Below are 118,088 nucleotides of genomic sequence, written 5' to 3' on the forward strand. Positions count from 1 at the left end.
CTCCCCGACGGGTGCAAATTTTAGCCTGACATTTCGATAACGGGCCAGATTTAATAATTCCCAAGCAAACTCATTGGCTCAAGGCCGACCACAATGAACTAAGGAGGGGGGGGACAATTGTTGGATATGGGTTTCACCCAGCCTTAGCAGGCTTTCCCTCAGCCCCATTATCGAAATAGTCAGCATAACCTCTAGAAATCTTGACTGACCGAATCACCCTAATTGGGCCGACAAAGCTTCTAGAAGGCCCATTTGAGACGGACAGCCCAGTTAGTTGATGGCCCGCTAAAGAACGATCGCCGCCTTTGCTCGAAGACAATACCACATCGATCCCGAGGTAGAAAGATGAAGCGTCCCATCAACTATAAATACCAAGGGAGCAGGGCATAGAAGGCATCAAGTAACAGAGGCCAAGAGTCAGGAGTCAATCTGATTCTAAGATTTAGTACTGTTAGTCAATTTGAGAATACAATTCTCTGTAATTAGCCAATCGGCTTATAACAGTTATATTGTAATTCGACGATCTTTGACTATCTTAATAAAAGTCCTTTGTTTTGCCTTTCCTAATTATCATTCCCGAGCTAGTAGTATTACTCGTTCAACATGTATGTACGAAGATCATGTCATATGTTGACATTTTTTATTTCTCTTTGATAGCTTTCGTACAAGCTATACTTGTTATTGGGGTTACTTCGACAAAGTTATTTAGTAATTATCTCCACACTAGGAAAATAATTTAATAAATTCTTTGTCATATGCTTTTTATTTAAAATCACAGTATAAATTAGATTGATTTTTCTTTCTTCTGAAAATCTTGTTTAGCTGTCATAAATAGTGGTTTGTAACTGAAAAACGTGTTTTATACTTGTTGTTTTCATAAAAAGTCTCTTTAGTTAATGCGATCCAAAAGTTTCCCAAAGTTTTTCTATAATACTGTATACTGATAATAATATTTTTAAGATCATAAAACTTTTTTCGAATGAGACGGGATTTTAGATGTTAACAACTGCAATGGCAAATCGAATTTTCGGTTGTGTATTAGTATTACATCCGAATTGTTACCCTTTTTTTTTTGTTAAATAAAGTTAAATTGTTAGTTCTTTTGTTGCTTTAGGAGTTAACTCGCAGTTTGAATGTAATGCATTGTTTGCATCATCAATATATATAAAAATGGGTTTGCTTAAATTTTTGTTCAAAAAAAAAGAAGAAGGGTTTGCTGAAATTGGAACACGCATGTGAATTTGTTTCCAGGATTGTGCTTAATTTGTTTAAATAGCATCGTTTTCGGACATAAGACTTCCAGACCTTTGTATTTATTAAGCATTTAATAACCGAATTTGGTAGGTGAATTAATATAGTGCAAACTAATGTTTTGGTTGTAATTCACTTTATCAACCAACTGTTTTTAGCTAGAAAATTACAACAAACTGATGTATTAATTGTAAATTTGTAATCCACAATTTAAATTACCACTAGATTATTATCATCTAGTCTTTGTAAATTGTATATCTATATAACACTTGTTACTTGTTTATATTATTATTTTGTTTCGTCTTAATCGTCAAACAGACCCCACGTTAATACTAATCCGTAACTTTCTCACTCTAAATGATAGATAATGTACAGATTTTTTCAACATCATGCTTTTGTACATATATACAGATATATACTACATGTGTTTACGTCGTTTTGCGTACGTGCATCGTTCATAGCAGCCTTCTAATCAATTTCTTTACTAAAAATGTGTATTCTTTAAATACTAAAATATGTCAAAAACTTCTACAATTATTCCGTATATTCGCAAATTTCCAAGTGCAAAACATAATCCGTCGATTGTTTATAGAGACTTTAAAGCAAACGTCCAAGCACATTTGACGACTGACCGGTGTTAATTACTATTGTCTCATTTCTGGTTATATAAAGTTATCATCGTTTTGTCCTAAAAGATGCTCCGGAATCTCAACTTCAAACTATAATATAATTGTCTCTTTCGTTATAGTACAAATATATTCTATAACAAATACATGTATATATATATAGTTAAAAATTGAAATCAAGCTTAGAGCATTCATGAAGACAATTATTATTTTTTGCTAAGTTAACTTTTAAGAATTCTTTTACTATTCCCTCCGATTCAAAACTAATTGTTTTTAAAGGTTTTTTCACAGAAATAATTAAATTGTCAATTTTATATATCCTTTCAATATATATATATATATATATATATTATTGATTAAAACATTAAAATAGTTGGATTAAAATACTTTTTTTACCAAACATCAAAATCTTAATGATAGTTATTATAAAACCAAATTTAAATTCTAAAATGACAAGTAAACAGAAAGAAAGGGAGTATTGTTATAAAACTCGCATGCACTATTAAATTTATCAACTACTATGAGATTTAGGATGTATTCGTTAATATTAATTGTTGTCTTTGTCAAACTTAATCCAAGTGGAAAAACGTGGGTTAGCTTTGTAGGCAGAGACATGGGTCATGGTCGGGGGAACGAAGATATTACAATTTTGGGCAAAAAACAAAAAATGGAAATTAGAAGAAAATTTGTAAAAGTAAAATAAAAGGAAATAAGGATCCCTTTTTATCCTAAAAATTACTGTACATGTGAAAATGTCTTCATACACAGGAAAAAAACAAATAGATATGATGTTATAATATCCACATGTAGAAGAAAATGGTAAATCTACTCTCAAACAGTTTTTTTCAAGCTTTAATGAAATGATGGACCAAAGCATATGTCAGGATTTTAAAATTATATGAGTGTCGAACATCAGTCTCATACATCTAAAATGGAAACCGAAAACAAATAATAATCTCTTTCAAAGTTCTAAAGGAGCTCTATGCTTAGCTTAACCAATAGAAATTTCTCTCGTGTATATTTTTAATATTACTCCTAAATTACAAAATAGAGAGTTTAATTCCACTTTTGATTCGCAAACTTATTACCAAACTTAAATTTTGGGTTATTTAAATGTTATATATATATATATATATATAAAGAAAATACATTTTTCTTATCTATAAACTTTTTTTTGTGAAACCTACATATCTATTAATTTATTTATGTCTCAATTATTCTCTTACGTAAGATTCTTAACAAATCATATGCATAAAGTAATATCAATTTCTGTTACAGATTATATATTCTGGCTTAGTGGTTTAGTTATTTTAGGCCGTTTTCTTATTTTTATGTTCAAAACCAATCAGAATAATTTGAGCTAAATACAGTGCGTCCTGGTTCAAGTACATATATATTTAAATTTGGAAGGACTAGATGATTTGCGAGAAACCAGTGATAACATTACACTAGGAGTTGATACAAACGAACAAGTGTCCAATTCAAGTCTAAAATAATGAATATCTTATTATATAAAATATTTAAAAGTAAAGTAATATCATTGCAAGAAGAAAACAAAAAGAAAAAGAAAAAAAAAAATCTTAAGGTAGTCTGGTATTTTTTTAGCTTTTAATATTTGATTTACACATATAAGAAAAAAACATACACACAAGAATAATTGCTTCGTATTTGGATGTATATATTAGAAGAAGCAAATGAAACTCTCACACCCCAAAATACAACCAAAAAAACAAACATTTTAGTTTTATAATCTTCCTACCAAAATTTCTCTCTCTCTCTCTCTCGTTACATTAAATTTCTTATAGATGCAAGAAGACTCTTCTTCCCTCGGTTCACAACGTAACCTCCGGTCACCGGCGCCGGAGAGAACCGGAAAGAGTTCAAAGACTAAAAATGAGCAAAAGGGTGTTTCTAAGCATCCGAGTTTTCGTGGGGTAAGAATGAGACAATGGGGGAAATGGGTGTCTGAAATCAGAGAACCAAGAAAGAAATCAAGAATCTGGCTCGGCACTTTCTCAACGCCGGAGATGGCGGCGCGTGCACACGACGTGGCGGCTTTAGCCATCAAAGGCGGCTCAGCACACCTTAATTTCCCGGAGCTAGCTTACCATTTGCCAAGACCGGCAAGCGCAGACCCTAAAGACATTCAAGAAGCCGCAGCAGCAGCAGCTGCAGTTGACTGGAAAGCACCGGGGTCTCCTTCTAGCACGGTGACGTCATCTCCGGTCGCTGACGACGCTTTCTCCGACCTCCCTGATCTTTTGCTTGACGTTAACGATCACAACAAAGTCGATGGGTTCTGGGACTCGTTTCCTTACGAAGATCCTTTTTTCTTGGAGAATTATTAGCAGGCAAATTCTTGCCGGCGAATGAGTTTTCCGGTAAATAATGAACCGATGTCGTTTTGTACTTTTTTGTCTTTGTTGGGAAATTTCTTTCTTTTTTTTTTTTTTTTCTTTTTTTTTACGTGTGAGTAAGTTTCGAATGTGTGATGTGTAAAGTAAGTACAGGTTATTAAATTTCTTTTTCTGTACAAATACGTACGTAATTACCAAAAAAGTTTCTTCATTTATTGGGATGCTATCTTCCATATTCATTATTTAGGGGCCTTGACCTTTTATTTTCACATCTTTTAGTTCTGTGACAGAGACTATAAACTTTACTCCATAGAGCCGGCCAAGAATATATATACACATTTAGGGGTTTTGTTTCGTTAAACTAGTTATTATGTCTTTCTTTCTTTCAGTTTGGTATAACTCAAGCAAGAAAAATAAAGGTAGACTATTATTAGAATCGACATATGTAATCGAGATATACATATACTAACCATTATGACACCTTGTATATATGTTATTCGTTATGTACTCGTTCTCAAAATCACTTCTCATTTATTCGAAGGTAAGAAAAAGTATATCATGCATTATATTTTATATATACTAGGTGCTTCCTCACGCAACACGTTGGTTGTGGTGTAATTGGCACTTTCTTGTTTTCTTTTTTGGTCTTTTCGTTTTCTCTTTTGTATTATTTCGTTTTAGTTAGGCATATACGGGCTTTGCCGTCACTTTTATTTATACACTATATGTTTATACCATTTCGTTTAGATGTGTATAATTGTGGCGTTTATTTTTTATGAATTATGAAGATGTTGTTTCTAGCTTTTGAGGATCCAATCTTATCATTGACTGATATTGTTTCCAATACATTTATTATAATATAGATTTTCTAATTAACTGCTTATGTAAACCCTTCATACGTTGATGTTACAATAATAAGTTATTTTTTAAAAATATCTTCCGTGTAAGTGATTATGTTTGTATGCCCATATTTTGGTCTAATATCAATAAGATCGTTTTTGTTTTTCTTTAGTTGGCTTTGAAACCAATTTTGAGTTAAGCAAATAATGGGTCGAATTATGGTGTTAATAAGTAATATAAATTCTTATGTATATATATTTTATATATGTGACTATAAATTTAGCTAACTAAAAAATTATGTAATATTTAAATACAATCTTGAACATATATATATATATATATATATATATATATATATTTTATTTGTGGGAGGAATGTATGAAATTATTGGATAGAAGTTATTTTTGAGTTAAATAACCTTTAATGTCTTTAAAGTGAGTTAAATATTAATAATTTTTATATGTGTTTTGAATTTTTTTAAAAGGAATACCAAGTGTTTCCTTCCAAATTTGAAGTGACATAGTATTTTAGTTTTCTTATATGATTCGATGAACTTCAATGTAAAAGTTTTTCAAAGTAATAAGTACACTCACTGATTGAATTATAAAATTTGGATAAATGTTTATTTCAATTAATCATCTGCTCTTTTAAATAAATTAAATAAGTATGTTGTTATTCCTACAAATAGGACAACATATATTATAGTTTAACCATGGAGTTAAGCAATGGAAATGGAACTTGTGATTGCAAGACAAAATGCTTATATGTTACACATTGATCATTCAAAAATTAATAGGAACATCTAATCCTCAAATAAAGTTGATTGTTTTGTTAAAACCAACATATGCGAATTTAAATTTAACTATGCAAATTTAAAAAATAAATATGAATAGATTAGAAAGGCAAGAAATATAAAAGAAATATTTTTTTATATAAATAAAATAAAAATTGAAAACAATGTTAAATATATATAATACTTTCTACATTAAAATATAGAATCAAACTCTTACAAGTTACAACATATATGAGATATAACAACATTTGATATTGGTAGGAGAGAAGGAGAGAATGTTTACTATAAGATGGTAATCCAAATTAGATAATGGAGATGAATCTTTAAAAAATAGAACAATGTAATATATATATATATATATAATACTTTCTAAATTAAAATATAGAATCAAACTCTTACAACACATATGAGATGTAACAACATTTGATATTGGTGGGAGAGGAGGAGAGAATGATTACTTATAAGATAATAATACAAATTAGATAAAAGAGATAAATCTTTTAAAGTAAGAACAATGTAAAATATATATCATGTAGTCTCTAAAATTAAAATTTAGCATTAACAATTTACAATGATATTTCATTTGTCTTTTACAACCCATACAACAAAAATAAGAAATCAAAAATAACAAAAAAAAAACGAAAAATGATTTGAGGTATTGTAGAAGAGAATGAGAGAATGTGAAAATGAGATAGTAAAAGAATGTCAATATGAGAGAATGATAGATTGAGAGAATGCTTATTTATATGATAAGAAATGATGAAAGTTACATTTAGAACTATGGAGTTACAATAATAATTTATTGTGTTTGAATAAAATTGAGTGGTAGAATATGATTAATGCATAATTTATTTTATTTTCAGTTATAATTTTATTTTAATGTGTGAGTTAAATGTATTGTGTTTATTGGGTCTTAAATATTGTTTAAAGCAATTAGAAAGCAAATAAAAAATAAATAAAAATTAGAAAACATTAAATGAAAATCAACCAATAAGGAGAGACAAAAAGCTTACTTTTATATACATGATATATTGCTTTAAACTTTGAAATGAGAAATATATTATAAACAATAATTTTGCATGAGAAATATATTAATTTCGCCAACTAAAATATGAAGATAAGTTTACCCAACCAAAACAAATAAAAAATGTTAAAGTTTAACCAAAAATATTTTCTCTTGAAAGATAAATAAGTTAGTAGGAGGAATGAATTAATGTACAATTATTGGATAGGAGTTACATTTGAGTTAAATGGAGTTACATGTCTTTAATTATAAATAAATATTTTAATTTTTTATAACCTAAAATAAAAGGAATACCAAGTGGCTGAATCAAAATTCACATGATTTGGTTGTTTGTTGATATAAACTCAACACTTACACATAATACTTCAATATAAAAAAATATTACTTTTTAAGTGATACACTAAATTAGTTTTCTTATAAAATTATATGAATTCTTCAATCTCAATAATTTTTAAAATCCCAAGGATAACTTATATTTTTTTGGTTTTCACTCATCAATTTATCTTATAGTGCTAGATTTCATACTAATGGTTTCATCTTTACAGAATTTAGTGAAATGATATTTTTAAAATGATATTTTATTTTTATATTTAAGTTCCAGTTGAATATGTTTTATTTTTTGGATCATTTTTTATCTTGATTAAAAGACACAAAAAACCAATTGTTTAATTATGTTCTTTTTGTTTTCAAAAACCTCAAATCATAAAAAAAAAATATATTATATTGATCTCTGCAGATTTATCAATTGGATCACAAAACAAAATAGTCTTTATAAATGGAGAAATGGATAATTATATTGATCTTTATAAATTATTAAAAAATGATACATGAATATGTGAGATAACCAGAGACATAATAGATAATTACATATGGATCATTTCAACTTTATGATCTTATTATGTGGTGAATATTGTAAGGAAGTATGAAAATAATGACTTATAAAATGTTAATATAAAATAGAAAATGGAGATAAACATTTTAAAAGATTAAAATAAATATATAAGATATACATATCATACAAACTCTAAAACTAAGCTTTTACAATGATATTTGATTTGATTTTTTATAACCCATACAACAACAATAACAAAAAAAATACAAAACAAAACAAAACAAAAAAGAGATTTGAGAGTAGTGGAAGAAGATGAGAGAATGAAAGAGTGATAGACTAAGAGAATAAGATAATGAGTATTTATAGGAAGAGAAATGATGAAAAATTGCATTTAGAAAAATGAGAGTTACAATTCTAATTTATTGTTTTGTTTTAATACAATTAATTAATACAACTTAGTGGAGAAATAAAGTTAATGCATAATTTATAGGGAGAAGCTATAAAGATTTCAGTTTTATATTATGTGAGTTAAATGTGAAAATTATTTTTTTTAAAATTTGTGTTTTAATACAATTTTTTTTGTTAAAACTGCATTGCCAAGTGGACCAATAAGGAGAGACTGAAACTCTACTTTTATATATATGATTGGTGATTGGTCTGGTACTTCTTTGTTTTATGACATTTTATTTATAATGATAGTCGATGCAAGATACCCCGAAACATCTGTTCGGGAATACTTCAAAAACATAACTTTTTTTTTAGTGTTGAGGAGTCGAAATCTATATAGCAGCCAAAGTCACGACAGGTAGAACAGATAATACTACAAAGAGAGAAAATGGCAAATTAGTACAAGATAGACAAACTTGATGGTCTTTTCTGTAATTTTTTAATTTCCATTTTCCACTTTTATTTACTCCTTTTTTCGTATCATCTTATTGGCCCTTATAAAGTTGAAAAAATTAAAGGACCCATTGGCCCATTTATTAATTAAAATGTGTTTGGTGTATTTAATGTACGTTTTTAGTTAGTACTGATTTTCATTCTTCTGTTCATTTTGTGTCCTTATTTTTCCTAATCATTGTATTAACCAAATTTAAACGAATTCGTTTATAACCTTTTTAAATCAGTTCTCTAAAATTTATATTCTCCCTGTCCTAAAGACTTTTCTTTTTAAGTTTCACATCAAACTTTTGTTATTATTTCTACAACTTTAAATTTAATTAATGAATTTTATATGTAGCAAACTGTTCAAACTCTTTAATGAACTATAAAATATTAGTTTATTTATAAATGAAAAGTTACCAAGTATGCACTTTTTTCATAACACAGTAGTTTTTGAATCACAATTCATATATACTAATCGCCAAAACATATAGACAACCAGATTTATTTACCGTTTTAATTAGATGTCTATAGGGGCCAAGATGCATTGTAAACTAGTGTGCATTTTGTTTGAGAATTATATTTGAGTGTTGACTTACAAGTATTATATACTCTTTTGTTTTTATAATACTTGTAAAAACCAAACTTGTAGAAACCAATTGCGAGAGATTTTTTTTTTGTTGTTGTTGATGGTATAACAAACGTATTGAATAAGATGTAGACCGAATGATGCCAATCCGAATAATTTCGAAAACTGATAGAATAAACTTTGTAAGGCGGATTTTGTAATGAAATAGAGGAATGTTTTCGAATAAAACTTTGTTTTACGTGCATTTGCACATGTCAAAACATTTTCCATGTTATCACTGTTCTCAGGACTTCTTTTATACGTTCTATCAAAAAAAGAAAAGAAAAGAAGGTGAGCTGGCTTTTCTCGTATTCTCTTTGTCCGTTTGTAATCATTTTGTGAACACTTCTTATACCTTTTTTTTTGGAAAACTTCTTATACTGTAGTTTTTCTTTCGCTCAGTATCGTCATTGTAAAAGTAATGGATATATCTACATTGTTTTGTTCCAAATATATATACATATATATATATCTAAATTGTTATGGGTTTTAGAGTTTTAGTCAACGAAATTGGTGACTAGTTGAATCAGAAATTCAGATATTTTTTAGCAATATATTCATTATAAATTTGAGTATTTTATTTTATTTTTATAAACTATATATTAGTATATTACAGTATATAAAACTTAATTCAAACGTTTTAAATCAAAAGATGACTGAGACAGTACTTTGTGTCGCGAATTAGAACACGCTTACTGCTTGTTTTGTACGGACGCTTGATGTTGATGCTGTTGTGTATTTAGCAGCAAGTGTCGAAGCAATATTATGCTAAATAGTCTCTTTTTTTTTTTTGACAATCACTAAATAGTCTTTTAGATAATTGATTTTAGTAGAAAATATCATACAATGCCTTGGTAATATCCTTTATGTGGGAGGGTATGAACCGTGCATTGCACAGACCACCAAATTAACATCATTGTTAAATAATAGCAACAGATTTGTATATGATTGAGCTTTGATGCTGCATTACATATGTTATTATTTATTAATTGATGTCATGTCAGTAAAGATTTTCAATTTAATTATTTAATTGATTTGATTATACCGAAGTGTCATTATTTAATATTGCGTCTAGAAACTAATCTCATGTTCATGTCGGCTATGGTAGTGTGGTTTCTTTTTTGTTTGACCTAAGTGGCTTCTTACGAATAAAATAATAATCAGATATGAATTATTAATTTACATTTCTACTTAGAGCATCACCAACGGTTAGAACTATTAAGTTCTAAAAATGTTGTTAAAAACAATAAAAATAATACAAAACCAAAAGTTAGATACTAAAGATATTTTTGAAAATTTTGGTAGTCCAATGGTAGAACTATGAGGTTCTAAAAATTTGAATTTTTGAAAACATAAAACTTGTGATACAATTAAATCTGTAGCAAGAAAGAGAAGAAAAATCACACTAAATTTTTGGCTCTGTCCAACGTCTGCTCCAGCCAAACAAACATTCACTGCAAATGTGAATATTACTTTGATTCCAACATCTATGAGAGGCATGTGAATACTTTGCCTGCAAATGAGAACAGAAACAAACAACATTAACACTGCTACACAACTAATTCAAAGAAGCTTATTCATTCAAGCAATAAAACAAACAAAAGACATCATTGACTTGATTCAAGAAATAAAAGACATAAACAAACTTAACTAAACTGATTCATTCAACCATTAACACAAACAAAAGATATCATTGATCCGATTCAAGAAACAAAAGGCACAAACAAACTTAAACAAACTACATTAAGTTAAACAAGAAACTGAAACACAAACACAGAAAAAAAAACTGAAACACAAACTTAAACAAGAAACTGAAACACAATTCAAGCATTTGACAACATGTCAGTGATTAACTTGTTCTTCAAAGCCAATTCTATATCACTAAGTGGCTCTGTTTTTGCAAGGAGACTGTCCAACATGTTGTGCTTATTACGCTTCTCCTTCAATGCATAATCCTCCTTCCTCAATTCATGGTCCTTCTGCTTTATCTCCCACGCCTCATTCAACACTACCATATTCTTGTTCTCTCGTTCCACGACTTTGCTATTCCTTTTACCTTTGGCCTTTGATGCCTTAACACCAGGAGGACGAGCCATTGCTTCATCTCCATGGCTAATTGTATTGGGGTTTGTTGACTGTCCTGAAGCTTGAGACCCATCGTCAACCTTTCTTCTTTTTGACGAGCCATTATCTGTTTTATAAGATGCACACCATTTCTGATCATGGCGCAACTCCCTCCAACAATGCTCAAGTGTGAACTTGACGTTGTGATCATTATGGTAGATTTGGTTAGCAAGCTTCATGACATCATTTTCATTCTGGCCACTTGACTTCTGCTTTGTTGCAGCCTCTAAGCAGCCAACAAACTTGCACACTTGGTCATTAATCTTCCCCCACCTTTGCTTACAGTGACCGACCTCTCTCTTTTGCATACCAGCAACCTGAGGACTTGCAGCAAAGTAATTTGCAATGCGTTTCCAAAAGGTCCCACCCTTTTGACCATTTGCAGCCACTGGGTCCTTGCTTGTGTTCAACCAAGCACTTATGAGGACGAGATCTTCTGTAGGTGACCAATTCCGTCTTCCTTTTCTGTCTTCAGTTGTGTTTTCATCTTGGTTTGGAGCATTAGTCCACTGGGAAGTAAAGACAGGGACAGGGGACACCGGCTCATACTGTTGGCTATTAAAAAAACCTGAAGAGTTACTAAACGGATTCAAAGGATCCATTCCTAGTTTCTGGTGGTTGTTTATAGGAGAAAGAAAGATCAAAGGAGAAGGACAAAGTGAAAGAGAAGGAAAGAAGGTTATTGTGTTAACCGAACATGATGTATTCATTCATATATAACAAGAGGTTATTGTGTTTAAGCCACTGTGATTAATGTTTTTAGCATTCAATGAGAAAGACATCAATGGTATTACCTACTAACCCAAACAGCAAGCAAGCATTTATCACAGATTAGACAATGTGACACAAACAAAATATATAATTGATCCCATATACAAATGATTTTGGGGCATATCAATGACATACACATACAAAACAAGACTAATGTAGCAAGCATTTATCGTCGAAAATGGTTGGGGCATTAACGCTAACAACAGTCACTAATCGATGCAGCTAAATGTCACTGTCAAAGCGGTTGGGGCATAAACACTTATCAGAGAACCCTAATTTTGAATCAAAAGACAAGAATTTAGAGCTAAATACATTGGGAAAAGGGTTAGATTCGTACCAGCATAAATTTATTGGAGCTTCCTTGAACGAAAACTCTCGAGTTTAGAGTTTATTGGAGCTTCCTTGAACCAAAACTCACGATTTGGTGAACCGTCGTCGACGATGGTGACCTGCGCCGGTGGGGATGATAAAACCGGTAGAATAGACAGTTAGATAGCACAATTTCACACTCGATTCTCTTTCCATCACGAATTCAGACTGAAATCTTCGAGTGTTTCACCATCAATGGCGAGAGAGAGAGAGAGAGAGAGAGAGAGAGAGAGAGAGAGAGAGAGAGAGAGAGAAAAGACGAAAATCGAAGAACAGAGAGAGAAAGTACACGATTTTTTTTCTTTTTGTTAAAAAGCCTCCACCACTCACAGGTTGACACGTATAGACATAGAAGCGATTCCAAAAGTGTCAAAAATAGAACCAGTTCTATTTATTTTTGGGTCCACTGAATTAATTTTATTCAGTTTATTCCTCAAATTTTCGGAACCCAACAGATAGAACCACCGTTGCGGATGGTCTTAGAGCATTATTAGTGGAGCAATCCTCCTAAGGTACTCACATATAAATTAATCTTATAAATAATACTAAATTAATCAAAGCAATCTTAAAAGAACCTTAGCAAAATCATCCCTCCATTAGAGAATCCAAAGAAGGTTACTCAATCACTTAAATAATTGTTTTTTAATTTATGTTTATTAATTATCAAACTTTATTAATCTAATATGAAAAATCAATTATTAAATTTTTTTATATTACATAAAACTTTGGAATATTAAACATATTTTACAAGCTTGAATCCTCAAGGAGAAGAAGCTTTAATCCAAATAACCAATTAAAACTTTTTGTTTGTTGCAAGCAAAAAACAGAGCATCAAAGAGAGATTAGAGAAAAGAATATAGAAGAAGATGGGAGCAATAATCTTTCAAAGTATCAGAGAATTTCTCAATAACAAGGCATAGGAATAAAAAGGCTTTTATAATTTAGTGTTATTGTAATATGAAAGAGGTCTTGCAACTAGAAAAGAAACATCTTCAGCAAACCATACAAACGAAAACAAAACCTGGAAATCAAATATGTTTTGGTAAGGAGAGGGTTTAAAGTCTCTAGGTCTTATTGAATGCGACGATGTCACAACTCTGGATATACTCGTTGTTAGGCTCGGAGACGTAGAAGGTTTAGGAGGACAGGGTTTGGTGTTGATAATGATGATGAGGTCAGTGGTGCTGCTGCTGATGATGTTGGTGGAAATGAAAATCCATAGCTGTTCTGCTTATTAGAACTGAAAGATGCAGGAAACAAGAATCAAAACAAGTAACCATTATATAATTACCAATTTAACAGCAACCCATCAAACGTCAACAATGTGAAACATAAACTTGATTCTTCAGCTTAAGTAAACACCAACAATGTGAAACAGAAACTTGGTTCTTCATAACCCTTTAAACAATCGGTTAGAGAGCAGTTAGTAAGGGATTTGATCTTCTGATATACTGATGATATATTGCAAAGGGGGCAGAATATGAGAGCAGTGGCAATACATCTTTAACTAAGCTCCAAGGATCTTGGTCTTGTGCAGCCATGATTAGGCTGCAAATCAGAGTATCTTTTAGTGATGAAACATAATCCAATATTATTCACAGAAACACTTAAATATTACTTACCTAGAGAATCCGAGAAAGTTTTCTCGCCACATCTCTATTGTTTCTTTTGAAGCTTTGGCTCCAGCTTTTGGGTGACGAGAGCTCGTTTATAGATGACTGAACGATCCTATACACGAGAAAAGGAACACACAACTGTCAATTACATATACATTCTATAGAACGGCTACAATTAGAGACTTGGGAGAGACCAATCTCGAACATACCTCTCTAGCCTTTATTGAGTCGTAAAAGGTGAAAATTCCATCTAAACCTAAACCGATCACAATGACAAGGTAACAGAAAGAGTTTTAATTATGCACAAAACTCCTCTGAAACATAAAAGTTGCCCAGATGTGAAGGAAGCTAATCCTAAACTTAGACACATATGCATCAAATCCCCTCTAACATCTTAAACCACGAGAAACAGAAAGTGAAAGATTATAAATTTGTGAATGATTACCTCTTAAACACAAAGCATACTGGTCAGCTGGAATCTCTTCCTTGGACACGAACGATGCAGAGTACCTACTCAAATACAATAAAATTCAAAGAAATCAAATCAAACTACAACAGCTACATCGATTCAAATCAGGTATAAAAAGTATTAATACGACCACACAGACACACAATTCAAGCTCAAACTAAAAAGTGACCCAGAAACTCAAATTTAGGGAAAAAGAGAAAGGAACAAATTACCCAGAAACGAAAACACCAGTGCTGAATCGGATAATCGAACCAATGGAAGCTCCCAAAATATCGAGTTTAAGTCGTAAAAATCAAAGGATTCAAGAGAGAAAAGGAAGAGAATCGGGAAGAAGAAAGAGAGAGAGGATCGCGAAGACAAAAAAAGAAATTGGCAAAAAAAAAAAATTATATTTCTCCAACAAACCAAAACATGCCACGTCGCGTTACTCTGAGGGGTGCTCAATTGCTTCCCAAAGCAGCGATACTCTCATTTTTTTTTGGAAATGGGTTTTTAATTGGGATTTTGGGGCCTAATTATGAGAGTACTCCAAAGAATATTCTCCAGTAAAGATGGTCTTAGTTGTATTTCTATCAATAGTTTGATGTTTAGAAAACCTTTTCGTTGCGAGAGAGCCAGTGCTCATATATATCTTCGGGAGTGTGAAAAAAATATGTTTGCAGGATGGAGAATTATTCTTGTGGATGTAAGCCTTTACGTTTCACACAAAATTGGAGGCCAACTTGTGTTCATACTACTTTCAGCTAATTTTTGCACATACTTCTTAATGATTATTATATTTTTGATACTAATTACATTTTTAAAATTTATTATTTTTGTTGTATTGATAATTTGAGAGTGATATAATCATTTATTACTTACTCAAAAAAAGAAAGCTACCTATATATGTAGGATTTACATCTAACATATATAAAATTCAAATTATGTTGTGATAACTCACTTACATGTATACACATCTATCTACCATGAACATTGCTAATGTATGTATATTTCTCCGTAAAAATCAAGAGGTTTGTGATGTTATGTATAAAACTGAAAAAGAAACTCATTCGAGTTTGTTCCACTTCTGATTTGATTTCATTGTATGTAATTTTTGAGGATACACAATTTGGTTTACAGAATTATTTTATTGGAAGAATGTTCATTCTAGAAATTACTTAAACTTTACGAAAATATTATACTGAGAAAATGTTCACTATAGAAGTTAGTTAAACATTTTTTTATAAAACCTGGATATTTAACTTTGAAATGGGAGATATAGAGAATAACTGCTGAACCGTGTTGTTCGAAAAAAAAAAAACAGCAGAACCGCATTATACTGTGTAGTTTCGGTCTTCATTCGAATCCTAACTCGAAAAATCAAAACAATTTAGCAGTTTTTAATTATTATTATTAGCACTTACTAATCTTTTTTTTTTTTTTGGTCAATACACTTACTAATCTAAATGAAACACGACGATGTGATATGACAATGATGACGAGACTAAATTGGGATAGAAGATCCTAGGCCTCTAGGCTCGGAGGCCACCTTTTCTCTTTTATTCTTCGTACTTTTCTTGATAAAATAATACTCCCTCCGTTTCATAATATAGGATGTTTAGAGAAGTATTTTTGTTTCATAATATAGGATGTTTCCAATTTTCTATGCAACTTTTAGATTAAATCTATATTTTATATTATACAGTCTTATTTCTAATTGGTTAAGCTGTTTAAAAGTAACTTTTTCTTAATATGTGTGTTTTAACTAAAACATCTTATATTTTAAAACGGAGGGAATAATAAAAAGAGCTTTGCAATCTCTATTAAAATATGTTGAATCGATGTGGTTTGTCTATAGAAACAGTTTGTATAAACTATTAAACTACAGAAAATATAATTTGAGAATATATAGTCACCTTATGACGAAAAAAGTAGACTAATACAAAACAAATAATGATTAAAATTAAATTTGGACTTAGTGGAATCAGTTTATGTCTTCTTCATCTATTGTTGATTACTTTTTAAATGTTCTTTATATTCAAACTCTTAACTAAACAACTGATTTTTAGAAATCAGTGTATGCAACAATTTTACCGTACATTTCTAAATCATAACAACATATATATTGATTACATAATCAGTCAATTATATGCTTAATTATATACATCAAGGAAATTTCATCTTTATATATCATACTATTAACTAGAATTGACATCTCCACAAAAGAAAACACTAACCAATAACCACACAACGATAGTAAATACTAAATAGGTATATACTATATAGTATACTTTTTATCTGATCTGAATAGGAGTTATCATGTATGTCTAGTGCGAGATACATTAGGTGAATTGGCTACTCATATATAAAATAACAAAATCACTAAATTTTGTTAGTCGAAATAGTACTATCTTATATTCCCTCCGTTTCAATATATAAGATGTTTTGGCCTCTTTTCTTTGTTTTAAAATATAAGATGTCTTGTAACTTTCTATGCAAATTTTAATATATATTTAATAATCTACAATCATTACTTATGCAGTCTTCTTTATTATTGGTTGAATATTTTTTAATTTAAATATATATGATACTTTCTAAAAGAAAAGTAAACTATCTTAATATATGTGCCTTACTTTAAGCATCCTATATTTTGAAACGGAGGGAGTAGATAATTAGTTGAATTGGCTACTCAATAACTATTTACCCTAAAAATTAATCGGACGATAAAAGACTGGATTATATCTAATAATAATTTCTTTTTCAAAAAACAAACATATCCAACAGGAATAGAAAAGCGAGAGATAATTGATAAGCGAAAAAGTAACAAATTGAGTGGGCCAAACAAGCCTCGAGCGTGTCTCACCCAGATTGCTTCATTGACACCCTTTGTTTTGTTTTTCTTCCCAGAAAAACATACTGCTAGATTTCCAAATCTCACTATGATCATGAAGATGAGCACAACTTGGTACGTGACCAACACCTTGTAAAATTAAATGTTTGACACCAAATTTACATATGAACCAACGAGCCACTCTAGGAGTAACTTTTTTGTTTTTTGTTTTTGGGGACAAAACCACTCTAGAAGTAACCTTTTCCTTGATTTTAACTTGAAACTGCTGATAGTCTCTCTTATGTTTCTATCAGTTAAAAATGATTTAAATATGTTTTTCCCTTTTCTAATTTACATGACGCAATCATAGATATATTTTTCTTCTACAAACACCAGTTCTACTTCTATCTTTACCACAGACATGTTTAGTATGGCTATTAAAAGCAGTTAAAAGGGTTAGACAAATGAGAATAATTTATCTTGTATTTTCTTACTATTATCTAATTTTAAATCATTCAAACCGCATACTATAGGATAGATTATTTAGTAACAGAGTGACAATAAGAAAAAAAAAATGATTATTGAGAAACAGAATATTAATCTGTCGCTTTTTAATTTATTGTCCCTAGGTGGCTAGGTAAGTTGATGAAAAAAAAAAAACAAGTTTAATTGTGTATGTGTTTGTATTTAATTGGATCTATTAAAATTAAGTGTCTGGGTAAAAATTTAAATTTAATACGATGAGAATGACATATTGTGGTTAATAGTTCATTCACTTACAAGAATCCTATTGGGAGAAACAACACAGTGCTGTGTAGGCCTGGACATTTTAACCGAATCCAAAACCCGAATCCAAATCCGATCCAAAATGGGCAGTTTGATTCAGATTCGGATGGTATTAAATACTCGATTGGATTTAGTTTTCTTGAAATTTGGATACTCAATTGGGTTCGGGTATTACCCGATATCCGAAGTAAATCCGAATCAATCCGAAATAAATATAAAAATGCATCTAAGTGGGTTTGAACTCAATACCTTAGTCATTAATTGATGTATCATAAACCATTTTGTCATCTTAATTATTCTGACATATATAAAAACATTAAGTATTTATATATATATACAGTAGAACCTCTATAAATTAATAAGGTCGGGACCATGAAATTTTATTAATTTAAAGAGGTTTTAATTTATCGATAAATTAATAATTATTAATTTATCGATAAATTAATAAAATATTAATTTATGAAGAGATTTTTAATTTTCATAATTTTGAAAATTATGTATTACAAAATAAGATACTTTTGTTATCATTCATATTTTTAAAAATATTTCTTAATTTATTGTCTTGTCTATTGTAATTGCTAAGTTTAGAGTTTAGGTAAAAATGATAGATGTTAGAAGTTTAGAGTTTAGAAGAAATTTCTACTAGTATCATTCATGGTAATGATGAAGTTGAATAAGATATTGCGGTAATTTTAAAACCAGTTACATATAAAGAAGCAATTATCTCATTTAGAACTCTTCGTAATTTTTGGATGTGATTTGAGAATACGACAATGAAAGATATTAGAGATGAGCTCCAATAAAAATGCAAATTCAAGAATATGCAAATAACAATAGAGTCATATTTCAGTATTTCACTAGATTTTCTTAGATATATATATATATATATATATTAATATTATTTGATTATTAATTTATGATATTGATGGGACTATATTTTTACCTGGGATTTCCAAAAAAAATATTATCTTATTAATTTATCGAAATGTGTCATTTTTTACACCGGCCCAACTCGGGACCGGAAAAATTTATTAATTTATAGCGAGTATTAATTTAAAGAGTATTAATTTATAGAGGTTCTACTGTATATATATTCTAAATTTGACTTATTTTTTTCTTTCTCAATCAACAGAATCCAGGATTGTATTTTTTTAATATCCAGATCAATTTTACTAGAAACATGACAAGCAAATCTACAAAAAAAAAAAAAAGGTGATACTTTGTGGGGTTTGAGGAGTGAGTGAGGTTGGAAGATAAATATGAATCATATAATATAATTTGCTATAGATATTGTTAGACTTAGTAGAGAATTGGAAGAATTTGATTCTTGAAGTGGTGGTCACGGATAAACAAAACTAGGGTTTTTGGTTGAAGAAAAAAGAGATGAAGAAGAAGGAGACAAGAAGAGAGAGGTAGAAAGTAAATATATATATATTTTTTTTCACCAGAGACTAAAAAAGTTTTTTTTTTGTTTTTAATGAATTCGGGTAACCCAAAATTATCCGAACCCAAAGCCAAATTACCCAAACTCGATCTGATATTATAAAATACTCGATCGGGTTTTATATCTCTACATCCGAAAATTCGAAAACCCGAATATCCGAACTCGAATCTGATCGGATACCCGAATGTTCAGGGCTAGTGCTGTGGACACTTTTACTCTCATCATTGTCTTCCACATATTTTAGTACACAAATATACACACATAGTATATATATATATATATATATATATATATATATATATATATACATTAATTAGACAACGTCAACAAACTTTTATCAACAAAATGTTTGACATGGTTTACTTAAATTTTTGCGAATTCCATTACTAAGTTGAATTCTATACAAAATCGAATTGTTGAAACGATGGCCTCTAAGGTACTTGGAGATAAGTTTCCTGGACTTTTCAGCCACCTAGTTAGTTAGAGTGAACTCTATCGTTTGCTTGTTTTTAATGCTATATAAACATTTTTTTTTTGAACAAAATGCTAATAAACTTTTATTAGTCAGATATATGTGGATGAATTTGATACCAATAATATCGTCGATAAATTTCTAGCCGAACCGAAGTTATTAATTTTTGTTGTTGTTAGGCATACTTATGAAATCTAGTGGTCCATATATAATTTTAAGGATATGTTGTTAAACCATTCCAAGTTTATAGTATGTCCATAATAAATTTCTTTTTACAAGAGAGAAAATGCAAAAAAAAAAAATGTAAGCAAACTTAAGATATTTACGGTAGACAATGTAGCAATGGAGGCTGTCTCCGCGGTCCAACATTGTAAGCAAATTTAAGAGACATAAAAAGAAAGAAGGATACTTGAGAGAGAATCTACACTGTGACGTGTAAGATATTTACGGTAGACAACGTAGCAACGGAGGCTGTCTCTGCGGTCCAACATTGTACGGACAAAGGTTGGAACCTTTACTAATCTCGTGCCTCCCAAACTGCTTTACAAACATTTGCACAACAATATTAAATACACGAAAGTCCTTTTTTTATTTGTGCTTTTTTTCTTTCATTAAATATCTAACTGACGACAAAAAATATATATATATCTAACTAAAATGTTTGATTAAAACAATTCAGCCAATGAGAAAATATGGTCATAAAATTCAAATATATTTGATTTTCTGCATGAAAGTTTCTAAAATGCTCTAAAACACCCATAAAACAAGGAGTATATATTTTGCAATTTTTTCTTTCCTATATCTTATATTGTAAGATTATCTTGAATACTGTATGTACTTGAGCCCATATACCAAAAAATTTGTGAACAAAAGATTTGACTTTATTTATATCTAATCTCAGCAAGATATAGTATTTAAGCACATAATTATATTTAAATGATCTTAGTAAGAATTTCATGAATTTTGAGATGGTTGGTTCCATCATTTATATATATATATATACATATATATATATACATATATGGACTTTATATAGAAAATTATGAAGTTTTTGTGAATACTAAATAGCATTTCACTGGAATATTTCTGTATGAAATATGTCGTATATATCTATAATTTAAACGTTGTCTATAATTTTTATTTAAAATCAATATTTATAGGGTCGGGTTTGAAGGTTTTAAAGATATGGGGACACTATATAAATATTGTGAAGTCAATTAAGAGTAGAAAAGGACAGTGTATTGCGTGGTAGCAGTTGTTGCGACATACCTTCACAATTTAATTTTAAACCAATAAGTGGAAGTCAAATGTCAAAACGTTACGTTAAAATATATGTATATATATATTCGTAGGGTTATACTGACCAATACACGTAGACACAGACAATACTGCGTAGAGGACCACCGGTCTATATATGGGTGTATGTATGTATGTCAGTCTTAAGTCTATGTTATGGTCGTTAGAATTGGTCCTATTCTTTAAATTTGATAGGGCCATTTCAATAATACGTTACTTCAGTCCGTTCACAGAAATAGTTTTGCATGATGTACTTTCAATTTTTTTTTGTTCTTAGGATATCAGAGTATTCATGTAATCATCCATATAAGTACATGTGACTGATTACGTTAATCCTCCGATATTATAGGATCAGAATATATAAAGGTTTTGTTTTGGGGTTTTACGATTTTTTTTTCTTTCTATAAGAACAACATCTCCCTTATACATATATCTTTTAATATTAAAGAAGATGACAGTTGAAGAATTATTTAAATCGTTTAAAAGTTAAAAGGAATAGAAGTATATATAGGCTATGACTGATAACCTTTTACCAGTGCAGTATATATAAGCTATACTCTACTAATATGATTAATATATAAACACAGTTAATAATTCTAGTGTAGTGATTATCTCTTGCCATAATTTTTTATTATTCGTTTACGCTTATGTTTTTCAGTTAAAATTGTTTTACCATTTTGTCTTTTCAATAAGTGCATGTTACGGATGGAGCAGACTAAACTTTCAACGAATTAGTCTATTTTCTTTTAAGACGAACAATATATAAATCGCAGCAAACTACTACAAGAAAACAAGAAGATATCCGACGGATTTCCCAACGGACTAAATCCCTTCGGCTATTTCTGACGGATTTTTGATTGATATACGACGAGATTTAAACCGTCGCTTTCTGTTGGAAATCCGTCGGGAATTACCGACGGAAGTTAATCCGTTGGAAATTCTGGACAATATCCCGACGGAATCCTAACAGATAGTGCTTGTTAGAAGATTTGGTCGAAAATCTGTTGTTACTCTGCCGGTCATATGTTACCGTTATTAAAGTCGTTTGAAAATTGTCAATGATCCATCGGTCTTCCATCGACAATAATTTACAAAAAAAATTATAAAGATTGTAGTTAACAAAATTGAAAAAAAAAATGATAATTCCGTTGATAATCTATTGGGAAATCCCAACAGATCCCCGACAGCCTTACAAGTTTTCTCAGGTTTATGAATCTTACTGCATTTAACACGTGTTGTTTCAACAAATTACCGACAGATTTTTGATGGGTTTAGGGTATAGGGTATTGAAATATGAAACTTTATAACTTAACACATTCACAAACACTATTTCTTAAGTCTTAAAATACTTAGAATCAGTTTTGGTCTATTAAACTACTATAATATTAAATTTTCAAAATTTAACATGACTTGATCATAAGAGTTTCTAAATACACTTACAATGTTACTTAAGAGTTTGAATGTTGTGAATGACTAAATTTTAAAATTATTTTTTTTTATAGTTTTTTTTAATAAAACAGATTTGCAAGCTATGTAGTATACTTATTGTAATGGTAATTGAGTAGGAAAGATATTTTTCACCCTATATATGATGTTTTTTGAGCTTTTTTCATAGATCCGTCGGGAAACTGTCGGTTATAATGAAAAATTGAACGCAAAATTTACCCGGGAAGTATTGGGCCCAATGTATTTGGATTTTGCGGGAAGGATTTGTTTAATTAATTTGGGTTTAAAACTAAAAAAAACCCAAAACCTTTTCGTTTTACTCATCTCTCTTCCATCGACAAACCCTAATCTCTTCCTCAATCCTCACCGGATCTTGTACCCAATCTTTCACTTCTTCCTCACCGACTGATCTTTTCACTTTTCTCTTACTCATCGATTCACTTTTCCCCTTCTCTTCCTCACCGATTCCCCAACCACAGCCCCTTCTCAACCATGTAAGATAGAACCGTTGTTCAATTATGTTAGATTAGGTGTTCTTTTTGTGGGTTCAACGATTTTGGGTTCAATTATGTTAGTATTAGGTGTTCTTTATGTCAGATTTAGGGGATTGTACTCTGTGATACTTTGATTTTGCTTTTTCAATTATTGGCTCAGTTGATATTTCTTTTTTTTCACAGGGACTACGAATCATATCATTCTCGTCAAAACCGCTCCACCCAAAACCGAGAAGCACCCAGTGATTCTGTGGCTGAGACTCAAAACCCCTCCACCCAAAATCGAGAAGCACCCAGTGGTTCTGGGGCTGAGACTCAAACCCCCTCCACACGCGTCTCTGGATCGACTACAGCTGCCTCACCTCCTATCGTAATGGCCATTGAGGATTTCGTTTCTCAACCGGGACGAGAACTTATCCCAAAACTCCATCCCAATTACATCGGAGATTCTACATGGTAAATCTCAAATTTTTAACCATCTAATGTTTTCTTATTTTTTTTTTTTTTTAGATCAAACTTTTGTAGGTTTGAGGCATCTGGAAACGGCATTAGCAAATCTGTAAACCGGATGTTGTATGGACTCCTCAAAGAACCTACACCAACAAGAAAACAAATCAAATTCAAGACCCCGTAGCTAAGGAAGTGATTGGCAATTCTCGTTAGAGGATGGAGGAGTTTAGCTTATCTCAACCTTCAGTCGATGGAAATGGCTTACCAACACCAATCCCCGTCGACATGATTAACAAATTTGTTCTTGACGTTATGATTCTTTTTATACATTTTGCTTATGATTCTTTTTATACATTTTGCTTATGATTCTTTTCATACATTTTGCTTATCATTGTAATTGTTCTAATTATTCTAAATTTCAGAAAACTCCACAAACCAAGGGTCGAATCTTTGGATTAGGGAAAGTTTCAAAAAGATTCCGTTCGTTATCAGATTCATCGACACTATATGATCGTGATCTTGAACTTGTTCGAGCCCTCCAAGAGAAAGATGACCGTATTGAAGCTCTTGAGAAGATGATGGAAAAAAGAGAATGAGAGGAACAAGTAGTGAGATGAAGAGCTTGCGTCGTTCATGGCAGAGATGAGATCAAAGTTCTCTGACAATTCAAGTTCTTAGTTTTCACAATATTTAAGTTTTATTTTCTATTTCTTTTTGATTTGTGTATATTACATTTTCTTTTTGGGATGTTTGTGTATATTATATTTTGGATTTCTAAATTTATGAATTCAAGTTCTTATTACCTAATTAGTAGTTGTTGTGGAAAGAAAAAGAAACCGTAAAAGTTGGTAAAAACAGGGGAAAACAGAGAAATTGATCGTTACCTAATCACAATATAAAACATTATATCCGTCGGGATTTCGTCGGTAAAAACAGAGGAAAACAGAGAAATTGATTGTATTAATTGTCGGGATACCGTCGGTAAAGTTGTTGGAAATCCGTCGGGAATTTAGCCGTTGGGAAATCCGTCGGGAAGTTATCTGACGGGTTCTCGACAGCTACATTATCTGTCCCCTTGTCATCGGGAACAACAATTGTTGGTAATCCGTCGGGAATAACAAAACCGTCAGAAATCTGTTGGAAAGGCTGACGGATTCCCTACAAATTTTATTTTTTCGACGCTCTAGTCCCAACGGACTGATGCTGTTTGTGTTCCGTCGGTATGGGTCGTTCCCAACGGGTTTCCGACAGATATGACCGTCGGTTTGCGGCTGTTTTCTTGTAATATACATACATATATTTTTTAAAAAAACTTTTTTGTGTGTTAACGATCCATAGTTGGTAAACTAAAACTTATAAATGATAAACAAGAAAAGATCGAAACTACAAACAGTTTGAGCATCCCCATTGTTGTATCCATTTAACGCTCTTGTGTCAATGTCACACTAAATCAATTCATAATATAAATCGAGTGGAATCAGCGGAGCTTTTATCATAAACATGAAAGATTAGTTTCTGCACATTCAGTTGAGGATCATCTATTCTATGCCATTCTATTAAGCCCATTGATATAAAATAGAGTATATATACTAGATAACCATGAAATTAAGAAAAATAGATAAACTAACTATGGCCCATGTGTGTATGTCGGCTATGTATCTTGAAATTACATAGTTCTCCCTCTTTCTCTATTTTTATTTTCTCTTTCTTCTCTCCTCTGTGTTCACTTTCCCCTAACAGCGGCCACTATCTTCTCCATTTTCATGTATCTAATGGCGACAATCACCATCACCACCACCACCAAATCCTTTACTTTTATTGTATCTTACTGGATCTCCTTTTTATTTCTTACACTACCCTTTCATTGGATCTCATTTTCCAATTTCCCACTCTTCTGCTGCTGATCTCTCCTTCTATATCTTAATTTCTTCCTTTTGGTTTGGCTTTATCGGTGTCTGCAACGCCGTCATGACATATGAGATTAAGAAAAAATCATACTATTTATATTTACTTCAAGTGATTATACTATTTTATTAATATCACATGCTATTTACAAGAAAAATTCATGTAATTTTAAGCTGCTGCATGTTTTTTTTTCATTCTTGTAAATATATGACATGCTATTTATATTTACTTCAAGTGATTATACTAATTTATTAATATCACATGCTATTTATAAGAAAAATTCATGTAATTTTAAGATGATGCATATTTTTTCTTGCCGTAAAATTTTCAAATAAATATTTTATTTTATTAAAGCTATTATTCAAGAGGTTAATTTAGTCTTTATCCTCCCTCTACCCCACCTGAAAAACGTTATTTATTAACTATTTATGTCAAAACGTTATTCTCACTATTTTTTCTTCTACCATGGTTATCTACCAAAGTTGCTCTATAAAATATGGGAGCCTCTTAATCGATAAAGCCCGTTTGTTAATGGAAATATATTTGTTAATATATATTTTCAGTGCTTACATATACTGTATGTACAAAACATAATTAAGGATGATGTTGTCAGGAATCAGGATCATGATCATTAGAAAAAGTTTGGTTCTGATTAAGAAGGTTAAACCAAATGGAGTGAAGTATCATATGAAACACATCGTACTTTCTAGGTTTAGTGCTCCACAAGAAATGTCTCTGAACCATCTTCACGTTACTCTGCATCTTCAGATATCTCCTCATAGGAATCTGTAACAGTATCTCCTTCAGCCGTGGAATCTCCTTCTCCGGCACAACTACTGAGAACGCCGACCAATCAAGAACATCACTGAACGGTAGCACGAAGTTATCGGCTATCACCACGGGGACGCACTCGTAGTATATAGCTTCAACGATTCGTGGACTGTTCACTTCGTAACCCATTGGACAGAGACAGTATTTGCTTGACTTCATGTGTTGCACGTAAGTCATTTTCCTAGCTACGTTGTGTGGAAGCGGACCGTAGATTTTCATGTCGTTGTCTTTGTTTCTCCAGTGTTTTAGAAGCTGTGGACGGACACGACCGTGGAGGTTTCCAGCGAAGAAAGCGAGGATGGGACGTTGAGAAACTCTGTTTCCGTTTCCGATGTAGCGTAGTGGTCTCCCGGCGTTTCTTATGGAAGTTTCCGGTAGAGAAACATCTTTTCCCGGGACAAAGATACCGTCTGATAAGTCTGCGTTGCAGAGAGCTTTAATAGTGTTTCGTCTTAGCTCCGGGTGCTCGTTCACTGTGTAAGGACCCTGCACAAGGATGGTTTTGGAAACGGAGATCATAACAAAACAAAGATTGAAGTGATATGTTCGTTAAATATAAACATCTCTATTACCCAATCGTGGCAAGCAACGAGGAAATGATCTGATCCGTGAGTGCGGTTCCAGAATGGGTATTTGATGGAGAGCATGTTGACGTAGTCTCTAAGAAAGATAGACAAAGGTTTGATGTTATGTGATCTAGGGACAAAGATTGTTTTCTGAAGCTGTTTAACACTGTATGGCATGTAGAACAAGTGAGCCTTCTCAGGGTCCTTTGTGACAAACTGTGTGTTCGACTCCATTAACTTCATAAACCAACCTTCGGATGCATATATACCGTTCAAATGCGGTTGGTGAAAGATAGGTTTGTCACCGTCAGGATATATGTAGACCTTTAGTATTAATTCCATAAGCTCATAGCTCCTACAACAAGGGTGAAAGAACATGTGTGAACTTTGGTTCAAATGGACTTGGGTCCCCTTCTGAGATTTGTGTATACCTTTTGAAAACTGAGAGATTGTGAAACACCGGAGCAAACAGATCCGTGTCATTTACGATCTCCGGGGCACGCTGAATCTCTAGTTTTGCATAAGCAAGAGCTTTCTTGGGTGGCAAGGAAAGAGCACGTCTCTGCTCAATTGTAGAGATTCCATTGGAGTGAGTTGAGATAAAAAAAATATAGAGAAATTATTTAAAACAACCTCTGATTCTGACCTCTGAAGAAGATATAACATGCCGTGTTGCTGGTGGAGGATTAGGGAGAATCAGATCATCTTTAGTCTTCTTTCTTTTCTTCCTTTTACCCCTTTTTCTCGAAAGAACGGTTCCACTTTCTTCAGATGTATTCAGATGCAATTTAGGAGTCGTTGTAAGAGCATTAAAACTTTCAACTTTTGCTTCACTAACAATTTGGATATTCAAATGCAGGGAACCGTTCAAGTAAATAGGCGAAGAAGAAGAAGCAGAAGACTCGGTCACTTCATCATCATCAGAGAAAACTGAAAACGTTGGTGTGTGAAGCAGAATCACGATAGTGGTTATTATAGAACCGAGAAGAAACGCGTTTCTCCATTTGATCCTTTGTCTCCTGAAACCCCTAACTAATTCCTTTATCGAAACCTCTATGAATAGCCGTAAAGGGCTTTTCACATTCACCATATTTAAAAAAAAAAAAAATTAAAACCCTTAATTGCAAAATTTATCTATGCGTGATGAACACTCCATCACGGATTTTATATATGTATCCCGTTAGGGCTTCCTTTATGTTTTTAATCTCCGATTCAAACTCACAAACCCTAATTCCGCAATAGATCAATAAACGTCCTGATCATTCCACAAAAAAAAAAAATGATCCATTTGAGATTTTAGTAACTGCAAAAAAAAACAAAAAAAAGACCCTAATTAAGAAACGGACATGTATACCTTGAATTGATCTTTGCGATTCTTGAAGTGGGGATTTTGGCTGACAGAGAAGAATGGATCGGAGATCTCTCGATCCAAAGAGAGAGATGTAGATGGAGAGGTTATTGTTAAGTAGATGGTAACGGTAATGTTATGTTTTTCTTTTTCTTCCGTATTGTTAGCTTAACTTGCCTATAATTAACCTTAATTAATTCCAATTTTAGGAATACAATTTATTATCGGATCTTATCGTGTTATTACTTATATCTCTAGTGTGAGAGCTGACGTTTACATACATCAGTCTATATAGCCTGCTAGCGTAATTCAAGAAAATCAATTTCTCTTTCTTTTTGCATGCATGTTCTATATCCATCACTTGGTTGAGAAAGTATTTGGTATGTATTTGGTATGTTGTTTTAATTTGCATAGATAATAAACCCATGAATCTGAAGGTTTTTTCACATAAACTCATATAAAAGGGCCTAAACAAAAAATCTCACAGTATACATTCTGTATTTCCTTTTCAATATAATCAAATGGGTAGGTAACAAGCCAGAAACCAAAATCACTATTACAGATTTCTTCCATTTTCATTGGCATGAAGTACTCAAGATTATCTCTAAACTTATCAAGAAACAACCTAGCTATTCACCTTAAACATCTCGAATTCTCCATTAGGAATACAGCTATGCTTATCATTAAGGAATATTGTTAAAGCAATGGAATCAGTTGGGTAGGCCAACTTCTTCGGACCACTCTTTTTTCCTACTTCGTGGATTTCTAGGCTCTCTGATAGAGCGTTCAGCAGTTGTATTGTAGCTATGATTTTTTAGGAAGTTGAGTATGCCTATAAGGCATCTTTTATTTGGTAAGAGGCTTCATGTTTAGACCTTATATTCTTTTTGTTCTTTCTCACAATTATTTTGTAGTGTTTATAACTTAAAGAATGAATTTTGTAGAATATTAGTACGTCATTTAAAAAATAAAAATTGGTATAATACAAAGATGATAATTTTGAAGATGACGTAAAAGAAAAACTAGCCACTATCCTCAATTTTTTTTATACTTCTAAATGTTACAATTTGAAGCCATATCTAACTTGATTTTACAAGCTCTTGATATTGAGAAAAGCTAACAAAAGTACACAATTTACATATAATTTGAGGAGAGAAGTATATATGCATCTCAACTCTTTGAACTAATCCAATATCTGTGTGATTTAATATTTATTATATATTTGCACCCAAAAAAAAAATTTATATATGAGACTAATTAATTAATCGATTGGAACAGGGTGGACGAGCAAGGAGCGGACATGATCAATGGTCTTAGCTTTGTCGGGACAGCCATGGCCGTCACCGTACTGATAAATGCACTGAGCCACACGTCCAAGATTAGTCGCAGCTTCTACGAAACCTTGATGTAGCCTACAACTCCTTTTCTCCAAGTTCAAGTCATCCCAAGCCACACCAATCATTTGTCGAATGTACGCACGTGACTCTGCTTCCGAAGCGCCCGTCTCATGCATGTGACATTGCACGGATTTCATAGTGTCACCTCTCGCTAATTCCTCCTGTTAAAACAACTAAGACCTCATTGAACATGATAAAGTTGAAACATTTGTGTGAGTCCCCAAAACGTCGTCCTACCGTTCCGGCTATTTGAGAACCCTTCTTGTATATATTCGTATAGTCACTTTCTTTCTTCTGCTTTTTTTTTCTTTCTTCTGGTTGAATTTTTTTCTTTATTTTTAAAGTCAGCTTGCAATTTTTGTTTTGAAAACGCTTGTTAAAAACTTATATATTGTATTTTACGTTATGGAACCATGACTGACCGAAGAAGTGGCGAGATCATTAGCGAGACGGAGGATGGTGGCAGAGCTTCGAACAACAGAGTGATGATAGGAGACAAGAATATCTAAGGTTTGGTCGGAGAAGAGACAGAACAAGTGTAGAAGTATTGTAGGGACCGAGCTTGAGATACAACCATTTTGCATGTATTCTTCAAAGTTGGGTTTGTAACCACTTTTGTACCACTTTGCCTCTTTCAAAAACGTTTTACACATATCTGCCCACTAGAGAGACAAAATAAATTTATAAAGATATTTAGAGAAAAAGTATATAAAGATTCATACTGAACTGAAAATATTATTTGACAAAAGTAAAAAGAACGTTAGTATTCGTTTGTTTCCCCTTAGATTCGAAGCAAAAATTCAATGTAATTAGCGATTGCTACGTTAACAACATTTATAGCTAATTAAACTTAATTAATGTACTGTATCACTAAACTAAATGACAGAATACACACTTAATCCATGAATAGTAGTAACAAGAATACGTACGGATTTTTTGAGGTAAGGGATCACATTAAATCCTTTATCTCTGAGAACAAAATATCCAATCTGATTGATTTCGTTGACGAGGCAGAGAAAACATAACTTCATGTACTCGGGAAGCTCTTCAAGATGATTCACATCCCATCTGTGTAAAAATTTAGATTCATTGAAGAAAAAATTAAATAGATATACTGTATAGTAGGTGCACAAAAAAAAAGAGAAAGATATACTGTATAGTAAATTAAATATTTTGGTGAGTAATTACTTTTCAACTATGGTCGTGAATAGTTGGAGCTCCTCCAGTGTTCCATAAATATCATATATATCGTCGATAGTTGTGATAAGCATGAAAACTTTTGTAAGCATTTGTCGATGATAAGCAAACTCAGGCTCATAGATTACTCCAACACTCGAGAAATAACTCTCCGTTATTCGATCTCTTACGAAATCAAGGTGTTTAGTTAATCCCGTCTTCCTCCACCAACTGCTTCATACAAAATACGAAAAAATAGAATAAAACTATATGCCTTTAACGTTTCAAACATACGTGTTTACTTATTTAATATTGTGTTCACATTTATTTCTTTTTGACAGCGTATTGTTCACAGTTTAGAAATACAATTATAAAACATTTATTTTGACTAAAAATCTGGATACACAATCGTATATCAGTAACATTTTCTAAGATATAATGATTTCAAAGTCAAGTCTTACAAAACAAATAACTGAATAAGCTTAAGGAATCATGAAACGAAAAATAAAACACAATCAACACTAGATAATTGTATGTTATGTTTTGTCAACAATATGCAATATATACGGATCGATCGAGTGGTCGCACAACAACGACACTATCTAAACCACTAAGCTATAATAAGTTCTACTCAATTATATACCATTTTAAATATGATAAAGAACGGAGGAAAAACAAGGTAATAAGCGAACCGGCAGGCGGTAAAAACCACAAAATGCCCTTTGATTAACCAATTTGTTCTCCCTCTGTTTCAATTCAGAATTAATTAATAAACAATGAATAATATGTTCTTTATATATTACTGCATGACGTTTTCAAAATTTATGTGTAATAATACTTAACATAGACATATATAAAGCGAGAACAGGCACACAAAAGAAATCATAAAGAGCAAAAGGATCAAAGTTCATGAATCATGTGTCACTTAAGTTAACGTACCTAGAGAGCTTTTTGAGCTCGTCTTGATGTATACCTTGTACGACATTGTAATCAAGTTTCGCGAATTCGAGCAAGATAGGGTTCATGTCGTGTCTCTCTCCGTACATGCCTATGTACCATCTTGCTTCTAGTCTTCCAACTCTCCGATGGTAAGGCATTTCTAAAGCATGGATTACCATTTTCCGAACATAAGGTTCAGTCTTCTTCATTTTCACAAAGTTTATAAGCCGTTCTGTTGTAAAATATATGGTCTCTTTCAATTTAGTATCAAATCTGGTCGAGAGATATGAAGCTTCGTATAGTGAAAGAACACCCTTGATGTCTTCATTATCCAAACCATCTCCGAAATTTCTGTCGAAAACATCTGCAATAAAGAATTGCAGTTTTATTAGATTATGTAAAACATGTTAATATCAAAATCTAGTATGATCGTGTTCCTTTTGTTAAACATCAAGAAATAGAATATAGAGTCAGAACTTGAAAACAACATTAAATTGTTCGTTTTCTAAGATTTGAGTTATAATCGGGAATCTAAAATATGGATCAATATTCGTTTGTATTTTCGATTTTCAACCTTGTGTGATATTAAAACCATGTTGCCTTAGGAGTCGGAACTCGAGAGCAGTCGCATATAAATCTTCCCATCTCCTTTGATCTATTCGGCTTTTGTGTGCTCTCACATTTTTTCCATGGACATTCGTTAGAATCTTCTTGATTTCACTTTCGAAATGATAAGAAACTCCGAGTCTTTGTAAAATGTCTACGAGTTCTAGCTGTTCAAGTAAACCCTCCGTTTCGTTCAGAAATTTACGCACTTCCTTCTCCAATAACTTAGCTCTCTCGACGTTGTCGTCTTTCTGCATAGTATAAAATATAATCACTATTATAACTTAATAGTAATATACTATATATAGTCCCTTTCTATTCGACAAAAGCCAGTAATATACTATATATAGCTATATTTAATACGACGTCGTGTACATCTTTATATACGTACCGCATATGTATTACCGAGCGAGAGGAGATACTCGTGCTCCCAGAGAGACGGTTGATAGTTTGCTGAGCGACGGGCTACAAGAGGCTGTGATGGTGTTTCCGACTCCGCCTTGCAAATGTAACGCGGATGAGTCTGTCGTTTAGGCATTTTTTTGCTTCAACACTAAAAACTTATATAATTTTTTGATGATTTCGTCTTTTAGACTCCACTATGATATTTTATAGTGTCTATGGATTGGGTTTCGGACCACAGATTATGAAGATAATTTTCATTTTTTTCTGGTCTAGGGAAATAATATTTGTTTAAATCAATGTAGTCACGATTTAGGATATGATCAGTCAACCCGCAAGAAAAATTTCAGTGAGACTTCGCATTCTCATAAATATCTTAATTAACCTTTTTCAAAAAAGAAAAAAATATCTTGATTAAAACATCCTAGGAGAAGTATTACACCAGAAAGAAAAAAATCTTGAAGAAGTAATGGCTTAAACATGTCGGAATTATATAATCCACACAATCTTATTAGGGTTGCTTGCTTTCAACGTCCCACAAAATATCTGAAATTTAAATAAAATATTTTTGCGAAACTAATGTATTAAATGTGCGAAAATTAATCTCTATAGGCCTAGATATTTTTGTGCATACAGGATTTGTGGATACAAATGTTATGGAAGTACAACGCTTTGGGAGCAAACTGTAAACCCAAGATTCAAGCACCATCTTACAAAAAGCTATCAACACAGAGCTAGCTTAAAACATTCACGTGATATAATTGTGAGCGTCTCATCTTCCACATACATTTGATCCATACCGGCTGAAATATCTAACACAAATTAAGTCTACAAATTGATTAATTGTCGTTTTAAAGGAACAAAAGAAAGAGTACTTGAATCTAATTAGATTTCAACCAGGTTCTTAAAAAATATGATATTTTATTTACATCCATCCAAATTCTATTGGACTACAAATGGTTACATTTTTAGAAGAAAATATTCAAAATCTTATTATATAAAGTATGGTTTCAAAAGTTACTAATTCATAAGATCGCGACATGTGTCAAAATCTTATTATGTTGTAGATTATTTAAATAATAAGATTACTAACATAATAATAAAAGTTAAAAGTTACTAATTCATAAGATCGCGACATGTGTCAAAATCTTATTATGTTGTAGATTATTAAAATTATGTTGTAAATTATACAATTTTGTAATTCTAAAAAAAAGGAATCATCAAACAAAAAAAAATCCATAATTCAAAAACATAAAAAAAAATCATACAGATAATTTTACAATATAGATACACGTAGTTATCCTAAAAAAAATCCTAAATTAAACTTATACAAAAAAAGTCCTACGTTATGCTGAATTCATTGGCCTATTCTTAAAAGAAAAAAATATATAAAGATATATATTCTCTCATATCATATATAGAGAGGGAGAGATCATTCCAATGTATCAAACTCAATTAGAATTTTTAAACACGAGCACAACATATGGAAACCAAAACTATGAAAATAACGAAAAGTCAAGATCATACAAATAGTTTGGGATAGAAAAAGTCTCACGCGATGTGTGGGTAAAAAAAGCATTAAATATGTTTAGTTATTTAAAAATACATTCAATAACAGTTAACATTAATATTGTAACTAAGATATATTAACATTTTTTTTGTCAACAACTTAAATAGATTAGCTCAAAAGAGTCAATTGGTGGGAACACTGTTTACATAAGTGATATGAAGCGGTAGGAACTAAGATATATTAACTATAAACTAAAAATCTAATTGATTTTATGAATTATTATCTAGAACTAAATTTTTTTATTAAAAATTTATAAAATAGATCAAAAGAAACAAAGTACAATATTGATACACAAAATAAGCATTCTGAACAACATATACTAATTTCAAAACATGAACAAAAAGTACGTAGATACGAAAGGTAAAAAAGATATGAAAAACCTTGTGTCTCTTCTAAAAGTGAGAATGTGTCATGTGTCTTAGACCTTCTTAATCTAGCGTTTTTACATATGCTCCAAAATTTTGACTCTATTTATTTGTTTCAAAATCTACAAAAGTCACATAAAAGAGAAAAAAATATATTTTAGTTAAATAAAAATTGATATTACTAAATTTAAAAATTTATGTGAGAGGTAGAGTATGATGTTTGATGAAAAATTTGTCTTGCTATTTATAGAGAAATTTGTGGTTGCACGACTAAAAAATGTCAATTTCCTGTATGAGTTTGCTATGTAATAACTATCAATAAGAGCTAAGGTCAAAACTTTAAAAAAAGGTTGGTTTATATTTGCCAAGTCCAGTTTTTTCTCACGAATAATTATACGTAGTCCTCTCCAGAGTCACTACAACTACAGGACTTCAGATTCTTAAAGGAGACACAAAACACTAAGACAATAATGTTCTACAAAATATTGTCTACCAAGAAGTTTTCAACAACATATGATTTTCAGAGACAATTTTGACTTTGTTCTATTGCTTCTATTTCACTAAAACAAATTTGTCCATTCTTAGCGTACGATAAATGCTATTATATGTGATACACAGTATTTTTGTAAATGTTGTCTCTGCCCAAGCTATAGTAGACCCCCCATACAATAGCGTTTTTTACTCATGCTATTATATCTTTATATATAATAGCGTAATGTCGGTGTTATAAATATTTTAAATATAGCGTCTGTAAATGCTCTTAAAAATTATTCAATAACATTATTGCACTGCTGTTATAATTTATATTGTTGCAATATTTTATTACTGTTATATTTCCTATAATGTCTTAATATTTGTGCTATGATTTAGTATTTTTTTTGATAATATTCAAATCCATTGTGCTATATTACTTGTTCATATTAGAGCTATTATATGGTTACATTTTAAAAGTGGAACCTGTTTTATATGAAAATATATATATAATATAAAACATCCAGCAGATACACTTCAATCCAAAAATTACATAAGTCTCAACATACATAAGTTTCAATATCATAAGTTCCCATAAGCTAAATAAACTTCATAAGTCTCAATACTATAAGTTCCCATAAGCTAAACAACACAAGTCTAAATAGCATAAGTTCCCATAATCTAGATAAAGGTACTGCAGTTCAAACCATTACCACTTTGACCTCTGGCCATGCGAATGTTGTACCAATAACATCTTTCATACACTCGATAGCAGAAGTAGGCCTCCAAACAGCAGCATCATTAACCTTCACCACATCTACCCAAACGCGTACTGCATTAGGTCCCAATGGAGCACAATGGACAACTTGGTCTGGATTGTTTGAAGACCAACGTCCTTCAGCAATGACCCGCTTCTTCCCGGTAATATCCAACAATTTGCACTTCTGATTTTCTTTGCTAACTGACTCTTTCTTTTTACGCTGATAATATAACAACATATTATAAGCAACGACAACAATACCAAACATCAACAATTTATATATTGGCAGGCCATACTATTAGCGATAACATAAATAACACTTAAAGGAGTGAAGTACATTACCGGCGATCTCCGAACAGGTGAGTCTATAATATTTTTAGCTTTCTTGACAGGGGCTGAAGGAGTTGCTTCAGATATCTGATTATGAGATGAGACTGTTTGCATATTAGGAGTTGGAATCTGAGACTGAGACAGTAAAGATTCATCTGTGGTTGTTTCAAACACAACTCTACTTGCAGGCCATGCTACGAAAGTCTTCAAACAGTCCTCAATGATACTAATTTCTGTTGTAGGTCTCCATAGAAATGTCTCAGGTTTCAAGACCACATCCACAAATACATTTACTGCATTAGGTCCGATTGGAAGTCCATTAACCAATGCATCTGGTTCTTTTGACTGCCAACGCCCTTCAATAACAGCCACTTCTTCATTTCCCCTCCAATTTAGTAGTGTACACTTGTTTGCAGAAGCTGTATTTGGACTCTGAAACATGTGAAAAATATATGTTATTGATTATCAAAATACCCAGTTATATACATATATGTTATTTTTACCTTTGGCGCATTGTCTTCTTGGAGAATACAATTGTCATCTGGCCAGGCAAGCATTTCTCCAACAGCTTGTTCCATATTCAGGATGTTAGTTGTAGGTCTCCATAGGAATGCATCTGGTTTGATTGCAGTTTCGACCAATACTTTATAGGAGTTAGGCCCTAATGGAATCCCATTTACAAAGTCTTAAGGATCAGAAGACATCACACGAGCTTCAGCAACAATCTCACCAGTACCATTATAATCCAGAAGCAAACACTTAGGATGTGCTCTATTAGTGACACTCTACAAATATTTTCATTGTTAAAAGTTAAATGTAAGTTAAAATCAATGATATATGATCTACTGCCAAAAAAAAATAACATGATTACGTACCCTTGCAGCTGAATTTTCCCCGACCGCAGGTTCTCCTCTCTGTTACATAAAAACAAAAGGTAACTTAGAACTGATGAATCAATACCATTTCACTCTAATAATGCTTTAATGTTAAAAGACTACTAACCTTCAAATGTTCAATGACAGCTTGTAAGTCATCTACTTTTCTTTGTAAACTAACTTGCTTTTCTTTCATTTCAGCCATACACTTACTGTTGACTTGGAAAAAAGACAGTTTTGTCATACTCATCCCTCTGCCCATAGCCCTTAACCGACCAAGATTATCTGCTCCTAACAATTGTGAAAGACGATCTGACTTTGGATTTGTTGTTGTTGACTCAGGAACACTCTCCAACTCAGCTGCCTTTCTATGAATAACAAATAAACAAATGCATAAAAAGTTACATTATTTGACTACTAATTCATAAACATGCAAACAGAAAATATAGAATATAGTTTAGACTGAAAATCTTTTCAGCAGCGACAGTATTAACCGGCGTTCCATCTTTTTTGGTTCTTGACTTTACCCAAATTTTCAGCCTTGTGACCTTAGATGGTTCAAGGCATTCCTTTTTCTGAAATTAAAATAAGAAATGACATTACAAGTAATGATTTTACCTTATAGCTAAGATCATACAATGAAAAACTCACTATCTCTTCTGCTAGTCTAACCATTCCTTTACGGCTGCAAGTGTGAGGAATCTGTTTACGCCTTCGTTCCTTGAATTTATCACTAACAACCTACGTAGAAATTTTGTTAAAATATAGCAAGCAAGAAATGTTATAATACAATCACCAAACTTATAACAAGCAAGTACCTTAAAGCTGTTGCTAGTCTTCAATCTGATAAATTTGCGCAAATTATTAATCGAGATATTCTTCGGTCGCATATTCATCCTGGCTTGGTTATTAGGAGCTTTTCTGATCTTAGTTACAAGACATGATTTAAAGCACCTCCATAAACATCCCATCTGGCTCATGACAGAAGTCTTTTGATACTCTTCATCAAGTTCAAATCTAGCCTGCATTTACATTGATAAAAACATTGTGAAAAATGAGTGGTGATTAGAATAAGCTATATTTAACATATTTATAATGGAAAAAATGCAACCTGAATGGATTTCCAGATAACTGTCTTCAGGTCTGCACTAACCATCCTCTAATCATCAACTAATACTGGAACATGCTCCTGGACCAAACATCCTACATATGATGCCAGCTTCACTGACCCAGGACCATAAGCTTCTCCCATCTCATTGTACTCAACTTTCTCCCGTGTATTTGGATCCTTTGCAATGTATTTCATTTTGGTAGGTCCTTGCTTTTTCTTACGATTAGGCTGATGTGTTTCCTGCTCATTATCAGCAGCAGGCAATTCCGACTCAGTGTCATCCACTGGATTATCATTTATACCTTCGTCAGCATTTTCAGCAGCAGTTCAGATTCCTCATGATTCTGAAGCTGTTCAGATTGATGCTCAGTATCTTCTAAATGCTGTTGTTCAGATTGCAGCTCAGGTTCTATTGTACACACAAACTCTACCGCACTATCTTCCACATTCTTCTTCCTTTTAGTTGCTTTCTTAGTCTGACCCATTTTAGTTCACCTGAAAACATAAGATAAACTGGTAAACACAACAGTTAATAACAATGGTAGACAACAGGCAAACACAAATCACAACATTATTAACAACTAGTGATCAATCAATATAACATAACTAAATGAAGCTTCCACTACTGAACGAGAAGATTCAAAGATACATTAAAGTTTGTAAAACCAAATTTTTTAACTAAGACATTGTTTTCAAACGTAAATGCTTTCACAATTAGCTCTGGCATTTTGTGCTTCATCATCTAAGTCATCATCGGTCATGGACACAACTGATGGCAATGGCCCACAATCTAGATTTGCATCTGCTGAATTCTCCTCACTGTATCTCCTAGGAAGACATTTTAGAGCAACATACCAATTAGACATATCATCTTCCCTTGAGTAAAATATTTGCTTTGCTTGAGAGGCTAATATATACGGATCCTTTGAGAATGTAACTTGGCTGTGGTTGAGGTTAACAAGTGTGAATCCATCTTCCACTTTGACACCATTACCTCTAACTGCCCATTGACACCGAAATAGAGGGACATAAAAGACATTATAGTCCACCAATATTATGTCAAGAACTCTGCCATAGTATGACACTAAATCAACTACTTGAGAAGTGTCTCTTGCACTGGATCTACACATTGTTGTTGCCTCATAAAAGATCCCACTATTCTGACTTTGCCTTTGAACTGAGACAGTATGAAACCTCTGCCCATTTACTATATAACCCGTGTATGACCTGGCTGACCTACGCTGACCATATGCCAACCATTTAAGAGTTTCTCCATGTGTTTCTTAATCAATATGCACCTACAGTTGACAGAAGTCAGCTTAAATTTTTGGGCCGCCAAATGTATATAAATTTCACTAATAAAAGACATTTGCATGTTGCTTTAACCATGATGCAAAATTCTTAGTATGCAACTTCCACAACAATGTTGCATCACGTCTAGCTCTTGCATTAGTGTTTTGTAAATAGTCCAGGTGCATGCTTGTAGATAGAAAATATATGAAATATTAGACTTTTGTTCATAAGTGACAACTAACAAGTGAGATTAATCGGGAAACAACAACTTACTCCACATATGGCTCCACCACAGCCGTGTTTTGTATCAATGCAAGATGGATAATCTCTCTCTGATTCAGTAAGCTCTATAGACGTTGCTGATATTGGACGACCCTCTAATATGGACTTGCTTTCATATTTTGTATTTCTATCAAGCTTCTCTTCTACTTTTGTTGTCTTCTTCAGAAATTCACTGCAAAACCTCATGCTTTCATCTGCAAGGTATGACTCAGCTATACAACCTTCTGGTCTTGCTCGATTTCTTACATAGTCTTTCAAAATTTTCATGTACCTAGTCAGAACGAAAACTATGAATATCTACACATAATCATCCAATTTTATGAATTTAAGTATAAATCTAAAACCAGTACCTTTCAAAAGGGTACATCCAACGAAAATGTACTGGCCCTCCTAGTCTTGCTTCTCTTCCTAGGTGTACCGTCAAGTGCACCATAATATCAAAGAAAATTGGAGGGAAAAATCGTTCAAACATGCAGAGTGTTTCCACAACTTCAGCTTCAATTACTGAATTTTCCTCTCTATCAATCACACGCTGACACAAATTATGGTAGAATGTGCACAACCGTGTGATAGCCAACCTAGGACCTCTAGGTAATAAACTTCTAATTGCAACTGGAAGAAGTTGTTCCATTAAAACGTGATAATCGTGAGATTTGAGTCCTGTGATCTTGCAATCATCTAATGTTACACCTTTCGATATATTAGAACAATATCCATCCGGTCCTTTAAATTCAAATAGTCATTAACAAAAGATTTTCTTCTCTGCCTTTGACAAAGACCAAGGTGTTGGGGGAAGGTATGTTCTTTTACTTTGTAATTTAGGGTGTAAATCCTTTCTAATGCCTAGAACTTGAAGAACTTTCCGACAATTAATACCATCTTTTGATTTTCCACAATGTAACAGTGTCGAGACAATACTTGCAGCCACGTTTCTCTCCACATGCATTACGACTAAATTGTGTCTTACTGGCAGCTCCTAACCAAATACAAATACACAGTTAAGGAAATTAAGAAAAACCTGAATCGAGAAACTAATTTATATTCAAGCAATCAACATACCTCCCAATAAGGTAGCTTGAAAAAAATTGATCTTTTTTCCATCTTGATAACTCATCCAAGTCAACTTCTTCTTCTTCTTCTTCTTCTTCTTCTTCTTCTTCTTCCTCTTCCTCGGATTCAAAATCTTCATCCTCACTGTCAGCTACTGAACCAACACATTCAGTCCTTTTTCTTTTCTTTCCAGGTTCTCTACCATTTCCAAAATTATTTATGTAATTTTTCAAGAGTTGAGCAATATTACGGCCACTTAATATTCTGTCCTTTCTCCCATGTTCAGCATGTCCATCAAACCATGTTTTTTTTAACTTGATACATATGTGTTGGAGGTACAGACTTTCTATGGCACATAAAGACATGTTTTCTGTTGTGACTCAACAACAAACTATATGTGTTCTTCCCACATATAGGACAGCCCATTTTTCCCTTTACTTTGCAGCCAGCCAGATTCCCGTAAGCTGGAAAATCACTTATAATCCAAAGAAGCATTGCCTTAAGTGTAAACGTCGTTTTACTAAAAACATCATATGTCAATTCTCCATTGCTCCACAAATGCTATTTCCCGGTTGATGTGGACCTGGAATCAACAAGGTAAGCATGATGTTCTCCTTCGTCATACATAGGTGATGAGGCAAATTATAGTTCACCAGCAAGATCGGCCAAGAACTATACCTTGTATTCTTCATGATAAACGGATTAAATCCATCTGTGGACAGTCCAAGATGGATGTTCCTTGGTTCAGCAGCAAATGATGGGTATTTATCATTCATTTGATCCCACGTCACAGAATCTACTGGATGACGTATCTTCCCATCGTTGCTCTTGTTACTGAAATGCCACCTTAAGTCCTTAGCCATTTCTTCGGACCTAAACATCCTCTTCAGACGAGGAATTATCGAAAAGTACCGTAATACTTTTTGTGGGACACCCTTCTTGAATTCACCAGTGTGCATATTGCTCTTCCATCTTGAAGACTTACATTTGGGACAGTTGTCCAGCTTCTTTTACTTCTTTCTGAATAGGCAACAATCATTTATACATGCATGATCTTTTGATAACCCATATCAAAAGACTTCAGAAATTTCTTCACATCATTTAGTGATGTGTGAAGTACATTACCATCCGGTAACATTTCTGACAATGTCTCAAGGAGATCATTGAAGCTTTTGTCGGACCAGCCATTCTGTGTCTTCATTCTAAACAATCTCACAATGGCTGATAGCTTGCTATGGGAAGAACAGCTTGGATATAAAGGGATTTCTGCATCAGCTAGTTTCGTGTAGAACTCATCATCTATCTTCTCTTCCCCCTCAGCATTCTCACAATTTCTTAACGGCTTTTCATCCATAAACTCAGCAGCTTGATATAAACCACAAATCTCTTCATTCCACCGATTTAATTTCTCAACGAATTCACCCCCTGAGTCCACTTCACCGTGATGATACCAATCTTTCCCCAACTTGTAAGTCTCATCCATGCCTCTATTTACTAGATGAGCAACCACAACACTACACGAATGACGATCTACATTTCTACAGTCAACGCATGGGCATATTACCATGCCACTGTCTCCTAACTCAGCAGCCACCGTCCGGACAAATTTCCAGGCACCTATTTCGTATGCTGGATCAAGTCTTCAGTGTATTTGGAAGGAAGAACGACACAAACGAAGATACCTTAATGTCTATATTCCTTTATTGAAATCCTAACAGTATGTAATCAATTACATACCTGCTAAGATGAACCCATTCCTTGTCCAGCATTTTAGTTTTTAAACTGTTGAATCTAAAACTAAGCATAAGTTTTTAAACAGTTAACAAAAATCAATACAAAAATCTAAATAAAGATTCGACCAAAACCAAGCAAACATGATTAAAAATGAAATTTAATTTCGACAGATTTGAGAAATCAAGCAAACATGCAATTTTCAGATTCGACCAAAATCAAGCAACAATCAGTTCAAGCACATGAAGAGGACACAAACATGCAATTTTCAGATTCGACCAAAATCAAGCAACAATCAGTTCGCACATGTAATTTTCGAATCTGAACAAAAATTTTAACTAAAATGTGAACAAACTTACAGATTTGTTGTTTAGGTTTTAGATTTCTCTTCTTTCAAGTTTGTCTTTGTTGTCGGACGAGCTTGACACCTCACAAAACGAGATTAAAAGTGAAATTTAGGTTATTGGTTGAAGATTAGAATGAAACTGAAAAAAAAACAATTAGCTGTCTAATTTAGGTTACCTTCGTCGTTCTTCGTCTGAGAAATCGAAGAGGAGAAGATATAGCTCGTCTGAGAAATCGAAGAGGAGAAGATATAGCTCGACGGAGAAATCGAAGAAGAAGATATAGCGCGACACAGAGACAGAAGGAAATCGAAGAAGAAGATACAGAGATAGAAGGAAATCGAAGCCGTCGGAGTCGGAAATTTGGTCCGCGACGGCGACGGTGGTAGATTTGTTTGGGACTTAGACTTTTTATTTTTTTGAGACTTATGTTTTGCGATATAATGAAATTTTTGGCTAAGTGTTTTGCGATAGAATAAAATTTTTGGCCGCCAAAGTGATTTTTGCTTCCCGCTTATGCTATAAATGGGCTTAGCACTAATAAAGTGCTGTAATATAATTGCTAAAATCCGAAACTATTCTTTAACAGCAGTTACAGAATTAGTGCTATCAAATGGTGCTGTCAATGAGCAAATTTGTTGTAGTGTTTACCATGATTTGCTTTCAACCTTGTTCTATTGGTGAAACATTTTTAATGAGAAGACAAAATTTCCTTATTTTTTTAAATCAAAATATACTTTCTCCTTTTTTCAGTTTGGAATAGGTAAGATTAATATGTTGATCCAAAAAAATGGAAGATTAATATATACATCTTCTTTTCTAATACTGTATTTTAAAATTTATTTTAGTAGTTTTAGATTGTTTTATTTAATTTATACTTTCATCTTTGAATTATTTGGGATTCTCATATATTACCGTGATTATAATTTCCTTAATTATGTCAAATTAATTTTCTTCTAATTTCTCAACCTTAATTGGTTGGTCATATAACTTTTTTTTTGTGCAAACATAATTGTTACCATTTGTTCAATCCTAAAAGGAGATAAAGAGGAGAAGGTCATCAACCTAATGGTTGGATAAAATAGGCTAATCAAACACAAGCTTACTGCTTACAACAAACATAGATAGATTGGAAAAACATAAATCGTTATTGACAGATCCATAGGAGCTCGGAGACAGAGGCTACATCATGGTGTGTCAAAGAAACTTTCACGAATACATTGGGAAATTTAACATTATTTACTATCAAAAGATTTTGTAAAGTTAGAAAATGGTCTTTAGTTTCATTAGTTGCTGGAGCAAGCCACTTTGAGATAGCTAAAAAACGTGAACATGTTCTCTCCACACAGGAGAAGGGCAGCCGACGTTCTCTCTATGGTGGAGGAGGTTGGACGCAAGGTTATCTCCCCAAAGAAGGAATGTGGGGGAGGTTGGATGCAAGGTTATATCCCCATGGGAGGAAAGCGGCACAAAGGTTCTCTCCATGGTGAAGGAAGTTGGACGCAAGATTCTCTCCATAAGGGAGGAGGGCAGAACCGAGGTTTTCTCCATGGTTGGTCATGCACTATTGTGATTTAATTTATTTTTTATTCAAATATTTTTTGAGCTAACAGTTTTAGTGATTAAAGAAACTATGCAAAAGTGAAAGTAAAGAGACATATAATAGTTGGCTTAATTTTTCATATGAACATTTGGTAGGTGGTGATAAATAATATATTTGTAATATAAAGTATACCTAGGTGTAAAAAATACACTTTTAATGAAAACATACATAAAATATTTGTATATGGATATAAATCAGTGTATTATATCAAAAAAAAATTTATAAAGAACGTAAAATAAATTATAATATATTTTTATTAAATTTAATTTTAATTACAAAACTTTAAATACGCATATTGGGCGGATCCTTATCTAGTACATAGTATAGCTAGGTTTCTTTCAAATTTTACGGAGAGTGTAGAATAATTTAGTTAAAAAAAACCATAATATATACGATTAATATGTAATCAGTCAATCATCTTATCTAATTTTCGTAAAATTATTTAGTGAAGGAATACATATTTAGATGATTATTATGAAATACCAAAATCACTAGCACACACAAATTCAGATGTGATCCATCAATGTGTCTACGTTCTCAAAACGTCTATTAGAAGTCACATAGATAATCTAACAGCAAAACCTTGTCTAATTGAGATCAAATCACTCAAGGCTAAAAGACATACAGTATTTATGATCTCGACACCAACCAATCTTTATTATTGGATACTCGTCTCTAACTACTTTTCTTCTTAGTTTTGTTCTTGATAGTTTAGAAATGAAAGTGTAAATAGTATTTCTAAAAAATCATGTCTCCATAAAGCCTTTTTTTCTCTCAGACACGATAATTGAGGAACCTTCACCACAATTCTCCTCTAACGCCGGTGAAGAAAAACTTTGCCGGCGTCGGGACTTAACCCAGATCCCTCTTCCTTGTCTTCGCTCTCGTAGTCTAGTTTTCTTCCTCGTTTTATTTAAGCTTTTGTTCGCATTTTATCCCTCTTTAACCCTTCCCATCCACATGCCTCCAATAGTCGATCTGTAATCCAAAGAGGATAGCTGCTGGGAGGAGTTTCCCAGCTCTTTCCCGCTTCAAAACTCTTTCTTGGAGATGCTATCTGAAGACCCAAATATAGTCAGATATGGATTTCTGATTCACCAAGAGGAGATCTTAACCAGGTATCTTTGATGGTAGGAGTAGATCCTCTTGGACCATCAGATGCGCCTTGCCTGGTGGAGATGTCGATGGCGCACGACGGTCTCTTCATCCTGGTATCGACTTCCTGTACCGGAGAACTTAAGCTCTTAGGGTTCCCTTCTGATGCCTCAAGTCCCACTTTAAACCCCCAACCACCTTTCCTCCCTTCACCGAGATGCTCGAGCCCCTAAATCATACATCCGCTCAACCCAGCCGCTGCGTGAACTAGGTCTGGGCAAAAAAACCGGATCCAAAAATCTGAACCGGAACCGACCCGAAAATATGGATCCGAATCCGAATCCGAACCCGGTAGAATACCCTATTGGGTCCTAATCTTCTAAACCCGAAGAACCGGAACCGAACCCGGAACCGAACCGAGAACCGAATGGGTACCCAACATACCCGAAATATAATAATATACAGAAAATACTAATTATTTTTTTTTTTTTATAACATAGTTATTCAAAGTTACAGCTTAAAATTCAAAAATATTTATTTTTCATAGATCAAAATAATTAAAATACCCAAAATAACCAAGATTATATTGGAATGGTTAGCTATATTTCAAAAAAAATAACCTATTCTTTTTAGAATTTAAGTTTTAAAAAAAATATATATATTTAATATTAAAATATTTGAGTAGTCGGATTAAATTTCGGGTAATCGGGTACAAAATACCCGGATCCGAATGATACCCGATTTTTTTGGGTATTTATAGGTTCTGAAATTTTAGACCCGAACTGATCCGAACCTGGTAAGACCCGAACCGAACCCGAACCGATATTTTTTTTACCCGATTGGGTCCTAAACTTCTCTACCCGAAAAACCCAAACCCGATCGGTTCCTACCCAAACTCGACCCAGAGTACCCGATTGCCCAGGGCTAGCGTGAACCCTCCTCTGCTCCTGACTGCGAAATTAGGTTTTCCGTTGTTGGGCCCAACATTCCTCGGCCCGTTAAGGTTCTTGAGCCCATTACCAAAAGATGTCTTAATCAATCTTCTCCTACTTTTATCCCGGTTTGAGCGGAATTCAAATCTCTTCCACTCTAGTCAATGTGTGTAGATTTATGGAACCATTTGTTCGAAGACTGCATTTGGAATGTAAACCACCATTATTGCTAGTCTGGCTAAGGATTTTTGTAGGAAACCTGTTTTTAGATCTACCTAGTGATTCTGCTCTTGAAGTCAGAAGCCTGAATGAACTCGGCATTGTGATCCAGACCTTATGGAGCTGTGATTACCGATGTATCTCCAGGCCCCCTTCATCATCTCTTATGCTTACAAAGACCTATAAACTGCAATGTATCAACTTATTGAAGTACCCTCCTAAAACCTTAAAGTCCACTGGCATTATGACCCCATCTCCATGGAGTGAGAGTTACCACTACATCTTCCAGAGTTTCACACCAGATCCTGATACCTCATTCAACTCTCTAATTATCCCCAACCAGAGCACTTTCAACCCTGCTCGAACCCCTGGCAAAGTTATCTTTTGGGTAGACATCCTCACTTCGGTGAGTATCTCAGCTTTGGCTTTTTCAACGCCGCTTGGTCTTTGATCCAAGATAGTGGCCACCTTCTCTTCCATCGACTTGCTTTTGGAAGATCCATCGTTATTGCTTGATCTTACAGGTCCCAAAACCCTTGCTAGGAATTGGCTCATAGCTCTCAAGTCTACAATCTTGATGACTCTTATCTACCTCTATCTCTTTTTTATATTGGCTTTGGGGATTGCCTATCTTTGTTGTGTCTTAAACTTTTATCCTTACTTTGTATGTTATGCTCTGTTTTAATAGAATGAATCATATGTTTGTCCAAAAAAAAAAAATAGTCTAGAAACCAAACATTTCCACATGGAAATTTTAAATAAACTTAATTTAAGAGTTAAAAATTTCAGTTTTAAAAGTCACATATATAAGAGTATTTTGGTCACAAACTAAAAGTTAATAAGAATTGTTTAATGATTATATTTGCTAGTTGAGAGAGAGTTTCTCTTCAAAAACTATATTGTAATGTCGTTTCAAATGGAGTAAAAAAAAAGACGAAAAAAAATATAAACTTTCAAATTCGTGGACATGGTATACAATATACATATCTTACTCTCTTCGCCAAAAAAAAAAGGAAAAAAAATCGATATGTCTAACTGGTTTCTTTTGATAGCAAGTACGAGATAGAAATCAGTGTAGTTCATGGTAATTGCATGGCAAATAGTGAACCTAACTGAGTATTTTTTATTGGCTATTTTAATATCCAGATCAATACATAAGAAGAGTTCCATGCAACCTTGTCTCTTGGTTCGGAAAAAAACCTTAATAAAAACCCCCCAAAGATTAATTACTATTGACTCGGTCTCCATGTGATTGCACGTATATATATATATATATATATATATATATATATCTATATATATATGTAATATCTCTGTCTTGAATGACAACTGAGAGGGAAATCTTCTTGGACCACTAACAAAAGAGGTGGAAATGAACAATCACATGTGAGCAAAGACGTCACGCCAATGTCCAACAGTCCAAGTAAAGACAGTACAATTGTATATAATATGGCTTTACGTTGTTATCTCATGGGACCTTCATGCTCCTCTCACTTCTCTGTCGTTCATATGTCATGATATCAGGAGCTCGAGTGTAAATTATTTGTGTTTACGTAGTTTCACCGGAGTTTTTAGCTCATTTTATAAGTTACTGCGATGTTATAACTCCAACTTAGATCTTGTGATCAGTGTCAGGAGATTCCTCTACGCGATAGATTCCAAATAGGCAAAAGAAACAAAGAAGTGAAATGGGGATCTTGAGGTTAAAAACGACACAGAATGACTTTAGAGCCGTCTCATCTAAGAATGTTTTTTGAATACTAAGAAGTGGGCATCTACTCTTAAGGTTAAAAGGCGGCACAAAAAAGACTAATATTATAAAATTATAATTATTATGCAGGGAAATTATTAAAATCATGCTTTCATAAATGTATCAGGAGTTAAAGTAGAATTGACTGACTCATAAACAAAAAAATGAAAGTTTGCCATGAGAAATTTAATATTAAATGAAATTCAGTCGAACAACTGGTTTTTTTTTTTCTTTCTATATATTAACTTGAAATAACATCAAACGGTTTTAGTATGTATAACTATGTTTTTTTTTTAACGTATAACTTGATTTATGCGGACTCCATAGTCGTTTAGGAGACCTTAAATATGCAAGTACATCTATTTGTAAGATAGATGAATTTAATTGTTAACAACTTAACTTTTAACTCGCGTCTGAAAATGATTCAAGCTCTAGTTGGATTTAAAGAGCTGATTCCAAAAAAAAAGAAAAAAAAAATTACCCTAAGGAGAAAAGTAACTCTAAAAAATAAGGGTTTTTTTTTTTTTACTAAATTGTAAATATTTTATTGAAAATGAAAAAAGTTTAGGTTACAATCCAAAGAATTGAAACCTATACATATGGTTTCATGGCAAAAAAAGTTTAAAAACATGAAAGCATAATACGGTAATTAAACCAAGTTTTCGGTCCATCTACTCAACCAAGCCAAGAAGCTTTGGGAACAAGATGAAGCGATGACGTTTATATTGTCCTTCCCGAATGAGTTGCAAAAGGAGAAGGGCTGATGCAGATTGTAAGACACCTCGATATGACTAATAACTAGCTATAGAAACCTTTCGCAGGAGGCCCGAGACCAAGCCGTCAACGGTAAAACTCCAAATCATCGATCACAAACTCCCCCTGCGTTATGTGAGATTGATTTTTCGTTTCAATCCATGAGCTTTCTCAGAACGGAACCTCACACACCAAAAAAGCAAAAGGTGCAAGCTCCCTCTAACCAAGTTCATCCTCGAAGTCAGCAGCTCAGAGCAAAATAATACCATTCAATACTACACCAGAAGCCGATGGCCCTACTAGCTTCTCTATAACACAAACAAGTCGCAAGAAGAGGCGAGTACGCAAAGCAAAGCAATCTTCAAACAAAGGCAATAACAATAGGAAGCCACAACATAAACATGCCTTGAACCAAACCAAATAAATTGGTATACCTACGGAGTTCTCAAAAGGAGAGAAAAGCAAGCTATCACCGATAACTAATTCCTCTACTTATCAAACACCACGGCAGCTACACAAAGGAGCAAAAGACCAACTGATTCGATGAGGAAGCTTAACCAGCAAGGAGAAAGCAAGCTCCTAATAATCCTGCTACTGTCCTCAAGCAGAAGATGCCAATAGAGACATCATTCTCCTAAGTCAAGACTCACGAAAAAGATGAGGTAAAAGCAACCAAATAGTAGCCATGCTCTGAAAACCTATGTGAAGGAGGACCAGAAATGAGAGGCCAAGGCATCAGAAGCTCAAAAGAGTCGACGAACAACACCAACCAAGGCATCGAATCAACCACAGAGCCAAAGAAAGCCTCCCGAATCAAACTCCAACACACGAATTCGACACGAACGGAGTGGACAGAAGCTTCAAGCGTGTGGCAGTAAGCTGTCCTCAAAGCAAACAAACCGACACATAGAAACCCTTACCTCCGGCAGACACGAGCCGAAACGCAGCGGTTAGACCAAGATAGATCTTGGAAAAAATGATTCCGAGCAAAGAGTACACGCTACACCACGACATAGCCAAGGATAGCACACTCGACCGCCGGAAACACCAGGAAGAAGGCGACCTGAAAACAGATCTACAAACACAGCTTGCTCTGCCGATTGAGATGCGAGACGCAAGGACCGGAAATCGGAGCCTCCACCTTCATCCACCGCCGTCTACAAGCAATGGAGGCAAAGACATGAGATTTTAGCCACCGAAAACGGCCGTCGCGCACGGCGGACCTTCAACACTCGCCACGAGAAACAGAGCCGAAACAATTCACCGGCGTTTTCAAGTGCAGGGGTGGATTCGGAACAAGTATCCTAGAGCCCTCTCACGGTGTCGGTCGTAACCGAACACCGGAGAGGCAAGATGCGGCGGATTAGGGTTATCGCAGGAAATTACTTTGAGAGAGAAAAGTAATATGCGGCGAATAAGGGTTTGTTCGATTATACCAAACATTTTGTTTTAATGAATTATCTATAATACGGTAAATAATAATTACAGTCCTATCAAGGAACGGGGTTGAAGAATAGGGAGCGGATATAATCAACGATCTTGGTCTTTTCAGGGCTGCCGTGGCCGTCACCGTGCTGGTAGATACACTGTACCACTCGGTTAAGATTTGCGGCGGCTGCCACGAAACTATTAGGAAGTGAAGAAGTATGTGCCCTTTTGGAATCGGAGTTAATGACGTCCCAAGAGTCAATGATCATACTTTGCATATGTCCACGGGCCTCTTCCTCGCTGGCTCCTGTCTCGTACATGTAACATTGGACTGACTTCGGTGAATCTCCTCTTGCCATCTCTTCCTGCGAATAAATAAAATTTAGTGCTTTTGTGATATATATATATATATATATAGATATATACATTTTTCGGAGTTCATGAAACTATTTCAGTACGTACTTAGTGTTGTTTTTTACTTTTTTTGTTGTCTGTCAGCAAATTAGTCTTAAAACCTAATGAAATTTAATGGTAAATTATGAAGTTACAGATTTTTTTCTTCTCATTTTAACTATATTAGAAATTACAATGTGTCTTGGGAGTTAAATATATTCAAAAAATTTTAAAAATCAGTGGAAACTTAATTGGTAAGAATCTTCATTATCTTTGATCCCCTTTATAATAAAAGGGAAGTAAACAACATTGTTTTGGTAGACTTTATAATTTTAATAAATGGTTACAAATAGGTTATACATAGATTATAAATTAATCCATATATTAATTGTAACAAATAAAACCTTAAATATTGTAACATAAAATTTTAAACGGGTTATTCCAAATTGATAGTTCATGGATATTCCAAACTTTATTTTTGGAAGATCATGTATATGGTTCTAAATATCTAGAATCACAATATTACCAATTTATTTTCCACATATTTTATTGATAACCCACATCAATAAAAAATTATTAAAGGGATAAAAATATACTCTCAATCATAAAAAATGAATCAAATCTCGCTAATTTAACAAGATTAATTGTGATCTTCGGGATCGTACTCAGAAATTAAAAATTAAACTTTAATGCTAGATTAGAACCATGCTAGAGCATGGGTTGAAATTCCTTTTATTTATATTATAATTTTAGAATAAAATATAATTAATATGATTGATTTTAAAAATTTTTAAGGTGCTAATCTAACATTAATTGTGATCTTCGGAATCATATTTTATTCTAAAATTATAATATAAATAAAATGAATTTGAACCCGTGCTCTAGCACGGATCCTAATCTAATATATATAATATATAATGGGACTATAATGGGAATTCCCAATGATTATATATATATATATATATATATATATATATATTTTGTTCTTCATGTAATCAAAATGTAAATACATAGCGAAAACATTTCAAGCTAAAACAATGATTATATATATGAATAATCACGAAATATTAAAATATCAATGATTTATATATATATATATATATATAATTATTGTAAACTACTGAATTTCTATTTTTAAAATGTGTATTATTATTATAAATAGCAAACCCATATTTTAAAATGTATGTGTTGTAAATGGTACAATTTACAAGAGAATCACTTTTTCTAGAATGTGAAAACATAAACATATTATATAGAATTGTTGTTAAAAAAAAAACAAATTATATACTACAATTCGTCAAATCACCATCAATCATTTTGGATCTGTTGAAAATTTTTGGGCTGGACGAACCAATATTTATCTATAGTAATTATAGGTTAGATGGATATATATATACCAAATTTACGCGCAACTTATTAACTATTCAAGTGTACCGTTGAGGTGGCGAGATCATTAGCAAGACGGAGAATGGTGGCGCAGCTCCGGACAACAGAGTGGTGGTTTTTGGAAACATCGGTTAGGGTTTGGTCGGATATGTGGTCAGAGAGGACGAAATAAAGGTGGAGCAGTATCGCTGGGACAGAACTCGATATCACACCGTTTTGCATGTATTCTTCGAAACTTGGTCTGTGTCCAGTTTTGTACCACTTCGCTTCCGTTAGGAATGTTTTAAATAGATCCGCCCACTACGAAAAAGAAAAAAAAAAAAAAAAGAAAAAAAAAAACTTAACAACATTTTCTATATACTAAATGATTTATAGAAAAACTTACAACTTGTTTGAGGTAAGGAATGACGTTAAGTCCTTTGTCTCTGAGAACATCGTATCCGATTTGGTTGACCTCATTGAATAGAAAAAGAAAACACACTTTCAAGTATCTGGGAAGTCTTTCAACATGGTTCACATCCCATCTGAAAAAGAGTATGTATAAATTATATCATGGTGGTTGACCAAAAATATATAGCATCATCATGTGAAACACAATTCAGAAGATGATATTTTTACGTATCCTACATCATTTTAAGAAAGTTTTAAAACATTTAACTATTTCTTTAAATTTTTATCATGAATTTTTGAAGCACATTTTTTTTTTTATTGATGAAGCACAATTTAGAGGTAAACAATTTTTCATTTCAAAAACTCTATATATGTTAAATATTTTATACATATATATATCTTTGATGTAATATAATCATTTTTAATTTCCTAAATAAAGTAGAAGACGACAGTTAATTATTATTAAAATGATCCCATTATAGTTTTCATATGTATATATATATATATATACACTTAGCTTTTTGTATTTTTTAACGATTAAAATAACTCAAAATAATCCTGAATGGTATCAATGAGATATTGTATATACTTACTTTTCGACCACAGTTGTGAAAATTTCGAGCTCCTCTATTGTACCATAGATATCGTAGATATCATCCATAATCACAATTAACATAAATATTTTGGTGAGTATCTTGCGGTGGTATTTAAACTCTGGCTCGTAAAATATTCCAATGGTCCAAAAATAACTCTCTGTGATTCGGTCTCTCACGAAATCAAGTTGTTTCGTAAGTCCTGTGCTGTTCCACCAACTACATTAATTTGTGACAATCAGCTAATTATAAACATATAAAATCCAGTTTGAGAGACACAACACATGTATAGAATTTAATTCATGTATAGTTACCTAGAAATTAGTTTAAGTTCTTCTTGATGATTAGCTTGTAACATGTTGAAATCAAGTGCTGCAAACTCTAGCAATAGAGGATTCATATCATGCTTGTTTACGTAAACATGTATATACCATCTTGCTTCTAATCTTCGTATGCTCCAGTGGTACGGCGTTTCTAGTGCTCGTTTCACCATCTCTAACATATAAGCTTCATCTTCTCTGCGAATAGTTTTGCTACTTTCCGCGACAAATTCACTTAATCGCTCACTTGCATAAAGTCTAGTCTCCTTGAGTTTAAAATCCGAATCAGTTGAAAGATAAGAAGCTTCGTATAGAGAAAGTAAACCTTTGATATCGCTGCGTAGAGTTCTTCTGAATACTCCGGTCTCACTTTTGAAAACGTCAAAAACATCTGCAATATGAAATCTGAATATTTATTATTCTTACGAAAGAATCTGAACTACTCAACTCCTTTACCTTGGTATTGAAACGATTACTTGATTAGTCACATGATTAATTATTAAACTAAAAGTTATTATAAAATAATGATGTAATATGTAAAAAACCTTGCGAGACATCAAAACCATGTTGCCTTAGGAGAAAAAATTCAAGTGATGTAGCATGAAGATCTTGTGATTCCCTCTCAATTTTGCCGCGTTGATCATGAATGTTTTTCAAAATATCATGGATTTCGTGTTTATAGTGATGCGAGATTCCGAGTCTTTGGAAAGAATCGATCATTTCTAGCTGCTCAACAGAACCTTGATAAGTTTCACCTAGTCTCTTCCTCACCTCTTCTTTCAATAATTTAGCTTTCTCGGCGGTTTCAACTTCTTTCTATATATAGAGAGAGAGGTATAGTTATTATAATACTATGCAGGTCAGGTTTAAAGCATATATGTTAAAACAAAACAAAACACAAAAAGTTCTACCTTATTAAGCACTAATTAAACTTATAACGCCAATTTTTAGGAGACAAAAATAAACTTATAAATTATTATTTTTATTTTTTTTATTAACATAAAACGAATAAATTGTAAACGTATAGTATTAGTATGATATGTTTGTTTGTATGTACCACATATATACTCTGGAGGGAGAGGAGATATTGATGATCCCAAAGAGGCGGCTGATAATTGGCGGAACGGCGGCAGACTGTACTGACAGCATGAGGCGAGATCGTTTTGGAGACTGCGTTGCAAGGGAAATGCTGAGTGTTTTGATGATGACTGTTGCAAACAAAAGCTGAACTGAAGGAGAGATTTTGAGCAGCCATTTGTAAAGGAGTTAGGAAAATGGAACACATACACTTTTATGGTTTATTTTGTTCCCTCTCTCAAAGCACTACACTTGATGTACATTTATACAGTACTGCATGCACTTAGTTTCATATTTTCATAATAAGATTATATCAAATATTTCTAATGATGATGTAACAGATGAGAAAAAAAACGAATGATTTATCTCTCATACGTATTTAACAATATTAAAACTTCTATTCATCAATAAAAGCATATATCTGACCAAAAAAAAAATATAATCAAATGGGAAACACACATATATTAATATATGTTATCAATTGAAACACGTAAAAAACCAATGGCGTAAGCAGCTTAGGGTAAGGTCATACCAATTTTGTTTGATATTACATTGAAAGTTAGGTCATAAAAATGATATAATTACGAAAACGAAGTTTAACTACATTAACCAGTGATATTAGCTGAAAGCATCACATATACCAAATGTGAGTTTGATTGACCACTACAATTACTATGGCGGATATCAGATTTGAGAAGATTGATATTCAATGGACCAAATTACTTCATGAATATACCAACGAAAAAAACGATTTGGAAATAGGATATGGTTCAATTGTTTTTCTTATAAACCTATGAACTAGATGGTTTTGTATTTATTTGTACCAAGTTTTTTTTTCCTAAATGAAAGTGTACCAAGTTTTCCATTTTTTTGGAATTGAGTGTCAAATTTGTTGAAACCAAAAGTACTGTTTTTACATCAAGTGCAACTTCTATTAAAAAGATTGAAACAAAAGAAAAAAACAACAAAAACTTATGTACCACTACAAGTTGCGAACAATAACTAAAGTGATCCCTCATACGTGCGACCATGAAGAACACTAATAGAGGAGTTTTGCATTTTCCACTAGAAAAGTCGAGAACATTGTGCACTTGTGGTGTAGTTGTTAGCTGTTACGTAATTTACGTCTTAGGTTTGTCAAATTTCGTTGTACACAATGAGCATGTGTTATAAGCATCGAACGAGGTCAATACGAAAATGACAAAGAAGATTTATCTTAGGACAAACTCTCCATTCCATTATGCCTTAAGGAGATTATTCTTAACATGAGATTATTATATCTTTGATAGTTTTTTGTTCTCGTGTTAGGCGCGTGTATACAAGAAACTATAATAAGATCATAAACTATGTCACTTATTAAGTGTGTATCACATTAATATGTATGTTTGAACTATTTTCTGTTATAAGAATATAGATACCTATCTATGTTAGCTTCTTCATGTTATTCATCATCTATTTAATTAGTTTTTTTTTTCACCTTTTGTATACAAGCCATCATCATTCTCTATTTCACCTTTTTGTATACAAGCCATCATCTTTCAATTGTGTAGACCCCCCAATGTTCAATAAATGGCTTAGATGGCGACTAGACGCTCAATAGTAGCCAACACACCACGATTTATGTTAATTCAATAAAACAAATTGGTTATTTGATTTAGGTTAAAATCGGCAAATCACCTGGTTGAATATTTGCTTTATTTTTTAATTTGTTTTCTTACTTCTCTAAATACTACGTTTAAAAAAAAATTAACAAAAACAAAGAAGTGACATTAATAAACTCTTAATTTATGGATTGGGGCAATTTCCTAATATAATTTACTAGACGTTCGGATATCGGATCGGATTCGGTTTGGATATTTCAGATTTTTTGGATATTGGTTCTAACATCCATTTGGATATTTAAAAAATTTGGATCGGCTTCGGTTCGGATAATTCAAATTTTGAATAGGTTCGGATATATTGTCGATAACCAAAATTAAACCAAATTAATTGGATAAGGTTTTATTTGGATACTGTTTAATACGATTTTATACAAAAAACAATATTAGCCGAGTATGTGAATAAATAGAAATAAAACAAATAACAAGTTTAAAGTTCAAACTAACATAAACTTATACCAATACATAAAAGTGCGACGTACTAACATCCAAAGTGAGATATAAGACCGTAGCAATGATAAAAAATAAAAACCAAAACCAACGTAAACAATAACGTAGACATAGGAGTATATCTACGATTCATGTATATTGTATATAGTTAGGTGTGTATATATATCTACGATTCATGTATATCGTATATAGTTACGTATATATCTATCTTTATAAAGTTGTTTCTTATATTTTCAGTTATATTCAGATATCTATTGGATATCGGTTCGGATCGGATTTAATCCGATATCCAAAAGGAATGAAAACAAAAACCGATCGGTTATTTCCTTAATATCAGTTCAGTTTTTATCTAATTTTTTGGTTTGGATTCGGTTCAGATTTTTGGATTGGGATTTTATGCCAAGGTGACATTTTCTATTCAAGGGGTATATGTAAAAGGGAAAGCTGGGACTGGGAGTAATGGGCTTAATCCGAATTTCAAAGCCCAACGATGGTAGACGCTTATGGGCTATTTATATTTTTTAATAAAAGCAGCCCAATTTTGTATAATATAAAGCCCCAGTGGAGATAAAACCCTAATCCTTTACTTTAAATCAGGAACAAACCCTTCACTGCGCCAGTGTTGTGCGGCTCTGCGAAACTTCGAAAATGGGTAAATCGATCTTCTCCATCCTTCGTCTAGATCCGTTGTTCTAGTTTCTTAGATCGATATAGCGTCTCTTTTGTTGTTCAAATGATGTATGTGTTACGGATCTGTTATTACGAACTACTTCTTAGCTTAATGATTTGATGGATTTTGGTGAACCTTAGGTGCGTACAAGTATGTATCGGAGCTTTGGAGGAAGAAACAGTCCGATGTGATGAGGTTTCTCCAGAGGGTGAGGTGCTGGGAGTACAGACAGCAACCTTCGATTGTTCGTCTCGTCAGGCCTACTCGTCCTGACAAGGCTCGTCGTCTGGGTTACAAGGCCAAGCAGGTGACTCCATTGTACCCTAATTCCTCGTCTTTGTTCTAGTTTTTACTGATTTCTGTGTTATATAATGACGCTTTGGTTATTGATTTTGGTAGAAATGAGATCTTGAACTGTAGATAGTGAAATGTTTGTGTTGATATCTGTGTATGATCTAGCCTATGTTGGTTTAATCTGATGTTATTTTACCTTGTTAGTAGAGATTTGGAAGCATTGCTGGTTATGTGGTTTCTTGAAACACGCCATTTCGTCTTTAGAGAATTGAAATAATATTCTTCTTTTTGGCTTTACAATCTATTACTAAACTAGTTGGGTTGTTCATTTACGTTTAGGGCTTTGTTGTGTACCGTGTCCGTGTGAGACGTGGTGGACGCAAGAGGCCAGTGCCCAAGGGTATTGTGTATGGTAAGCCTACAAACCAGGGAGTGACACAACTCAAGTTCCAGCGTAGCAAGCGTTCTGTTGCTGAGGAGCGTGCTGGCAGGAAATTGGGTGGTCTCAGAGTTGTCAACTCTTACTGGCTCAACGAGGTACAGTTACTACCTTATTTCAGTACTTCTAATTTTGGTGATTCCTCCTGGTATACAGATGTTAACTTACCAATTGTTTTCAATAGGATTCTACTTACAAGTACTACGAGATCATCTTGGTTGACCCAGCACACAATGCTGTCCGTAACGACCCAAGGATCAACTGGATCTGCAACCCAGTTCACAAGCACCGTGAGCTCAGAGGACTTACTTCCGAGGGAAAGAAGAACAGAGGTCTTCGTGGAAAGGGACACAACAACCACAAGAACCGTCCATCTCGCAGAGCTACATGGAAGAAGAACAACTCTCTCTCCCTTCGTCGTTACCGTTGATTGCCTTTTGCTTTTATTATTACTGTTATCATCTTCTAGGTTCCATGTTGTTGCACTTTTATCTCTCGCAAGATGACTTGTTTTTGCAAATTTTGGAGACTACAGTTGCGTTCGAAGTATGCGTTAAACCTAAATTTTATATTTTGCTTGGGTTTTTTGTTGATCTATTTTCCAGTTTTGAGATTGATTCGTTACCTCCTTTGCAATGCAAATCCCCTTCTCAATATGATCAGCTGGAATAGTGCACATACTATTTTTGTGTAGTATATTAGACTTGTTATTCGAAACTACTTTTGTTGCCCATGTAAGTATTACATTATGTTTTATGATCTTGACAAAAAAAAGAACAGAAGGTTTATGATTGACAGAACTGATTATCATATCAAACATCATAGAAAGCTTCGGTATATGAATATTAAACTATGATACCAGTTAAGTTGAGCACATTCAGTTGAATCTAGAAACAAAACACTTGTTTTTCATATGTCAGCTCAATCATCAGGGAATCCGAGGAACCTATCGATGATGCGGGCAACAGGGGTTCCGTCACCTGGAGTATATGGAACCAGAGACTCCAACTCCATTTTCGTCAAGGTTTGATGAAGAGTGTGAGGACGAGTGTAGTACAAGTGCTTCCTCTCTTCAAGTGCTTCAGCTAATTCACATTGATGATTGTCCATCAGATCTTCGTTCACTACCACAATCAATGGTTTCCCTAGCTTTAGTGTCTCAAATATGCTTCCAGATCCTGCAACATTGAGAGTTGATAAAATGATGACATTCTAGCATTTCGAAATCAGTCTCTGGTTTCTAAATCTAACTTTAATGTTAAAAGTTGTCAACTATACTAACCAGCGTGACTAATAACAAGAGATGCAGATCGAATATGATCTGCGATACTCGAGGAAAATGTGAAGTAATCCACAACTAATGATCCATCCGCTCCATCACACTGGATCAGTAATGAGAAAACCAAAACACATAAGAGCAACACAAGCAAGGAAAGATCCAAGATAAATCAGTAGAAACCAAAATTGTAACTCTTTTTTTAGCTACAATGTTGTTAAATTGAGATTCATGGTAGAGTAATAAGCCTAACTCTCCGATGGTGGTTAGTCAATCATAATTATGCCACATATCCAATTATCATAATCACAGACTAATCAAGTAAAGTGGAGAAGAGAAAATAAGAAACCTTAGTTGGGAAAAAGGTACCACGACCCATCTGAATGAGAAGATGAGTGTATCCTCTCTTGAGCAACTCGCCTTGAACATGTTGAGTCACGACTGCTTTCACAAGAGCATCGAAACTCGTTGTTCCCACAGTCACAAACACTAATCTCTTCTTTGCATTCTCTCTATCTTCCATTTTTTTTTTTACACACACTCGTTTCTCTCTGGCAATGAAGGGGTTTATACGTCACCGCAAATTATCAAGAAAAAAAAAGATTTCCAATTCCGAATCTACCAAAATTAGGTGAAGATCCTACGATACGATCAAAACGGAAGCAATTGGCTCAAATTAAAACCAAATTATGTGATCTTTTGGAGCTAATGTGTATTGGCTTAAATAATTCCGATCTAACAATTGAGATTTGAGACAAACCTGAAAGCTGCGAAAACACCGATTCGTCGTGTAATAAGAGCAAGCAATACTCGAAGAAGCTTTTAAATTTCGAGTGATGGCGACGAGTCGATCGCAGAGGACGATGATCGATTTGGAGAAAGATCCCAAGTTTTTTTTTTTCGTGTGTGGAGGAGATCAAAGTTCAATCGGAGCAGAGTATGGTCAGATCGTTGTTTTGGTTAATAACGCCGGCGTTCAATGCATCGGAACTCTTCTTTCAGCCATAGATAAACACCTTCAACATCAGTGTTCTTCGGTGAATTGATTTTCGAATTTCTACGTTTGTGCTCAAAAGTGTGGGCTATATCAAAAGGCCCAATAAGAATAGAATGTCTTTGTTTAGCAAGAGAAAAACGGAGCCGTTTTAGTTGTCTTTGAAAACTGTTTGTTTGACTCTCAACCAATCAACATAGTCAACAGCAGCAACCCTAAAACCCCTCTCAGAGCAAATAACCACCGGAAATAACCGCCATGAGACCTCGATTTTCTCATAATGTCTATCTGTTGGCTCGCTATACTCATCTCCGCCGCTTCCACCATACTCATCGCCGAACCTTCAGCTCTTTCCTCAACAATATCCGTTCAAATAACTTCGGCGCTCGCGCCACTCCTCTCGGCGGCAGCAGCGGTGGAGGTGATTCCAAAGGTAATTCTTACAGATATGCTATGAAGCTCTTGTACGTAGTTATAATTTCCTGAGATTACAATTTTAATTTGCTTCTCACACTACACTTGAATTCTATGGTTATGAGCTTGAATCATTGTTTGCGTTTCTTCAATGTAGGCAATGCTTTTCTTGTGCCCGGAGCAACAATGGCTACGATTCTTATGCTTGGAGCTCTTCATGCTAGACGGCTCTATGAAGACAAGAAGGTAATGTATTGACTCAACTTGTTAGGGTAGACAGACATTTGCAAGGTTCTTTACATAGAAGTTGGTACATCTTCTTAGTATTGTTTTCTACTGGTTGACGAACAGATCGAAGAGAAACGGGAAAGGGGAATAGAACTTGAGTTCCACCAAGATGTTAAGGTTAAACTCTTTTTTGTTTCGTATTCTCTCCAAGTTCAATGTCCATTAGTTCTCGAATCTTGATGTGTTCATTCGTGGGATTGTGGTTGTCTAGGCCTCGTTCCTTGGTATTCTACCTCTGCGATCCATCTCAAGAGCTTGGGGCTCCTTTATGAGTCTGGTGAGTTCTTCTTGTTGAAGCATTTTTGTAGTAACTGTTGAACATGGTTTTCAATTGTTAGGTCTTTTTTCCTCTCAGGAAATTCCTGTCTGGATGCGTCCTTATGCTTATAAAGCCTGGGCTCGAGCTTTCCATTCAAGTATGATCTCTTTCTGCTGTTGGTTTGAACTCTGGAGTTATGCAGAGAACAAAAAAAGCTGATCTATCTGTGTGTTTCAGATCTTGAAGAAGCAGCTCGGCCTCTTGAAGAATATGTTTCGTTACAGGATTTTTTTGTTCGTAGCTTGAAAGAAGGTTGCAGGCCTATCGACCCCGATCCCTGTTGTCTGGTAACCGGTAACAATAACATTGTAACTTTTTTTTTATGCAGACTCATTTTCTTAGTTTGCTCTCTAATATTTCGAGGATATCAGGTTAGTCCTGTGGATGGCACCGTTCTAAGGTTTGGGGAGCTAAAAGGAAATAGAGGGATGATCGAGCAAGTCAAAGGACATTCTTACTCTGTGCCGGCTCTTCTAGGAAACAACTCTCTCCTTCCCATGGAACCTGAAGGTAAGAATGAGTCCGAGGAAGAAGCTGTCGGAGATAAGAGCGACAATTCTTGGTTGAGAGTCTCTTTGGCATCTCCAAAATTACGGGAGAACAGCTCAGCTAGGTTAGTGAAAAGTCAACCTTAAACATCTCTTTACTGTTAGAACCGCAACTTATTTCATCAAGTCTTGGTTGCAGTCCAATGAAGGGGCTCTATTATTGTGTGATATACCTAAAACCAGGGGACTATCATCGAATACACTCTCCAGTTGACTGGAATGCAATGGTTCGTCGACACTTTGCAGGTTTGGTTACTCTCTGTCCTCTCATTTAAGTATACAGCCTGTGTGGTTGGGCTTTTGCAACTATTTTTGGAACCTATGCGTAATTGGAATTTTGTAACTATTAGTATCTCTCGAAACCCTTTTTCAGGCCGGTTGTTTCCCGTGAACGAGCGTGCTACAAGAACGATAAGGAATCTCTATGTCGAAAATGAAAGGGTAATTTTTGTGATTCATTGTAGCTGTCATAACCAAATATGTATGCCCTTTTTTTTTGCTCCAGACATTGATCATCAGCTGTTAATCTAACTAACAGGTTGTGCTCGAAGGGCAATGGAAAGAAGGCTTTATGGCACTTGCTGCTGTTGGTGCGACCAACATTGGATCCATTGAGGTAGGTCTGATGAAGTTTGAAAAACCTTAAGCCCTAGACATTAAGGAACTTGCTGACGTTTGCTTTGATAGCTTTTCATTGAACCTGAACTAAGAACAAACAAGCCAAAGAAGAAGCTGTTTCCTACAGAGCCACCTGAGGAGCGAGTGTATGATCCAGAAGGTCATGGCTTAAAGCTCGAGAAAGGGAAAGAGGTAAGAGAGTAGGGTCCAAAAGAGAGAATGAAAATTCCAATTTAAGAAACGTAGCAAGTTTCTTTTGTTCACAATTTCACAATGGCAAATGAATGGATCGATGCAGGTTGGTGTATTCAACATGGGATCGACCGTGGTGCTTGTTTTCCAAGCACCGACTGCAAACTCACCTGAGGAGGATTCAAGCAGTTCTTCAGATTACAGATTCTGTGTCAAACAAGGAGACAGAGTCCGCGTTGGACAAGCATTGGGTAGGTGGAAAGCGGAATAAGTAGATAGCGTTATGCACTAACATACCACACACTGTTGTTTTTTGTTCTTTTAGACCTTGCATATTATGCACAATCACGATCTGACCAAAGTATTATAAATCAATTTATGCTCGTCTCTACTTTCGACTCTCTTGAACAGCTTTTGTGATTGTCCTAATCGGACATCCATATCTACTATTATTTTGTAGTCTTCTGAAACGTTGAACAGAGTTTTTCTTTAAGCATGTCATCAATATTTCATGGTTTACACAGATAAACAGAAAACCAAATTAAAAAGTAAGCCAATGCAAAGAACTAAGCTCAGTATTATATAAATTTGTGGTTCATGATAACTCTAGCCAGCGAATGATATCTTTCCACCAAAGAGAAGATCTTGTGTATATAATAGACCTTGAATAACCTAAACAAGAAGATTATGGTTTTATGCATTCAATATCGAAGGATCTCTTACAACCCAATGACCCATGTAAAAACTAAAAACAAGAGTTCCGCCATAATTTTACAGTCGTCCGTATTCAATATGTCATCATCCTTCTCAATTCAGTTGAATTCAACCGCAGCCTCAGAGCCTTCTATATCAAAACTTTATTCCTGAAAAGTAAAGATCAGTATCAGATCATTAGTACCAATCGATGAGCATGATAAACTCCGGACTTACTTGACTAGCAAAAGGACTACCTTTCAATATTAGCCTAAACAAGCTTTAACGAAGAGGAGCAAGCAAGCAAGCAACTACAAATTTTGATCATCTATCAACCATGGATTCCCCACCTGAACTCGATCCAAACACACAAAGTACACTAAAGCTTTCAGTCTCTACAAAGCAATTGAAAGGGCTAACATTTTCAACAAAGCTTTCAGTCTCGTATTCTCACTGGAAACAAACAGATCATTTACAACATCTCTTCAACATCACATTGGCTCTAATCCAAGTTTGAGACTGACTCAACAATCCCAAACAGCAACATGGTTAATGATCTCCTAAACACCAAACTTGTTTTTGATCTCCCACACACCAAGTTACTGATCTCCTAATACACCAAACTTGTTACAAACTTACAATACTATCCAATTCTGACCATTCTAATACATCCCTGTGAAGCAATCAAAAACTGTGCCTAAAGCTGCGAGTGCTTTTGCAGATCAGGTGAAAGAAACACAGTAAGTGTGAAAGAAAAAGCACACCTACGTCTGTTTAGAGTACGAAGACGAGAAGGGGACACGTTTGTTGCGGAACATCATGTAACCAACGGGTAATACGACGCCGATCATCATCACCGCCGCTCCGATCAAGTACCGCAACAGACTCGGAGGCTCCACTTCTATCACCGTCTTATACTGCAAAATCCGCAGGAGGATGCGACAATTGAATTTTGAATCAATCAGCAAAATATATATGGGAAGGAAACGCGGGAATTAGATCTTCGACATCTAGAATTAGACATTGCGTGATGAATTTACCGGCATTATATCGTCGGAGAAAAGGATTGTTGCCGGTGACGAACCAAAACTTCGATCTAGAAGAGAAGAGAGATCTAGACTCTCCGGTGAGATTCGTCAGGTGAGTCTCTATTTTCTTATTTCTACTTTTTAATGGGCCTCTACTTTACGGCCCAATTTATATTTGCTACACTGTATCGTACAGCTCAATTTCAACTTCTCACTAGTCCAAAAACAAGATTATACAAAACAAAAAAAAGAGAACACAAAAGTTAAACCTGTTTTGGATAATATATGTAACACATTTACACAATTTGAATCCCCAATTGCTCAAATTCATGTCTCATCAAATTGAAAGTTTGAAACAAAGTCTATCTTGTTTGATCAACTCATATAAACACAAGTCTATATTTGTTTGATCAACAAATCTACAATATAATGTAACACATATAAGACAAAAAAATGTCACAAAAGTTTCATGAAAAGAAACCTAAACCAAATAAGTAGATTTGAACCAAATAACTTAGGGGCTGGTATTGGTTTGAGATTTATGAAGATTTTTGAAGAGTTCAACAAAATCATGAAAAATGAATAAGTGAAAGATTGTTAAAGATTGCTAGAGAGTTTTGTTGATTAGTTTTCTAAAATCTTGTAAAGTCCTCCAAACAATCCATGTATTTTTATGATACTTTCCATGACTTTATTTTGTAAAGAAAGTGTCTAAAATCATGAATCAATAACATAATAATTGAACTCATTAACAATCTTAGATTCTTTTGTTTTAATTAAATAACACAAAACTTTTAATGACTTTATAAAAGTTTGAATCCAATAACCCAGATTTGTTAAGATTTTAAATGACTTTTTTATAAATCACAAACTAATAACTAGGCATGTCAATTAGGGCCAAAGCCTGTGGGCTGGCCCGGCCCGGCCCTGAAAAATAGCGGGCTCGGGCTTAAGTATATATGTCCAGAAAAAATCGGGCTTTTCGGGCTCAGCCCGTTTGGGCTATAGGGTTTTTCGGGCTTAGTCCGACCGGGCTCGGGCCAGCCCAAAAAGCCCTCTAACAAAAATATTTGTACTTTTTTGTTAACATTTTTGTTTGATTGCAATATTTGATTAATAATTTATTGTAATTAAAGTTTTAAACTTTAATCCTAGTTTTTATATGTACTTAATAACCATATTTAATACTTTAAAAATGTTTATCTATGATATTTTATATGAATTATATATTAGTTTATTTGGTTAAAGTATCAAAATTTTGTTTAGTCTTAAATTTTTTATATTAAATTAAATTGGTTGTAATGAATATAGATGAGTTATTAAATTTTTGATTGATTTTTTTTATAGTGCACTTTGAAACACTGTTTTTAAAGCTTATAAGTTTGAATTTTTTATTGGTAAGATAAGCCCGAAAAAGCCCGAAAAGCCCTGTAGCCCTGTTAGGGCCGGGCTCGGGCTTTGAAATATAGGCTCGGAAATATTTCGGGCCGGGCCGAGCCGGGCTCAAACATATGCGGGCTTTACGGGATTCGGGCCGGACCGGGCCGGGCCAGCCCGATTGACACCCCTACTAATAACACTAAACTTTATTTGAGTTTAACAAAATCTTGATCTAATAACAACAGATTCTACATAACATTTAAAATCTTTAAAACTTTATTCAAATTTTAAACCAATAACCCCCACTTAAGCTAGTGATTTCTACCGATATTTGATCCTTAGTCCATTTTTGTTGAATCCAAATTTTATACCTAACAACTTTCCAAATTAGTGAACCGGGTCGTAATAAAATGTGGACTATTGGAGTAAAATTTGCAGTTATGACTTATGAGAGCACTTCCATTGAGGATATGTAATGCAGATATCCTTATTAAAAAATAATTAATAAAAAGAAAAGATAAGAGGATAATGGGAGATACGTTTCTGAAAAGAGAGACGTTGAGAAACGTTTCTGAGAAATAAACCACATGTGTCATTTAATTTGGTGTCTTTATTGGAAATAAATACAAAAAAAAAAATTGTAATTAAAAACTGATCTTTTATTATTAAAACTGATCTTTTAAGATTTTTAAAACTGATCTTTTTTTTTCTTTTTAAACAAGTATTTTAACAATCTTAAATTTTGAAATTAAAATTTTAGTTTATGTACTGTAAACAAATTTCTTTTGGAAAATATAAGTTTCCAAAAATAAAATAAAGAAAGGTGTAATTTTCAAAATATAATGCCATTTGTTTCCCAAATTTCCTTAACTAGCTAGACAAAGAAAATAATATAAAATTTTTGGAGCGCTTGTGTGACAAGGAGAGAGCGAGAGACGTGTCCACTGTACAGCATAGACGACAATGACAATAAAGATAATGGTTTAGGCCCAAACTGTACGTGTGGACCAAAACTGCATTCACTTTGTGTACAAGCAATAGATTGAGAGGCAGGCTCTTAATGCGATGGGAGGAGACGGTGGTGCTGAGCCCGTAATTCACTTTGTGTTTGTTCATGGGGCTAGTCACGGAGCTTGGTGTTGGTATAAACTCATCACTCTTCTCGAAACCGCCGGATTCAAAGCCACCTCCGTCGACCTAACTGGCGCTGGAATCAGCCTCACTGACTCTAACACCGTCTTCGACTCCGACCAGTATAACCGTCCTCTCTACTCTCTCTTGTCCGATCTTCCTCCATCTCACAAAGTTATACTCGTCGGACATAGCATCGGCGGAGGAAGTGTCACCGATTCTCTCTGCAAGTTCACAAACAAAATCTCCATGGCCATTTACCTCGCGGCTTCCATGGTTCGACCCGGATCCACCCCTTCTCCACAACCTTCGTCAAACGTGAGTCAGTGTGTGTCACCTGTTCTGTTACTAACTCACCTCTCTGTTTTTGTTCTGATATATCAATCTACGACGTACTCGGTATTAAACTCTTGTGATTATTTTATAGTTGCATGGAGATGTAGGAGAAGAAACAATATGGGAGTTTACATATGGTGAAGGTAAGGATAAGTCACCCACCGGAGTCATCATGAAACAGCAGTTTATACGCCAATATTACTATAACCAAAGCCCTCTTGAGGTTACTCTCTTGACTACTTCTATGTTTCAGTACTAGTACCGTGTGGTGATTGAATATATATAAATGAAATGGTTATTGGTAGGACGTAACTCTAGCATCTAAACTGCTGCGTCCTGCTCCTGTGAGGGCACTAAATGGTCTTGATAAGTTGGCTCCAAATACCGAGGCCGAGAAAGTTCCACGAGTCTACATCAAGACTGCCAAGGATAATATGTTCGATTCTGCGAGTCAAGACCGGTTGGTGAAGAATTGGCCACCTTCTCAGTTGTATGTCTTGGAGGAGAGTGACCATTCTGCTTTCTTCTCTGTGCCAACTACCTTGTTCGCTTATCTCCTCCGTGCGGTTTCTTTTCTTCAAAGATAAAACTTTAAACTTGAGGTTTTGGTTTTGATCATGTCTCATCCTTTTCGTACAATTCCTCTCTCATATATAGCAATCAAATACTTAATTCAATGGTAGGAATGATTTGGGAGGAGTGACTGGAAAGTGGTTGTCTGGTTGATATGAGATTATATGAGTTGATCATCAAATAATTTCCACTTATGTTTTTTTTATTTGAGTTTCAATAAGCTTTAATTACGTGTGAAGCAATGAGGGAGCTATTATATTGTAGGGGAATATTGTATCCTTTGGGTTGGTTCCTTGTCAATAAATCTAAAGCTAAGAAAACAAAATAGTTCACACTTCAGAGAGGATCCAAATCTGTTCCACAGACACGATAGATGAGTCAGGAGGTTAGGTTCAGTAGTTCACGTCTCTCTTTCCTTTTCTTTTTTGAACATTTGTGAGTGAAACGTTTGAACTACTTTTTTTTTTCTTTCTGATAATTGATTATTTGTTTGAAATACTTGTCAGCCAAAAACAAATAGATAGTACAAATGTTGGTTTTGTCCAACACAGAGTGGAATAAATTGCATGCACTTGATGATTACAAAATTGAGTGAGTCGAGCACAAACATAGATCGAGATTACGATGGGAGGAGATGGTGATGATGATGAATCCGGAAGTATATCAAATCTAACATAGCCAAGCCCTATCAAATCCGGAAGTGTTTGTTCATGGGGCTCGGAGCTTAGTCTTGGGCCTTAATACTATAACCAAGCCCTGTCGATGGTTACTAACTTAATCACCGTAAATTGCATTCTTGGTTTCTTTGTCACAATAGATTGTATTCTTGCTTTCATATATCATATTCCATAAGATTTTACTAGGATGGTGAAAAGAAATATAAAAAAATTCAGGTTTAATTACAAACATTAAAATTTTCAATAAGTATTAAGAATTATATAAATTTTGAAAATAATTTATCACATAGATTGATGTGAAAAAGAAAAATATTGATGTGAAAACTAGGGCTGGGCATAAAAACCGTACCCGATACTCAACCCAGAATCTCACCCAAAAATCCGAGTTCGGGTTGGATACGGATTTGCCTATAAAATTCTATTGGGTTCTATTTCCAATACTCGTGAGTTTGGATTAGGGTCGGGTAATACCCAGTACCTATTTGGGTACCCATCAAACCTGAACATATAAACATTTTTATAATATTTATAATCAATATAATGCAATTACCTAAAGTTATGATTATAATTTTGAATATTTCATTTAGTTTTATACCTAAATATCAAAAATAATCAAAATATTTAGAAAAATTTGTCATATAAATCAAAATTTAGCTAAATTTAAAGACTTTTTTCGGATATCGAGTAGTTCGGGTGCTAATCAGGTTCTAAAATTGGTAACTCGAACCCGATAGTACCCAAACCGAACCGAACCTATATATTTAAAAATATTCAATGTGTTCTATTTTTCTAAACCGATTTACCTGAACCCGAATGAATAATACCCAAACCCGAACGGGTTACATGAGTGCCCAGCCCTAGGACTGAAAACATACTAATTTGTCATATAAACAAATATCATAATAAGCATGACACGTGATATAATATTAGGAGATTCTTACAAATGTCTGATCATTAAGTAATCAGATTTCTTTTAAATTTATAAATATTCACGTTTTAAAAGCAATAAAGTTTGCAAATTAAGGAGGTGGTCTCTTACTATTCAATTTTATTCTTGGTCATCACGTTTAGTTGACCTTTTTCATTTAAAACTAGTGACAAAAATAAATAAAAATAAAAATAAAAATAAAAATGTAAGAATTCCCAAACCAAATTGAGACTCTGGCCATTCGACAGCTATATATAATATCCCTTGTTTCCTTTTTTTTGCTAGAACTATAGATATATCATCAGAGCCAACTTTTAGAATTAGGGTTTGGTTCTCGATCAATCGAAATCACAAATCTCTGGTTACGTTACAATCCCAGTCTCGTTGAATCTATCCTGGTCTAAGAATCGAAGAATGGAGAGCAGCAATGATCTGGAGAAGAAGACCCATAGGGAAGATCAGGTACGAGCATCATCATCATCAGATGAGAATCTGAATAAACATAGGGAAGAAGAAGAAGAAGAAGGGTTTATGTCGGTTGAGAAGATCTCTCGCCTTCCTGTTTCTATAAGATTCAATATACCAAAGAAGAAAATCTCTACAAAGAAGAGAAGAAAATCTGAAGAAGATGATGATGTTGATCCTAATGGCGAGGAGAAGAAAGCGAAACTGAGTTTTGGGGTCAAGGTTTTGAGTAGCTATGAGATTGAGATCTTGAGGAATGCCTCGAGACGAGGGTATCTCAAGGATCGAGAGAAGAAGATGGTGGAGGCGCTAAGGGATGAGATCGAAGACGAGATTAGGTTGTTTCATGGTCTGAAGCTTACTGAGAGAGAAGTAATTGACTTTAGGTTTAAGAAAGACTTGTATGAGTTGTTGAAGAAAACAGAGAATGATGACAATGATGTTGAAGGGTATAGGATTCCAGATGCTTATGATCAAGAAGGGTGTGTTGATCAGAAGAAGAGATTTGCTGTGGCGGAGCAGCGTTATAGTGAGAAGAAGAGTGGGAGAGGTGTTACAGAGCAAGAAGCTTGGGAGGATCATCAGGCTCAGAAGGCGAGAGTGAGCTTTGGTGCAAAGGATAAGCAGAAAGTTGTTGATGGGTATGAGTTTGTGTTTGATGATTTAACAGGTTTGGTTGAGGAATCTTGTGAGGCGGAAACTGCGAAACACCGAGGTTGTAGCTCGAAGACTGTTGCGGAGAAGGCTAGGGAAGAGAGGGAGTTTCTTCCGATTCATGGGTACCGTGATGAACTGCTGAAACTCATTGCAAAAAACCAGGTTCTTGTGATTGTTGGTGAAACAGGATCGGGCAAGACTACGCAGATACCGCAGTATCTTCAAGAAGCTGGTTACACAAAGCGTGGAAAGATCGGTTGTACTCAGCCTAGGAGAGTTGCTGCTATGAGCGTTGCTTCACGAGTGGCTCAAGAGGTTGGTGTGAAACTAGGACATGAGGTTGGGTATTCCATTAGATTCGAAGACTGTACTTCAGATAAAACAGTTATCAAGTACATGACTGATGGGATGCTGTTGCGAGAGCTGCTCACAGAACCGAAACTTGATAGCTATAGTGTCATCATAATTGATGAGGCGCACGAAAGAACGCTTTCCACTGATATTTTGTTTGCGTTAGTCAAGGATGTAGCAAAGGTTAGGCCTGACCTGAGGTTAATCATCTCAAGTGCAACGCTTGAAGCTAAAAAGTTCTCTGAATACTTTGATTCGGCTCGGATTTACCTAATCCCAGGAAGAAGATATCCAGTTGAGAAGCTATACAGAAGATGGCCTGACGCTGACTACTTGGAGACAGTAATACGTACTGTGTTTCAGATCCATCAGACTGAGCCGACTGGAGACGTTTTGGTTTTCCTCACCGGTCAAGAAGAGATTGAAAGAGCAGAAACAAATTTGAAGGGAAGGATGATGGATTTGGGTACAAAGAGCTCTGAGATCATTATCTGTCCTATCTACTCAAATCTCCCGACCGAACTGCAGGCAAAAGTGTTTGAACCAGCTCCTAAAGGGTCTCGGAAAGTTGTCCTGGCAACGAATATTGCTGAAACATCGTTAACCATTGAAGGGATTAGGTACGTGATTGATCCGGGATATTGTAAGATCAACTCATACAACCCGAGAACTGGAATGGAGTCACTTCTTGTAAGTCCTATTTCCAAGGCCTCTGCAGAGCAACGAGCTGGTCGGTCCGGAAGAACTGGTCCTGGGAAATGTTTCCGGTTGTACGACGTCAAGAATTTGGAGCCCACCACAATACCAGAAATCCAAAGGGCTAACCTTGCAAGTGTTGTGCTTACTTTGAAGAGTCTTGGTATTCATGATGTGTTAAATTTTGATTTCATGGATCCTCCACCAGAGACCGCTCTTTTGAAGGCTTTCGAGTTGCTCTATGCTCTGGGTGCTTTGGATGGAAAGGGTGAGATTACTAAGGTAGGAGAAAGAATGGTTGAGTTTCCAGTTGATCCGATGCTATCAAAGATGATTGTTGGTTCGGAAAAGTACAAGTGCTCGAAAGAGATAATCACGATAGCCGCCATGTTGTCTGTAGGGAACTCAGTCTTTTATCGACCAAAGAACCAGCAACTTCTCGCCGACAATGCTCGGATGAACTTCTATGTAGATACAGAGAACGTTGGCGACCACATTGCTTTGTTAAGGGTTTACAATTCCTGGAAGGAAACAAACTACTCGACTCAATGGTGCTACGAGAACTTCATTCAGAGCAAGAGTATGAAAAGAGCTAGAGATATACGTGACCAGTTACTTGGACTTCTAAACAAGATTGGAATAGAACTTACTTCCAACCCGAATGATTTTGATGCAATAAAGAAAGCCATCTTGGCCGGATTCTTCCCACATTCTGCAAAGTTACAAAAGAATGGATCGTACAGAAGAGTGAAAGAACCTCAGACAGTTTATGTACATCCTAACTCAGGCTTATTTGGGGCATCACCTAGTAAGTGGTTGGTGTATCATGAACTAGTACTTACTACCAAGGAATATATGAGGCATGCAACCGAGATGAAACCCGAGTGGCTAATTGAAATAGCTCCTCATTACTACAAGCTTAAAGACATTGAAGACAGTCGGCCAAAGAAATCACAGAGAAGCAGCGAAAGAGCCTCGACGTCGAAGGTTGATACTAACAAGAAAACCCGGACATCGAAGAAGGTTGATACTAACAAGAAAACCCAGACATCGAAGAAGGTTGATGCTAACAAGAAAACAAAGAGGTAACAAAACTTAAGTCATTTCTCTTTACTATTTCTGAAGGAAGTTAAAACAATTGTGATACTAGAGTACTGTTTCATCCATTATCTGTGAAAGATACTTATATGTTTAGTCAACATCAGTTTTTCTATCATTACTAATTACTGTTCCTTTCCTTCTTATAAACGCATGATTCTGAGTTATTTCGAGTATTTACTGGCGACTATAGACAACTGATAAGAAAGGGGAAAATCAAGAATTCAATAGTGACAGAGAAACTCACCGGGATTTTCACGGGGAAGATGTCAGGATTTTCACGGGTGCCGTGGGGAAACACCTGGACATTCTTCTGGTGAGATTCATTAGGCCTTATTATAATCTTTTCCATTATTTCCAGAAAAAAAATGTTTACAACTGAAAAGCAGCTGAAGATGAAAAAAACATTACACATACTTACAGATACATATCATTGGCTTGTAATGAAAAAAACCCCAACGCTTTAAAACAAGAATGACTTATGTGCTATTGGCAATGCTTGTAGTTTCAAGAGATGTGTTGGTAACCTCAACAGCAGTGACTCGATGGAGAAGATTCCGGATGCTATCCACCCATGTCTGCTTATCAGCCTTGCTCTTGCACTTGAACTTTGTTAGACCTTTCCCAGTACTGATTCCGAAATAGAGCTCTTCTTCTTCTTCTGCGTTTTCTGTTTCTTTTCCATTTTGCAGGCTCGAGACTATCTCGCATACATCATTTACAATACCTGTAGTGATGTAACCATTGGATTAGCTAAAGCATTGGACAAAGTCCCAAGACTACTCGCCTTATACAAATGAACACCACGACCATTGAAAGAAAGAAGAGATATCTGAAGGTGATAATAGTTTAGCTAACCACCTTTGCTTTTCATGGAGAACGCTCCTCGAACGTGTTTGCTTTTGATTTCCACAACAACCTGCAAGAGAAAACGAGTGAAATGTCAACTCTAGAATTTGACAACCATAAAACTTCGTTTGCTTTGATTGAGTTTTCGCATTTTAACCTGAGATCTCTTGTTGATGTACACTTTTATATGCTTCCACCGCAGAGCTCCTGAAAAGGACCATAAGTGTCAGCTCTTTGTTGTTCACATTACAAAGGTCGAATATACACTTTCTTGAAGAATAACATCATTCACAGGAATTAGCAAAGAAGAAGCTCTCTAGCTGAAAAAAATATTACCGTTTCGTGTGCACTGCATTAGCTCTCCATCACATTCTAGTTTTGATTCTTCACTCTCCTGTGCAATTATCTGTTCATCAGTCGTACTAGCGCAATCGAGCTCAGAAGAACAATCATGAGTTTCTGATAAAGCTCTTTCGCAAGGGCTTATAGCTGCATTGTTCTTAGCTTCCTTTGGTAGCCTAGCCCTCAAAGCTGCTTCTCCTCTCAATGCTACAATATCAAAAATGCCATAAACATAAATCTTATCATGAAACCAAATCAAATCTATTGTCAACTGTAGCATTCAGAGAAAGATCTGATCAAGGTCAAGGATGAATTTTACCAGTTGCAGCTGCAGCGGTTAGAGTCAACAAATCGCCAGGTCCACGAACATCTACGGCGGATCGGACTGCAGAGACGACGCGATCGTGAGCGGCACCAGAGAGCTCCGCCAGTTCGAGGCAGTGAGAAGCCAACAGCTCCGAAGCCGAGGCCAGCGCTGAACTCATCATCTTTGATTCCGTGAAACCGTCATGGTTGCACGAAGCGGTCACGGCGGCGATGGCCGTCGCCAGAGACGCAATCGTCACGGCGGAATGAATATGCGCATTCTCCACGCGAGCTTTATCCCTCTTCCTTACGGCGGAGCCTTTCCCGCCGGGAATTTCTCGGTGGTGGAACCATTTACCGATCGTTCCCGTCTTCCGCGCGTTAACCACACTCGCTACCTTTCCCGTCTGTCGAAGAAAACAATTTAAAATATTATGGGCTTTTTAAAATATATTGGGTCGATTAACTTATTATTGGCCCATAAATTTAAACACCTTATTACATGATCGTAACATTAATCATATCAACCATATACAGAAGATGGAAAAGTAAGAGACGGCTTACTTGTAGCGGCGGAGGCGGTGGTGGTGGTGCCGGAGCCGGTGAAGGGAAGGCGGCTTCCAACTTAGAAATATTAGGGTTTTGTTTGATATGTTTATTAGATTTCTGAGAGGATAAAGCTAGAGAAATCTCTGACGTAGACATACTCCATGATCTGCATAGAAACTCCATAGGCTCTCTCGGAGTTTTAGGCTGATGAGGGATCGGAGGATACGTCATCACCGGAGAAGAAGAACACTCCGACGTCTCGTTTTCCGGCACCGACGACAACGTCATGCTCTCGTCGTCATCGCCTTCTAACTCTTCGATTTCTTCTTCCTCAGCTACTTCTTGTAGTCCGTATGCTATGAAGTTTAACGTACGGTCATGCTCCATTAAAAAGATCAGATCTATGTTTTGTGACAAGAATCAAATATTCGATCACTTGAGCTTACTGTATAAAATCTCTTTTACTATATGTGTATGTGCAGGATATCTTATAAAATATATATATATATCACACACACCATGGTTGTGATTTTTATATATAGAAGAAAGAGATGGCTAAGACTAAAAAGAGTCAATGAGAACATCTTTGACAAGGCACGTTTTAATGCAACACGTGGTTCTTGTCCCTATATCATTTTGATGGACTATTTTTTTCATTAGTAATTACAAAAGATCGCGGGCCATATTTCAAATTAATCTTGAGGGTGTGACATAACTTAAGTACGTATTTTCTCATTAAAAACTATTTAGAGTGGCCTATTGTTATTGAAACCAACACTAGAATGACTAGAATTTTTCTGGTCCCTTTACATTGTGATTTGTGAGCCTTTCACGGTTTCACCAATCACTATGAGTTGGTTATAAGAAACAAAAGAAAATTCTAAATTATTTATTAGCTTCGAACTTATATATATATACCAAATCACTAATTATGAAATGTATTGATTTGCGAAGAAGCCCGTTTTAGGGAATCACATATAAAACGAGGGTTACAAAAAGATTATATCATAAATTGAATTCAATCACATCGATAAGACTTGCACATGGAAGCATATATTGGATACTATTGTATACAACGAATTGATTGATATCAAATAGTGACAATAATGTAGTTGACGTAGATTAACTTTATGGACATAATAAATCATCTTATCAAAAGAGTACTTATGATGAAAAGTTACGTTAGAATAATCATATCACCAATCTTTCAAACTTACATTAACTTCTAGGTTGAAAACTTTCATATACAGTTGACAGAATCAATTCGTACGATAACTCATTAATCATCATCGATTGTAACCACCCTAAACCCACATCCATTGTTTTACTTTAGTTAATTCAGCAGAACAGTAACTTTAAAGACTTTGGTATTGTGGTCATGATTTTGTTGGTTGCTCCTTAATGATTATGGCTTCATATAATTCAGAAAACGAGTGTTTTCTGGAAAACTTGTTGTTCATACTTCATATCTCTCATCAAATTACGTTTATTTTTGGGAATGGTTCACATCCGTATAGTATTTGTTTTTGACTTGTATTAGAACATAGCTGTCGATCGAAAGGAGACTACTAATCTACTATCAAATCAATTGGTGCATATCCGTTTTCTTATACGTTACGTACCATTTTTTATTTGTGGTCATGTTTAATTTCTTAAAGTTAATTATTTAATTTTGGCAATAGTTATTACTTCATATAGTAACTTTCTATATATTTCATCTTTAGCTAGTCCAATTCCAAACGAGTTTTATGTTTTTGTTTTTGTTTTTGTTAAGCAAATTCCAAACGAGTTAAGTCATTGTCACTTCGGGATTGGAAGATAATAACCTGCATAGATATTCTTTTTATTTAATGAAAGCTAACCAAACTTCAATAATGCTATGAGATACTGTTGTCTGGTCCTATCACAGTTTCTATTTTCTTCGTCAACTTATTTAAATAGTCAATAAGCGAAGTGATTAATTAACGTTACAATAATATAGTTTGTGAAAACGGTATTTGTTCTTACAAAAGTTTGAGATAGTTTTTACTCGTAGAATCAAAATTACGCATGAAAAGATACATACAGTCCCAACGTTTTGGCATGATCAATTACTAAAGTAACTTTTCATATAATCATTTTAGGGCAATATTAGTGAATAGCACAATTTGGGGATGAAATGCAGAAAATACCAGAACTTCAAAAAACATAAGTAACTACCACTGTCTGTACAATAAAGATTACACATCTACCCTCTATTAAATATTATTATTACCACATCTATAATATATGTTTCTAGAAGGAGGTCACTTAAGGAAGGCCAGCAGTGTAATTAACTAAGACCCATGCGACATGTACAGTGTAAGGTGTGGTAGTTTCTTAAATAAGTTTGATTAATATGCTATCCATTGCATATACTCATCATTTTAAATTGTTTTGTAAAGAAAAGAAAATTTTAGTTTCGTTGGGTTTTATTGTCTTTGACGAAAGTAACCGGCCGTACCAAAGAAGGGGGAAAAGACAAAAAAAAAAAAAGGTGTTATTAGAGGATGAAAATCTTGCATGAGTTAGGGGGAATTAATTGTTTAGTTTGGTGCAATGTCATTTTCACTTTCACATTATGGCGGTGCGGGCGAAACCTTATTGATTGAAAGTTTATAACTTGCAAAGTCCCACCACACTCTACATACCAAAACCAAATTATAATTTCAGCTTTTTAGGATTAGAATACGAATGATTTTGGAGTTGACGAAGCTCTGACGAAAGGATTTTTTTGCATAATTAAGTTCATCCTTGAATAATCAACAAGCTCAAAATTCTACTATATATAAGAAAACAGCTGGAAGATTCACGGTAAAGACGACTGATCTCATTCTCATGCTTGAAAACTAATTGAGAAATATTCTCTGAAATTTACCGTAATGTCTATAACATATATGATTATTGCTTGAGTATATCAACTTTTTTTTAAAAAAATATGTGAATTTTCAATAGAGAAAATATATTGTAAATGTTGCAATGGCTTTAAACCCTGAAGATTGCTCTTGCCCAAAAAAATAAAAACAAGAGGAATCTAGAATCATAGAAAAAGATGGGTCCAGTTAAAGGTGCTTGAGCCAAGCTTGCATTAGCCTTTTGAAGTTGCGACGGTGGCTCTTTGCAAGGATGGCATCTCGAATTTGTCTGTCCAGAGCTTTAAATGTAATATGCGGTGGCGTTGCAATATTGTTATGGAATCTGTTGTTTCGTTCATACCAGATTGCATACACAACTGCTTGGGAAACCAGTCTCTTTAGCGTTTGAGGCGAGGTTGAATCTGTGATATCCATCCAAGATGTAAACGCTTGCCAGGTGTGAAACACGATTGGGCGGTAGCCAAGCCTGTGAGTGATCTGCACCCAGATTTCTTCAGAGAACTCGCAATGAAGAAAGAGGTGGTCTCGTGTTTCGGGATGGGTACCGCAGATGCAGCAAGTTGTCTCGATGTTCATTCCCCAGTGAGCTAGCCTGTCTCTAGTTGGGAGTATGTTGAGGTGAGAGAGCCAAAGAAGAATTGCATGTCGTGGAATAGCTCCTTTGTACCATACATGCTTTGTCCACTCCACTGGCTCCTGTCGGTGTCTGATGGAATCCCAAGTTTTTTGGGTATTATAATTATCTAGTTCAACATCGTCAATCCTCCAAACATACAAATCGAGGTCAGCGCTCTCTGTAGGAACGGTAAGTGTGGTGAGATGAATCTGAAGCAGCTCTGCTTGTGGTGATCTCGCAGCCCTGATATTCCATCCCGCGGGTGAGCAAGCTTGAGCAACGGTTGCAAACAGGGGAATACCAGTTTGAGATGGCCCTGTAGGTCCCAGGAATTTTATCAATGGTCCAAACGGTGACCACCAATCAAACCAGAAGCTTGCTTGAGCTCCATTTCCCACATTGCATTGCAAGAATCTCGTCGCTAGCGGTCTCAGGTGGAGCAGGGTTTTCCATGTCCAAGAGTTGTGCTTAGTGTCATCAACATACCAGAAATTACCATCTTTTATTTTGTTGTTCCTGAGCCAATCCGCCCAGAGGGAATCCGTAGCAGAAAACAATCTCCAAATCAACTTCAGGCAGAGAGTCTTATTCCATTGAGCCAAGCAACGAAATCCTAGCCCCCCTTCTTCTCGAGGCAAGCATAGATCTCTCCAGGCAACCTTTGCATTTGGCCACTTAGATATATCCCCATTCCAAAGAAATCTAGTACAGAGACTCTCAATCGTCTTGAGACAGCCCTTTGGTAGAATAAACGCTGAGGCCCAGAAATTAATTGTGCCATAAATTACTGAAGTTATCAGTTCCTTTCTACCAGCAAGAGAGAGGGCACGAGCAGACCATGAAGTAAACTTAGCCGTGATCTTGTCCAAGAGAGGTCGATAATCAGTTATCCTGAGCTTTCTATGCATTAGAGGGAGACCAAGATAGCGGATAGGCAATGAACCAAGCTTGAAACCAAGGGAAGCAATCCGGGAAGTTTCACTCTGGTTCACTCCTGCAAGGAATAGGTCCGTCTTATCCTTGTTCATTGAGAGGACATACAGTCTTGAGAAGGCGTCAAGCACATTCACGATGTTATCCAGAGATTCTTTACCGCCATCACAGAAAATCATGATATCGTCTGCAAAGGCTAAGTGGGTTACCTGAGGGGTGGTGGCCATTGGATGATGCCCTATACGTTTTTCATTGTACCCTCTGTTCAGCATTTGAGTGAAAACCTCCATAGCAATGGTAAAGAGGTAAGGAGATATTGAGTCTCCTTGCCTGAGGCCCTTAGCACCCTTGAAGTAGCCACAAGACTCGCCATTTACAGAAACTGAGAATGACGGTGTCGTAATGCATTCATTGATCATGGTAACAAAGTGAGAGGAGAAGTTCAGAGCCTTAAGAGTGTTTATCATGAAACCCCACTGGACTGAATCAAAGGCCTTCTTTAAGTCCACCTTTAACATGCGTCTTGCAGAGATGTTTTTGTGATTGTACCCTTGAATGAGCTCAGTTGCAAGCAGGACATTCTCAACTAATAGTCTACCTGGGATAAATGCTGATTGAGTATTGGCGATTAGATCTGGTAGGACAGTCTTAAGACGGTTTGCTAGCAGCCTGGAAATTACTTTGTAGGTGGAGTTGCAACAAGCAATGGGGCGAAAATCTGACATACGCGAGGCGCCTGGGTGCTTGGGGACCAAAGTCAGAAGGGTAGAATTCCATTGTTTTAAAATCTGACCTGAAGTAAAGAACTCCTGGACTGCGTCTATCAAATCTGAACCTACAGTTTCCCAGTGTGCTGTAAAAAACTCCGCACTATAGCCATCAGGGCCCGGTGCTTTATTTTTTGGCAGAGAGAAGAAAGCACATTTAATCTCTTCAGCAGTGACAGGGGAAGACAGAACCTGAATGGCGGCTGGTGAACATCTTTGTGGAACTATGGAGGCAATGTCATTCACCGCAGGAGTATTGTGATGTCATGTGGTTCCGAGAAGGTTTTGAAAGAAGTCGACTGCGAGCTGTTGTATGCCTTGCTTGGTGTCCACGATCTGATTATTCTCATCCATAAGGAAAAGGATTTTATTGCGAGCTTGATGAGATTGGACTACCCTGTGAAAGAACTTAGAATTCTTATCTCCTTCCTCTAACCAACAGATTCTCGATTTTTGCTTCAGATAGGACTCCTCAGCTAAAGCCAAAGTGCACCATTTGGCATGGGCTTCCTTTTCCACCTGAGCCACAACAATGGAGGGATTATTCAGCAGAGCTTGCTGGCAACATAGAAGATTCTCATATGCTTCAGAGACTCGCTTCTCCAACTCGGAATAGTTGTCCTTGCTAAAAGTTCTGATCACCCCTTTAACATCTTAGAACAGTCGAATGTCAGGGCGTTCCACCAGAGCTTGATCAGTGAAGCAAACTCCGGGTTTTTATTCAGCAAAGATAGGAACTTGAAAGGTTTGCGAATCTTGTCCTTGACGGTCTCCAAAAAGAGGCAGCAGGGACTGTGGTCTGAGAAACCCGGTTCACCAAAGATTCCAAGAGAGGTGGGGAAAGCAAGCAACCATTCATCATTAACCAGAATCCTGTCCGACTTTTTAGCTATCGGATCAACTTCATGTTTGTTTGTCCAAGTGAGAATGTTCCCTTGGTAAGGAAGGTCTGCGAGATGGGCGTTGATAAGACACTGGTTGAGCTCTCTCATTCCCCTCGTAGATGTGACTGAACTTGGCATGGAGTGTTCATGGGGGAAAAGAATCTGGTTAAAATCGCCAAGGACTGTCCAAGGCTTATTTAAGACCTCTGGCAATGTAGCATGACGTTGCAACTCATTCCAAAGCAAGTTACGTTCCTCACTACAGACGGAGGAGGCATAGGGCATAGACCACTGATACGACTATTTCAGTAGAGACAAACGGCAACGAGACTAAGCAGGAGATCATCTGTAGAGACTTAGAGATCACTGATACCTTTACGTCTGGATGCCAAACTACCTATATTTTACCTAAATCCGAAAATTCATAATTAGTAACTGAATACCAACCTGGAACCACCCGAGACAAAATTTGCTGAGCCTTTTCAGGACTAACACGGGTCTCTATGATTCCACCAAAAAAAGGTTTGTGAACCTTAAGCCACTTCCGAAAACACCTCCGCTTTACAGGGTCGTTAAAACCTCTTACATTACGACAAAAAATATCCATGGATAGGATACGAGTTTAGAGGCTTAAAGGGCCTCTAGCCCTTGCATCTTTCTTCTTTAACAGTCTCTTCGAGATCACTCTCAAAAATCTATCAGAGTCAACCTCCGGGTTATCATCATCCCCTGAAATGCTATCTTGATCTGATTCTGCAATACAAGGATCCACCGCTTTGTCCTTTTGGGAGAGTGGAGAGAAAACATTCTCTGTCAGATCTACGAATAGCGTTCCCTCGTCCTGCTTCAGAGCAGAGGCTAAGACATTAGTTTGAGATGACGTGCTACACTGTGAGCCCTGAGGAGGGATCCTGGCTTTGCTTGCCATCTCATCTGCCTTTGGACCGCGTGTAGACTGTTTTCCCGCTCTTACAGGTTGCCAGACCTCTTTTGACGACTGCAGAAACTCTTGAGTTCTTTGTGGCACCGCGGGTGGTATGGAAGTAGATGTCATGCCAATGATTGGTAATTGACTCTGAATTGGCTCCTTTCCATTCTTCTTATCTTTTTTAGCTCGTGGACAGCTATAAGTGTCATGCTTTACCGATCCACAAAGGGTGCAAGTTGGTGGAGCCTTTGTGCATCGGGAAACCGTGTGTCCTACCTTTTTACAGTGGCTACACAGCGAGGGCAGCCATGGACTAGACACTCTAATTCTTTTGATCTGCCCTGTCTCGAACCTAGCATTGACAGCTTCAGGAAGAGGTTTGCGAGGATCTATGACCGTGTAAACCTTCGCAACTTCGATATTAGTAAGTTTTTCAGTCTGCGGGTGGAGACATACCGGGTGTCCAACTAAACCGGCGATATGCTCTAGCCCTTCCCTGTTAAAGAATTCAAGGGGAACCCCATGAAAGTCAAGCCAAACTGGAACTAGAGCTAGCTCTGGTTTCTTCGGGGTGACGTCAGGAGACCACTTGGCTACAAACATGGTTTGTCCATCGACTTGCCACAAGCTCTGACTCAGAATTCTACGTCTAGCATTTGGGCAAGGGACTTTAAAGAGAAAGGAATGACCTTCCATCTTGGATATGGTGATGTCTCTACGCTGCTTGCTCCAAATCCCATTGACTATGGCGTGAACTGCTCCACGATGCGGCTGTTCTTCATAGAACTGTCCCAGAATAAAACTTTCCCAAGCTTTTTTGTTTTTTTCTATGACCGAGTTTGGGATGGTGACACACGCCTCTCCGAAATCCAGGATGAAGGGGGTGCCCTTTTTCTCTAACTGAATCGAACTACCTTTTACTAAATTCTTCCATGTCTGCTCCGCAGATGGTTTAGGGGTTGTAGTCGCTATCGACAGAGGTGCCCGAGGAGCCAACTCCAGGGGATTACCACAGTCTTTAGGAACCTCAATCACACCGACAACTTCAGTTACCGTAGCCTCAACCGTAGCTTCCACCGCAATTTCAGTAGATCTAGGGTTTCCAATTGCCGCATCCACAATCGCCAGGGCGTCTGGATTACAGGAATCAGGAGCAGATGCGTTATTGGCTGATCTCACATGAGATACAGGCAAATCTATGTGCGCTGGTGGAGGGGAAGAAGTCCCATCGGAGGCGCCGGAAGTCGAAGGCGAGCCAGACAGACGAGCAGGAGAAGAAGGAGCAGATCCAGTGGGGATACTGCCCGGAGACTTTTTTCTGGTTTTGGATTTGCCCATTAAGAACGGTGGGGACCGACGCCGAGATCGGCGACGGTGAAGGAAGAAGGAAAGGGTTCGCGTTTTTGAGAGAGAGAAAAGTTAAAGAAAAGTCAACCCTATTTGTTCCAATGTTCCATTTTTTAATATCAACTTTTAACGAAAAAAAGTCAACTCTACTTATTCCAAAGTCAAAGAAAAGTCAACCCTATTTTTTAATATCAACTTTTAACGAGTTTAGTTACTGTATATCTAAATAAACCAGAGATGTTGTTTTTGTTTTTTGCATTGCTAAGTTTACTACAGCGGGATCTATTAATCAGAATCTATTTGATAAATTTCGGAAATATTGTACGGATACGTACGGTAGTAAGTAATTAACCTGGAGATGTTTAATTCAAAATATTCGTGTTGAAAATGTTTATAATTAGTCAGAATATGTTGGGTTATAACTTATAAGTATAATACAGTATATGTTTTTGCTTAATTACTATTTTTAAAAATCAGATATATTTTGAACTTTAATGATTTCTAAGGAACGTTATGTTTTAATTTAATATTGGTTCTTAAGATACAAAAATAAAAATTATTATAGTATAAATTGTATAATAAGTATATATGTTTAAAAAAAAAAAAAAAAAAAGTATATATGTTTGGATTGAAATGGAATAATGAATTGGGTGTACGTGAGCTGTAGTGTCAAGTGTACTCAGAGCTTCAACGACATCCTCCACCTGATTTCAATGTGTTTATTATGTTATGTGTCTTTTCTTTCTTCTTCTTCTTCTATCTATCTCTCTCACGCGTTTTTAATCATCACCTTCCACACCGACGCTTTCTATTATTAGTACGTATTTATAATCTATATCTTCCCCCAACTAAGTTTTTTCATTTTTGTTTCCTCTCCACCAAAAATATTAAATATTATGATATCGATGTTTGCATAATACTTTAACAAAAAAAAATGGTGTTTGCATAATTGCATTAACACATAAGTTTTTTTTTTGTTTATCTAGGACGATTAATATGCGACTGTGACCCATGTAGCCCCATATAGCTCTAATCTACAAAAAAGGTTGTAGAGGCCGGCCACACTATTGGTCCATCTTCCTGGAAAATTCCGACGGACATCAACTTGAACACCGAGATTTTCTTATCAACTCAAAATGTTCTTAGTCCATAGTATGTCCACATGGGGCTGACATGACACTAAATGCATTCTAGTGCCTCGAGCCCTCGAGTATATGTCAAGCATGCTCACCTTACGTGGGTAATAAAATACATCTCATGTGCTATCTAGTTATGCCAAGGCTATCACGTCGCATCATGTTTAAAACACACTGCAAGTAATCGTCTAGGATTTACGGCTATAGAGCGACTTGACTCAGCTAGTCAGCTATACTTAACATACAATCTCGTGATTGGGGCCTTGTTGTTATAATGTATTTTTCCTATAAATTTCTCTTCACTGTTTCCAGTGACAATGACAATGGCTCTACTACTAAAAAACGAAAAAAAAAAAGAAAAACCGAATAATCAAAAGTGAGCGCACACACGCTTAAAGTCTTTGACATCTAGTCCGTCTAACTATGTTCCATACAGTTGTTAACTTGTTAGTGTAGGTAAAGTGGGTGTAGCAATCTATAATAATGTTTAAATGCCTTTTTAGACATGAAGGACTGATGTTATATGTAAAATCTCACTGTGAAGATTTTAATTAATGGAAGAAAACAAAAAAAAGAGACCAAAACTTGATATAATGAAAACAAAAACACAGAATATGATGTAATGTGAAGAAGTTGAGGAGAAAAAGGAACAAAATCCTTTTGGCTCATCTCAGCTGCCTAACTTTAATCCTATTTGCCATCTTAAAACACAAAATTTAGCTTTAATGAAAACTCTATTTATTATTATATATGTTAATCAAAGTTCGTCTTTGGCAGCTTCATCGGACGAAGAATTGGAATCTGAGGATTTTGATTGCTCCTCCTCCTTTGTTGTTGTGTTCTCCTTCTTGGTTGCTTTCTCTATCTTTGGCTTTGGCTTTGGGATCTTATTCACCTTTGTCACCTATTATTCAAATTATATCCAAATGTCAAACCCTTTCTGCTCAAACTACTGACCTTTTACTTTGTTTTTACCAGTCTCTTTTCTTACCTTGTCCTGCAGAGTAAATACTTTGGCGTACACTTCCGTGGACGTGAACACCGGTTTGCTCGACAAAGCAGTCCTGAGACAAGTTTGATGTTACTCTCTCTCTATGTGTAGAGTGTAATTCAAAGACCGTAGAAAAAGAAAGAGAAGCAAAAAACTCACTTTTCCTGTTCAGCCACATTCTTATCCAGCCAGCTTTTTACTTTCTCTGCTTCCTTTGAGACCTGAATCGATGCACGCAATTTAGCATTGAGCTCACCAGAATTTTTAGATCGAGCTTTGTCTGTTTCCACTAATAAGAAGAGCAAAACACACCTCGTTGATTTTTTCTTTTGGAAGCCAAGTTTTGTTCTTCTCCCACTCTTTTGTAGTCTGCAGTGTGATTGAAACTTAGCGGTTTGTTTATTTATAATGAGAAAACTACAACAATCATGTTATGTCAAAGTACCTCTTTCAGTTCGTTTTCGTATTTCCGAGCGTATTCAACTGCTACCGGTCGTGCTGTAAGCTCCTCTGATCTGTATAGATATCCAGCAAATGGTTTGTAAGAACATTGTCAGGAAGCTCCTGTTCAATAAAAACAAGCAGGGAACAAACCTGAAAGATATGGGATTGCCAATGGCTTTTAGTGAGTCAAGCCTGTCCTGAAACTCTGTGGCATTAGCATCCTCGCCGTCCATGTAAAGCCAATCTTGCACCTAAAACACACACGACCGTCCTTAGAATCAAACGATTACACTCACCATTGGAACCAAAGATTAGATCAATATAAAATTGATACATACCTCATCAAGCTTCTCAACAAACGCCTTCCGCTCTTCTTGGGTGGATATCTTTTCAAACTCGGGTGTTTCTAGCTGTACAAGGACCAGAATAGAACCAAAGCTTTATATTTTCAGAAGAATGTTAACTAACAACAATGTATAACTATAGCAACAAAAGAACCATGAAGGAAGTAGCCGAGATTGTGATCTATATAAAAGCACACACCTTCTCTTTAGTAGCATATATATAAGATTCAAGATTGTTTTTCAACTCAGCCGTTCTTCTTCTTTCCCTATCTTTCTTGTCCAAGGCTTCTAATTTTATCTTAGCTTCGGCAAGAGACTCTGTCGTAAAAGGTGCTCCAGGTCCAACAGTTTTCTCTACTACCTACAAGTCATATCCAAACAAAATTGGTTAGTGGTCTGACATTAATCAAAAAAATCTTGGAAACAGTAAAGCCAGAATACCACCTTCAGAGGAATCCTGAATGTCCGCTTCTTCAGCTTTTTTTCTGTGCCCAGGTTAACTTCTGCTGTTGTATTTGAAGCAGTGCTGTTTCCAGCATCAGTTTGTAGGTCCTCTTTATTTTCTTCTGAATTCTCATCAGTGGCATTGCCTGTTGCTGTGGTTGTGTTGCTATCAATGGTCACGTTCTTCTTAGGAACTTCTACCCATTCTGTGATTTCAATTACAGCATCTCCTCGATCGAGACTCAGAATCCCACTTCTACTTAGAGAGAAATGCAAATTTGCCTTGATAGGTGCTGATAGATTCCGAGAAGAATATCTGTCCACATCAATGAACTTACATTTATCAGCCTATTCGAAGATTTTCCATACTGAAAAAAACATATTTATCTCCAAACGGAAAGAATAACAGAGCAATAAGAGAACAAAAATTTAGCTCTTACTTCTCAGATGTATCTGCCAAACCAGAGACAGAATACTGCGCAAACACAGGGGAGGTGGTTCCTGGGGGTAGAATATCCTCGGACTCATAAGAAAGTGAGACATCAAAATCTTTGTCAAGGACAAAGGATCTGAACATCTGTCAGAGAATCAGGTACACAAAATTATTACAAGACAGGAACATTTTCTAAGCTTAAATAGGTTCTGAATGTGATGCAGTACCTTGCTGGGTAGCTTTTTCATCCGTGGTACGAGTTGCTGCTTTGTGCTCTCATCTTTCTTAACATTAGGGCCTTCCAACTCAACTAGGAACCCGTAGGGGGAACCATCAACTATACCTAGCCTACGTTGCAATTTAATTCCATCGCTCAAGTTAGCAGCATGTAGTGCTGCACCGAGGACAATAGCTTCATCAGCATCCAGATGTTTGTCTAACTGTTGTTTCCCAATAAATTCCTGGATTGTGCTCTGTAATTACAAACTAAAAATTAGATCTTAACTTCATTTGGAAAAAAAAGAAGCGAAATCCAATGATTAGCTTTGAGAGCATGAAAAACTACCTGTAGCTTGGGAACTCTAGTAGCTCCTCCTATCAGTTCCACTGCAGATATATCATCCATCTTCAAACCTGAATGCTTGAGCACATCTTTTAAAGGTGTAAGAGATCTCTCCCACAGATCTTTACATAGTTCCTCAAACTTCTCACGGGAAATTGTGCTCCTGAATAAACATAAGTAGGTTAGAATATCCTACCATGATAAAAGTTTGAGCATGTGAAATCATTATAACACTTTTGCAGCCAAAGTTTGGTGAGCTGGGAAAATAGAGAAACCTTGATAGATTGTAGTTATACCTGAAGTCACGATCATCATGAAGAGATTCAACAGATATTGGAGCCGCAGTGTTTGCACTCAAAATTTCCTTTGTACGTTTAACTTGCTTTTTCAATTTAGCCATTGCTTTGGGGAACTTCCTCACATCAACGCCATTACCGAGCTGTTTATTAAACTCATCTGCAAAGTGCTCTACCAAACGCATCTCCATACTCTGTCCTCCAAGTCCCGAGTCCCATCTAACATCCTTGACCTACATAAACATTAATAAATTATGACCCATAATGAATACCACTCCAACTGAGAGCAGACCAAAAGAATAAGAATAAGTAGGCTGAGCTCTAAGTTACACATGTTCCAAGAAGCAAAAAATGAAGAAACCACAAAATACAATATAAAAGAAGAGCACTATTAACCTGAAATTGGTTGACAGAAACAGTCTTGCCATATTCCTTCTCACTGTAAGCTGAGTAATAGACAAGGGCTGCGTAAGTACTACTTGAACCCATGTCATAAAATATGACATGTCTCGACCCATTAGAGAAATCCTTATCAATCCCATATTGCAAAGCGGCACCAGAATGCTCATTAACCAAGGAGAGAACATTAACCCCAGCCAACTGAGAAGCCTGAATCAAACCACGTCTCTCAGCCTGACCAAAGTAAGGTGGAACTGAAACAACCATATCCTTAACTGGGATTTTAGCATGGAACTCAGCTAGATTTGAGGCATAACCCAAGATCATAGCCAACAACTCCTCCACCGAGTAAACAGTCGAACCGTCATCGATCTTAATACCAACTGCACCTCTAGAATCTTCAACAATATCAAACGGCAAGTAGACAGAATCGATGAAATCCTTAACATGTTTGAAAGGTTTTCCCACCATATCCCTCAGCTGTGAATACACTTTATTCGGATAACGAGCCGTTATACCCGCAGCTTCCTCGCCTAGTAACCGGTCACCAGATTGAAATGCAACTAGACCTGGGGATTTCCTCTTTGACATCTCGTTAATGGCTACAGAGATTGGACTCTGTCCTCGTTTCAGATTAACTACGGCAACTTTAACCCATTCCGAACCTAGATCTACACTAGAAACAGCGGACTCCGATGGAACGGGGACTAAAGAGATCAATGACAAGAACACCACTAAACAACTAAACATCTTCCCCATATTCCGATCGTTAACTAAACACCGAGAGAGTAGAGAGACCTGCACTTCCTCTGCAAGATTAAAGAAAACAACCGCATTAGAATTCAAAAACCCTAGAAACAGAATAAATCCAACAAAAAGCACAATGCGATTAGATTTTTCAAACTTCAAATCGATCACGGCCCGATGAGATAAAACACCGATTTATATCACCTCTAAGAAAGCTAAGCACAACAAAAACAGAGTCAAATTACTAACAAAGGACATGGAATCGAAGACGAAGACGTCAAGACTAAGCAAATGTTCTCAGCAAAACAAACGTAGAAAAATTCCGATACTCGAAGCAATCAAAGAGAGTTGGAGAAAATAATGAGTGATTTGAGAGAGTGAAGAAGGTATAAGAGAATGACCAGTTTCCGAGCTCCGATCGCATTCTCCGGCGGAAATCGATTTGCAGATTCGAAATTTTGTTTTTTCTTTTCTTTAATCTTCCGTCAGGTTCTGGAGAAACCTTAAGGAAAGAAAAGAAAACAAATGGAGACAAGAGTGCATATATATAAATTACTGAGAAGACTAATAATAATACTGAGGTGGAATAAGATTCGGAGATACAACCAATGAAAATATTCCACGTGTGAAAACTGACACGTGTTGAGATGTGAGACGCTTCGTGTGTTGGTGATTACGCTACAAGTCTGGAGTGTGTTTTCGTTAATCCAGGTGAAGCTTCTAGTACAACGAGAGAGTCTTCTTTTAAACCTTTTCAGGCCCATTTGTCTTCCTTTTTGAAGTAAAGGATTTTGCAGTATTAAATTCAGAAGTTTTTAAAATGCCAACTTTGACCGACCTCACCTCTGCGCATACACACACCTATGAGAATTATTTTGTATTCATAACATGTATGAATATTCTTTTCATGAAAGCATCTTTTTGTAGTAAACTATGTAATATTCCGGGATATTTTGTTAAAGTTGATTAATAAACTTGAATCGAAACCAATGCACATCTTTTCTGATATTCATAATGAAATACAAACAAAAATGTTAGGAATCAGAGGGAAACTTGATTTTACATTTCAGGAAATCTAAGGGAATACCAAAAGATAAAGAAAAAAGACCAACGGGTTGAAAGACCAAAAACTAAATATAAAACAAATACAAGATAAGAGATAGTTTTGGTGGTGGTGTTTCAAAATCAGAAAGAAACAAAGAGAAGAGCTGGGGTTATGTATGCCTATTCGATAGAAGTATCTATGAACACTTTAGAAGCAACAAGTAGCTACGTGGGGAAGCTCCTATTCCTCTCCTCGATCTACCTGTGTTGATCAATCTCCTTACAACAGCTGTAACAACAACACAAACACTTCTATTCAAATCATGTACATTCCTTATGGTTGTATGTTATTATCCTCCTACAAAAGTTTTGGAACTTTGACCTTTACCTGGTTACAGTAAAATCTCCAGCGACCTAAATTGATGCAGCAGAACCATTCTGCTAGTCTGGGAAAACTTCGTCACGCTCATGGTCAGGTGAAGACAAATGCTCATGTCTAATGCTGGTGCTGTTGTGGTTCTCTTCTGGTATGTCTTCTTCTTCGTCGTCAGTTGAGGATTTGTCATAAGAGAAGGGTCTCTGACATATGCAAGACTGTGGGTACTCGTGGAACTCACCACGTCCTGGTTTGAACTCATCTGGATCACCCATGAATCCACGCTGACAAGATTTCACTTTCTTGGCGAATGTTGGCCACTCCATCTTTTCCCGGTCCATGAACAAAGCACTGAGCTTCTTTGCATTTGGCCTGATGGTCCTCTTGTGACCCATGTACCTCCTGTAAATACATACTCAGAAGTGTCATGGTCTCGTGTCTGATGGGGTTTAAGTGGAGTAAAAAACCATTCAAGCAATACATGAACCAACAAATTCCCTGTGGATCTATATTGATGCAAATGCAATCACAAAGAACATGTGAATGAGGATGCGCCGTATAGCTATGATAAGCTTAACCAAATCTACTTATATTTATGTGACAGAGCGAGGGAAGTATATTTATATATCGCCTATTTAGTTAAAAAGTAAGAAATGATAAGATGCTAACGCCTGTTGTTTTGTACTGGAAAACATATCTTAACAGCAAAGCTCTAATTAGGACAAATGGAAAATTTCCTAACCTTCGGCCTGCAAGAATCTTGGCCATATTTCCATTATTATTAGTGATAAAGACGTCGCTTTCGTCACTAACAATGTAGTCAATGGCAGCAAGGCGTGAAGAATAGGGAAGAAGAGGCTTCAGCTCATCATTGGCAAGCATTTCCTTGGTGTAAAAGTTTGGAAATAGCTCTCTCAGTGGTCTCAGTGTCTTTTCACCACCATATATTTCTCCAGATGCAACATAGATATATGTGTCGTTTGCAAAGCCAAGAGCACGCAGCATTAAGCCCACTTCATGAGGTGTAAGAGGGCATTTCCCACGCTTTCTTTCCTCCAGAGGGTCCAGATCCTGCGGTGATTGGTAGTGAGATATTGTAACTAGAGAATAAATTTTGTGCATAATGCTCTTATTCTATGATAATAACATAAATGTAACAAGGTTTGTTAATATATTCCTTAATATAAGAAGCGCAAACACATATATCAAGTTTCAGTTCATTGCACCTGCAGAGAAATAACACAGATAACTTGGATATTTAAGAAAGTTATGTAAAAGAACAAAATGAACTCACAGGCAATGTGTCCCATCGTTTTCTTATTTCTGCTAGCTCAGCTCGCTCTTTTTCACCCCCACCAAAGTCACAACCAGAAAAGGCTAGCATGTCAGGCTCAAATCTGCAGTTCATCAAAATATGGTTACATGATTGAGACCATTAAAGAAAAAAGCAGGGAAAACAATCTAGTATGGTTTGTTAAAGAAACTTAATAAACCTCAAGTGGACAGCAATAAAACGTTTGGCCATCTTTCTCATCCTCTTGACAACTTTCATCCCGACTGACTGTATCCGCTTTGTAAATCTTAAAGCATGATAGTTGCCCCTGCAGCGCAACTTTTGCATGTCTTCGTCTAGATCATTTGCTAGTCTGTAGTCAAACTTTGTCAACTGTAAAACCTGCAAAATTTCAACATAACATTAATTAGCTTCAACCATATAAAACTGAAACAGAACCATAGTACTTTTGGAACCATAATTTCTATGATTCGATGTAAGCAGTAACTACAATAAGATTCTTAGGTGAGATAGTCTTACATGTCTCCTCAAGAGAATTGGCAATACTTGGTCAAGATAATACTCAGGAGTAGACTTTCGAGGCACACGCATGGTATAAGGAGGTTTCTCCATCGAACGCATGACTCTGTCAGGAACTCTCTTTACTATAGTCACATCTTTGGCGAGAGAAGATATGAACCAGTTAACATCAAAAATGTCATTGAAGTCACTGCACAGCGATCAAAGCAACTTTTTTCAGTAAATTGACATGGCAACTGAATACCTTCATTTGCCAAAACTTGCTAAAAGTTACCTGTCATCTTTCCAATAAGAATGGTGATCCAACTCGGGTACAACTAAAGTAGCATTAAGAATCCGTGCAACAACCACTGCATCAGTTATCTGCTCATAAAGATAACATTATTTTCAATTCCAAAACAAGCTGAGGAGACTTCAATGAAGAAACAACTGCTGCATAACTCTATAAAGACGATAAGCAACACTCTATTGGTGATAAGCCGAACACATTTATTCTTGAGACATAATAGAACTTACTCCTGTTCTTTGCTGGTTAAGGCCTCCACTAGCTGCAATAAGCAAATATCCATTAGACGAGTGCTCCTGGGCAGCAGCTGTAAGATGAAACAAAAAAAAGTTAAAAAGGAAAACTTAGCTACATAACAAAGTTTCCCATTGATACAAGAAGAAGAAATATTGAAGCCTAATCTATCTTGTACATCAACAGAAACCCAGAATTGTATTGCTTATGCTTTAAACGAAACTAAAAGGGGTAAGTCCAATATGCAACTAGATCAATAAAGATACAGACTTTCCCCTAAAGTATTCAAAGATCAATATGGAAAAAAAGGACAAAACTTTCACTTTCTTATAACTTGTTTTATTCAATAAGGGAAGAACACATGTAAGAAGATCTGACTTACGAGGGAAGTTCCTTCCTCTCTCACTGCATCCATAGAAGAACTTGGAATATTTTGATTTCCATACATCAATTGGTTCTCGACGGCTCATATCCTGAGAAGAAGAATAAACAATCCAATTTCAAGAAATCAAAAAATTGAGCAGTAAGAAGAGTGACAATCTCAGTGTTGAAGTAATCAAAAACGAAACACTAGGTTAGCTTACTACGCTGTGTTTGCTCAATTGCTGAGAATACCACTCAAGGTGAGAGACAACGTGACCGGTTAAGAGTGAGATGACACCTAAGGAGAAAAGCATGAAACCACAAACCCATGTCCACATTACGGTTCTCTTGGGATGACCAGACCACTTCCATAACGCAGACTTGTGATGATGAGAGCCACCGTTAAGCTGAGGCGAGTTCGACAATAGCCTCACGCTTGACCTCCACACTTCAGCTACTACCCCCATAGATTGAATATAAATTACTTCTCACTCCCAATTTCATCACTGATTTCACGGAAATGCCATCATCTCCCCCCTGAAACCCACCAAGAATCTAATCTGACGCAAAAAAAAAACTGAAGAAATCGCAAAGGTTAAGGTTCTTGATCCGGAGGTTAAACAGATCCGAGGATTAGGGTTTTCTGGGAAGTTAGCAAAAGTATATGTAAGGATCTCTCCTCTCTCTCTGTATAAAGTTTTTGAGATTTTTCGAAATGGTGAAGAAGACGGACAAGAGAAGAAGAGACAGTACCACGCTTTGCCTTTTTGTCCTAATTTTTTTTTTCTTTTTCTTTTCTTTTCTAATTATTCGCCTGAATTAATTGGTTTACCTACACTTATAACCCGAAATTAACATTAACCGAATTACGATTAAGATATTAAACCGGTTTCTACGCCACTTAACAATTAAGATTTTGCTTCAAAGCCACACTTGTTTTTATTAATAAGCTTAGGAAAAGAGGAAAACAAAAGAAGGTGTAATAATGTTTCTACTACAGATATTCATGTCTTTTTGGAAACATAACTAAAAATAAATAAACCGAAGAAATTACAGATGTACATACTACATGAGAATCTGGAAAAATAAAAATAAAATTCAGTAGTGAATTTAAAGGTAGTTACAGCTGAGTCACGTGACACATTTACAACATCCCACGTGTCCGTCGCAAAACCACCGGCAAGTTACGATCACACACGCTAACCAAACCGGAAATTATTAGTCTCTACAGAATATTAAACCGATTTCTTACTAACTACTCCAGTGCTCCACTATAAAAGAAGCTGGTTTTATTTAAGTTGGAATGATTGATTGGACCACTTGATCAAACTCCTCCTGATATGTAGCTTAATTAATTTGGTCACGTTATGTTGCGCAATAATTTAATTAAGCTTTCAATTAATTAGCATGGATATAATTCGTATTGTCAGAATCTTGGTGGCACTCAAATTAAAAGTCAAATGTCTATCTATTTTTTTAGCACCACAAATAGTCAATCTTTTTTTTTTTAAGTATAAAGTATAAACTCTACAGTTTAATGAAGAAACTGAGAGCACCATTTTTTTTTTTTTTTTTTTTACATTGAGAGCGCCATTTTCGATAGGAAATTGTTTTCTGCCTTCTTTTGGCCATTCTTCTTTACCCCACGGTTGAACTAAAAGTCTAAAATGTCCAAGTCACACAATATAAGAAAATTAAATTTGGTTTATATATCCAGTCACTGATTTGGCACGAAGAGGCTCTCTTGCTAAGATCCGTAATTAGAAATGTTATTCTGGTCAATGAGGACAACAATTCATTTTTTTGTCATTAGGATAACATTTAGTCTTGTTTTAAGGCAATAAACTAAATTAATTCAACGGTGTAGATCCATATATCGTTGGTCCAAACTAGAGACCCATAAATTGTATAAAATAAACTAGACTCATTGACGTTTATTAATCAAAAGGGACAAGTATATCTACATGAAAATTTGTATAATGAGCTTACACATGTATAAGCTATATATTCTGTTCTGTATAGTGAGCTTAGAAATAAGGATGAGTGGATATTAATGCCCTTAAAGAGGTTTGGTATCGTTGGAAGGGACATTGGATCAAACGACCAAATGTTCGCTCTGATTTTACAAGTGAGAAAGAGTATATGCAAAGAGCTCAACATTTGGTGGCATCATCCATAATGATTATAAAAAAAACTATCTTTAGAATTCATTTGTCCTCTACTCCTCTTTGATTGTGTATATAAAATATAGGGATTTTAATTTAAATGAAATAGGTTCGTAAACCGAATTTTCAGATGGTTGGACTGGGTCAAGCTAGCTGTAAAAGTAGACGACTATAATCTGCACTGTTGGTGGATGAGACGTGACATTAATGACTCTTGCATGCTAGAGTAGTTTATGCGGTGTGTCAAGTATGTCGAGATATATATGGTTTTCAAATGTTCTCCGAAGGCATTACATCACTATCATATTTATAATCTATCTCCCTTTCAACAACCAAAAGTAATTCATATGATTGGTGCATCTTATTACATTTGTGCTATTTACGTATCTAGTTTATAATATTAGACTATTACTAGTAGAGTAGTAGTTAATCAAACATGACCTCCAACGACAAAAACAAAAAAAACAATGGTATGCTTCAGGACATTTTTAAATTTGTTAGGTCCAGATAGTTATAGTTATGAACTTATGACTTATTTTGGTAACTAACAAATGCAAAACTCCTGGTATTATGCGGATAAAGAGAGTTTTAATACGAAAGGTAATATACAAAATTTGTTTACAAATTAAGTTGATTGGTTAGAATTGTTTATCCTTTTTGGTTCAACCTCCCTGTCTTGTTCAGGAGGAGATCTCATCTGTTAGTTGTCTCATCTCACACGTAACCCCAGACAAATTTTCCCTATAACCAAGAATCTGAACAACTAGTAAACCTTAAGAAGGTCTTGATCCTTAAAACAATCGTTAAATATAAGGATCGGATATGTTATTGAACTAAAATTGAAATTTACCTAATTCTGGTCAACAAACTCGTAAGACCTCAACTATACTCCAACGAACACATTCCCAATAATCTATGTCACATAGCTTAATTAGCCCAAATTGCTCACGAGTATCATCAATCCATTACGCCTATTGACATTATGTAGACAAATAAATCCATTAATTTCCAATTACTTGACATTTCTATTTATTTATCATCTTTTGGGATTTTGTCCTCCATCAAACATATACACAGACAAACAAAAACATCTTATGTATCTCTTTTATATTCTTCATACTTAAAACTCTCAAGCACAAAAGCTACTTCTATACAATTTCAAACTCTTTCCTCATTCTTTTGGTGTGTTTTTTGTTTAAAGACATTTTTTTTTGGGTCAAACAAATATATTCTTTGGCTTGATTCCTTTTTTTTTTTGTTTGTTTTGCTTCTTTGTTAATTTTTTTTTTTCCATCACTTCTTTGTTAATTTCTTATATAACTCTAATATGTTCCAATATTGGCTAGCTACTAAATCATTGTCATCCAATTAGTCTGAAATTTTAAACATTGAATTCCAACTGTTGGCGGCTTTAAACTTCTAATTTGTGTCTAAAAATATATATCCCCTATATAATAAAATGGAAGTACACAATTTTTTTGTAGACTATATAATATGGGTTATAAAATTAATTATTTGATATTTGATAAGTTATAGATTATATGGGTTGTAACCATTAATTAAATCTCGATTTAATATCTTCTTAAAAAGGATATTCGAAAGAATATCATCAAATATCAAAAGAATATTTAATTAACCATATATAGGTAACAAAATCTCAGAACTTAATCACTCTTCCGCGGATTAAGAGTGATTTCTGATTATACTTCTTTTTACCGAGTAACAAAATTCAAGCAGGGGTGAAGAAATAAGATGTTACGAAATTTAAGAAAGTTCTCACAAAAGGGGAATGGAAAATCATTGAGAAATTTTTCGTCACCAAGGTGTTAAAGCATGAGTTGATTTTAATCACTAGATTTTAACTGTGTACGAGCACGGGTACGTTACAAATAACCACATATTGTCCAAAAAACATTTTTAAACAATCACATAAATTATATTCCTTCCGTTTCAAAATATAGGATGTTTTAAGCAAAACACGCAAATTAAGAAGTATTTACGTTTAACAAATTTAACCATTCAAAAACAATACTGCATAATATAAAATATTAAACTAATCTAAAAGTTGCATTGAAATTTGAAAACATCCTATATTATGAAACAAAAAACTTCTCCAAAACATCTTATATTTTGAAACGGAAGAAGTATTTTATATAAAGAATATAATATAAATAAAATAAATTTCAATCCGTGCTCTAGCACGGCTCCCTAGTATCTCATGATATATCGACGGACGCACTTATATGAATGCTGCATGGGATATGAAAGTCATATACAATATGGATGTGTCATAAAACGAGAACACGTACATCTAAAGTTGAGTTGTGGCTGGATTCGGAATATAAGAACTATACTGAATCGAATTTGATTGGGTTGTTAATTGTCCTATTCCTATTAGAAAACGAAAAAAATATACTACAATGTATTCTTAAACCGGTAAAAAATCAGTTCACCCAACGAACCAACTTCCAAGTAGGAGTCCAAATCATAGATTCTTTTAGGAGTATAAATGTACGCTCACGTCAGAATCTTAACATAACTCTTTCCCCTTTTCCTGTCTCTCTTTCACCTTTTCTTCTCCATCGATCTTACCTCTCTACGCAACTTGTTATTTAAATCAAGAAAAATTCCAAGAATCTTGCGTCAGACAAATGTCTCCTAGTTTAATCTATAGAAACAGAGTTCTCTGTTTTGTTTTAGTATTGTTCTGTTTCCCTCAACGTTTTGCCGCCAGAAACCTACCGGAGGAACAAGAACCCTCCACCGCAAAAGCAACTCAAATAATCCACGTCAGCAACAACACGTGGCATGATTTCTCTCGTCTTGTAGATGTCCAGGTTGGTAGCCACGTCAGCGGCGTGTCCGAGCTAAAAAGGTACCTCCACCGTTTCGGTTACGTGGGTGATGGCTCCGAAAGTTTCTCCGACGTGTTCGATGGTACTCTCGAATCCGCAATCTCTCTGTACCAAGAAAATCTCGGTTTACCGATAACCGGGAGACTCGACACGAGTACCGTCACCCTCATGTCGTTACCGCGATGTGGCGTTAGCGATACGCACATGATCATCAACGACGAAGGTTTCCACACAACGGCGCATTATACGTATTTTAACGGTAAACCGAAGTGGAACCGCGACACGCTAACCTACGCTATATCGAAAACACACAAACTCGATTACTTGACGTCAGAAGACGTCCAAACCGTTTTCCGGCGAGCTTTTTCGCATTGGGCGAGCGTGATTCCGGTGAGTTTCGAGGAAGTCGATGACTTCACGGCGGCGGATTTGAAGATAGGGTTCTACTCCGGGGATCACGGTGACGGGCTTCCGTTTGACGGTGTTCTCGGGACGTTAGCACACGCATTCGCGCCGGAGAACGGGAGGCTTCACTTCGACGCGGGGGAGATATGGGTAGTCGACGATGACTTTAAACGATCTCCCGATGTGGCGGTCGACTTGGAGTCTGTGGCGACTCACGAGATTGGTCACCTGCTGGGGTTAGGACATAGCTCTCAGGAGTCGGCGGTTATGTATCCGAGTCTCCGGCCGAGGACTAAAAGAGTTGACCTTACGGTTGATGATGTGGCAGGTGTACTGAAGTTATATGGCCCGAACCCAAAATTACGGTTGGATTCACTGACACAGTCGGAAGATTCTATTCAAAACGCCTCCGTATCACTGAGATTCTTGTCGGGGAATTTGATCGGTTATGTTCTGTTGGTTGTTGTTTTTATTCTGTTCGGATAGGTTTATAGGACATACTTATTTTTTTAAAAAATATTTATTTATAACGAAATGTACATAGATAATTTAAAAATTTATTTATTTAGGAAAAGGATATTTTTATGATGGCTTTCTCCAAGGTATTATTATTCTCTGATTAATTACTCTGAGTTTGTGTATATCATTATCTCAAAAATTGAAAGATATTGATGTTTATGGACTGATATATAGATTCGTCCCACTCCTAATGACACTACTAGTACTGGTACATAGTTGAGGTTGATCATGACCTTTCTATTTGTGTTCCTAGTTCCTAAGCAAAATTATACTACTTGTATTTATTTTCAATCATATAAAAAAGCACGTATAGATTAAAAATATAAAGCCCATTTTTAGATGTTGTATCATAAAAGCCCAGTCCAAGATAATGAATGACTGGAAACCCAAAATTTCAAATGGAAGGAAGAGAAAATAAGTTGGTTTCAATTCGAACCAAACCGGTTTTCTATGATTATGAAGCTGAATGGTTTACATTATTTGGATAAACCAAGAAGAGATTCGACTCGGTTCGGTTTTTATTATTATTTGTTCCCAGACCTATTTAGTAAACCCTCTTCATTCGATTAAACGGTGGCGGTCGTCTCTCTCAAAATTCCGAAAACCTCTTAAACCCTAGCAATGCCGTCGAGTTTCTTCTTCGATGCTGCTAGCGACGACGAGCTCGAATTACTACGCAATGAAGAAAATAGTAGTGGTGAAGAAGACGTAGAGGAAGACGAAGCAGAAGAGCGTATAGCTGGAGAAGACGAAGATGGAGAAGAGGAGGATGAAGATGAAGATGACGAAGAAGAAGTTGAAAAGAGGAAACGAGATGCTGATGCTCAGTCTCCTTGGGATTTCGCATCTTATTCAAGCTCCGTTGGTGAAGAACACGCTCGCCGTCACACAACGTCTATTGATGAAAAGATCTCCAAAGCTATCCAGCATCGTCCAGTTCCCATTTCAATAGATGAAGACGAAGAAGAAGAAGAAGAAGACGAAGATGTCTCCGGTGCTGAAGCTGATAAACAAGTAAATCCCCTAAACTTTTGTTTTGAATTTGATTGAATCCGATTTCGAATTCGTAAGTGTGATTAAAAGTGTGAATTTAACTGTGAAGGAGGAGTATATTTCGGAAGACGATGAGGCAGCTGAGTACAAACCAGAAGATGTTGTTCCTAAGCCATTCTTCTCTACAGTAGATGGAGTTTCATTTCATGCTGATACTTTCATGGAGCTTAATCTCTCTCGTCCGTTGCTTCGAGCTTGTGAAACTCTTGGTTACAAGAAACCTACTCCTATTCAGGTTCTAATTCCTGTCCGCAAGGGTGTTTTAATTCAGTTACTGTTTAAAGTTTTTTCATCTGAATCGTTCGTTGGTGTTGCAAATGCAGGCAGCTTGTATACCTTTAGCACTTACAGGGCGTGATCTTTGTGCTAGTGCCATCACTGGATCAGGAAAGGTGAGCACTAGTTCTCGAGGCTTCTTGTGTAATTCTGTGATTGTTTTACCTTAAAGTATGGAGTTTTGATAATGATTTCAATTTACATTTGTTTTAATAGACTGCTGCATTCGCTTTACCTACTCTTGAGAGGTTACTGTTCCGTCCCAAGCGTGTCTTTGCTACTAGAGTTCTTATTCTCACTCCAACAAGGGAGTTGGCTGTCCAGTAAGTAGCATAACTTTGCCTCCCGCAACAATACTAAACCTTTAAGGTCCTTTTGATTTATGTTTCTGAGAAGCTGATTTGTATTTTTGGGATGTGTTTCAGGATTCATAGCATGATTCAGAAGCTTGCACAGTTTACTGATATTAAATGTGGGTTGATTGTAGGAGGGCTTTCTGTAAGGGTATGGTATCTTTCTCTGAGGATGCAAATTTCTTAAAAACTTCATGTGTTTGATGTGTTAGAACAAACTTATTTCCTTTCCAAGAAATGTTTCTTAAAATTGCTACATCTATGTGTCTTGTGTTAGGAGCAAGAGGTGGTTCTGAGGTCTATGCCAGATATTGTTGTGGCAACTCCTGGACGTATGATAGATCATTTGCGTAATTCCATGTCTGTTGATTTGGATGATCTAGCGGTCTTAATCCTTGATGAGGCTGACCGCCTTCTACAGACTGGGTTTGCCACTGAAATTACCGAGCTGGTATGCATTTATATGTTTTTATATGTTTGGTTCCTGTGACACCTCATATTGAATTATTGTCAAGTTCTTCTTGTCTTTGTTAGTTTCTAATCTGAAGTAGTGGACACTTCATAACTAACTTAAAGGGAGAGATAATGTTTGACTGTTCGTTATTGGATTTATAAATGAGTCCACATCTATATGCAGGTTCGTTTATGTCCCAAGAGAAGGCAAACAATGCTCTTCTCAGCCACAATGACTGAAGAAGTTAAAGAGCTAGTCAAACTTTCCTTGAACAAACCGTTGCGTCTCTCAGCTGATCCATCAGCTAGAAGGCCACCAGGCCTGACTGAGGAGTATGTCAGCCACTACTTATCATTTTCGACCTTTTCAAGAGCCCAAATAGCTTATGATCTTGAATATACATCATGTATGCCATGAAGCTAACTTGTGATCTCTTAATTGTAGGGTGGTAAGAATACGTAGGACTCGTGAGGCAAATCAGGAAGCTGTTCTTCTGTCATTGTGCACAAGAACTTTTAAATCAAAAGTCATTATCTTTAGGTGAGACTTCACTATAAATTTGATGCCTTTCAAATCCAAGTTCCATAAAGTGCTTGCATAGGTTGGCATTTTGCATTTCACCTGAGAGATTTCTTGTACCTTCTTGCGCCAGTGGAACAAAACAAGCTGCCCATAGACTGAAAATTTTGTTCGGGTTAGCTGGCCTCAAAGCAGCTGAGCTTCATGGAAACCTAACCCAAGCACAACGTCTTGATGTAAGAAACTCGGACACATCAGCTTTATTTGTACATGAATATTTATATTCCCTGTTTGCAAGTACTTAATGGTATCATTTTGCAGTCTCTGGAACTTTTCAGAAAGCAAGAGGTTGATTTTCTCATTGCTACTGATGTAGCCGCTCGAGTAAGTATAAGAAGCAACCAACTTATTTTCAAGATTCTCTTTTCAGTTGCTCTGCTATTTCAGCTCTTGAACACTGTCTGGTTTGATTATTCTAGGGACTTGACATCATTGGTGTTCAAACAGTTATAAATTATGCTTGTCCGCGGGAAATAGACAGGTAAATCCGAGATATTTCCTGTATGATGATGAATTTAAAATCTATCAGCTTTCTACTCTTTAACTGATGTGAGGACAATACGTTTTCCTTTTTGATTTTGCAGTTATGTTCACAGAGTTGGTAGAACAGCTAGGGCTGGAAGGGAAGGTTATGCTGTAACGTTTGTGACTGATAGTGATCGATCCCTTTTGAAAGTTATTGTAAGTGAATCTTCAGACATACATGGATCTTGCGTTTACCCAATTCATTGTTGCTTTAGTTTGGACATTTGAATCAATTTTGTTTCTTTGGTTACAAGGCAAAAAAGGTGGGATCAAAGTTGAAGAGCCGAGTCATCCCAGAGCAGTCAATCGTCAAGTGGTCTCAGATAATCGATGAAATGGAAGATCAGTATTCCGCTGTTATTTCAGCAGAAAGGTTCCATTAACACACTCATCAAAGAATTACTGTATCCCAGGAGAATTGATTTATCTGTATACTAAAGCTTTGAGGTGTTTTCATCAATTTCAGGGATGAGCGAGCTCTAAGGAAAGCTGAAATGGAATTTGCAAAGGTAGGCAGCTTTGGTTCTTGACTTTGTTTAATTGTCTTGGGATCAATTTCAAATTCTTGATTATGCGTTTCTTTCTGCAGGCGGAGAACATGCTAGAGCACAGAGATGAAATATATTCACGCCCAAAAAGGACTTGGTTCATGACAGAGAAGGAGAAGAAGCTCGTGGCACAGGCTGAAAAGGTGTTCTTTTATTTCCTAAGGTTGTTGTTGTTTTAGAGAGAGAATACACTTGTCTGGATCATTCTGAATACTTTCTCTGAACAGGATTCTGCAGGGAACCCTTCTGGAAGCGAACTAGTTAGTGCTAATATAGCAGAGGACCTCAAGATGAAGGAGAAGAGAAAACGTGAACGCGAGGTCCGTTTATGAGGAAGCTCTTGTCACTATTCAGTTGCATTATCGTTCTTGTTTAGTGTTGATTTCTTCTTTCTAGAGAACTTACAATTCTCTTGATCATGCAAGTACAGAAGAATCTCCCAAGGAAAAAACGTAGAAAGCTAGAAGCTGCCAGAGAGATGCTAGAAGATGACGAAGAAGAAGAGGAAGACGAAGAAGAAGAAGGAGAGGAAAAGCGAGGAAGGTCAAGAGTAAGTATTTCAGTGATACACATAACTCTCTCTTTTGCCGAGACGATGAAGACATTGTATTGAATTTTAAATGTGTTTTGTTCTCAGGGGAAAGACAAGAAGAAACAAGATACAGAGAAGAAGGGATTGACTCTAGTGGATATTGGTTACCGGCGAGCAAAAGCGGTGAAAGCAAAACAGAGAGCAATTGATTCCGGTAAGATGGATAGACCAACGCCGAACAAGAAACAAGTACGAAGTAAACCAAAAAGCCAGCCTCGAGATGAAGAGATGAAAGATCTGTTCAAGAGTGATATGAGCGAGAATAAACAGGGAAGAGGCGGCGGCGCAGGTGGAGCAAAACATCGGACGCAGTCAAAGAACTCGTTCAAGAGCAAAGCTCGGTAAGAAACATTTCATCTTAACCATAACATTTACATGTAAATATTGTAATTTGTTGGGTTTTAATTCGTATATTCTTATTTTTCTTTTGTCGTGCAGATATAAACGTAGGTAAAACGAAAAAGCATTTTTGAGAAGGACAAGAACCCACGAGAAAAAAAGACATTTATTAGCGAAGGGTTTAAACAATTTTATTATTGTTGTTGTAATATCAGAATTTAGAACGAAGCAGGCGAAGATGTTGGAAATTTTGTTCTGTTTTTCTTTTCTTCCTATGGTTGGTTTTTCATAATCTTTCATAAAGCTTACAAATGATTATCATTTTAAGGGAAGCAAGGTCACGTGAGTTGGTGGCGGTGAGAGGAATATGTATGTTTTTTTTTGTTAAAGAGGAATATGTATGTTACAGAACTTGAGATTGCAACCGTTGTCTGTCAGTACGTGGCACAGCTCATTAGAATGTGTTGACCGATTTAGGAGCTATTAAGTTTCTGCATATTCAAGATACCTATTATCAAGCATCAAAATGGCTCGATCTCGATACATATTAAATTGTTACAGAATTTGTAACAATGTCAGATGTGATCTTCGTCTCTTATCACGATCTGAAACAACAAACATAAGGAGTGATCTGATTTTGGAGAACCTCAAGAACATCTGGCGGCTGAGACTGGTTTATAAAAGTTTCTCCTGGTTCAAAGCCTAAAATAGCCATTTGAATAATGAGTCTTGAGTTCTATACAATTTTTACAATTTTGCTAAGATGGTTGCAAATAGAGCACGTGCTACTGGGAAGATAGAACAAGTGCGGCTCCTGCAGCGGCTGCCACAGCTGCTATAACCATAGCGGTAATGGGTGCTATTTGGAGGCCGCCATTTCCACGGGAGAGTCTCCTCGAGATCAGTTCGCAGGACTTGTCAGCTTCTTTGTAAATAAAACTATTGGCTACTCCTTCAGTGATGATGGCTTTTTCGTTCTACAGACAAAGCACGTGAAGTCAGAGAAGAAAATATGGCTGAAGTTAGTTATAGTTTAGACGAGTCTAAAGAGAGGCATTACCTTTATCCTGAAGCTACATATAGTATGCTTGACAGCGAGAGTATCACTTGGTGAAGATGATAGTTTGAGGGAATGATCCTTCCAGTCGTCTACAAGTTTTTTAAGAAGAGCAACACTAGCTTCTATGTTCTCATTATAGAGATTATCCCAGTACTTAAAGCAATCAACGTTTTTGGTCACACAACAGGTAGCGATTGCTATAGCTTCCTTGGCTAGAACAGGATTTCCTGTAACAACGGTAATCCCATGACAAATCTATTTGGCAAACAGAGAGAGAGGGAAGTAGAAAACTCATGATTTCAAGGTTTCCGTTGTGTTACCAGCACCTTTCCCAGCTAATCTCAATGAAAAGGTTAATATCTGTTTCATTGTGTTGCTTCCTGTCGCACTATCTGGTGCAAGGGCTACTTCCTTCAACAAGGGATAGATTGCCTCAAACCTGTTTGTTGTCTGTGCGCACCATGCATGCTTGTGATCAGAAACGACAAGCGCATGCATCAAGGTTTTGTTTTGTTTATATAAATTCCAACACTGGTACTTACCTCTACTCTAGCGGATGAAGCAGGAAATGTATGTTGCACCAAGATCTCAAATGAAGAAGGTGGAATCAGCCGCTCTCCCTCCCAAACAGCTTCATTTACAAGTATGGTCCGAGCCTCTGGATTCGACGAAATCCTAAGTGCATAAACGAGATCAGATGGTTTTTACATTACATACAGCAGAGGAGGGAGGGAGATGAAAAGAAAAACTGGACTCACATCTCAACAAATTGCAGGATGAGATCCATTGCCTGAGGCCTGTAGTAGCACTTGTTATTACCGACTAGTGGGAGCAAGTTACGTGACCATGAATACAAGCCAGCTGATAAAGCACCTTGGGAGGCCTGTATAAAGTTGGAAAGTTAAACAAAAACACAAATTTCTGGTAGAGTCAGTTCACACAAAAAAAAAAAAAAAAAAAAAAACTATAAAGACATGACATGAACCTGAGCCATCATCCAAATAATAAAGGGAAGCTTGTCCTCGCCTTGATAAGTAGGTTTGTCCCTCATCATTGGCAAAACAGTTGTCAAAGCCTCAGGTTTACAACGCAACAGCATGGCTAATACAACAAATATTGCCACCTACAAGTAGAAAACAAAACATTTGAGTCTCAGTGAAACAAACAAATTAAAGTTAAGTGAGTGAATACACCCATTCAATTCAATCAATGACAAAAACATTGATGCGTTTTAATTACCTTAGATTTGTTAGCATTGTTTTGTTCTATTTTGACAACTCCAGGCCATTCAGTGAGAATGAGATCAGACGCCCACAGTACAAAGGCACGTAGTGTTGTTTCAAATGGAAGTTTGTTGATAAAACCAACTGATGTTTCGTAGACAGATGTAGGGATTTGAGAAAACGGAACCTATTTTATTTAATTAACAAGAAGCAAGATATGATCAGCTTCAAAAAACTAATTAACCAACCTATATTATATATAATATATATATATATATATATATAGCTCGCTCACGTGGATCAGCGTGGATAAAGGAGTCTCCTGGAACATCTTGACCCATCGGAATGATTCTTGGGAAAGTTTATCCCCATAGTAATCGACTAATATCAATATCTGCTTATCTGGAATAGGCCAATGCTTGTCCTACATATTAACAAACAAACAAACAAGATCGAGTAAATTTAATAAGTTTTGATTACATACTAAGTTTAGCTAGGGAGGGTTATCGAAATTAAACAAGGCTTGTTTAACAAGCTGAATTTCACATAAGCCTGCATGCACTTACCAATGTTTCGTCGAGGAAAGCCGCAAGGTCTGAGGGAACGATCTTTGCCGCAGCTTCGGACAAAGACAGTATCGCCTTTTCGGTTTCCTCGACCGCCACAGCTGCCTATTAGTTAGTTAAAAACAAAGACTAAAATATTGAATTTCATATTTTTTTTATTTTTTCGTATGAGTTTAGGGTTTAGGGCAGGAGATTATCATATACACACCTACCTTTTCTTCTTCTTCGTCGGGGAAAATTGGAAGATTTGAGGGTCCGATCTCTGACGCAGCTTCGGGACAAGAAGACACTAACACCACCTCCGCCTTCGGATTCGATTTGATTGGAGGTTCCATTAGATAACACTAAACACACAGATTTTTGGAGTTGCTTCAGGAAGCTTGGTCTGATTTGTAAATCTCTGACTATCTTAACTTTTCCCACAAGTTTATAAATTTCTGACTGTCAATTTATTTTGCGTACTATTAATTAATTTGCTTTACAACTGGGCGTATTTGATATTTGCAAGGCCCAGTCCAATAAGAGACTCTCTCGCCTTTCTTCTATAGATAGACGAAAAGTGCTTTCGTTCCATGCAACCCTAAACGATTCGTCATCTCGAGAAACAAATAAAAGGCTTGGGCCGGGTATGCTAAACGGGCCAAGGGTGTAGCATTGGTCGGCCCATCAGGTCCAAAGAAAAGAAGGGGACGCGGAGTCGCGTCACATTAATCAGCTCGTAGTTCAAGATTGGTCAAAGATTCCCGCATTCAATTGGATTAATTAGGACGCGAAAATCATGTAAAATTAATTACACACTGATTGGGTAATTAATTGGTTAGTATAAATATGTAAGGGGAGAATCATTGTAGAGGGATCGAACATTTTTTCACTCAGACAATAATATACACTTTTTTAGCATACATATACTCTCAATTCAGTTCGGAACTTTAACGGTGGTAAGCTCCTCCATTCATAAATCACTTCGGAAGGAGAGAACTAGTTTCAGTTCTCACATTTGGCGCTAGAAGGAGAGGAGTTATCACCTATACTCTTGCTAGTTCTGACTTCATATCCGAACCCACTTCATTCAAATACCGCTATGGCTACCGACTCTTCTAGTCAGGTAACTCTAGAAACTATCCAGAAACTTTTGCAGGATTTGACTGAGAAATCCGACCGTCAGCAAGCAGCCTCTGCTGCTCTTACCGAGCGTTTTGACAGCCTGAAAGGACAGGTCTCTACCCGCTTGGAGGCAGTCACTACGTCAGTAGCTGACCTTTCAGCCTCTCACTGCGTATACGCCGATCGGGTCGATCTCTTGTCCTCCGATCAAAACCCTCGCTGACGCGCTCTGGATTTTACTGGCGTTGTTCCGCCTTTCACCTTGCAGCCTGCAGCAGCAAACGCCCACTCCGGGATATACTTTCCCACCACAGCTAAGTACCCAGGCAGCACCGCCGTTGGTTGGCGATAGCCACACTCCAGTTCAGCTCGACGTTGCTGGATCCTCCGAAGTCCCAGTCTGTCTTCCTCCCCTTGTGGGCGGAAATATTTTGACTCCTGGTTATGCCACCAATCCCGAGATCCACTGTATGCAGAGCGAAATCCGAGATATGCGGTCTAGGGTGCACAGTGCGACTATTTCAGCACTGGATATTTCCCAGGTAATTGAAGAATCGAAGCGAACTCCTTTCTCAGATCACATAGCTCGAGTTCGCATCAAGGATACCGGGAAAACAAAATTCTTGAGCTACGAAGGAAAAGGAGATCCGACTAGCCATCTCAAAACCTTCTTGATAACAGCCAGCCGCGTGGACCTCGAACCTCACGAAGCAGATGCTGGGTACTGCAAGTTGTTTGCACAAACTTTCTGTGGACCGGCTCTACTTTTGTTTGCATCCTTGACAGCTGGCTCCATTAACAACTTCACGGAGTTGTCAACTTCTTTCATAAAGCAGTACTCGAGCTTAATTGAAACCGCAGTAACAGACGCTCAGCTTTGGAACTTGAACCAAAACCCAAGGGAGTCTCTCCGATCCTACATAACAAAATTCAAGGAAATTCATGTCTAGATTCCGGGGCTGTCAAACTCAACTGCTTTGGCCACACTTAAAAATGGCCTTTGGCATGAGTCCCATTTTCGCGAGGAGCTGACTGTGAATCAGTTCCCTACCATCCAGGATGCACTACACCGAACTACCAACTGGATAATTGCCGAAGAAGAAAAGGCTGCTGCTGCTCTAAAGCATAAAGTAGCACCTACAGGCAAACCCCGATTGGAAGCACCTGCTAAAAAGACTCCGCCTTCGACCCCGAAGTCCGGACCTGGCACATTTGCGGTGAACCAATCTCCGAAGAAAAATTCTCCAAAGAGTTCACAATCTAAACCTCCATTTTCACCACGCTCCAAGGGCGGAGTACTCCCAAGTAACAAATGGGTCCGAGATGAGAATACGTACTGCGAACTCCACAAAACCAATAGCCACTCAACTCGGGACTGCAAGAAGCTGATGCATCTTCTCGTAGAAAAATATGTGTCCGGAGAGATGCCGAACGTGACTATCGAGGAGCTGGAGCATAAGGCTATCTCTGAAGTGGACAAAGACGATCCACCCTCAAAGAAACCAAAGCAAACAGATGGGAATGAAGCTCCTAAGAAAAGAATCGACGTCATAATGGGGGGCTCACGACTTTTTCGAAAATCCATCACGGCGATAAAAGACCATCAGAGGAAGCTCACGAACCCCCAGCCGAAACGAATCAAGGTCACGACAAGTGATTTACCCGAGGTCACTTTCTCGGAGAAAGAAACTGAGGAACTAGATGCTCCGCACGACGATGCACTCGTCATATCACAAGACGTCGCGAACCACGAAGTATGCCGGATCCTAATAGATACTGGGAGTTCGGTGGACTTAATATTTCTAGAGACGCTTACTAGAATGGGTATCGGAAGAGAGCACATTGTGGGACCACCTTCTCCTTTGGTCTCATTTACGAGTGAGACATCGATGTCGCTGGGGACAATTACGCTACCGATCTCCACTCAAGGAGTAGTAAAAATGGTGGAGTTCACAGTTTTTGACCGACCTGTGGTCTATAATGTTATTATGGGAACACCTTGGCTTTACCAGATGAAAGTAGTCGCCTCGACGTACCATCAATGCGTCAAATTTCCAACCCCACAAGGAGTTCGAGAAATTTTAGGGAGTCAAAGGACAGCGAGGAGATGCTATCTCGCGAGTCACAAGCTCCTGTTTCAATAGCAACCACAGCTCGAGGTCCCGAATAATCCAGTTCGGAAGCAGCTAAAAGGCGACCTCACTGAGTCTATCTTCATTAATGATAAGTTTCCAGATCAGGAAATCAAGATCGGAGCCGGATTGGATAGCGAGCTCCGCACCAATCTGATATATTTTTTGAAGGAAAATATGACCACCTTTGCGTGGTCCGTAGACAAAATGCCCGGGATCAGTCCGGAGGTAATCTCACACGAGCTAAATGTGGATCCAACGTTCAGACCTGTAAAGCAGAAGTGAAGGAAACTGGGCCCTGAGCGAGCTGAAATCATTAACAAAGAGGTGGAGCGCTTAGTAAATGCAGGGCAGATACGCGAAGTAAAGTACCCTGAGTGGCTCGCAAACACAGTGGTAGTTAAGAAGAAGAATGGAAAATCACGAGTCTGCGTCGATTATACCGATCTGAATAAGGCGTGCCCCAAGGACAGCTTTCCACTTCCGCATATCGATAGGCTAGTTGAGTCCACTTTGGGCCACAAGCTGATGTCTTTCATGGACGCCTTCTCTGGTTACAACCAAATCCTCATGAACCCGGACGACCACGAAAAGACCGCATTCATTACAGACGCGGGATTTACTGTTACAAGGTGATGCCTTTTGGATTAAAAAACGCCAGAGCAACCTACCAGAGACTAGTAAACCGAAAGTTTGAGCATCAGCTCAGAAAAACCATGGAAGTCTACATTGACGACATGCTGGTGAAGTCTATGGAAGCCAGCTCGCATCTTTCAGACTTGAAAGTTTGCTTCGACATCTTGAACCAGTTCGGGATGAAGCTTAAGCCCACAAAGTGCACCTTTGCAGTCCCATCAGGGGAATTTTTAGGATACATCGTCACAGAACGAGGAATTGAAGCGAATCCGAGGCAAATTAACGTCTTCTTATCCATGAGTTCCCCTAGGACTTTACGCGAAGTGCAGCGTCATAACGGACGGATCGCAGCTCTCAATCGCTTTATCTCTCGCTCTACAGACAAATGCCTTCCGTTCTACCAGTTACTGAGAAAAGGGGGAAAAAACTTCTTATGGGATGCGAAGTGCGAAGAGGCATTCGCTCAGCTGAAAGCATACCTATCTGAACCTCCGGTCTTGGCTAAACCTGAGTTTGGTGAGCCACTTTTCCTTACGTAGCTGTTTTGGACAGCGCAGTCAGTGGAGTCTTGGTTCGGGAAGAAAGGGGGGAGCAGAGACCTATCTTTTATGTGAGGAAGTCGTTTACTGGGGCAGAATCCAGATATCCTATGATGGAAAAATTGGCCCTAGCAGTAGTTACTTCGGCGAGAAAGTTGCGACCTTATTTTCAATCTCATACAATTGTAATCTTAACAACGCAACCACTTCGGACGGTGTTGCATAGTCCAAGCCAATCTGGGAGGTTAGCTAAATGGTCTGTCGAGCTTAGTGAATATGACATCGAGTTCTGAACTCGAACATGTGCTAAGGTGCAAGTGCTGGCAGATTTCCTGATAGAACTCCCACTAGCGTGTTCGGTCAGCGACAATATCGACGTCCCATGGACATTGTATGTAGATGGAGCATCTTCTAGATCTGGATTAGGAATTAGGGTTCGTCTCACCTCTCCTACTGGTGAAGTGATTGAGCAGTCGTTTCGCTTGGTATTCAATGCATCAAATAACGAAGCCGAATATTAGTCCTTCCTCGCTGGCTTACGCCTCGCAGTAGGGATTGGTGTCAGACCTCCCAATGGCAGGTTCTTACGCGTTACTCACCCGTCCGCGGGCTCCTCTCGATCTTTTTCGTAGTAGGGAAGGGGGAAGGAGTCTAAATCTATGGACATTAATGAACCATCATTGATGGACGTTGCACATGACACGATCAATTCGACTTAGGGTCCGGCGCTAATAGAGGTTGCTTACTTTCCTAGTAGCGAAGCAACGGGTTCTCCGCCCCTGCGGGGATGGAGTGACAGAAGTTTTGAGAATTCAAGAGAAGGTCACGTAAGCGCCGAGCTTTTTGTGATTCACAGCTGGTCACCAACCAGTTTTTAGGAGAGTACAAAACAAAGGATGGTCGTATGGAGGCTTATTTATCTGCAGCTCGGGAATTAGTAACTAAGTTCAAGGATTTTGAAATCACTAAGATCCCACAAAGTGAAAACTCCGCTGCGGACGCCTTAGCAGCTCTGGCATCGACTTCAGATCCTGCAATGACAAGAATTATCCCTGTCGAAGTCATTGAGTTTCCAAGCATTCGATTAGAGAGCTCGAATGTAGTTACTCGGGCAATGAAGAAACGATTAGCTGCTGAAGAGGCAGTTCGCAAGGCATTTTCGGACTCCTTATCACAGGTGGACTCAGCTCCTATCACGCTCGCTCCGAACGATATTCATCCACTTCTGGTTGAGCAGAGAACAAATCAAACTCCGGAACCATCTAGCTCACCAATCGTCGACCAAGTTGTCATCCCGCACTCCACTTCGAGCAGTACGAACACTAACAATTGGGGGGCAGGAGACTGGCGGAACCCGATCTGGGCTTACTTGGAAAAAGGGGAACTCCCAGCCGACAAATGGGCAGCCAAGAAACTCAAAATCGTCAGCGCACGGTATTGCATCTACAGAGGAGTACTCCTACGCTGAAGTGTAGATGGTCCCTATCTAATGGAAATCACTCCGGAGGGCGAACTCTGGCCTTCAAAATCAAAAGGCAAGGCTATTTCTGGCCTACTATGGTCACAGACTGCGAAAACTATTCCCGAACTTGCGAGAAGTGGCAAAAGCATGCTCCATCAATCCATCAGCCTACTGAACTCCTATCCTCGGTGTCTGCACCTTACCCGTTTATGAGGTGGTCTATGGATATCATTGGCCCTTTACATCGGGGATCGGGAGGAGTTCAGTACGTGCTCGCTCTTACCGATTATTTTTCCAAATGGGTAGAAGCAGCGGCCTACGCAAAAGTAACGAGTCAAGAGGTAGAGCAGTTCATGCTAAAAAGCAAATCTATCGTTATGGTGTTCCTCACGAAATCGTCACTGAAAATGGTCCGCAGTTCATCTACTCGCAGTTCGAGAGGTTTTGTGCGAAATGGAAAATTCAACTCAGTAGGTCAACTCCTCGTCACCCACAAGGTAATGGGCAAGCCGAGGCAATGAACAAAGTCATATTAGCTAACTTGAAGAAACGGCTCGATTCTCGTAAAGGGCGCTGGCCAGACGAGCTGCAGGGCGTTCTTTGGGCAATCCGAACAACACCCCGCCAGGCAACTAATGAAACACCTTTTTCCTTTGTTTACCGAGTCGATGCTGTAGTCCCAGCTGACATAGAAGTACCTGGGATCCGTACCTTGCTAAACCCACTCCGAACTGTGGAAAATGAGGAATTTTTACAGGATACCCTTGATACAATTAATGAGCGTCGGAATCGGGCTTCAGCTCGGATTCAGAACTACCAGAATGCAATAACTCGTTATTATAACTCCAAAATCCGAAGGAGGCCCTTGGCTGTCGGCGATCTAGTCCTTTGGAAAGTCCATGAAAACACCGAGGAGCTCAATGCAGGGAAGCTCAGAATAACCTAGGAAGAACCGTACAGAATCACTCGTGAAGTGCGCAATGGGGTTTACCAGCTCGAGGATTCACAAGGGAAACCATTCCCGAGGTCCTGGAACTCTTTGCATCTCAAAATTTTTTACAGTTAATTTTCTTGTATCGAACTACGGTCGGCTTGATCCCGATAGGGGTATGTAGGCAGCCCACTTCGGGTCCAGCTATCCATTTTAATAAAATCAAAAGTTTTTCTTAACTTTTTGTTAATAATGGTTGTCCCGCAAAACAAATAAAAGCCGAAGTTTAACTTCGCAAATATCAATTAAAGCCGAAGTTTAACTTCGCAAATATCAATTAAAGCCGAAGTTTAACTTCGCATATATCAATTAAAGCCGAAGTTTAACTTCGCAAATATCAATTAAAGCCGAAGTTTAACTTCACAAATATCAATTAAAACCGAAGTCTAACTTCGCAAATATCAATTAAAACTGGAGTCTAACTTCGTAAATATCAATTAAAGCCGAAGTCTAACTTCGCAAATATCAATTAAAACCTAAGTCTAACTTTGTAAGTATCAATTAAAGCCGAAGTCTGACTTCGAAAAAAACAATTAAAACCGAAGTTCTCACTTCGTACTTAGGAAGAAAACAGTCTTTTACTTCCTGTTTAAAAATTAAAAGCCGAAGTCTAACTTCGCGAGTTTTTAACGAAGTCTTACTTCATGTCATGTAATTTCGGATTATATGTTCGGGGGTTAAATCTTGCCTTGGACTACCTCAGTTTTTTCCCTGAATCAAACTAAAGAGTTTTCATTCTGCGAGCTTAAACTAATTTGAGGGTTAATAGTTTGGAGTTGGGAAGGCATAAAGACTTAAGAGTTTTTTCGAAAATATTCACGTGCGGAGTGGTCACCACGACCAAAAACCTCCGACTTTGGTTCAAAAAGAAAATAAAAACAACTGGGGGGCACCTAGTGCCAAAACAATCCCGAAATAAAAGTCTACTGAGTATTAGAAGGGAGGGAAGGATCTAATGTCACTTCGGGAAGGGTTTCATTTATGCGATCTCCACTTCCAATCTGGTAGCAGCTCGAAAGGCGTCCACCCCCTAGTTTGACATTCGCCCGAAATTAGTGTCGGACTCATCAATGGTAATACTCAAGGGATGCTCGTTGCATAACAGCTCGGGCGTATCTACCAAGAGGCTAGAAAATGCGGAAGGATCAAATTCACAGATGGTTACCTTCGAGACCTCCTCGTCGGCTTTCTCTTCATCAGCTCACTAAAGTCTGAGCTCAGCCTCGATGTCCTGAATCTCTCTTCTCGAGATTTCCTCAATCAGCATCCGGTTAGCCTTAATCTCGGCAGCTCGGATTTTTGCTGGAGCTAACTTCTCCCCTTTCTTGTATTGAACCTTCACCTCCTCGATCAACGGACGGAGAGTTCGCCTCATTGCTTGTCTCTCCTCTCTCTGCACCTTCTCGATCTCACAACTGTTACCGGCTTCCAGAAGCTGATTTCAGAGTTCGACCTCGTGCAACTTACTCTTTGCCACCTTCTCATTCTCTGTGGCCTTGTAGTAAAGGTAGCCCGCTTTCTTCAGCTTGTTTTGAAGGTCCTCAAGCACCTCTACCTCAGCTTTCTTCATCTGAGTCCGGATCTGTTCGGTCTTCTCCACGGTCTTGGCATTCTTGGCTTCTAGCCTAGAATATTCTGCCACTTGGGCTTCTAGGTCGGCAACTCTCTTTTTGAGAAGGCTCACCTCGGATGACGAGGGTGAAGCAAACAGCTGATCTTCGTAGGATGCCACCAAAGTGTTAAACTCGATCATCAGCTGGGAAAGTTGGCTTGTTAAAGACGAAAAAGATTATAATAAAGTACAAGAAAAACTAAAAAATGTTGCTAACCTCGCCAATCTTATCCGCGAAGCGGAAAAAGTTCGCACGGTTGACTTCGGACATGTCGGCGAACGCCGGAATCCGAACTCCAGGCCGTGTGTAGCTCCTCATCAGATCAGCTAGAGAAGCCGGGGGAGCTGCATAATTTGAGCGATGTTATTTAAACCTAAGTATTTGGAATAATAAAGGCATAAAGCGAAAACACCTTGGGTCGTTCTCACCTCGGGGAGAAGGGCGCTGTTCCTTTGAAGGTAGCTTCTAGGAGGAATCCCCGGACTCTTTAGTGGGAGGAAACTCCCTAGACCTCTTTTCTGAGGAGGGACCCCCATCTTTCGAACTGGATCTACTTCGCTTGTCTCCTGACGAACCAGTCTGGGCACGGCTCTTCTCGCGCGAAGAGGTGGAAGTCTCAGGTTCCTTCCTCTTCTTAGATGAATCAACCCGCTGGGAGCTGACCTCAGCGGAGGTTTTTCCAGTTGGTGGAGAGGGAGCCACGATCTCCCGCGGTTCATCGCTAGAATCAGCAAGGACAATCACAGGAGGCTCAGATGGACCGACTGAAGGTCCGGCTGAATCAGCAAGGAGTTCGGAAGGGCCAGCAGGGGATGCGGAAATCTCGCTTACCTCGGGAGCTGAAGAACCGGAGTTCTTGGCAGGGATGCGAGCTTTGCCTTTGGGAAGAGCTGCGGCCATTTGCCTCTTCGCTTCCTTCTCAGCAAGCCTGCAAGCTCTTTCTTCTCTGTAATTCATCTCCGAAGTGCTTATAGGATTAGAGCAAACAAGGGAACGTCTTCTAAGTCTGACCCCAGATTCTCTAATCCTTTCGCACGAAAAGGAATCCCAGGCAATCTAACCACGGCTACAGAACCGCGAGAAGAACTCTGTGAACATGGGGCAAAGCAGACCACGCTCAAAGTGATCTGAAATAGAAACTAGAAAAAGGGTAAGAAGCAAGAAACGAAAAACCTATAGGTTGTACCTAACAAGGAACACCATTCTACCAATTTTCGAAGTCCACTTCGATACATGCGAACTTGAGAGGTGGCCAAAGGTGAGTTCGTTCACCGGGAAAAAGAAGTAAGATTTCCGCCATTTCTCATCCTTCTCGGGAAGGTCAAATACCTTCAGTCCGGAGAGCGGACTTACGTAGAGCGTACCCTTGGTGCGACCCGTCTTCACTGTGTAAACTTGAAGGAAGTCATCCAAGGATTGCTGGTAATCAAACTCCTCCCCCAGAGTCTGAAGACACAAGACGGTTCGAACAAAGTTCGGGCACATCTGGGGAACAGCGAAGCCCAACTCGAACATCATCTTTACAATGAGTTTGGGAAGAGGGAACGACAGTCCGCACGCCGAAAAAAAGATCTCAAACGCGCAACAGTAACCGGGAGGAGGATTCTCCGGGGACTTGTGAGCTTCAGGAAATCTGATCTCGATCTCTGGCGGAATCCCGGTGGACCCCCTAATCTTGGCCATATTCTCCGCAGAGAGTATCGACAGCTGATGCGGACCGTAAACGCTAGGAATCAGAGGCTTCACTGCTTTACCCGGTGTAGATTTCGGAGGCGACATGCTTTCCGGGTAAAAGTGAAGAAGATTGAACTATGCAATGGAAAGTTGAAGAGATTTCCGGCGAACAACAAAGAACAGAAGAAACGAGAGAAAACGCAGAATAAAACAAAAGCAAACTAAAATTTAAGAGTGGAAGGAAGAAGTCGGGCGAGTTTACCTTTATACGCGGAACCAGGGAGTAATGATTGCCTGGGGAAGCGAAAGGTCTCGGACCGCTTTTCTTCTCTCTTATAGCGTGTACGATGCCTGGTGGGCCCCGGGGCTTGTTCAGGAAGGCAAATCTCATCATTACCACGACCAAATCATGGGATATGGGGATATTCAGTTTCCCGAAATTGATCGTTTGGAAATCAAAAGTCCCCCGAGCTGCTCAGCTCGGGAGACTTGGGGGGGGGGCAACTGTTATACCCACGATTCGTCATCTCGAGAAACAAGCAAAGGGCCTGGGCCGGGTACGCTAAACGGGCCAAGGGTGTAGCATTGGTCGGCCCATCAGGTCCAAAGAAAAGAAGGGGACGCGGAGTCGCGTCACATTAGTCAGCTCGCTGTTCGAGCTTGGTCAAAGATTCCTGCATTCAATTGGATTAATTAAAACGCGAAAATCATGTAAAATTAATTACACATTGATTGGATAATTAATTGGTTAGTATAAATATGTAAGGGGAGAGTCATTGTAGAGGGATCGAACATTTTTTCACTCAGGCAATAATATACACTTCTTTAGCATTCATATACTCTCAATTCAGTTCG

The 118,088-nt window shown here is 36.4% G+C and overlaps 16 protein-coding genes, 3 long non-coding RNA genes and 4 pseudogenes across 53 annotated transcripts; 9 read left to right on the plus strand and 14 right to left on the minus strand.

Moving 5' to 3' along the window:
• Positions 1–3,572: 3,572 nt before the first annotated feature.
• LOC104731910 (ethylene-responsive transcription factor ERF039 pseudogene) lies at positions 3,573–4,445 on the plus strand (annotated as a pseudogene). The gene has a single exon (XR_015574171.1). The product of XR_015574171.1 is annotated as an ethylene-responsive transcription factor ERF039 pseudogene (transcript).
• Positions 4,446–10,382: 5,937 nt separating this feature from the next.
• Positions 10,383–12,818, minus strand: LOC147930589 (uncharacterized). The gene is made up of 2 exons (XR_015573839.1): positions 12,466–12,818; positions 10,383–10,746 (listed from the first exon to the last, which is right to left on the minus strand). It is a non-coding gene; the product is annotated as an uncharacterized LOC147930589 (long non-coding RNA).
• On the minus strand, positions 10,905–12,199 carry LOC104747695 (glutathione S-transferase T3-like). Its single transcript, XM_010469370.3, has one exon. It carries the CDS (start codon positions 12,065–12,067, stop codon positions 11,057–11,059), a length of 1,011 nt encoding a protein of 336 aa, XP_010467672.2. The 5' UTR covers positions 12,068–12,199; the 3' UTR covers positions 10,905–11,056.
• A 598-nt stretch (positions 12,819–13,416) lies between the features above and the next one.
• Positions 13,417–15,171, minus strand: LOC104758738 (uncharacterized). 5 transcript variants are annotated; one of them, XR_015575244.1, is made up of 7 exons: positions 14,795–15,171; positions 14,559–14,623; positions 14,323–14,369; positions 14,120–14,225; positions 13,997–14,045; positions 13,864–13,895; positions 13,417–13,737 (listed from the first exon to the last, which is right to left on the minus strand). It is a non-coding gene; the product is annotated as an uncharacterized LOC104758738 (long non-coding RNA). The 5 variants fall into 5 exon arrangements; XR_015575245.1 differs by lacking the exon at positions 14,323–14,369; XR_002036154.2 differs by lacking the exon at positions 13,864–13,895.
• A 7,832-nt stretch (positions 15,172–23,003) lies between these two features.
• Positions 23,004–24,586, plus strand: LOC147930590 (uncharacterized). 2 transcript variants are annotated; one of them, XR_015575239.1, is made up of 3 exons: positions 23,004–23,329; positions 23,513–23,785; positions 23,855–24,586. It is a non-coding gene; the product is annotated as an uncharacterized LOC147930590 (long non-coding RNA). The 2 variants fall into 2 exon arrangements; XR_015575240.1 differs by having other exon boundaries at positions 23,012–23,329; positions 24,202–24,586.
• Positions 24,587–26,208: 1,622 nt separating this feature from the next.
• LOC104731912 (putative glycosyltransferase At5g03795) lies at positions 26,209–28,547 on the minus strand. Its single transcript, XM_087479529.1, has 5 exons — positions 28,436–28,547; positions 27,728–28,336; positions 27,513–27,643; positions 27,088–27,436; positions 26,209–27,001 (listed from the first exon to the last, which is right to left on the minus strand). The coding sequence occupies exons 2-5, from the start codon at positions 28,169–28,171 to the stop codon at positions 26,294–26,296; spliced, it is 1,632 nt and encodes a 543-aa protein (XP_087335655.1). The 5' UTR covers positions 28,172–28,336; positions 28,436–28,547; the 3' UTR covers positions 26,209–26,293.
• An 896-nt stretch (positions 28,548–29,443) lies between these two features.
• On the minus strand, positions 29,444–33,431 carry LOC104731913 (terpenoid synthase 3, chloroplastic-like). Its single transcript, XM_087478974.1, has 7 exons — positions 32,939–33,431; positions 32,516–32,798; positions 31,942–32,305; positions 31,015–31,233; positions 30,756–30,894; positions 30,249–30,488; positions 29,444–29,987 (listed from the first exon to the last, which is right to left on the minus strand). The coding sequence occupies exons 1-7, from the start codon at positions 33,083–33,085 to the stop codon at positions 29,691–29,693; spliced, it is 1,689 nt and encodes a 562-aa protein (XP_087335100.1). The 5' UTR covers positions 33,086–33,431; the 3' UTR covers positions 29,444–29,690.
• A 2,434-nt stretch (positions 33,432–35,865) lies between these two features.
• On the minus strand, positions 35,866–38,775 carry LOC147930591 (uncharacterized; annotated as a pseudogene). The gene is made up of 9 exons (XR_015573677.1): positions 38,432–38,775; positions 38,139–38,342; positions 37,972–38,061; positions 37,759–37,895; positions 37,448–37,688; positions 37,321–37,359; positions 36,949–37,230; positions 36,458–36,877; positions 35,866–36,335 (listed from the first exon to the last, which is right to left on the minus strand). The product of XR_015573677.1 is annotated as an uncharacterized LOC147930591 (transcript).
• A 256-nt stretch (positions 38,776–39,031) lies between these two features.
• LOC147930592 (uncharacterized) lies at positions 39,032–42,847 on the minus strand. Its single transcript, XM_087477942.1, has 4 exons — positions 42,794–42,847; positions 41,066–42,696; positions 40,357–40,982; positions 39,032–40,277 (listed from the first exon to the last, which is right to left on the minus strand). The coding sequence occupies exons 1-2, from the start codon at positions 42,823–42,825 to the stop codon at positions 42,096–42,098; spliced, it is 633 nt and encodes a 210-aa protein (XP_087334068.1). The 5' UTR covers positions 42,826–42,847; the 3' UTR covers positions 39,032–40,277; positions 40,357–40,982; positions 41,066–42,095.
• Positions 42,848–49,244: 6,397 nt separating this feature from the next.
• Positions 49,245–55,578, minus strand: LOC104731915 ((E)-beta-ocimene synthase, chloroplastic-like). Of its 3 annotated transcripts, none has more exons than XM_010451423.2 (7): positions 55,051–55,578; positions 54,539–54,809; positions 53,988–54,384; positions 53,674–53,892; positions 53,076–53,214; positions 52,739–52,990; positions 49,245–51,276 (listed from the first exon to the last, which is right to left on the minus strand). In XM_010451423.2, exons 1-7 carry the CDS (start codon positions 55,276–55,278, stop codon positions 50,977–50,979), a joined length of 1,806 nt encoding a protein of 601 aa, XP_010449725.2. In that variant the 5' UTR covers positions 55,279–55,578; the 3' UTR covers positions 49,245–50,976. The 3 variants fall into 3 exon arrangements, with proteins under 3 accessions (XP_010449725.2, XP_087335489.1, XP_087335488.1); XM_087479363.1 differs by having other exon boundaries at positions 53,674–53,880; positions 55,051–55,507; XM_087479362.1 differs by having other exon boundaries at positions 53,079–53,214; positions 55,051–55,507.
• Positions 55,579–57,721: 2,143 nt separating this feature from the next.
• Positions 57,722–59,152, plus strand: LOC104731916 (large ribosomal subunit protein eL15z). The gene is made up of 4 exons (XM_010451424.3): positions 57,722–57,830; positions 57,989–58,155; positions 58,482–58,679; positions 58,766–59,152. The coding sequence occupies exons 1-4, from the start codon at positions 57,827–57,829 to the stop codon at positions 59,009–59,011; spliced, it is 615 nt and encodes a 204-aa protein (XP_010449726.1). The 5' UTR covers positions 57,722–57,826; the 3' UTR covers positions 59,012–59,152.
• Positions 59,153–59,264: 112 nt separating this feature from the next.
• Positions 59,265–60,946, minus strand: LOC104733572 (uncharacterized). 2 transcript variants are annotated; one of them, XM_087479366.1, is made up of 4 exons: positions 60,618–60,946; positions 60,207–60,408; positions 59,864–59,963; positions 59,265–59,759 (listed from the first exon to the last, which is right to left on the minus strand). In XM_087479366.1, exons 2-4 carry the CDS (start codon positions 60,378–60,380, stop codon positions 59,503–59,505), a joined length of 531 nt encoding a protein of 176 aa, XP_087335492.1. In that variant the 5' UTR covers positions 60,381–60,408; positions 60,618–60,946; the 3' UTR covers positions 59,265–59,502. The 2 variants fall into 2 exon arrangements, with proteins under 2 accessions (XP_087335492.1, XP_019089804.2); XM_019234259.2 differs by having other exon boundaries at positions 60,207–60,497; positions 60,618–60,928.
• A 30-nt stretch (positions 60,947–60,976) lies between these two features.
• Positions 60,977–63,621, plus strand: LOC104731917 (phosphatidylserine decarboxylase proenzyme 1, mitochondrial). 2 transcript variants are annotated; one of them, XM_010451425.3, is made up of 12 exons: positions 60,977–61,284; positions 61,423–61,511; positions 61,617–61,670; positions 61,765–61,830; positions 61,909–61,969; positions 62,050–62,159; positions 62,244–62,485; positions 62,560–62,666; positions 62,794–62,861; positions 62,959–63,036; positions 63,108–63,230; positions 63,337–63,621. In XM_010451425.3, exons 1-12 carry the CDS (start codon positions 61,110–61,112, stop codon positions 63,499–63,501), a joined length of 1,338 nt encoding a protein of 445 aa, XP_010449727.2. In that variant the 5' UTR covers positions 60,977–61,109; the 3' UTR covers positions 63,502–63,621. The 2 variants fall into 2 exon arrangements, with proteins under 2 accessions (XP_010449727.2, XP_087335490.1); XM_087479364.1 differs by lacking the exons at positions 60,977–61,284; positions 61,423–61,511; positions 61,617–61,670; positions 61,765–61,830; positions 61,909–61,969 and having other exon boundaries at positions 62,051–62,166.
• Positions 63,622–63,787: 166 nt separating this feature from the next.
• On the minus strand, positions 63,788–65,458 carry LOC104731919 (uncharacterized). Of its 9 annotated transcripts, none has more exons than XR_015575111.1 (4): positions 64,964–65,104; positions 64,692–64,840; positions 64,181–64,273; positions 63,788–64,093 (listed from the first exon to the last, which is right to left on the minus strand). XR_015575111.1 is itself a non-coding variant. In XM_087479371.1 (3 exons), the coding sequence occupies exons 1-3, from the start codon at positions 64,967–64,969 to the stop codon at positions 64,075–64,077; spliced, it is 174 nt and encodes a 57-aa protein (XP_087335497.1). In that variant the 5' UTR covers positions 64,970–65,458; the 3' UTR covers positions 63,788–64,074. The 9 variants fall into 9 exon arrangements, 6 of the variants coding, with proteins under 6 accessions (XP_087335497.1, XP_087335498.1, XP_087335493.1 ...); XR_015575109.1 differs by having other exon boundaries at positions 64,946–65,079; XR_015575110.1 differs by having other exon boundaries at positions 64,688–64,840; positions 64,946–65,079.
• A 1,485-nt stretch (positions 65,459–66,943) lies between these two features.
• Positions 66,944–68,552, plus strand: LOC104731920 (pFDCC methylesterase MES16). Its single transcript, XM_010451430.3, has 3 exons — positions 66,944–67,780; positions 67,890–68,021; positions 68,104–68,552. Exons 1-3 carry the CDS (start codon positions 67,397–67,399, stop codon positions 68,383–68,385), a joined length of 798 nt encoding a protein of 265 aa, XP_010449732.2. The 5' UTR covers positions 66,944–67,396; the 3' UTR covers positions 68,386–68,552.
• Positions 68,553–70,039: 1,487 nt separating this feature from the next.
• On the minus strand, positions 70,040–76,026 carry LOC104731922 (uncharacterized). Of its 13 annotated transcripts, XR_015575106.1 has the most exons (10): positions 75,305–76,026; positions 74,754–75,147; positions 74,429–74,641; positions 74,250–74,299; positions 74,105–74,162; positions 73,665–73,970; positions 73,491–73,556; positions 72,796–73,211; positions 72,295–72,666; positions 70,040–72,200 (listed from the first exon to the last, which is right to left on the minus strand). XR_015575106.1 is itself a non-coding variant. In XM_010451431.3 (6 exons), exons 1-6 carry the CDS (start codon positions 75,674–75,676, stop codon positions 73,723–73,725), a joined length of 1,335 nt encoding a protein of 444 aa, XP_010449733.2. In that variant the 5' UTR covers positions 75,677–76,026; the 3' UTR covers positions 73,570–73,722. The 13 variants fall into 13 exon arrangements, 2 of the variants coding, with proteins under 2 accessions (XP_010449733.2, XP_087335491.1); XR_015575107.1 differs by having other exon boundaries at positions 70,040–72,666; positions 72,796–72,857; positions 73,491–73,544; XR_758691.3 differs by having other exon boundaries at positions 70,040–72,666; positions 73,491–73,544.
• On the plus strand, positions 70,391–74,374 carry LOC104731923 (putative pre-mRNA-splicing factor ATP-dependent RNA helicase DEAH8 pseudogene; annotated as a pseudogene). The gene is made up of 2 exons (XR_015575098.1): positions 70,391–73,559; positions 73,749–74,374. The product of XR_015575098.1 is annotated as a putative pre-mRNA-splicing factor ATP-dependent RNA helicase DEAH8 pseudogene (transcript).
• Positions 76,027–85,363: 9,337 nt separating the features above from the next.
• LOC104731924 (heat shock 70 kDa protein 17) lies at positions 85,364–90,008 on the minus strand. Its single transcript, XM_010451434.2, has 15 exons — positions 89,856–90,008; positions 88,705–89,516; positions 88,309–88,541; positions 88,016–88,175; positions 87,678–87,923; positions 87,458–87,594; positions 87,018–87,333; positions 86,773–86,934; positions 86,568–86,639; positions 86,380–86,480; positions 86,231–86,300; positions 86,098–86,154; positions 85,945–86,006; positions 85,786–85,858; positions 85,364–85,698 (listed from the first exon to the last, which is right to left on the minus strand). Exons 2-15 carry the CDS (start codon positions 89,464–89,466, stop codon positions 85,552–85,554), a joined length of 2,598 nt encoding a protein of 865 aa, XP_010449736.2. The 5' UTR covers positions 89,467–89,516; positions 89,856–90,008; the 3' UTR covers positions 85,364–85,551.
• Positions 90,009–90,436: 428 nt separating this feature from the next.
• LOC104731925 (O-fucosyltransferase 29) lies at positions 90,437–94,649 on the minus strand. Its single transcript, XM_010451435.3, has 10 exons — positions 93,792–94,649; positions 93,590–93,680; positions 93,204–93,280; positions 92,962–93,050; positions 92,688–92,877; positions 92,368–92,549; positions 92,169–92,271; positions 91,617–91,945; positions 90,887–91,276; positions 90,437–90,787 (listed from the first exon to the last, which is right to left on the minus strand). The coding sequence occupies exons 1-9, from the start codon at positions 94,035–94,037 to the stop codon at positions 90,940–90,942; spliced, it is 1,644 nt and encodes a 547-aa protein (XP_010449737.1). The 5' UTR covers positions 94,038–94,649; the 3' UTR covers positions 90,437–90,787; positions 90,887–90,939.
• Positions 94,650–98,276: 3,627 nt separating this feature from the next.
• On the plus strand, positions 98,277–99,583 carry LOC104731927 (metalloendoproteinase 1-MMP pseudogene; annotated as a pseudogene). Its single transcript, XR_015574181.1, has one exon. The product of XR_015574181.1 is annotated as a metalloendoproteinase 1-MMP pseudogene (transcript).
• A 434-nt stretch (positions 99,584–100,017) lies between these two features.
• LOC104731928 (DEAD-box ATP-dependent RNA helicase 28) lies at positions 100,018–104,527 on the plus strand. The gene is made up of 19 exons (XM_010451437.3): positions 100,018–100,528; positions 100,617–100,802; positions 100,891–100,959; positions 101,060–101,166; positions 101,269–101,347; positions 101,474–101,647; positions 101,834–101,982; positions 102,095–102,190; positions 102,303–102,405; positions 102,491–102,553; positions 102,649–102,710; positions 102,814–102,910; positions 103,009–103,127; positions 103,221–103,263; positions 103,344–103,445; positions 103,530–103,622; positions 103,733–103,852; positions 103,940–104,235; positions 104,333–104,527. Exons 1-19 carry the CDS (start codon positions 100,136–100,138, stop codon positions 104,346–104,348), a joined length of 2,367 nt encoding a protein of 788 aa, XP_010449739.1. The 5' UTR covers positions 100,018–100,135; the 3' UTR covers positions 104,349–104,527.
• A 379-nt stretch (positions 104,528–104,906) lies between these two features.
• LOC104733573 (uncharacterized) lies at positions 104,907–107,505 on the minus strand. Of its 2 annotated transcripts, none has more exons than XM_019234234.2 (10): positions 107,295–107,505; positions 107,083–107,187; positions 106,812–106,940; positions 106,533–106,703; positions 106,279–106,416; positions 106,052–106,176; positions 105,836–105,968; positions 105,614–105,743; positions 105,294–105,520; positions 104,907–105,210 (listed from the first exon to the last, which is right to left on the minus strand). In XM_019234234.2, the coding sequence occupies exons 1-10, from the start codon at positions 107,415–107,417 to the stop codon at positions 105,019–105,021; spliced, it is 1,473 nt and encodes a 490-aa protein (XP_019089779.2). In that variant the 5' UTR covers positions 107,418–107,505; the 3' UTR covers positions 104,907–105,018. The 2 variants fall into 2 exon arrangements, with proteins under 2 accessions (XP_019089779.2, XP_087334668.1); XM_087478542.1 differs by having other exon boundaries at positions 105,620–105,743; positions 107,295–107,479.
• A 658-nt stretch (positions 107,506–108,163) lies between these two features.
• Positions 108,164–110,330, plus strand: LOC147930593 (uncharacterized). Its single transcript, XM_087476948.1, has 3 exons — positions 108,164–108,327; positions 108,455–109,046; positions 109,137–110,330. The coding sequence occupies exons 1-3, from the start codon at positions 108,164–108,166 to the stop codon at positions 110,328–110,330; spliced, it is 1,950 nt and encodes a 649-aa protein (XP_087333074.1).
• The last annotated feature ends 7,758 nt before the right edge of the window (positions 110,331–118,088 follow it).

Source organism: Camelina sativa, chromosome 12, assembly GCF_030686135.1.
Source record: "Camelina sativa cultivar CO46 ecotype springtype chromosome 12, ASM3068613v1".
NCBI classification, from domain to species: domain Eukaryota; kingdom Viridiplantae; phylum Streptophyta; class Magnoliopsida; order Brassicales; family Brassicaceae; genus Camelina; species Camelina sativa.

What these genes read in the sequence shown, in the direction of transcription:
- LOC104747695 (XM_010469370.3), bottom strand. Translation starts at nt 12,067, where the DNA reads ATGAATACATCATGTTCGGTTAACACAATAACCTTCTTTCCTTCTCTT.
- LOC104731912 (XM_087479529.1), bottom strand. Translation starts at nt 28,171, where the DNA reads ATGGTGAATGTGAAAAGCCCTTTACGGCTATTCATAGAGGTTTCGATA. An exon ending in ATGTTATATCTTCTTCAGAG is followed by an intron (nt 27,644 to 27,727) that starts GTCAGAATCAGA and finishes ACAATTGAGCAG; the next exon opens with AGACGTGCTCTTTCCTTGCC. An exon ending in AATCTCTCAGTTTTCAAAAG is followed by an intron (nt 27,437 to 27,512) that starts GTATACACAAAT and finishes CCCTTGTTGTAG; the next exon opens with GAGCTATGAGCTTATGGAAT.
- LOC104731913 (XM_087478974.1), bottom strand. Translation starts at nt 33,085, where the DNA reads ATGCCTAAACGACAGACTCATCCGCGTTACATTTGCAAGGCGGAGTCG. An exon ending in CGCTCGGTAATACATATGCG is followed by an intron (nt 32,799 to 32,938) that starts GTACGTATATAA and finishes TATACTATGCAG; the next exon opens with AAAGACGACAACGTCGAGAG. An exon ending in ATGATCTCGCCACTTCTTCG is followed by an intron (nt 29,988 to 30,248) that starts GTCAGTCATGGT and finishes TTGTTTTAACAG; the next exon opens with GAGGAATTAGCGAGAGGTGA.
- LOC147930592 (XM_087477942.1), bottom strand. Translation starts at nt 42,825, where the DNA reads ATGCTGGACAAGGAATGGGTTCATCTTAGCAG. An exon ending in GAATGGGTTCATCTTAGCAG is followed by an intron (nt 42,697 to 42,793) that starts GTATGTAATTGA and finishes AATACACTGAAG; the next exon opens with ACTTGATCCAGCATACGAAA.
- LOC104731915 (XM_010451423.2), bottom strand. Translation starts at nt 55,278, where the DNA reads ATGTGTTCCATTTTCCTAACTCCTTTACAAATGGCTGCTCAAAATCTC. An exon ending in GAACTTAAACTAATTTCTAG is followed by an intron (nt 53,893 to 53,987) that starts GTAACTATACAT and finishes AAATTAATGTAG; the next exon opens with TTGGTGGAACAGCACAGGAC. An exon ending in TTCACAACTGTGGTCGAAAA is followed by an intron (nt 53,215 to 53,673) that starts GTAAGTATATAC and finishes ACTCTTTTTCAG; the next exon opens with ATGGGATGTGAACCATGTTG.
- LOC104731916 (XM_010451424.3), top strand. An exon ending in TGGGTTACAAGGCCAAGCAG is followed by an intron (nt 58,156 to 58,481) that starts GTGACTCCATTG and finishes ATTTACGTTTAG; the next exon opens with GGCTTTGTTGTGTACCGTGT. An exon ending in ACTCTTACTGGCTCAACGAG is followed by an intron (nt 58,680 to 58,765) that starts GTACAGTTACTA and finishes TGTTTTCAATAG; the next exon opens with GATTCTACTTACAAGTACTA.
- LOC104733572 (XM_087479366.1), bottom strand. Translation starts at nt 60,380, where the DNA reads ATGGAAGATAGAGAGAATGCAAAGAAGAGATTAGTGTTTGTGACTGTG. An exon ending in GTACCTTTTTCCCAACTAAG is followed by an intron (nt 59,964 to 60,206) that starts GTTTCTTATTTT and finishes TTACTGATCCAG; the next exon opens with TGTGATGGAGCGGATGGATC. An exon ending in TCTTGTTATTAGTCACGCTG is followed by an intron (nt 59,760 to 59,863) that starts GTTAGTATAGTT and finishes TCAATGTTGCAG; the next exon opens with GATCTGGAAGCATATTTGAG.
- LOC104731917 (XM_010451425.3), top strand. Translation starts at nt 61,110, where the DNA reads ATGAGACCTCGATTTTCTCATAATGTCTATCTGTTGGCTCGCTATACT. An exon ending in GGCTCGAGCTTTCCATTCAA is followed by an intron (nt 61,970 to 62,049) that starts GTATGATCTCTT and finishes TGTGTGTTTCAG; the next exon opens with ATCTTGAAGAAGCAGCTCGG. An exon ending in AGCTCGAGAAAGGGAAAGAG is followed by an intron (nt 63,231 to 63,336) that starts GTAAGAGAGTAG and finishes GGATCGATGCAG; the next exon opens with GTTGGTGTATTCAACATGGG.
- LOC104731919 (XM_087479367.1), bottom strand. Translation starts at nt 64,969, where the DNA reads ATGCCGGTAAATTCATCACGCAAT. An exon ending in CGGTAAATTCATCACGCAAT is followed by an intron (nt 64,841 to 64,945) that starts GTCTAATTCTAG and finishes CGGATTTTGCAG; the next exon opens with TATAAGACGGTGATAGAAGT.
- LOC104731920 (XM_010451430.3), top strand. Translation starts at nt 67,397, where the DNA reads ATGGGAGGAGACGGTGGTGCTGAGCCCGTAATTCACTTTGTGTTTGTT. An exon ending in CTCCACAACCTTCGTCAAAC is followed by an intron (nt 67,781 to 67,889) that starts GTGAGTCAGTGT and finishes ATTATTTTATAG; the next exon opens with TTGCATGGAGATGTAGGAGA. An exon ending in ATAACCAAAGCCCTCTTGAG is followed by an intron (nt 68,022 to 68,103) that starts GTTACTCTCTTG and finishes GGTTATTGGTAG; the next exon opens with GACGTAACTCTAGCATCTAA.
- LOC104731922 (XM_010451431.3), bottom strand. Translation starts at nt 75,676, where the DNA reads ATGGAGCATGACCGTACGTTAAACTTCATAGCATACGGACTACAAGAA. An exon ending in CACCGCCTCCGCCGCTACAA is followed by an intron (nt 75,148 to 75,304) that starts GTAAGCCGTCTC and finishes TTTCTTCGACAG; the next exon opens with ACGGGAAAGGTAGCGAGTGT. An exon ending in AACCGCTGCAGCTGCAACTG is followed by an intron (nt 74,642 to 74,753) that starts GTAAAATTCATC and finishes TTGATATTGTAG; the next exon opens with CATTGAGAGGAGAAGCAGCT.
- LOC104731924 (XM_010451434.2), bottom strand. Translation starts at nt 89,466, where the DNA reads ATGGGGAAGATGTTTAGTTGTTTAGTGGTGTTCTTGTCATTGATCTCT. An exon ending in TATATGCTACTAAAGAGAAG is followed by an intron (nt 86,640 to 86,772) that starts GTGTGTGCTTTT and finishes GTCCTTGTACAG; the next exon opens with CTAGAAACACCCGAGTTTGA. An exon ending in CAAAAGAAAAAATCAACGAG is followed by an intron (nt 86,007 to 86,097) that starts GTGTGTTTTGCT and finishes GCATCGATTCAG; the next exon opens with GTCTCAAAGGAAGCAGAGAA.
- LOC104731925 (XM_010451435.3), bottom strand. Translation starts at nt 94,037, where the DNA reads ATGGGGGTAGTAGCTGAAGTGTGGAGGTCAAGCGTGAGGCTATTGTCG. An exon ending in TTAACCAGCAAAGAACAGGA is followed by an intron (nt 93,051 to 93,203) that starts GTAAGTTCTATT and finishes CTTTATGAGCAG; the next exon opens with ATAACTGATGCAGTGGTTGT. An exon ending in AAGATTCTTGCAGGCCGAAG is followed by an intron (nt 91,277 to 91,616) that starts GTTAGGAAATTT and finishes ATGTATTTACAG; the next exon opens with GAGGTACATGGGTCACAAGA.
- LOC104731928 (XM_010451437.3), top strand. Translation starts at nt 100,136, where the DNA reads ATGCCGTCGAGTTTCTTCTTCGATGCTGCTAGCGACGACGAGCTCGAA. An exon ending in TGTCCGCGGGAAATAGACAG is followed by an intron (nt 102,711 to 102,813) that starts GTAAATCCGAGA and finishes TTGATTTTGCAG; the next exon opens with TTATGTTCACAGAGTTGGTA. An exon ending in CTGAAATGGAATTTGCAAAG is followed by an intron (nt 103,264 to 103,343) that starts GTAGGCAGCTTT and finishes TTCTTTCTGCAG; the next exon opens with GCGGAGAACATGCTAGAGCA.
- LOC104733573 (XM_019234234.2), bottom strand. Translation starts at nt 107,417, where the DNA reads ATGGAACCTCCAATCAAATCGAATCCGAAGGCGGAGGTGGTGTTAGTG. An exon ending in ACAATGCTAACAAATCTAAG is followed by an intron (nt 106,417 to 106,532) that starts GTAATTAAAACG and finishes TTCTACTTGTAG; the next exon opens with GTGGCAATATTTGTTGTATT. An exon ending in ATCCTGCAATTTGTTGAGAT is followed by an intron (nt 105,969 to 106,051) that starts GTGAGTCCAGTT and finishes TTATGCACTTAG; the next exon opens with GATTTCGTCGAATCCAGAGG.
- LOC147930593 (XM_087476948.1), top strand. Translation starts at nt 108,164, where the DNA reads ATGGCTACCGACTCTTCTAGTCAGGTAACTCTAGAAACTATCCAGAAA. An exon ending in CGCTTGGAGGCAGTCACTAC is followed by an intron (nt 108,328 to 108,454) that starts GTCAGTAGCTGA and finishes TTCACCTTGCAG; the next exon opens with CCTGCAGCAGCAAACGCCCA. An exon ending in CGAGCTTAATTGAAACCGCA is followed by an intron (nt 109,047 to 109,136) that starts GTAACAGACGCT and finishes ATTCATGTCTAG; the next exon opens with ATTCCGGGGCTGTCAAACTC.